The following is a 121,896-nucleotide window of genomic DNA, read 5'->3' as shown; positions in this document are numbered from 1 at the left end:
AGTTATAAAAAAATCAAAAATTGTTAGTCACAATTTTTTTCAAAAGCGTTCAAAGTTCGCGTTAAAATTTAATTTTCAAAATATTTTGCTTATTTTAAGGGCATTTATAGGCATTTAAAATATTCGTTTTTGTTATAAATATCGATACATAAGTAGTTAAGAGTCGAAAATTTAATACATGATTTTCCATAAGTTTGGCTTACATTGCTTATAATAATCATAAAAGAACTTGTATTTTTGGGTATTTAGTTCATTAAAGCATAAACCACCTTTTTCACTACCCACTGGAAAATATATCCCAGGCTGACAAATCATCTCCGTTCAGAATCGTTTTTCGTATTTCATATACAATGATACCTCTCGTTAGATTCAAATTTAACACATAAATAATAGTAACCTACATAGCAGAGCGTTTTTCACTAAACTATTTTTTTTTTTTTTTTTATCATGTTTTTATAAATCTATAAGAATTATAGCTATGTTAACATTATGATGATTTTACAACCTCACATAATAAAATAAAATAAAGGAGAGGGTAAATAGGATTTAGAAAAATGTTTTAAAATATGCATTTTATAATGTTAATACCATATACCAATGTACAAAAATCTGAATTTAAAATTCCTAAATAAACTACAGTTTTTAATTTTTTTGTACGTACTGTATAATTATACATATACAAATATAAATATTCTACGTAATTTTCTTTTGTATACAATGTATAATGATCTAAATGTACAATGTAATGTATACGTTGAGTGGTAGCATTTTTTATAGACTCAATGTATGCGTGTATATGTATAATATATAGTTAGTGGTCCTTAATTAATAATAATATATACTTCACATTATAATATATAACGTAAAGACCTCTTTCATTGGTATCTGTATGATTATATTTTTTTGAAATAAAATCCTTATTTATATTTACACTATAAATAATAATGATATATAATATTATGTTATTTGTATAGCAGTCTAATTTTTTTATTTGTATATCGCTAGTATTATATAAAATATATAATATGGTATAAACTATAATTCAGCTTTATGTATAATATATACGCTATATTTGCAGAATGTATAGCTGCAGGCATTTATCCGTGACGAGTGACGACGCAATATTACTTATTTTTGCTGATTTTATAGATTTTTATAGAAAAGGGTACATTCATTGATTTTTAGAATTTCGAACATTATGCAGGATACTTTGTATAAATGTTCTTAGAAAATAATAATATACAAAAATATTAATCATATAACATAACGGCAGTTGTTAAGATTCTCTGATTATCCAGAACATGTATAGCTAATCGACGTATTATATATGGCGCAAATATAATAAGTGGATTTCGCTAAATGTGAACAAGTTGAGACCAGCCCTATTTCCTTTATTAAGCGGTTGCTCGTAAAAACCGAAATTAGTTCAAAAACACAAACATTTATAATAACAAATAATGTTTTTATTTTGCACATGTGAACCATACAATATTGAAAAAAATGTTAAATTACTATATTTAAATAATACTAAACATAAAATACTAAATAAAATTATTATTTTGAGGTGGACGGCGTACAAAACATTAAAATTTAAATGGTTGGTATCCATTTTATTATTTCGATAGACACTATCTCATGACTCATATACCTGATGAAACCTGATTATATAAGTCATATTTAAATACATATGTATATTGTATATAATATATATTCTAAAACAAGGTTGTCCAACCTTTTGTGAAGACTGGGCCACATCATATGAGTTATTTGTTGATGAATAACTCGGGATATTGCTATCGGAACTAATAAAAATAAAATAATATAAAGTTTATCTTTACTTGAAATTACTTTGTAGTTTTATATTCTTAAAATAAACTTTTACTCGTAATATTAATGTATTATATACAATTAATTAATGTTTTTTTAAATTGAAGAGAGGGCCGCATAAAAATTTACCACAGGCCGTGGGTTAGACACCCCTGTTCTAAAACAATGATAAAATAAAAATTTCCCACATAAACTGAACCAAGTACCCATATTATGAGGTTTTTTTAACATTAGTTAAATACATTTGTATTGGGACCAGACCGTTTTGCAAATATTAGGTGGAATTCACTATATGTCTATATCGGTATAATATGTTATGTTGATTATAATTTTCTATTAATTTATAAGACGTTAATATCGAATAGTTCAATTACTTGACGAAATTTCAATAATTTTATTTTATTTCATAAATATTGCTTAATTCACTATCATTATTATTATTTAATACTAAACACCACACTGTGTTCACTGTTCAGCCATAGTTTAAAATAATATAGGTACCTATGATTGTTAATCATCATATTATGTAACTATTGTTTAAATGTATATGTGTCTGATTTTTTGCATTTTATTTTGTCTGTATAATTAACAATCTTCTTTCATATTAACTTTTTTTTATGTAATATATCATTCTATTTTAGATCATATAACTTCCAACTCATAAAAAAATATCAAATATTTATATTTATTTTGTAATTTTCTATCAAAACTTTTGTTTGCAATGTATAAATATTAAGTATATAGGTATTATAATAATATAATATAAATCTGTAATACATCTACCTACAATATTATTTGTCCTCGTGTTACTTCATTCTAAAATAAAATATTATTTATAGGTAGTGACAATAATGTAATTTATTATTGTTTATATAGGACTGTGTAAATACATTATATTATATCAAATGACCGTGTACAATAAATAACATCCTTAATAATTAAGGTAAGAAAAGAGAAGGGGAAAAGTTTCAAATCACTACTAAAAATATTTTTTAATTACAACCAAAAATTATTGCTAAAAATATATTTTGGTCTAAATTTGAATTCAAAAATGTCTATAAAAAATTTGGTTTATATATTTTTAGATATTTTAGTTGATGGTTCCATTATAAACTATTTATGAAAAATCACGTTTGTAGTAAACATTTGTTTATCTAAATATACCTATATAAAGAAAAAATAAAAGATTAGTCAAGAGTGATCTGCTGTATAGTAGGTCATTAATCATTATAATGGATGTATTAAATTTGAATCCAATGAGAGGTATCATTGTATACCTACGAAAAACGTTTCTGAACAGAAATGATTTGTTAGCCTAGGATATAATTTCTAGTGGTTGGTGAAAAAGGTGGTTTATGTTTTAATGGCCAGAATACACCAATAAATGTAAATTCTTTTATAATTATTGTAAGCCAAACTTATGGAAAATCTTTTATTAAATTTTCAACTCTTAGCTACTTACGAGTATACAAACATTTTTATGAATTATAAATTATTTAATAAAATTAAATATTAATGATTGAAAATACAATACAAATTTTCCATAAGTTTTCTTTCAAGGAGCTATAGAGAAAACTCGAAGCATCATTATAAGAAAAATTTTAAGTGAGTTTGAATTTTAAATTTTTACGAAATAGCGTAACGATAACGATTTACCCTTAAACAATTTTAAATATTTGTTATTATTCAAAAAGTATAAGTCGTAAGTACTTAAAAATTTCACCAGTTATTTAGATTGGCATTTTTTTTACATAATTTAATTTTCAAAATATTTTTGACTTTTTTGAGCTATTTATAGACAGCTGAAATTTTCAATTTTTCTGAAAAATTTTTTTTGAAGTGTCGATAATTTTTTTTTGGCCGAGTCAAAATACTTGAAAATTTAATACAAAGTTTCTCGTAAGTTATTTTTATAGTGATAAAAAAATTATAAGAATACATAGGCACAATTTTTTTTTATTAGCATTTGAAGTTCAAATATTGACAAAAATTCGTCAAAATCATGAATATTTGCAAATTATTTTGTAGGTATAATTCATAAAAAATTTTGCATAAGTAGCTAAGAGTTGAAAATTTAATACAAGATTTTTCATAAGTTTAGCTTACAATAATTATAAATGAACTTAAATTTTGGTGTATGCAGGCCATTAAAACATAAACCACCTTTTTCACCAACAACTGGAAATTATATCCTAGGCTGACAAATCATCTTCGTTCAGAATCGTTTTTCGTATAGATACAATGATACCTAATCATTGGATTCAAATTTAACACTTCTATAATACCTATATAATAGTGATCCACACGGCAACTAATGTACAGCAGAGCGGTAGGTACCCACTTACCTACTTTTTAATATTAATATTTATACATAGGTATATAAATATATAATATATTTAGTTACATTAAAAATAGCATGATTAGTTGAAAGAAATTTTCTAAAACCATATTGGTTAAGGTTTTTTGTCTTTATAATCTAATATTTTTTGAATTATAGTTTTTTCTTTATTTTTTGTATGACTTTTTTAATTTGCTTTTTTTTAGTTTATTGCAACTTTGAATTTTGATTCATATTGTTGACCCGGGAGAGTTTACTATTTTTTAAAATCGGTAGAGTTTACCACCGTTCATTTATTTGATCACCCGAACAATAATAAATAAATCTACAACTGAAGCATTGTCGTGAACGAGCACGACGTACGACTAACGACTGATCACTGATCTGCGGTAAAATAGCGATAAAATTGGAAACTAGTCCAAGGTCCGATTATATGTATTTTTAATAGGTACCTATAATAATAAGGCACTACAGATTATGTTGTTGTTTTAGTGGAGGTACTAGCACTACTACCTAACATTTACGTACTAAGTACTAACTCGGCAACTGGTGACTGGTGTTAAGGAAATAATTAAATAAGTTACGGGGAATTGGTAGGTATAAATCGGCGATGGTGACAAGCTGCTCTAAAGCTTAGGTTGTAAAATGATAATTTATCGGAACGCAGTCGAACTGTTTATGGAGGGAATATTGTAACATATGGTCATATGGAGGAACAGCGGCTTGCCGTAGACCGAACGGATGACGCATTAACAGCAATATTGTTGAGCAACAATTATGTAACTACGTAGTGATAGTACGTAGTACAATTATTGAACTATACAGTTGTAGGTACCTATTATAAAAGTAGTAGGAAAATAGTAGTAATTTAATTTCTTTTATATTGATATCGACTGATGTCTTATACTTCTACAGTCCGTTAAAACCGTCATCAATAACTTGTACCTAACTTATCTATGAGTAGTTCTTTTGTTCATCTGTTGGTGGATAGGCACGACTTACTCGTATTGTCGCGCAGATCATCCGTAAAACAATGCTCGTGACGTTTGTAAATATTGATATTACGTAATGCTCATTCTTTGTTCGTAAATACTAATCTATAGAACAGATAGATATAATATTACATTATTAATAGGTAGGTAATAATAATATTATCATTACCATACACAAAACATAATATTTCACCGTACAACGATTTTTGGACACCGAAATCGCAGTATTTACTTTACATTTGTCGTATTGCTTGAATAACAAAATACCTATTGCCGGACGACGTAAAAACATTTAAAGACATTTTGTTCCTGTTGTCGATCGACCCATCATCTATTAACATGGAAAATGTGAGTACACACCGCTCTTTTGATTTTTTAGGTAGCCGTTGACAGTGGCGTAGCTAGACACTTTTTGTTAGGTAGGCCCGATATTTTGATGTAAGGATTATCAATGAATAAATATTTTTATTAAATAAAAAAGAAACGGAATATTGTATATATTGTACATTTATTACTCATATTATATGCATTTATTTTAAATTTTAAAACTAACAGTACCTAACTATAGTAGTCATATAAACTATATTACATTTAATACCTACAATATAAAATTTATTTTTGGAGAAAAAAGGGTAGGTCTGGGTCTACCATGCCTGTTCACTGGCCGTTGATTGTCTACGTTTGTGATTGTTATTGCAGGACGGTGAGAGTTCGACTGTGGTGGCCTTAGATGGCAGCATCCAGGAACAAGAAAAATATAGTGATGCAGTGGAAGTCTTGAAGCCTGAGGACAAGACCAAATTCAGGTTAACTTTGGAACCTATCATGATGCTATTGCTCTTGGGAGTAAATGTGAGCAGTAAGTCTTTTGTCATTTTACTTATATTGTTATTAGGGCCCAAAAGTCCATGCATTAAAAGTTATCAAAACATGTGCTAAATATTTAATTTTAATTTTTTTACATTTTTGGAAAAAATAATAATTTAAAGACGAAAAAAAATATACACAATTTAATATATGAATAGGTTAGTTAGGTAAGGTTATAATATGATATGTGTTGTATTTACATCAATTTATAACTAGGGATTTTGACTGGTTTACAAATACAAATGAACAGCGATTATCAGCCAACATATCTTAAATATCATTAATATTTTTATATCATTAAATCATTTTATGAATACTTGGAGTTACCTGGATTCAATAGATTCAATTTACTAAATACTTCCACAAATAATATCTGTTAAGTATTGAAGTTGTAGAGAATATAATATGACAATTAAGGTTTTAATTAAATTAGGCCAGAAGTATATCGCCTATTAAGATATAAATCACATAGTATTATAGTATTAAATGATTGAAGTACGACTTATAATTTTAAACAGATTTTTATTTTATGTTGGCATTGTATTTGTAAAGACACATTTTTCAAAAAATATATTTCGAAATATACTAAAAGTCAGATATTTTTCTTAAATATTAATAAAACAAATCAATAAATAAATAACACAAGTAAAATGCACATTTATGTAAAAAACCTCAAACTACGCTAAAATATGCAAGCTAAAATTTTATTTTTGAATTTGTTAGTTTGTGATTCAAATTTATAGCTTATCCAGCAACTTTTTGATGCATTCGTAAAAAACTCTGGAAAAATTATGAAAATGCATGAACTTCCAGGCCCTAATTTAAATAAATAAATATATATATTTGCAAATATAGGTATACAATACAGATAATAATACAGGACAGATAGTTGTAAATAATTGTTGTAAACAAAAGCAGTATTTGAATTTGAGGTGTCTGATTTAGTATAATATTATGATGATATCAATAGCTCAGTGCGCTCTTAGTTTTCTTTCTTTGGTGTTCATACAACATGGACAAAACACATTTATGAAAATTCATGTTTATGGATAAAATTACACATTACAAACATTTAAAAAAATAATATTTTTAATGGTATCTTATTTGATTTGTCTAAATATTGTCTTAAAGTAATTTAATATCCTTTTAAATTCACATAATTTTATTTTAATAGTTGAATATTAATTAAATAAAAATAAATTTATATCAACTCCTTAAAAATATTATCCTCTACAATTCTAAATTCTCTAAGTGGTTTCAATCTAAAATTAAAAAAAAAAAAAATTACATAAATGAGTATTTGTGTTGCACATAGGTCTGAGAAAGAAAACAAATATTAAACTGACATCCTCTTTAAAAACTTTTCTTGCATTTTACCTAACCTAACCTGAGTTTTTCCATCAGCTATTTGCTGTCTACTAAAACTTCCTTGCCTAACTATAAACACGCTAATAATGAAAATTAATTTGTTGCTACTGACTATACTTTTTAATTTTAATCATGATTGTAATGTAATTTATGCATTAACCAAAAACTGGACAAATTAATGATTTTTTTTAACTTTATTATGTTAGTTTATATGTATTAATAAGCAAAAATTAATTTAATTGTTATGTTAGTTAATTTAGTTAAGTTTTAGGTTAATACTCAGTTTTTTTCAAATCGAGAAAACAGTTCTCACAAAAAATTAATCAAATATTTTTTTAACATAAAAATAAAATCAATTAACTGAACTTCTTAAAAAATAATGTAAAATTGAATTTTATGTTAATTAAAATATAGTTAGTAGTTAAATTAATGGACACCTAAAATTGTTTAGCTAATAGTTAAAACAAAATAAACTTTTCAACTTGTTAATAGCCAGCCTTACAATAACCTTGTAATATTGTTAAATACCAATTTTATTTAAAGAAAATCAGTTAAATGTATTATTTATAATTTTAGTGATGGTGCAAACTAACCTAATTGAAGAACGTGTATGCCTCCATAGTGATCTTGGGAAAAATAAGTCTGTAAATTGTTATAATATGACTGCAGCAGAGCAAGAAATAGTTCAACCAGCTGTAGCAGATTTGCAGATGATTAAAAATCTTATTGAAACATTGGTGCCTTGTGTAACTGCATTGTTTTTAGGTCCATGGAGTGATATAAATGGCCGTTTGCCTTTGTTTTTAGCAGCTATTTCAGGTAAGAAACAATTTTAACAATATTTACTTGTACATATTAATTGAAATTATGTTCTTTTAAATTAAAGGTATTGTAGTATCTAACTGTATGTACTGTGTGTTTTCTACAATGCCTAGTCTACCTCCAGTAATGTTTTTGCTGTGCAGCATACCTGTTGCTATAAGTGGTGGTGGTGGTGCATTGTTTATAGCTTCATTTTGTTATATTGTTGACATTACTGATTTCAAAACCAGAGCTTTCAGGTAACAAATTTAATATATTGAATTAGGTAAACATTTTAGATTTTTAAAGATTTAATTTACATTTTGTAATATATAACAACAATGTACTTACTAAAAAATATTATAATGTATAAAAACATCCAATTGTACTATTTCAATAAGAAAACTATAAAAATATATATACATGCAGTAAATAACATAATAATATTATAGCAGAAGCCAGAAAGTAACTTATCACATATATAAAGTAGATTATAAGATTAGAAAACTCACAATATGTCCATATTCGTTAACCTCCAAACGATTACTGAATTCCATTAATCCTTGAATTTCTAAATATTTAAATGACATTATTATTGAAATGTAATTAATTGGTAAATAACAACTCAACTGTAATTTAATAATTTTTTTTTTATTTACAGATTAGGTGTTTTGCAAACATTTATATCTTTAGGCTCGATTATTGGATCAATTCTAAGTCCTATGTTATACAGCAAATCATCTACTTATGCTTTTGCCTTAAGTGCAATGTCTACTATAGCCGGACTTCTGTACACTTCTCTTTTTCTCAAAGAAACTGTTATCATAAAAAAAGTATGTTTATTAATTTTTATTTTTTAAATTAAAAGTAGTAATTAAATTGAAGTTGAAGTATGGTTTTTTTAGATTCTATGATTGGTTAAAAATATATAATTTTGTAATTGCTGCATTTTTAACCTTATCTCGTTTATTTTCAGGGTATAAACACAAAACTTTTCAATCTCAGTCTAGTAAAAAACATGTGGGAAACTGTTGTAAAAAAAAGATTTGGATATTTAAGATGCTTAATTATTCTTTCTGCTGTGGTATTAACTTTGAACATAGCTATTGTAATGGGTAAAGACTTTGTTAATAAATTTATTATTATTTATTTAGCATACATTCATGTAGTAAATATTCCTACACTTACAACATAGTTGTTCAATATAAATAACAATTAAAAATCATTTAGTTCAATATTCTTGTATTAAATATTAATATTATATTTTATTTTAGGTGAAGATTCGTTGATGTATATGTATGTACAGAAACAATTTTTATGGACTTTAGAAAATTACACTTTATTTAATGCTTATGCTACATTATTAAGTGGTTTGTTATTTATTTCAATTAATATTTTATGAACTTTATGAAGCATTTATTTATTATTTTAGCTAGTATTCCTGCAATTGGATTGTATGTATTGAGTACTAAACTTGAAATACCAGACATGTATCTTGCTACTGCAGCTACAGGACTACGAATCATAGAAAAAGTTTGTTTAGCATACTCACGTTATACATGGCAATTTTATTTAGCGAAAATTTTTGGTTGTGTGGTATTAACCAGTGAACCATTAGTTCGATCTCAATTATCCAAAAGTTTTCCATCTGAAGATTTAGGTAAACTACAAAAAATTTAAATAATTAGCCATTTTTAAATTTATTTTTTTGTTATTATAGTAATAATAATTTACAGGTAAAATATATGCATTCATAAGTGTGATCGAAGGTTTTGGCACATTACTTGGTTCCCCAATATATACTACTGCGTATAATATGACAATCCATAACTTTGCCAATTTTATATTTCTCCTATCCGCAGTATTTGGCACATTTGTTTTAGGCTTATACATGTAAGTTATTTTCAATTCAAATAGTGTACAATATATAATTATCTTTATTATTATTTACATAAAAAACATATATTATGTAAATATTATTTGGTAATTTTCTCAGATACTATAATAGTTATCGGCAGTTATTATTATTATTATTATAGTATTTAAGCAATCAAGTCAAACCTAGCTTACAAAATGTATTATGCAATTATAATAATTTTAATTTTCAGAAAAATTTTGCTAAAAGAAGTTTATGAAAATATTTGATTTAGCATTACATATTCTTCATTTCAATGATAACTTTCATCCCTACATTATTGTCTACTACCCATTTAAATTTTCTGTACTTATAATAGTATAAAGTTTATTTTTCTGCTTGAAATGTATAAATTAAATCCACATTGTTTCTATCCTAAATCCTAATTGTTATCCTTGCTAGTATTATTTACTTTTATAAATAATTTTAGACTGAGAGCCTCCTGTAAAATTTTATATATTCACCATTGAGGTTCATTAGACAATGCACTGGTAAATGTTAACTGTTTTAATTTAGCTTAAACATTTTTATTATTTATTTATTTGTTAACCAATGTTACTTTTATAAATGCTTTATGACTTGAGTAATTAAATATTGTATGAAGTTGCCATTTTATTCATCAACTTATGCAATTTTTATTTTTTTTCCAGAATTATGCTATTCTTAATTTCAAAAAGTTCCAAGACACAAGATTTATTAATTGTGAACTAATTATCGAATAAAGAATGCACATTTTTTTTTCGTAACAAATGTATCAATATCATTGTACATTTTATATTTAGTGAAGATTTATTTTTGTATAAATAAATTAAACACGGTTATATTATATTATAGTTATGAACATTTTCTATGTATTTAAAAACATGTTTACAAATTGTATTTATTTGTTTAACGATATCAAATTTTAAAGACTTAGGTATGATTCTATTATTATCAAAAATTATGCATGACAACCTATAATATAATATATTATAAGAATTCTCAAATTTTGATACTCATAATTTCTTATATGATATAGTGTCTGTGATCTTTTTATACTTTTTATGAATTCAAATTTAGATACAATATTCTTATAACTACTGATTTTATATGTATTATATACAATATTATTATAATGTATTTTTAATTATTTTTATACTATTATTAAAATATTTATTTTATTTAACACTTTTTTTATTTCTTATTAATTTTAAAATTAAAATTAAATAGGTTTTATAGTAAATCTTTCAATTACAATATTTTTTGTAAATTTGTAAGTTTTATTTACTAACACTAATTTTACTTTCACATATTTGAACTGCTATGTTAAGACTAGTGGATCATTAATATTATGTGAAGATTCTCAAGTTTTTTATTGGTACTACGTCACCTAAATTACTTTACTTAATTTAATAATCGGTATTCTGAAATAAAAGTCGTACATCATCTAAATAAATTTCAATAATTGTCTCCAGAATACCTTATTTTAATACATTTATAATTGTATTTTTTCCCTACAATATTATTAACAAGAGTAAATTACATAAAGTACATTTTAAAAATCATAATATTTTGTAAATTATCCATCTAGACCACTAAACAAGATTTATGATATATGCAACACTGAAAAATTATGTACTATGTACACAATTTAAAAATGTAAATCAATTTTTATTTTATTACTATTAAAAAAATTGTATAATGTTAGCTTGTTCTAAGTTTATTTCAGATTAGTCAGGATTTAAAAATGTTCAACTGATATTGAACATGTATAGTACCTGTCGTATTTTGTAACATTTTTGTATTAATTTGTTAAGTTAATTATATTATTAGTGTACCCAAACATGGCCAGGACCTCGTGCTTTAAATGGTTATGTGAACAAAAATTTATTTGTATTCTAAACTATTCATGCAATTTAGAATACAGCATATAAATATTACATGATATTGTTCATTCAAGAATTTAGAAAAACTAAATTGAATTGATTTTTAAATATAACTATAAATGGTAAATGTTTTATTTTATTTTGTTGGAATAGCAAGTAAAATCAATAAGAAACACCTGTATATTAAAATATTTAACCAGCACCAATATAGTAGAGTTCTGAAACTTAACTTTTATAAATGGAGAGCAATGCTAAGTTGCACTATTCATTTTATTGGTTACTGATTCCATTCTGATAGACTTAGGATGCTTGACCCAAAAAAAAAATTTGTTTTTAGTAGAACCGATTTAATTTCTTAACTTTAATATTAGGGTGAATTTACTGATTATCAAAGTTAGAAATAAAAACACCATTTATGCTTAAGTGTTCACTTTTTTGATATTTGATTTCTTAACAATAAGAAATAAGTGTAAAATATTATGTAAATACTCAAATGTAGCTTAAAAATTGAAATATCAAAAAAAGCCTACACCTAAGCACAGATAATATTCTTAACTTTAACTTTGATAAAAAGTCAATTTACTCTTATTTGCATGTTTTATATTTGTAAGGCAAAGACAACACACACTCCATAGTGTAGCACACTTAACATAATATACATTATTTTAAAAATTAGTGAAATGGTACTAAAAATGCCATATCAATAGTTGTTTAAGAATATTGCGAGTTCGAAAAAAACACTATTTTAAACAAAAATTTTTTAACATTTCATTGAATTAAGATGACATCGTAAATAAATTTTATAGCTGTCTAAGTTTGTTAGAAACATAAGTTAATGACAAACTGATTTGATCAATAGGATTAATCAGACCTAATACTAGATTTACAAAAATATAAAACTCAGCTTTTTCTCTTTACACATATTTGATCATTGCATTTAACACAGAACATTAATTTATATTCTATAATAAATTCCAATAATTCTATACCTACCAACACATAAGCATTGTCAATTAGGTGGAAAGGTAACGACAAAAAATGTTTGAATTTTCATGTTCTAGTCTTTGATAGCTAGTAGTGGTGGAATTATCATTCCTTTTATGTAATCGTTCCAATCGGTACAGTTACAATAAAATACCAATTTCAAAGTACTCGTTATATCGGTACAATCTTTATTTAGTTACACTTGTACTCGGATTCGTTTTGTTCGCGCGGAACGATTAAAATGCATGTATTCAAATGTGTACTCGTTCTTGCAATGAATATTTATGAACTAATATACTTTTTACTTGGTAGGACAATTATACAACACTATTTTATTATGTTCGTAAAAAATTAACTTAAATAAACTTAAAAATAATTAAATTTGTATCAGAAACACTATGTTTACAAATTTACAATATAAATATACATTTAAAATACCTAATCAAAAATTACAAAAGATTATAAATAAAAAGGTTATTATATAAATACAAATATAAAACAATCACTTTACCCTACTAAAAATCGGTTATCGTAATATCGTCAGTTATCGCCCAACGGTCGGCGGTGACTGCCGGGATATACCGATTCCGTTATCGTACCCTAATATATTTATCTCGATAAATCTTAATCGCAATGATTATACATCTATAATACATAATTATAATTATTATCTATAATTCATCTATTATACATCTATTATCATCTATGATCGGACAACTCTTTACTATTTGACTACCGTCGGTAATCGAACATTTTAAAAATTTATAACATAATTTAAACATTCGGTAGTTCGATACTCGGTGTTGGTATCCCCTGATAGGGACTATTTGGTAGTTGGAAACCTTGTAGGTACCGATGAAACGTAAACATGGAACGATAAATGTACTCGTTCCACCAATGTAGTCCTAACATTGTACCGAATACCGGAATACAGCTGTAACACCCACCACTATTATAGTGCTCACTAAGTATTTAGCTTCGGTACATGCGATTATTAGAGGCGGCTATTGCGTATCTAAAAAGATGCTCAAGCACTTGAAGTACCCTTTTTCTAGATAATAAAATGTATTCACACATACTTAGATTTGGTACATAATAAATGTGAAGTGATTGCATTTTAAAAATCCAGTTTTTATATGGTCAATTCTAAAAAAATCAAAAGCCACATTAAAATAACTTTAAATGTTAGGTAAACACATTTTTGTTTTTGGTGTTACAAGAAAGCCGAAATATTGATAGGGGAATTAGTTCTTTTAAGTGAACACCTGTACAATTTTTCGATTACAATTACAATTACAAACATTGAAACATACAATTGCCGCTACTGACAATTATTATAAATTTGTAACCAGTCTTTAGGTAACGGATATCAAACGCATCAATAAAATAACATTCTAAATTTCAATTAAAAATAATATCACACATACTGGGATCCATTTATTATTATTATAAAAATATATCAGTTTGTTTTGTTTAATGTTGTCTGTTGAATAGAGTTATAGGTTTGCTTCTAATAAAGTTTAATTAAAAAATATGCTTAAGGCATATTATATAGTGTGAAGTATATGCTGTTATTCATATAATTGTGTATTACATTACCATTTAGATAAAACACTTTCTTTTAATGATGCTACTACTGGAATAACTAGTCCACCTTTTTCACGAACCATATATTTTGCGTTAATGGTCATCACAACGGTAAAAATTATTGACATACTTTTTGAAAATAGAATTTGTTTCAGATATTTCATAAGTTTAAACTTTACGAAATTAATACATACAAGGTAAGGTTTAGTTTGATCTGAGAATCCACGGTTACCAGTCATGGAATGGTGCTGGTGTCATAGACCAACTTTGGCGTGGTGGCTAAAATACATTATTGTATTGTTTTTAATTGTAAATAATTATTATATTAATGTTAAGTATCTATCTCCAGAATTCAGATTAAATACTATACATGTAATGAAAAAATTACATAATTATTAATTTATTTCTGCTTAGAAAATATTAAATAATAAGAAAATAATATTTTTTAAAGAAAGAATTAGAGATAATATGGATTGTATACATAAATATTTTATTTGTTAAGTTTTTAGAAAAATAGCGTACAAATTATTAATTGGGAATATTACAATTTTATCAATAAAATTATACTTGTTCATGTATTTAAAATTTCATTCTTCAAATTTTATTTAATTTTAAATCCAACATGGTATTATTTGTGAAGATCATGTTTTTTGAAACTAAACTCACTGATTATTTGTTTTAAATTAAATTATTAATTAAAAAAAATATTTGTATGTAAAAATGTACATACAATTTAATTAAATAATAAAAGAATATATAATTCTATTTATAAATGTTAATGAAAATATATTATTTAATAAATGAATAATAAGTTATTCATCTACTATAATACGTTCATTAAATATTCAAAGGTTTCTAAGGTAACCCAATAGTTAGTTTATAAATAAAATAGATATGATTAAAAACGTTTTTGATTTCATTGATTAGATTGAAAAATAGTATTGCACTTGCACTAGCTTTGTCAGGCAGCTACGTTGTTTAAAGACAGTCGAACAGGTCATTTCCCGCTCAAGTTGGAAAGAATGTTGTGTATTACAACTCAGATAAGGTATTAGAATAATAAATACTACAATTTTGCAATAATATTTTTTTTTTTAATAATTTTTTTTTAATTGTACTAATTCAAATAGGTCAGCTAATATTATATACAGACATACAGTGTACTCTTGATTATCTACAAAATTTAAATTTAAACAAAAATGTTACACAGTAGAACCTCGATTATTCAAACTAATTGGAACCACACTGAGTTCGGATAATAGAATTTGAAAAAAAATATTATTTATACAATACTATAGAATTATTATTACATATTATTGTTATCGACATGTTATACTTACATATTACATATTATATATTATAACTTATTACGAAGAATATTTTTATTATTAAATATTATAGACTTATTTTATTGTACATAATATGTACTTTTATTAGTTTTTGACAAACTGATTAACTTTTAGTTGACGAATTACTGCTACTTGCGCAGCTAAATTTCACATAAGTTCAAAAACATGATTAGAAATGAAAAACGTTTGGACAACAGAAGGTTCAGATAAACAAGGTACCACAGTCATCACATGTATGTATTATTAAAAAACTGAAATTGTGTTATTTTAAATAGTATTTAAGAAAAATTATGTTAGAGCATGTTTTATTTTTAATTAAACATTCAAATAATATTACAAAAATATTTTAAATTTTATAATTTTTGTATACATATTTGTATGTACATGATTCCACAGAAGACTACGAATAATATTGAGAGTATACTGTATATTATATTTGACAACTATATTATACATCATATAATCATATCGTCATATTATTATACATCAGTACTTACATGTGTTTTTTTACATTTTTTAAATTGGACTCCTATTTAGAACTATTAAGTTCTTATACCTTGAAAAATGTTGTTCCATGACGGTTGACATAAATGAAGCATATTTAAAATAAGCTTAATTGTTTATTGTTAATTCTTTGGTTAGGTTAGATTAGTTATCTTTATTTTATAAGATAGCATTATTAGATGTTATAGTTGGCAGTATTTAAATATAATCTTATATATAATATGATGTTCGAGTGTCGACCATAACTAAAATAGTTGTAGAAGTGAGTAAATTCAATAAAATTAAAAAATTTAAGAGCAATTTTATTTTGTTCTTATATGGATTTAAAATATACTTAGCAATAATTTTAAAAAGTAGAAAAAAAGTTGCAAATACTACAACTTCTGTGCTCTAGTCATTATCTTGTTATCATATTCAGTTAACTTAAACTAACCTAACCTAGTAAATATGAATTATGTTGTATAATATTTTATGATGCCTAAACCTACTGTTTAAAAAAAATTAAAATATTTTATATAAATCATTTTTCATTTATTTCTATATTCTAACATTAAAAACGGATGTTATTCCTAACACATTTTGTATAGAAAATATGTTTTACCAACCAACAAAATGGCGAAAACCGTTACACGAGCTTCAATGTTAATAATATAAATAATATACGAGTTCCTTATCTAGTTAGTATAGAAGTCCGTGTTTTAATTATTCAAATTTAAACAACTGACGAGTTTTTATCATTTTTAAAGATAAGTTTCAACCTTACTAACTTGGTGTCATGTTTAAAATTAATACATTTTTAATCAACTGTTTGTAAACTCAAATGGCTCAATAGAACGATATATTGGTTTGTTAAAAACACTAATTAAATAAATTTCAGGTAAAAGTTTAATGAAACACGATATATTAAAATGGTAAAAAATAATAGCTTAAAAAATAGTAAATGTAATAGAATATATTTTTAATACTTTTAAGTAACTTTAATTGATAAATTATAATAATTGTTAACTATGATAATATTTACTAATGTATTATCTACAAGAACCATCAAATTATCATTGAAATTGTTTTTCTTGAATATTGTTAGTAACATTAAAATCTAGATTAGTGTTTGCAAAAATAGTGATATTAGTGACATCCATTTTTACAATCTATCATGACATTTATGCATTTCACGATAATTAGCACTTGATGCTAAGTGGATTTTATTTGCAAAGAAGAAATTTCTGTACATATGACCATCATCAATATTATCATCTGACTTTCAAATGTTTCTGTATAAAAATATAAAATATTTATCTATAACATATTAATAAAAAATAAAAATAAAAGTTACAAACCTTAGGGAAAACGGTCTTTAATCTTTAACTGTGATGGCGTTTTTTGATACAGTAGAGAGATAGCTAGTCCAAATTGTCTGAGTTATGATTGCTTTTATGTATTTGGAAGTATTAAGACCTTCAGTAGTCTAGCATACAGCAAGCCATTGGTATATATTGTGTATACTTACCTAGACAAGTCAGAGAAGCATTATTTGTATAATACATTTTTATAATATTTCATAGATAGTTGGGTAAAATATTACAATACTTACACTTCAACGGACAATAATTTCACATCACTGGGTACACAGGCCAAAGATTTAAACGTTACTGAAGTCAAAATTGTTGGTATAATCGCATATATAAATATATATATATATATTATATATGTATTATGTGACTATCGGTCTGAGATACACGTGCAAAACATGGTGTGCGATGTAACTGGACGATTGCTGTAAATCGTGCGATTTTGATGAATGCCATTTTCCAATCAAGCTCGTGTTGGATATAAATTAACGTCATCACGGGTCTAGCGAGGCAGTAGAATTAAAGAATAAACAATCAAACAAAAGAAAAGAGTTCATATAACTAGACTGAACATCCGAATTGCGAACGCGAAGCGACTACTGACTAGGGCGACTAGGCAGCATTAGGCAATCGCAATACTCAATACTGCAGTAGTGCAGTAGAGCAGTGTGCACGAGGCCACGAGGTTTCTAGGAAAAAAAATCACTCACTAATCAGTAATCAGTAAAATCTAATGATAGATAATGGTGGTGCATAGACTTATAGAAATATAAGTCTGTGTGGTGATGGTAGGGGCAGCATTGTCATACTCATACAGTAAATAACAGGATGACCAATAATTTAAAAATATAATACCTATAATATAATTAAATATAATTTCCCATAAGAACGTTGAAGTCATGTTGCCATATACCACGGACTAAGATAATATATATATATTATCCGTACCATAGTCCATAACAGGCCAACGTTAGATAATAATATACTATGATTACTATGGATGGAGCCACAGCCGCGTATAATTTTATTGCTGATATTAGCGACGAATCTCCGAATACGATAAATACGCATGCGCGATGAAACTCCTCGCATAATTATTCATAGGTTCCGTTGTAACTTATGGATGATTATGCGAAAAGTTGCGTTGCGCGTGTGCATATCGAACACCTATTTCGGTGACTTGTCGCTGATATCGGTAACATTTTTTTGTATTGATACAATACGTCAGGGTTCCATTCACGCAAAGTTTTTAAATTATAATCTAAAAACCTTGCCATCCACGGACTAAGATATACAGGACAGAACAGTAGACACGAGATGAATATTGTAGTTATGAAATGTGATACAACACGTCAACACATCACATACCTTCATGATCTAGTTCTAAAAGTATCCACTTAGGGTCCGTATTACAATTAGTTAAACCAAGGTTAAACCGCCGAATTCGGCCGGTAAAATCTGTAACCCTAGTTTAAACTATGATTGTAAAAACGGACATAAAACCGCGCTAGTAATGCTAAAAGGAAAATCTGGTTAACAACTGGTAAAACTGGCACACAGATATAAAATAAAATTATTAATTATTGTATTATATATCTATTCTGTGAACTGGCCCTTTTTTTTTTTTGATTTTAGGTTACATACATTGTAGTGACCTACTCTATGTCCGAGATCAACTCTATAATGTTCCATGTACCTATATTATATATCTATATAATATAATAAATTATTACCTACGTTTGTTTATACTATATAGGTAGTTTAATCGATCGATCTTTGTCGTCGTCATAAACATAAAGAAGATGGGTGGTCTTTGTCGTCTATTCTCCGCGAGATATTTTATCCTCAAAAACCGATTGTGTTTGACGTTGGCCGTCGTTTCTATCGTCCTGGGTTACCTGACAGGCTTGTATTATTGCAGTGTATTTAAAGTCTATTCGGACACTGATCTGTCGGCGTCCTCTACTGCACGACTATCCGCAGTCGAATTTTGGAACGAGGTCCAGATGAAAATTGACAAAATTATAGACGATGTCCGGGAGCTGCAAGAATATGTGAATACGGGTCGACAAACATTTCGCGTGACAAACACAGCCGACCGTTAACCATGGACAAAGCCGTGTGTTTTTGTATTTTATTCGCTTATTATTGCGACGACGATCAACAATTTATATTATTATTGAATTAAAATACACGATTTAGAAAAAAAAATACGATTGAATTTAATAATTTTTATATGCGTAGATCAAAGTGGAGTGATAGCGGTTTTTGTTTATAGGCGTATGTTAGTTAGTGATTATTTTATTGGAGGTACCGCGATGGGAATGTGGGATCATAAAATGGGTGGGCCGTTTACAAATAATAATTAGTCAATTATAAACAGAGCAGTACTTAACACAGATATATTTTCTAATTTAAAAGGAGAGAAAACTAGATAACCACTGAGTAAAACATCTAGTAGTCTAGTCGTCTAGGGTCTTTTTTAAACTTATACAAAGTTTGAAAATTGTGTTTTTACTTTTCTAAGTTAACCAATAATTAAATTAATTTTATCCTTTTTTTTATTTTTACATACTACCTTCCTAAAATAATTTGTAATAAAAATGTTTAAATGTTTTTAGTAGGTAATCGATTATCGAATATAGACATTGTAAAATATAAAAATTGACAGTAGCGGGTATTAAATATTAATAACCAATTGGTAGTTTGATTATTTTTTTCTACTCAATCTTAATCTTATTGTATTTCTCTAATATTATCTTTTAACTTTGACTTAAACTTCTGTTTTGGACCTTAATTTTTACATTAAATCATTTTTAATAAAAATTAAAAAATAACTATATTTTAGAGCATGTAACGTATAGATTAACATTATCTTATACTATTTTCTTGAGATATTTTGTTGTTATTGTTATTAGTAGTAGTAATAGTAGTAGTAGTAGAAGTAGTATCTGCCATCTGGTGTTGAGAAAGTTCTCAGATCAAATAAATTTTCAAAAAAATAAAATTAAAATAAAAAAATTGAATGGTATTATATAATATAATATATAATAATTACTAATATTATACAATACATATTATTAGAATTAGAAATCACCGTATACTATGGAAAAATCCCCCCCCCCCCCCGATAAAATTCCTGGCGGCGCTTATGTAGGTACTTTTTACCGAAACAGATTTTCTATAATATGTACTGTGTTATTAAATATTTTAATGCTGGCTGGAGTTTTATAGAATACCAGTATTCTATAATAATTCTATTTTGGGTCCTGATATAGCGTTTTATTACCATAAATTACGTGTTAATTTGGATTCGGAGTCTTGGATATTAACTACCTATATGGCTATATATACAAATCGCTTACACTTAATAGTAATATTTTATTTTAGTATCGTAATGATGCTACTAGCTGTTTAAACTCAAATAATTCATAAACATTATAAAATATTTTTTTTTTAGTTCCATTTCATGTTAGACAAGTACTAATAAACAATATGTTAGTGTGTACAAAATTTGCTTTACAAATTAATTGTAAACTAGATAGAGTGCCATGGCGTATAGTAATCCCTGAAAAGGTACCTATATAATTCATTTTTAAATAATTATATAGGTACCTACATTTTTAGATTCTGAACGAAGTGATGAATGTATTGATTTTACATTGGTGTGTGTTTTTTTTTTTTTTTTTTTGTTTTTGTGTCTGTGTACAGCATAACTAGTCGAAATAATGCTCCAATTTCAAACTATGGGGGTGGTTTCCGATGTAAAAGTGAATATCCTTGGTGCATTATAGAGGTAAAAAGTTAACATTTTCCAACAGTTTTCAAAAAAATCGAGAAAAACAAAAAAAAAATGACGGAAAAACGGCAATTTTTACGCAAAACCAGTTTTCGACCAAATCGATTTTTTTTTATGGTTGTAATTCAAAAACCAATCACTGAAAATACTTGAAATTTTCACCAAATGTTAATGTCAGTGGTATCCGTATATAGTTAAATTTTCAAAAAATTTTGACTTTTTTTCAGTTATTTATAGACCACTGAAATTTTCGATTTTTTTGAGAAATTTTTTTTAAAATGTCGATAAAAAATTTTTGGATGACCAAAAAGTTTTGAAAATTTAATACAAGGTTTCTTATGAGTTGTTTTTAATGTAGCTAAAAAAAATTAAAAATCGTTAGTCACAATTTTTTTTTATAAGCGTTTTTAGTTCAAATTTTTACGAAATCTATCGAAAACGCGAAAATTTGCAAGTAATTTTGAAGTTGAAAAATCATAAAATTTTTTTCTTTTACAACTAAGTTTTGAAAATTTGATACAAGGTTCTCCATACATTTTTCTTCAAATATCTGTAAAAAAAACTCTACCGGATTCAGACAAAAAATTTTTATGAGTGTTTGAAATTTAAATTTTTACAAAAACCGCGTTAAATAACAGTTTAGCCTCAAACGATTTTTGATATTTGTTATTATTCAAAAAGTATAAGTCGTAGATACTTGAAAATTTTACCAGTTATTAAGATTCGTGTTTTCTTTACGTGATTTAAATTTCAAAATATTTTGACTTTTTTTGAGCTATTTATAGACAATTGAAATTTTCAATTTTTCTGAAAAAATATTTTTGAAGTGTCGATAAAATTTTTTGGCCCTATCAAAATACTTGAAAATTTAATACAAAGTTCCTCATATGTTATTCTTATAGTGATTAAAAAATTATAAGAATACATAGGCACAATTTTTTTTTATTAGCATTTGAAGTTCAAATTTTGACGAAAATTCGTCAAAATTATGAATATTTGCGAAATATTTGAAGTTGAAAAATCATAAAATTTTTTGTGTTTATAACTAAGGATTAAAAATACAACACTAAGTTTTCCATAAGTTTACCTTCAAGTATCTATAGAGAAAACTCGAAGCATCATTATAGGAAAAATTTTAAGTGCGTTTGAATTTTAAATTTTAACGAAATAGCGTAACGATAACGATTTATCCTCAAACGATTTTAAATATTTGTTATTATTCAAAAAGTATAAGTCGTAGATACTTGAAAATTTTACCAGTTATTAAGATTCGCGTTTTCTTTACGTGATTTAATTTTCAAAATATTTTTTAATATAAGCTGGTTTTTTTAAACCACCTTTTTTACCAACCACTAGAAATTATATCCTAGGCTGACAAATCATCTTCGTTCAGAATCGTTTTTCGTATACAATGATAACTATCATTGGATTCAAATTTAACACTCCTATAATATATAATAATGATCCATGCGGCACCTAATGTACAGCAGAGCGGTACTCACTTGCCCACTTTTTTTAATCTATTATAACTATCATTTTATGATTTCTACTTTCAAAAAATGATGATAATTGGATTTGACGTCTGTCAAGATATGCAAAATAAAAAAAATCTTTTGACGAGTAATGGGTTCACACTTCATTGCTACAATGAATCACACACACACACACACACACACACACACACTTCTTTCTTCAGCTATGGTCAACAATACGAAAATGGATAGGAACTTTCAAGCTTTTTTCCATAAATATTGGGTATGAATATAATTATTTTATTTTATTACATGTACCTATTGTTCTAAATTGGGACAATTGAGTAATCACACAATCATTTCGATGTACCTACATTGAATATCTTAAATATTTTAAACTAGAAAAATAATAGTCACAAGATAATCTATTTTTTGTTATTGTTGTGTTGTCTACTGCCTGTGATCTATGAGCTTGCAAAATTTAATCTCTTTTTGTTTGCGCCGAAGCCGCTCCTACGATTAATGCAGTTGGCGGCAACGACTCGCGGGGTGCTGGGATAGGGAAGGGTACCCAAGATATTACAATAATAATAATAATAATAAATGAAGTATAATATTTACAATAATAACACATACATATAATAGTACAATCAGAGGCGCCCCAGTAAGATACACAATAGACAATATTTCTATATATATAATATTAACACAAGAAACAACAACTACGACCTGGCTCCAATATGGTATCCAATATGGCACCGCCGATACACACCGCGAGCTCACAGCTGTGGACGTTAGAATAGTCCGTCAGGCTCTGCACGCGTAAGTTTCCTCACTGAGATGCTGACAAGTGGTGATATGGCTATCTAGTGCACACCGGGTTGGTTGGACAGAGCCTCAGGTACATAGACGGCGAGCGAGTGCAAGTGTATGTCCGGTTCGCAAGCTCGCAGAAGGCAGACAAACGGGAGCCACAAAAATGTCCGGTGCAGGGGACAGCCACACAAGGTGTAGGGCCGAAAAGGAGCGAAGGTGGAACAACGACTTAATAATAAAACGCGTTGTCTGCAGTCTGCCCACGCGGTTTGGTGCGAACACAGCGCAAGGCGGCGAGCAGATGTGACGATACGTCAAGCTCGACCGCCTGGAGAAGACAGAATTTTTGTCTGCGACAGATAGCCAACGACCAACAATCCAGTGATGGATGGCAGGGGGGGGAAGCAACTTTATCGCGGAGCTTCCCCGTCCGCCAGGGCGCTGCGATAAGATACGTCGCGTCCGTGCTCGAACACTTTTAATAATTATTAAAATAATTATAATTTTAAGCCGTCTATTTAATTTGATTAATAATAATTATAAAATTATAAGGTAAATCTGTTTGGCATTTGTAATATTTAAAAAACTTACAATACAAAATTTTATAACTTTAAAAAATATCAAAATCCACCATCTAGAACAGTGGTTGATAGTATTGTCACTGATCCAACAAGGTGAGTACGTATTTAATTAATGTATAATATATTAATATGTATGATTATTTTATTGCAATCAATGAATTGGACATCAAATGTTAACGATTTTTACATACATTTATTAATTATTTGTCACTTCTATATAACATATTTGTAATTAAAATCAAATTTAAAAAAGTTTCATGAAATACTGATTTTCTAAATTTTAAAATAATATTAATACTAATAATAAATATTTATTTATTAATTAATATAATAACTAATAATAATTCAGTCTTTACATAGATAATAGATATAATAGTTTTGTATTAAAAAATTGATTTTTTTTTAACTTAAAAACAAATAACTTTTATAGTAAAATTTAATCTATGAATATAAAATCTTTTATAAATATAAAATAATACTAATAAGAAATAATTTTATATTAATGGTTATTTCTGTAGAATATTATGTATATTTATTTTCTCAGTACCTATGAGAGTAGATCTATCCATTATTTTTGTGTATCAAACAATCAATTACCTACATAATTAATTTAAATTGTTCCTATCCTAAATGTATTTTATTATTATCAACTATTTTTTTTTCATAACTAATAACATTTGTACTGTTTAAATATAATATATTATATAAATTGTATTAAACAATTTAATTTAATTTTTTTTTTAGTTTAAATTTCGGTTTAAATCAATGTATAATATTCCAATGCAATGATTGTACCAACTACTGGATGCATATGAAAAATAAAAATAAACCTACAATTCTGTACTCAAAATAATTTTTAATTGTTTTTTTTATAGGTACTGAATAATCAGATTAATTTGTATGACAAATAATTAAATTAAGTTATGCATTGACTAACTAGCCATATTTTACTAACTCGAGTATAACTGTGCAATAGTAACAACTAATAACCTAAACCTACTAATACATGAGAGTTATAATCACACATTTAACTGATTGTCTTGTTCTCAATAATAGATAGATTAATATTCATCAAGTTTCAGGTAAGTTACGTCGTAGATACAGGATTAAAAATAACATGATAATTTCAATAATTGGTATCTAAGTAACGCAAATGATTCATTTTTATTAAATAGGTCAGTTCGTTATCGGCAGGTTCGATAAAGTTTTCGTTCTGTAAATAACGATAAGTACAAACCGCATTCGTATTAAGTGTTTTAAATGCCTTCTGGACAAAGAGGGGCCGAAAATATGGCGGCAGAAGCCTCGCGAAAGAGGAAAATGAAAAAAAATCTCTCTCCAAAGTCTCCAACAAGTCCTCAAATAAAAATCAAAAACTGATATACACCGCTATCCAACCTTAATGACAACGTAGAAATAAATGACAACTTACTGGCTGATATCAACAATACACATTCCGAGGTAAGGAAAATTCCACCTATATTCGTCCACGATATTACAAATTACGAACAGTTTCACTTATTCTTAGCATTTGCAGCTAACGATGACTTTACAATAGAACAAAAAAAAGATTCACTTAAATTAAAACTAACAACAATTGACGATTATAGAATTGTTACTAAAGAGCTTGAAACAATGCAAATCCAATACCATATTTACATTATTATATCACATTTATGTAAGTAAGAAAATTGTATGCATATATTTATCAATAGGCTTAGATAGCTATTCTAGCTAGGAATGCTTTAATAAAATAAAAAATAAATAAATAAATAGGTATAATATAATAAAGTATAATATACATAGCATGATTGGGGATGTTTATAGGTGGAGAAGGTGAAGTAGATTTATACATTAACTTTATATAATTTTACTGAAAACCAGTGTCTAGGACCTACTAGTACAAACCATACCGTGGTAATACGATTACAGAATAAAATAGGCAGTTGTATAATATGTATTATTTATGTAATAAATAATAATTACATTGTTTGTCATGTATATCTATAATTTTATCTTGGAGATACTCAAATACCCATTGGTATTCACATAAAATAATGTTCAGCTGTATTGACTAAAAATATACATCTCATAAGAAATTATTTCTTTCTAAAAATTTCAGGTTAGGTATGTGCAAAACCTATCCCCTCAGTACATCATTGAGTATAATTTAACATAAAAGCAACAAAAATTATAGTTAATAATGAACTTTACGGTAGGTAAATTGTTCTGTTGTCATAACTACTAGAAAGGTTTTTTAAAAACAATAAGAAATTTTTTTTTATATAGGTAACAAAAATACCACATAAACATTGTAACTCAAAATTCATAACAAATAATCTTAAATAAGTGAAAAAGAAATAAAAAATGCCTATAAATAGGATTAAAATAAGCAAATATTTTGAAAATTAAATCATGTAAAGTAAATGCCAATCTAAATAATTGGTGAAATTTTCAAGTAGCTATGACTTATACTTTTTGAATAATAACAGATATTTAAAATCGTTTGAGGATAATTAATATGTAACTCAGTTTTGTAAAAATTTAAAATTCAAACGCTCATATTATTGACATATTTCCTACAATGACCTATCGAGTTTTCTCTATAGCTATTTGAAGAAAAACTTCTGGAAAACTTAGTGTTGAATTTTTTAACCTTAGATACAAGTACAACACATTTTATAAATTTCCAACTATAAAATTTTCACGATTTTGATATATTTTGTAAAAATTTAAACTTTAAAAGCTTATAAAAATAAATTGTGGCTAACGATTTATTTATTTATATTTTAATTAATATTATATAGTAATAAGAATAACACCCTATTTAAAAATCTTAGATGTGCTACCAAATCTACAGCTTTCTAAAGTTCTTATAATTCTTTCATACTTCCATTAAATAATTTCTTGAACAGTCCACAACTTGTCATCTTTCCTGCACCATTTGTGTATAAGTTTTTTATATCTTCCAACCTATACCTTTACTTTTTATAGTAAATAAACAATTCTATAATAAAAAATAAGTCATTAAATAGAACAACATAAAAATTAAACAACAATTAGTCAAGTTTATGACTTAAATCAAACTAGAAAATACGTTGACAAATTGGATATAGTAATTGTGTGATTAATTTGAAGAATTAATGATTACATAGTTTATAAAGTGTAATATAAAACATTGATACTAAATAGCAAATACTTATTAAAAATATAGACATTTTTTATGTTAAATGACTAAATATTTAGTACAGATTTAAAGTATGATAAAATAACACGAGCAGCAGATTCTCGAGCATCAGATTCATTTTCTCCAGATCCTGAAATCACAATTCTTGGAATAGTATTAACCTGCATCAAAACTTCTACTTTACCTGAGAAAAAAATGTAATAAAATTAAAATATAAACATTTTCTAATTTTCTAAATTTTATACCAGAATTGCAAGAAACAATGTCACTTTTTAAAGTAATATCTTCTATTTCTAAAATTGAATTCAAAGCATCAGAAGCTGTTGAGTATTTCTAGATAATAATAATAATATACTTATTAATAGCATCAATTAAACTATATTCAAACTATATTAACTTTTACTTTTTGTAATCGTGGTATTTTGGGTGCATCTGAATTAAAAAAGATTTTCAAATAAGTCCTTGATTCATGAGATAAAAATAACTTAAGGCTGCATGGAAGCTCATGGTGCAGTAATAAGTTTGAATCACTAGGAGTTTCATCTTTATATTCATTATCCCAAATTAGTTTGATATCTTCTGACGTCAATTTTTCTATTTGTTTGTACATTAAGTAAGCTGCTTGCTTTTTAGCTGCTTGCTTAGATATGCCTGAGCCTGTTTTCATAATGTTTTCCTTAGTTAGTATTTAATGTTGAAAAAATAAAAATTATTTACCTGAAGATTCATAAATAGATATTGAACATACCACTCTAAATTCTACTTGGTGTTTCTTTAAGTTTTCATCGGGGAAAGAGTAAACGGGATATGGACAATGGCGGGCCGTGCATAACTCTTGTAGTGAACCAACAGGATTTAATTCTAAACTAATTTTAGATTTTGAACTAACATTGTCTCTGAAAACAAAAATAATCTTTTTTAAATGTCTATATCACTTTTAACATCAAGTAATTGTTTTTATTCACAAATAAAATTCACTAACTTCATTAGCACATGAGAATTAAAAGCCATTTTAGGGAAGTTGATTTTATTATTACAAAATACTGTTTCCTTGGAATTTTGGCTGAAAACAAAATTTATAGGTATTTTGAAAAAGTTTGTAGTAACACCAAATTAATATTTTTCTTATTTAATGAATTTTAATTTCATTGTTAAGTCAATAGTTAGATTTAATAATACTAGACATCTTAAGAGGACGTCATACTCTATGTGTTGTCTCCATCTTACACACGTATGACATAAACAAAACGCGTTTACACAGTCTGAGTAAAACTCGCTCAATTTTAGTTTTAAAGTTAATATATCTATTAAAAAATTGAATTGCGTCAATATTTCTGAAAGCAAGAAGATGAGTTTTTTCTATTATTCTCAATATAAAGTTCATTATATCGTTTAGAAATAGTAAAAATATCAACATTTTTAAATGATCTTAATATTTCAAAATTCAAATTATATATAAAAAAAAAAAAAAAAAAACGTAGTGTCTTGACCTCAGAAATATTGCCACAATTCAATTTTATAATGAATAAATTTACTCTAGAACCAAAATTGAGCAAGTTCTACTCAGGCTGCATAAATGCATTTTGTCCATGTCGTGCGTGTGTAAGACAGAGACTCATTCATTCATGCGAGTATAATGTCCTCGTAGTGTTAGTTCACAACAAAATTATTAATAAATATTAAATACTAATAAGTAGGGTACGGAAATTGTAGTACTAAAAAACTAATAAAGTTGATTACAGTATAGTATTAAAAAATAACAAAAATTGCACTAAAATAACTTTTTGTTATAAATGTTTTAAGTTTGCTGTTATAATCTTAAATTCTACAAAAAAAAAATTATACATATACATATATATTTTACAATTATATTATACTTATATTAATTTTTGAAATCAAACCATTTATTGATTTGGAATTAATAAGTTGTTATACATCAAAAATCTTTGTTCCACGTAGGTTGAGGTAAGCGGAGTGTATTTAAAATAAGCTTAATTGTTTACAGTGAAATCTTTAGTTAGGTTGGGTTAATTTAATTATATTTATTTTGTAAGATAACATTATTAGATGTAATGCCTGGCGGTTTTAAAATACAGAAAACCCTCATTAATCCGAATAGCCATTTATCATACATAAATTACGCTAGTTTATGCTAGGTGTGCTTTAATACTATATGTATGTAATATGTATATTTAATGATTATAATATAATTATGTACTATTTTTTAGGTTTAATATTGTTATATATATGAATTAGACTAAAATTGGTATAATACAATTTTCTTCAATTTATAATTTACAATTTTTGGTTATTTTATTTAATTTGGACAACCTAGAGTCACAATTATCTACAGTATTATCTTATTTATAGGTTATAAATATTATACGACAATTGAGGGTTGACTGTAACTAAAATGTTTGTATAAATAAATAAATTCAATAAAAATCGAAAAATTGTATTTTAAACTTTTAAAATTTAATTTGTACTTACATGATACCTACACAATTTAAAATGTCAAGCAATAAATTGAAAAATTTGAAAAAAAATTTAAATGCAATAACATCCATGCCCTACTAATAAGTAATAGTCAAGGTAATAAAATTGGATGAGTTAAATTTACAATATATTTTTGAACTGAAAGAAGTAACAACTTTTTAAGATTATAGAATATATAGGCTGTAAAATTAAGTTTTAAGAAGAACTGCTGTTTATATTATTTCAGTTATTCTAGCTATTATATATATTTTTTTTTATAAAATGGTAATTAACAGCAATTTTAAAATTACAGACTAATCACTTTAATGCTGTTTATATCTAGTTTTTAAAAATTTTCAAAATAAATATTTTCTTTTTTTTTATTAGTTTTTTGTGTATATAATTATAGCTAAACAGTAATAAAAATAATTACACAATACAATTTAATAATAAAATATATTATTATTAAATTTAAATGCTAAAGACAGCCTTCAATATAAAGGTTATGATTTGATTGATGAATATTTCTGTAAAGGTTTGAGATGATATTAAGGGCTTTAGGGATTTAAGCAAAATATAAATATGATTTCTTTTCTTTTTTTAAATTAATTTGATTTCAGAACTTGAATATTTACTACTAATGCAATTTATCTCATTTTCTGAATTTGTTCAAACAAAATTAATAAAACAATTTTTTGGGAATACTCTTAAATTAAAAAAAAAAGCTTTTAATTGAGCCAATCACAACATTTTAATTGATAAGCTTGAGTACTCTTGAGAATTATTTACATTGCATTTAAGTAGGTAATAGAACATAAATAGTTAAAGTTAATAATGTGCTCAGTGTTTTCACAGTAATTCTTTAATAATAATAAATTGGTTTCCTCAAGAAACAGTTAAAAAAAACAGTGTTCAATTATTTTTATTATTTACTTTGATAGTCTTTTTAATTTGAAAATAGAAGGTACAATTATATTTAATGCTGACAATACAGTTATATTGGTTAGGTTAATAATAATAAATAAAATAATATTTATGACTTATAAAAGTCTTCTGCATTTAGTCTGAATAGGTATAGTTAAAAATTGGTTAGATATTAACATGTTAGAACTTAATTTAGACAAGTCTAAGTACCTATGTTAATTTTCGCCTGCCAATGCTACTGAAAATTGTATTGAACTATTAATTATTCATAGCTACAATAATTAACTGTTTATATTCTGATACATGCCAATGTCCAAGTATTAAAAATATTAATATAATATTTGGGCGTTATTGTTGATGCAAAACTTAAATAATGTAATCACAGTTAACATATACAACAAGAATAATTTATAAGTTATTTATACATTTAAGACTTCAAGATATATTTTAAATCAACAATTGTTATGAATAGTTTATATTTCTTTTTCTCAATTATTGATGAGTTATGTTATAGCAAACGTAGGTGGAACATACAATATGTATTTAAAAATGTTAAGAGTTACAATGCATATAATAATAGAAATAATTTTTAAAAAAGTTACGTTCTTATTTCACAGAAAGTATTTTTAATTTAAAAGGTATTTTATATAATAGGTAAGTATGTCAAAAGTTCATCCATCATCTTTTTAAGCATACTTAAATTTTAAAAATTCAATTCAAGTTCAACTAAGTTTTACTGACAATAATTATAAAAAAAATATCAGGTGTTCCAAAAGTATTTAATATGTGTGAAGTCTAAATTTTTACAAAATTTGAAACACATTAGCATTTTTTTCACTTGTGGCAACAGTCAAATAAAAATATTTTAATTGCATTTTATAAACTAATTAAATAAAGTATATTATTACACCATTCTACATCAATAATTTTATCTTTAAGAGGGCATCGCATCCACATGTATTGTCTTTGTCTTACAAACATACGACATAAAACATTATCTGTGTTCTCTCATTGGTTTTTATTAATAGGTATTTTAATTTTTAAGTGAGTTATGAATATGAAAAATATTAAATAGTTGAAAAAACTAACACAGATAATGTTCTTACCTAAAAATCAAACAGTCATTTCATTCTAATATCAAAACTAGGGGCACACTATTGAAACTGGCAAACGATAATTTACTAAAACCTACCTACGTTTGTAAGATGGTGACAACACATGCGGGGGCATCGTTTTTTTAAGCGCCTAACAATAAATATAGGTGGAAAGTAGTAAATACAAAATTATATAGTATAAATTTGAACTAATTGTATCTTTTATTACTATTCGAGTATGCGGTCTAGATAATATAGGTATGATTGTAGTTGTAGACCGCATATCCGAGCATCACACATTTTCAAAATAAAATTACAGAATTAGTTACCTATGTACTTATTAACATAAAATATAGGTATTTGTTCTTTATGTTATTATATTTGTGATTGGGTAAAACAATTATGCAAATGCTATAAGTCATTTGTTTTAGTCAGCAGTCATGACTAATATTGTTTTGTCGACATCATAACATTATTATAATTTTTTTTACTTACGCACAATCCACCAAAGCCGACTCACTACCATGCGACTGACCAGCCATGATCGGTTGGATATTAATATATAGATGCGTGACGGTATAAGAAATAATCACGGTGTGAGCACACCACACAAGAAAAATTTAATGGGAACAAAAAATCCGATTGGAATAGTGGAATCCGCGCAAGCATACAACGACGATCGTCCTGTTCTTTCGGTGTCAATGGCATAGATAATAGAAGAATGGATACATTGATACAAGTATACAACGCAAGACGTGGTCGCGGTTTTTAATGTGGAAGAGAGAAAGGCGCACGGATATACATATATGTGAAAAGGCGGTTTCTCACTCCCGCAAGTGGCAAACGTACGGTTATTTACAGGAAAAATTTTTGTACGACCCATTTCTTTATTATCATGGAATAAACGCATAAATCGGGGAAGAACTAAAATGCAAATGATCAACATTGAAATACAAAAACTCTCATGCATTTCCCTCAAATTCAAATATTATTGTAATATTGTATAACTCAAATGTATGTATTTTTAAATTCAAATTAATAAAAATAATAAATATAATATAATATAAAATATTTCGCTTACGAGCTGTTTTCTGATAAAATATAAATTGTATAATTTTAATTTATCGAAAATGTTAAAAATATCGTATACACCAAATGACTTAAAAAATTAAAATTTTTAAATAATAAGTTTTTTGAAACTGTTTCTAGAGTAGAACAAATCGACCAAGCCCGGATTAAGAAGGGACTATGGTCCTGGGCCGTTTTTTTTTATTAAATCAGAAATATTTATAGAGACGACTGAAATTTTCAATTTTTCTAAAATTTTTTTTTTAAATTTTTTGAAAATGAAACAAAAGTAAAATCTTAAAATTCAAAATATATAGCATTGAGAGCAAAAAATAACCGCGGAATACCGTTAAAATGGTGTGATAATAATATATTAAGGTACCTACTGTTCTGTTATCACCCCGCCACGGGAACGAAAATTTTTATCGCCCCGCGGCCCCGCCAATTACGAATGCGGCGATTTCGAACATATTATTTTATTTATACCTACAACAATTACCTATCGCTTTAATTTATTAGTTTAGGTAATTTTACGGTACTTATCGGTTATCGCGACTACCTAACAAAAAATATGACTGCGCGTGTTTCGGCACTCGTCGCTACGCTCCGCACAAATCGAAAACATCCCTCGACTTGCTATGCAACGCCACCTCAAGTAGGTCACAGGGTAATCACTGCCCATATACTACGACATAATTTACCCTGTGACCTACTTAAGGTGGCGTTGCATAGCAAGTCGAGGGATATTTTCGATTTGTGCGGAGCGTAGCGACGTCGCCGAGGAGAGTAGCGACGAGTGCCGAAACACGCGCAGTCACATTTTTGACTTTTTTCTGAATTTTTAATATTTCTTTGGGCGGTTACATTTTTTGTTAGGTAGTCGCGATAACCGATAAGTACTGTAAAATTACCTAAACTAATAAAACAAAGCGATAGGTAATCGCCGCGTTCGTAATTGGCGAGGCGATAAAAATGTTCGTTCCCGTGGCGGGGCGATAACAGACCAGTACCCATATTAATATACAACACTGTATAAGCAGTTGAATCTGCCGCCGCCGGAAAGCACTGTGGTACCGCTCTCTGTCATGCGTGAGGTTGGACAGGTTTTCGTGTACCGCCTGCCGCGTGGTGCTCTCTTTTTTGGTACAGAATCTACCACAGACTATATCTTTGCTCCACACTGAGGTTGAACGGGCCGGGAGCATATAAAGATAATACGCTCGCCCGGTCACCAAAATACTTCATGGCGCTGCACACCGACCGACCTGCGTATGTGTGTGTATGTGTGTATAGCAACTCAAAGGAAGTGGACGGGTTCGCCGAGCAAAACCAGAGAGTGCTAGTGTGAGATGGTGTGTGTAGGTGTGTACATTTGTGTGTGTGTGTGTACTTAAAACTAGGGACACGGGTAACTAAGAATAAATGGTAACACAGTAGAAATTTGGTAAAGATACACAGTATAATACAATAATAATAAACTACGGCCCTTTTGGCCCAACAGGTAAAAGAATATATAATTTAAAATGCTAGTTTAGCACAGCCGATAATAATAATAAGAGTAATATCAAGAATAATTAAATTAAAATAACAATATAAAATAACTCACAGATCGTCGGTGCTCGGCTGGCCAGCTGCTACCTATACTATAATAAATTCACACACACAGACACAAAATAATTCAAATAATACACGGAAAATAAATAAATAAATAAATAAATGAGTATGGCGATTCGCGCCTACAAGAAAATAATAATAATGTGGCGATTAGCGCCTGCAATATAATATTAATTCAAAAACGACGATTAGCGCCTATATAAAATCATACAATAATAAAAGTGGCAATTCGTGCCTGCACAATATAAAATAATATAACAGGTGTGGCGATTCGCGCCTACAATATGTATATAATAAAATAAGTGACGATTCGCGTCTACAAGACTATAATATATAATAAAAAAAATGTGGCGATTTGCGCACACACGACTTAATTAACTTTACAATAAAAATATGCACACGGCGGCGATTAGCGCACGTAATTTGCAGTTGTCGACGCTGGAGAAAGAACTAACATAATTATAATATTATATCGACGACGCGGGCGGACGGGAAGACATAATAATGCGGCTGATTGCGCTTCTTCGCGCGTAATCTTAATATTATATAACTCACACAACAATTAAAACACAAATTTAAACAATAATATAAATGAACAGTAGTATGTGTGTGCGTGCGTGTGTGTGATCGGCCGGTGACAAATATAGGCCGTTGACCTATAGGTATAATAAGGTGGCTAGGTAGGTGGCTGAAGTGGTGTGGGCACCCACAGCTATATAGCAGTTATTACTAATGATATAAAAGTTGATCTAGGCGCTAGCAGAGGTAATACCTTTTATCGAAGAAAAGAATATTTATCTAGACGTAATTTTAAATATAAGTAAGAAAAAAGAAAAGAAAAATATATAAACTAAGAAATAACTTTAAAAGAAAAAATACAATTTAAAAAGAAAAAATTCACAATTTGATATGATATAGAAGGAATACAATAAGAACTTAAGTGTATAATAACAATCTACTTAGTACAAAACTATTAATTAGTAATTGAATGGGTGTATAGAATTTTTAATTAAAAGTAAGCTATTTAATAAATGTTTTTCAGTATAACTTCTTATAAATATTTTAAGTGTATTTAAATTATAAAAAATTAAACTTAAACCAAGTCCCCAGGATAGAATTATTACACTGACTGGTGTGGAGGAGCTTGCTCTAACTCTGAGGAATCATGTCTGCCAAAACTCTATTTTGGACCTCCTTTATATGCTCGGTGTCACGACCGTTGTTCTAGTATTTCTACGAAAAGTTATTTCGCCGTCGTCGCCATTGACTTAAGCCTAACGCCTAAAATTACTTTAATAGTTTTGATTTTGAGTATCGAGGCCAATGGTAATTTTAAAAACCACGATATGCAATTTTTCTAATGTAGTACCTTCATGTATTATATTTAGTATACAAGATATCAGATCACTTAGCATTATATTTTGCTAACGACATGAAAATATATTTGGAAATAAAATCAGCTGAAGACTGTTTGTGTTTACAAAATAATGTTAATTCTTTCTATAGGTGATGTAAAACTTTAGACTTAAGACTTAATCTTGCTAAAAATCGAGTTATGTTCTTCTCCCGGTCTCGTAATTCAATTGTATGGACATATAAACTCTCCGGTACTAACATCGAACGCATCTTTGTATAGTAGACATGGGCTTCAAATTATCAAGTACTTAACCACAATCCGAGTGAACACATTTCAATGATTTTCTGTAAATAATTTAAAATTTTAGATTTTATTATGCGATTTTCTAAAGATCTTAAAGTTTATAGATCACTTAAATCCTTTATTATGCTCTAGTTCGACCCATCTTAAAATATTGATCGGTAATCTGGAATCCTTATACGGCCACTAATTTAAATAAACTTAAACGTTTACAATTTTTGAGCTTTATTGGCTTCTCTTTAGGTGTTCCTCATGAACCGCACGATTTCTCTCCTATCGCTGAAGTACTTGGGCAGTTGGGCTTCATTACTTTGCTGAACGTAGAAGTATGCTTAGTTCTAAGTTCTTCAATGATCTTCTATTCAACAAAATTGATTCTTTCACCTTACTATCCTCGGTAAATTTTAAAATTCCTTCTCGTTTTACACGTTTTAATATAACTTTCCATGTTTCCAGAGTCACCATAAATTATCAACAATACCTACAAACCACTTGTAGGATAATGGGGTTGGTTAATAATTAATAAATTATAATTAAAAAAATGAACCGTACTGGTTCCAACGTATAATATATTATTGTGAAATAAAAAAGAAACACTATGCGTAACGTTAGGTAATAGGTTGTAACGCATTTACAGAAATCAATAAAAACAATAATTATTATCAATTATTGATTATAAAATAAAATACACTATCGCTAGGCACAGTACGTGGCGCACATTAACCCTAATTCTCACACACACTGGGAGTCGGGGGACTTTCTGCCGAATATAAGGTATAATAAAGATTAAAGAGGCTGTATTAGTGAATTCCTTTTTTGCGACGACGCACAAAACATACCTAAGTATCAATGTTGTCTTACACAATATTGTTTAAATACAAAATATTCAAGGATTGATTACAATATGATATATAGGTTTAAATAGTGCAAGTGTACCAATCCGAGCTTAATTACGTTTATTATATGTTTAAAAATGTTTTTATTTTAACAACTACAATCTAACTACAGTATAGTAAAGAAAATAATATCTTATACCAAAATAAACAATAAAATATTATCATCAGTAACATTACTATGAAAATTATATTAAATGTAAGACACTAATTAATATTGCATTCTATTTTATTTAATATTTATATACAATTTATGATGATTTTATAATGACAAAAAAAAAACATAAGTATAATTTGGTATGAACCTACCTGCATTTTTTTTTTAAAAATTAAAGTATTGTGTAATACTTTTATCTGTAGATGGTAAAATATATGCCTAAAATAGTTTTACGGGAGGGATTTAACTTCATTCTATGATTACAAGGATTAATTACTAAAATATTATTTAAACTTATAATAAACTTACATAATACCTATGTGATAATATTATTATAATAATTGTAATACAGTGAAATTTCTATTTAACGAAGTTTCATTGGAAACAAAAAATAATTCGAAAGTGTAGGTACCAGGGAAATGTACCTATTATGGGTTGGTATTATGCGATTAACTTAAAATAATTTAATTATCCAAGAAATTTAATCGAATTCCCATTTTATATGTATAAATATGATTTTATAAAAATTAAATTTCCAACTATTCAATACTTCAATTTAATTAACGTATTAACTACTAATTTGGACTTATCTAATGAACACATGGTACATTGATGATCTCTATTTTTGCATAATGGCAATACTGTCTTGCGAACACTGTAATTGCTGCCATTTTTTTTACAAATGTTATAGGTAACTCCCGTATGTTGATCACAAACTTCTGGACGTGTTGATACTTTATTTCTAAAATTATCCGCTAATTTCCGCGCCTAAAATTAGTTCAAGCAATTGATATCAAAAACTTACATAATACTATCAATACTATATTCAAAGTAGATCCATCTATGAAAGAGTATATCTATACCTTTTCTCAATCATATAGAAATTAGAACTTAATACATAATACACTAAATTTCTCGGTAGATTAGTCCGAGGTATAAACCGTAAGCATTACATTCTCAATATGTACAAAAGTACAATAATTGATACCTACTTATTAAAATTGATATAGAATATTTAAGAGTAACATGGAAGGGTTCTTAGTAAGATCAATGTAAGGATTCCCTGCTACCACAAGTTAAAATTGTTTTTTTTAATATATCAATAATTATACTTTAACTAATTGAAAAAATATATAAGTTAAGTGCATGTATCAGTTTTTTTTCGAAGAATTAAATTAAATTGAATGTGGATGTAATTTAAATGTTTTTTTACTTCAATACGTAATAAAATATCTGTGTGTGTGTGTGTGTAATTAACATTTAAGAATGAGTAAAACCATAATAAAATGTACTTCAAGTTACCATTGGAAGAAGAACAAAAGTGATAAGTCATTGTTACTTAATGAAAACCATATGTTACGGAATTTGATTTTTACAAATAAAATTTAATTAATTAAACATGATGAAATTGTGCATTTCAAGAAAAGTTATCTAGTAAATTAAATGAAACCCATTTTTTAACACTTAGTGAAGCATTAAAATATGTCATTAAGTGGATCTTTTTATGAAATTGATCATGACTAAACGTTAGCCCCGTTGCGAGAGCGGTGTATCAGCTATTGTAAGTTTAGTTAGCTTTGTTGAGCAGCACTTAGGCAGTGTAAGAGGTTTCGGAATCGTTTATGTATGGAATTTTTCTAATAATAATATATACGTGAATAGACGTATAATTCTTGACTTATCTTTCCTGTATAAGCTTTTGAATGGCAATGTAGACTGTCCAGATTTTTTAAGCCGTTTAACCTTCTATGCTCCCACTTTTAACACTCGCTCGACAAACACCTTTCGTTTAAGCATACAATTTACAAACTATACAAATAACATTCCCTGCAATAGATTAATGCAAGCTGTTAATAAATTTAAAATTGATATGTTCAGCTCACCAAATCTTGACTCATTCAAATCGTATTGTAATTATTTAATTCTTAATACTTAAAAATGTCTATTTCAATAATTATTGTACATTCGTTATTATTTTTAACCAATTTCCTTAGATATATTTAGTTATATACTTATATGTCTATGATTATTACTATTAATACTACTATTATTATTATTACTACTATTGTTATTATTATTATTATCATTATTATTTTTGTATCCTTTGTTAAATATTATTATAATGATTGTAATGCTATTGTCTATTGTAACAGGGCCTTGCCCGTTTAATACTTCATAAATAAATAAATAAATTTGTCTTATGTTATACAATTGTTAGTTCTAAGTTTAATCATAAAATAAATTTTAAAGTTTTTTTTTATTTGAAAAAAAGAAAAACAGAAATAGGAGTATTTACAATCTGTATTCAAATAATTACATTTTAGAATATTACGTACAAGGTGTGATGACGTGGCAGAAGAAGGTTTTCAATGATAATACTTCAATAATTATTCTTTATTTTTGTTTTTATGTTGGCTATTTATGAAAGTAAAGGACGTGACTGGTTTCGTTTAGAACGGTGAGGGGTTTTGTCGAGGATAGAGGCAGAGGAAAGATTAGAAATTAATGGATTAGGGTGGTTCTGTGTATGCGTTAAAGTTTGAATAATAAATGCGGGCAAGAGTTAGTATAGTGCAGATACTAAGGTCATTATGTAAGCTAAGGTTACTAACATACCATAGAGTTTTTATTATTAGCCTTAAACTGATTGATTGAAATTCTTGAAAAATATTGAGGTTAGACATTTTGGCAGATTCCCAAAGTTGTATACCATAAGTTATAGTCGGGCGAGTAATTTGTTCATGAGAGTGATATTAGATCTGAGAAGATGTCTACGTTTATGTAACTTGAAGTTTAAGGATTTTGTTTTGATTTTTATGTGTGTTGCTATGTTATTGCCTTATGTCGAGATAAGCACCAAAATATTTGACTGAGTCTACCTTATGAATTATTTTTTCATTGAGGATTACTAGGAATGTCATTGATGCGAAGAGGCAAATAAGTTTTTGTGTGATCATAGCCTTGGCAGTGAAAGTATTGAACTGCCTAGTGGTTCATGTGAGGCTTTTCCATTTTTATTTATGAGTGACAGAGTTAGTGACAGAGATTTTGAAAATGTCTTTGTTGTTGATGTAATGGTTTTACGCCAATGAAGAAAAGCAAAAGAGGAAGTTTGGTATTTCGTTGTAATATATTGATTATGTTCCTTGGATTATGGCTGAGATAGATAAATTATTTTTTTATGTCAATAAAAGAAGCTGTGTGGTTAAAGTTTCTAATTATAAGGGAAGCACTGCTATAGGAAAACGGGAAAGACGATCACAACGTAGCCGAAGCTATAACTGAGGTCAATATTTTGTTGATTTGGAAACTAAAATCGGGACAGTAAGTGGACAAAATCAGGCTTCCCAGGTGCTTTTTCCATAAGACTATGGATCACGTAAAGGTAGGATGGACTAGCTGTCGTTTTTGACATCGACACTCGGAAACCACGAGGTGCTTTCAATACCACGGGTTTGGTTATAAATTGTTCAACTGCATGGTCCTCGACCTCAAAGAAGAATGAGTCTCAATGGGCACAAGTTGAAAGAATGCAATTCCAAGGACACTAAGTGCATGGCATGTGACCGAGCCGATCACCCGTTGGTGCCAAAAAGGTTTGGGCCTGGCTTAATCTAGGGGTGAGACTTCTTCAATAATAGACGTCAAGTTTTCTAGAGGCGTCGAGATGACAGACTGGAGCGTATTCGATGAAATCAATCTCAGGGACCATGCGTGCTCGTATGTATCGTTTGCAATCGAACCGCAATCCACCGCTCAAAGATTTGAAAACACCAAGGCAACAGATCACACAAGCTGGATTCGAAAGCAAATCAACTTCGACGCTTTCTATGATTTTTTCAATACGTAACTAATCACAGCGGTGCACGAAGCTCCAACCATCGACTTGGCTCTTAGATTTCTTGAGGCCCTGAAAAACTACATTTACAATGCTTGCGACTTGTGTCAATGCCGCATTGTACTAAAGGCTCTTTGGGAAAACAGCCGATGTACTGGTGGTCGGACCACATATCTGAACTCCGGGCTAATTCCATCGTTCCACGTAGGATTTACCATTCGAGTCTCAGAAGGCACGGAGCTGGAGATTAGCAAGCAATCAGAGACAACTTCACAGCAGCCAACTGGTGCCTTCGCCTAGAGAACAGGCTCAGGCCAGAGAACGGGCTTAGAGGGACCTATATGCCCAGGTCGACGCCGACTCATTAGAAAAGCCTTAAAAACTGGTAATGAAGTAATTCGAGGATAGCCCACTGGACTGAATCTAAGAGCAGTTGATAGGTGATAGTGGATTACCTGTTCCCCCTCGCCCCGTTAAGAATTGGAACGAAATGCCATCACCAATAGTGTGAAACCTTTTCAAAGCTTTTAACCCGGAAACCGATGAGCTAGCATTCACAAGGGTTATCCCAGAATTCTTGGGTGGGTAACTCGCCAAGCTATCAACGGGCAAGATTTGTAACTCCCTCGAGGATCTCTAACGAAATCTTTATAAGAGTCGTCAAATCTCGCTCTACAGTCTCGTTGAGAACGTACAATGACTGCCCCAGATTGCTGACTTATCCACCGGTCTGGAAGACAGGCCGGTCTTCATATATAAAGGGCCGGGCAAGACGATCGACTCCCTTTTGAGTTTTTGCCCTATAAGTCTCCTCGACACCCCGGGTAGACTGCTGGAGCGATTTCTCTTGCAGAGCTTGGAGGCCTATTTCGACGACCATGGTGGATTATGGCGTGTTTCAAATTAGTACGTCTTTCGTATGGGTATTTCCACGGATTTAGAGGAAGTGGTTAAGATCACAGCACAGGCAGCTCAAGAGAATTGGAGACAAAAGTGGCTCTGCATTATAGTCACCTTGTACGTCAAAAACACCTTTAAATCGCGGCAATGGTCAGTAATCGATGAGGAACTCAAAGCAAAAAGTATTCCGGAGTACTTGGTGTCAGTGATACCATTGGAAGAAGAGACTCCTCAGTTCGACAGTAGAGAGTTAGTCCTTTTGTGGGCTAATGCTGTTTACTATTCTGCAAAAGATAGAACGAACTTTCCTAGGCTCTATGATCCACTGCCATGCGGGTCATACGGGCCTACAGGACGGTCTCAGTTGTAGCGAACTTAATAGTCATATCGCCTGTCGAAAGGGTCAGAATCAATCCAAAATATCCGAAGTCCTCCAACCGGGCGAATGACGTCGCACCAAGGCTAGGATAAAAATCATGGAGATCAAAACTACATACTCAGAATAACAACTAAGATGGAGCCTTTCCGCCAAGACCCGCTGGGTGCTTGAGAATCTGAGAACTTTAAGTGACTCTAATGCGGTGGACATACTGTTGGCATAAAAGACCAACCAACAGGAATTAACCTATATTATTGTATATGTAATCCATGTTTTTTGTAAGGGTAAGGGTGTGTAACTCCACCAACTTGACCACATCCACTGTCATCCACAATTAACTGTACATTCTCCCGCTCCTCCGGAGGCTACATATACCTACACATTAGCGATCGCTAAGGAAGGTATATTTTGTGGGCTGACCGTCGACAATAAGTATGTGGCTAACAGGATGTTTGTTTCTGTATGTGAATTGTATAATTTTATTTATTTTAATAAACGATATTGTATGGGACTAAATAGTGTGCAAACAGTTCAGCCTTCATGTGGTGGTTCAAAAAAATAAAAAAGGGTTTCTAATTACAGCTCTGAATAATTATTTTTCTTTTAATTAGTAAGTGTGGTAGTCTGCGTTATTAGACGATTGGCGGTTCAATACGATTAGACTGTACTAGTGGAAAGTTTGATGCCATTAGTCGAACTTTTACTTGAAAAATGTTCATCTTTTTTTTATTTACTTAATTTGTGTAGGTACAGAAGGATTCAATGTCGTTTATTGTACAAATAAATATCAGTAGGTAGTAGTAGTTTGTTAAAAGTTAACAAAATGGATACTCTCAAATTCGATTTTGTGAAATATTTTTCATCAAATTACGACCCATGTGGTGAAACAAAATATTTATTTTTTATTTTAGATATTGAATAAATTTGTATATATTTTTATTTTAATAATCTAGCAATTTATGGATTTTTATTATTATTAGTAATAACATAATATATAGTTTAAGATGTTTAAGTAGTAGATGTTTTAATTATTTTAGTTTAATATTTTGTTTGTTCAGAAAATTGCTTGAATATTTTTAACAACGATTATTACATTTATTTTTTACCTTTAAACTTGTCAACTCCACTTATTTATACATAACTGCACTTTGCTTTATTTTTCTATAATATTATAATTAGGTATATATTGTAACCATAGAATTTACAATGAACTGAAACATGTACACTAAAATGATAAGTACCTATATATTTGTACTATAAGTAATTTTTTATCAATAGTACAGTTACCAAAATAAAATTAGAAACATTAAAAATAAATCTAAAATTACTTACTATCACCTAATTTGATACCTAACCTAACCTTTATTCAATAAATAATTATATATTCTAAATAATTTAAAATAATATTTATAATAAAATCTAAATATTTCGTTTTACTAGGTGCATGTTCATTTGATAATAAAAATTAAACGATATTAAATTCAAGTATCTATTTCAAAATCCTCTTAATGACATTTTTAAATATTTCCATAAGTTGAAAAAATGATTGTCATTTAATGAACTGGAGATAAAATTTCATGAAATGCAAAATCATATCAAGTGGATACAACATATGAATACGACTTAGTTTATCAAAACCAACTTATTTATAAGTAAATCATAAAAATATGTTTTTATTATTAATTATCTTAAAATGTAGATATTATATGAATAGAAAGTGTAGATATTAAGAATGCAATACAAATAGGTACCCAAAATTTAATCTCAATTCCTCCTTTTCTCTATAGTGAGTGATAAAATTCGTTTCTGAGTAATACAATATTAGGTAGGTATATACCTTGTATCTATTAATGTACTGCTTGTTATGTGTAGGGTATTTAGTTCTATAAAAATCATATACAGAGTGATTCTTTTATCAAACAATAATATATATATATAATAATATTATAATAATAAAGTATTGACTTTTTTCAAAGTTTAAGATCCATACCATCCTAGAATTGTAGAACTGTTTCATATTTTTACCCTTATATTTATTAAGTAGACCACTATCAACTTTTAATTTTCAAATGATAACCTATATACTTAAAATTTCATAAATTAATAAGGCTGTTTTAGATTCTGAACGGAATGATGAATGTATTGATTTTACAATGATGTGTTTTTTTTGTTTTTTGTTTTTTTTTGTGTGTGTGTATACCATAACTAGTCGAAATAATACTGAAGTTTCAAATTTCAGAGGTGGTTTCTGATGAAAAAATGAATAATATGCTAGGTGCATTATAGAAGTCAAAAGTTAACATTTTCCGACAGTTTAAAAAAATCGAAAAAAAAGGTGATGGAAAAACGGAAATTTTTACTGAAAACCAGTTTTCGACCAAATTGATTTTTTTATACGGTTGTAATTCAAAAACTAATCACTGTAAATACTTGAAATATTCACCAAATGTTAATATTAGTATTATTTATATATACAGTTCAATTTTCAATATATTTCAAATTTATAGTTCTGATAAAAAAATATTGGATGGCCAACAATTTTAAAATTTAATACAAAGTACCTTATCAGTGGCGCAACCAGGGGGCTGGACCCAGTCACTTTGATTTTTCTTTGAAAAATGTCTATATTCGCACTTATTTAATATTTAAAATAATAATACTAATTAAATAATATATTGTTAATATAAACATATATTGTATATAAAAATTAAGATGGATTATTTTGTTAACCAATTCATTATTAATTATTATTTATTTACTTGAAGGAAAACTTATGGAAAACTTAGTGTTGCATTTTCAATCCTTAGTTATAAACACAAAAATTTTTATGATTTTTCAACTACAAAATTACTTGTAAGTTTTCGTGATTTTGACATATATCGTAAAAATTTGATCTATAAACGTTTATAAAAAAAATTGTGACTAACGATTTTTGATTTTTTTTAACTACAATAAGAAAAACTCCTAAGGAAACTTGTATTAAATTTTCAATTTTTTTGGTCATCCAAAATATATTTATCAAAAATTTCAGTGGTCTATAAATAGCTCAAAAAAAAAAAATTTTTTGAAAATTTAGCCATGCATTAATAACGATAATATAAACATGTGGTGAAAATTTTAAGGATTTACAGTGATTAGTTTTTGAGATACAACTATATAAAAAAATCGATTTGGTCGAAAACTGGTTTTGGGTAAAAAATTCCCGTTTTTCCGTCACTTTTTTTTTTGTTTTCTCGATTTTTTTGAAAACTATTGGAAACCTAACCAATGATATTCACTTTGTCATCGGAAACCACTCCCAAAGTTGGAAATTGAAGTATTATTTTGACCAGTTATGCTGTACATAGACACAAAAACAAACAAAAAAAATACACACATCATTGTAAAATCAATACATTCATCACTTCGTTCAGAATCTAAAAATCTATACTTTTTGAAATAATGAGTGTTGTTTGATAAAAAAAATCACTCTGTATAATTTATACAGGTAGATTATTTTATTATGAACAACTCATCACTTCCTAAACTATTAAAAGATTAGTAAATATTTCTTTTATCAAATTTACAGTGGAAATAAAACAAGCTTTTTTTAAATAAATATGTATCATCATTATAATTTTACTTTTTTGAATGACAATAAATTTTTTTATTTTATATTCTGAAGTAAAATATTTTTTGTTATATTTTGATACATTATAATAATATTGATATTTGGACGAGCAGTTTTTGAATATTTAAAATTGAGTGAAGTGGAGTGGTAAGGGGTATTAATAGTGGTAACTATTCGAATTTCGATTATTGTGTATCAAAATATTACGAAAAATATTCTGTTTCAGAATATAAAATCAAAATGCATGGTGTCATTCAAGTTGATAAAAAAATTACCTTGTATGCATATTTAATGTATCTATATATACGTACATAACCATCTGTGCATTTTTGAAAACAATTTCGTTTATATTCGTCTCCTCTTGATTCGATAACTTTGCTATTCACGTGTTTATCACTCCAGCCAGCCGATGAATTATCCAAAAATATGTGTGCAAGATCGTCCAAAATACGAGCTATTTACAAACCAGTATACAAGTATTATATAATATTATAATATTATGATTTTATTCAATAAGTACATGTCAATTATTATTTAATTTTAAATAAAAGTTTTGTTACAATACCTACTAGAGGAATATAGAGGCAGTTTTACCTATTACATTTTTTTTTTCATATGGCGGCCTATCACATTTTGAAGTCAAACAGGCGATCCCTTGGGTTTACCCCCAAAAATAAGAGTTTAACACTGATACTATTTTTCGTAAGATCGTGCTGTACCTACTTTAACAAACATTGATATCATATTGATAATCATTTTGGCACAAATTTTATACCTACTATCATTAATTGCATTAAGTGAATTAGTCTGTACAGGCACACCGCCTACTACTATACCATACCTACTGTGTTTTTATTTTTATTTTTAAGTCTTTTACATTATATTAAATTATACTCAGGTTTTCCTATTCTTTTGAATTTCTAAATTTTAAAATGTGTATTTATTTGTAATTTTGTAAAGCGTATTTCATTAAAAACAGTTTTATAAAAAATTTTAACCATTATTGTTTTCATTTCACTCACTAACCTTCACTGTAACACTAATAATTAGTACTAAAATATTGTTGTTGTTCACATGTCATGATAGTCAATGAGCAAGTTTTTACTAGCAAAATTAGCCTAACTGAACAAATAGGTTGGTTTAAATACCGGTAAGTATAATTTATTATGTGATGAAAATATTTATCAGTAGGTACATTGAAAAGATTAATGTGTTTAAAATGATATATTATATTATATTATTACCTAGGTATAAAATACTTTTAAAAAGTATTTGGAATAAATACTCGAATAATTGTTCAAAATAGTATACAGAATATGTATTTGAATACTTATATTATAAATTGACAGCTTTCCGAATTAAATATTTAAAACATTGACTTTAAATACTTTTGGGAATTAATATTTGTTGAAGTGCAGCGGGATCTAACGGAAAAGAATATCGCTGTTAGACTCCTATTTTTCGGCATCAATGGCCGATAGTTTGACTTTAATGCTGTTACATGCCAGTGATAGGTAACACCACCTCTATATTGCTCTATGGTTACAATAGGTATGGAAAAAATATGTTGAGTACAAAAGGTACGAATGTAGGTATATTGCTGTCCTATGGTGGTAGGGCAGCATATTTTATGCAGTAGATTACTGGTTGATAACAAACTGGCATTTAATTATATTCTTCTTATTAATTTAATTTAAATTTTATAAAATTGTTTATTCTAGTAAAAAATATTGATTATTATTGTTATAAAATTAATGAACTTAAATGTTTAATCAATTCTTATTTATTAATTTAGCAATTGTAGATAAGTAATAAAAATAAAAATATTACACTCGAATTCTTCTCCATCCTCGTGCATAATCTTATTATGACGAGTGTTATCATCGTCAAAGCCATTATCAAAATCTGTATTGACATCACTGTAATGATCATCATCAATATCTATCGAATTGCTGTCATTATATTTTAATATTTCTTCGTCTCTTAATAGGTTAGTATCATGTTTTTCTCCTGACAAATATTCAATCACCCGCATAGTATGTCCACTATAATCCGTTACATTCATCATTCTGTCATCTTCATTTGGATCATTATAATAGCTATCTGTTGATCTATTTGATATCGCATCTGTTGGTTCACCACCATGTTCTGATAAAAGTTTACTACCGCCGTCATAATGTGACTTGGCACGATCATCCACTGCTGTAATTTCTTGACCATTGTCATTACTTTCATCATGATTCATGTTGATCATCTCGTGAGTATTTTTTGTATCTGTCGCTGGTCTAAGAGATTCTGCATCGTCATTATAAAAATGGTTTTCCTTATTCTCATTGTTGTCAGATTCGAATGTATTTTCATTATCTAGCTGTTTCGCTGATTTCATTAATTTTTCATTACCTTTTATCGGTCCATAGTTACCATCTTCCCCGTTTATATCCATGTTCTGACCATTTGTGTTACTATGACTTTTACCTTCAGGAGTGTTATTTTCACTTTTTATTTTCGTTTCATTCACATTTTTACCAGCTGATCGTTTAAAAAGAACAGAATTTGATAATATTTTATTGTTTTCAATTTTTTTTTTTGAGTCATTCACTGCACCAATTATTGACTTTGATTTTAAACCTTTTTTAAATTTTTTGTTTATTTTTTTTTTTTTTGTAGCTTTATTGGGATTTTGCAGAGATAATCCATCTTTTACTATAGTTTTTGAAATTGTACTTTTTTTGTATTTATGGTTGTTTTCACTCTCAGAGTTATTCAACTTATTTTTTATTGTATTTTTACCGACTGGACGCCTTACGAGTACAGAATCCGATAATATTTCATGATTTTCAATAATTTTCTCTAAATCATTCACTGTGTCAATAATTGACTTGGATTTCAAACCTTTTTTCGATTTTTTATTTGTTTTTGTTCTAATTTTAGCTTTATTAGAATTTTGCGAAGACAAATTATCTTTAACAGTGCGTTTTGTAAACTTACCAACTTTTGATTTTTTATTAATTTCAACTTTTTTTGGTGTTTTTATTTTAAATCTATTTGTTTTATTTTGATTTGTTTGATTGGTTTTTAAATGTTTTGTTTCAATATCAAGTTTTTGGTTATCAATTTCGTTAATTGTTTTCTCTTGAACATCTGTTTGATACGCATAATCCGTACTTAGATTTTGATTATTATTCATTTTGTTCATTTTTTTAAACTGACCTTTTTTTGATTTTTGGTTAGTTGTAACATTTTTTATGGTTTTTAATTCAAGCCTATGTGTTTTATTTTTATCTACTTTATTGTTTTTTGAATATTTTGTTTCAATACCAAGTCTTTGGTTCACTATGCCATTCATAGTGTTTCCGTTTTTTAAGTCTTTATTAGTAGTGTCTTTACTGCAAATGTCATTTATGGGTTTTTCTAGCCATGGAGATAGCATATTTGCTACAAATATTTGAACCCCTTGTAGAAAATTATCTGGTGAGTTTAATAATACGTATTCGTTGGTAATATCATTTATCTTTTTTAGTATCACTTGTGTCATTTTTTGTTTTTTTGATATACGACCGCTACAAAGTACTTGGACCATATAATTGAAAATCAAAGATGATAACTTTCTGAAAAAATCACCCTTCCAATTGATTGAGTTACATTCTGGGTTCAAATTTCTCAAAAAACGACATAACTCTGTTTGTGTGTTTCTGTAGATGGACCATTTCCTATGTATAATAGGTAGATTAATATATAAAAATACATTTGCGTAAGCTAAACTTGTGTACTTTATATGTTATAGTAGTGGCGTAAATAATGAAATATGACTGAATATCGAGTTAATATGCGGGAGATTTTTGCCGGTTTAATATTATAAAAAATCAACATTTTTGAAATATTGAGTTTCGACTAAATTGGAAAAGGGACATTTTTGTTTTTGCAACAGTGCTAAAATAGTATATTTACGTCACTGTGTCCAAGAATAATATATTATTATAATTTAAAAAGTAGACTTTATTATATTTTATACTTACGGGTCAGAAAAGTTCACTCTTGAGAGTAATATTTTTGTTAATATTATCCTAGTGGCTGGAGTTAAACTATATTCTCCATGTTGTAGAAATTGTTTTACAAAACTATTTACAAAAAAGCTTTTTTGTATTACAACAATAATATCTAAAGCTTATGTCCTGTCTAGATTTATTGAAAAACATCGAACGAGTCCCTTAAATACATTCAAATATTGAATACAATTCTATATAAATTCTATATGAAACATTTATAAGCAATTTACAAACCTACATTTTTTTTTGAAAAAGAAAAAAATATTCTACTACAAAAATTTTTATAAAAAATTTGTGATATTGAACTAGGTAGTAGGTACCTACTTGAAATATTTGAAAAATGTATTCATTTTCTAAAATGCTACTTGTGTTTATTTAATTATTTTATCTCAATATCCATTAGCCTTTTCTTATCATTAATACATTTATATCTTTTTTAAAAATTAAAATAATGTACAGAAATATCTTTTAACTTATTTCATTGCAATAAGTAATGAGGAATGAGCATCAGCATTTTTAAAAAATATACACATCAGTTAACTTAGATAGCTACCTACCTAGTTAGGAACGCCTTAATTAAATTTTTAGTATATATATATAAAAAATCTTTTGCTCCGAGTTTCCAGAAAAAGTATATAACTACATTTAAGTTTTAAATTCAACAAATAGTTTTTATAGTAATATATATTTCAAAATTGTTTGCTTGCACCCTTTAAACCACATAAAAATAAGAATTTCAATGAATGCTAATTATTTAAGCAGAAATTAGTGCTTATTCGTGAGAATATTTAAAAAATCATTCTGAATAGGTTATTTAGTTAGGTACCTAATAATTTTAAAGTTGTACTCACAGCGGCCACATCGTCGTATTTACGTCAAAGAATGATGTTTTTCCGCTTTCACGACGGCGGCCATTTAAAGTGGATCTACCTTTTTTCCGACATTTTTCCATTATGAAACTCAACCCGTGTGTCCCGGTCCATGAGTGCCCTCTTGGCGTTGACAGTAATGCCGTATGTTGGGTTTGAGACAGACAGTTCCGGTTAACTGTGACAATGCCAGTTCGCCTTATTTTTTTCATCATGTCTTCATTGTCACACATTTGTCGTTCTCGTAATTTAATGTTTATTTTTTTCAATTATTATACCTAGTCTATTCACAAAGTCGTTATGACAATATAATTATTATGTTAACTGAATATGTAGCTGACAAGTAATGTTTGTTGTTATATATTTCTATCTTTTTGCAGTGTATAGGTTTTACAAGTGAAATTTTCAAATTTAATTATACTTAAAATTATATTTTTCATCTTTTATTGATATATATTTACGATATGAACTGTTATTATTATTATATGACCTACTACTGTAACCTGGGTGATAAATGTATAAGCACGAAATTCGGAGTAAAAACCCATAAATGCTTCCTGATGGTTGTTATTAGTTTATTTAGTTTTGTCCGAGGAATCAATTATTCTATATTAAATGTTTTAATACTAAGTGCTTATCTGATTATGACACGGTTTGTCTAAAACTTTTATTATATTTTATACTTACGGGTCAGAAAAGTTCACTCTTGAGAGTAATATTTTTGTTGATATTATCCTAGTGGCTGGAGTTAAACTATATTCTCCATGTTGTAGAAATTGTTTTACAAAACTATTTACAAAAAAGCTTTTTTGTATTACAACAATAATATCTAAAGCTTATGTCCTGTCTAACTTTTATTATTATGTTATTAAATCGGAATTAGGTTTTCATAACTATAATTATTTTTATCGGTATGATCGTAACTCAAAAACAAGTAACTGTTCTAGAAGCGACGGTATTTTATTATCTGTAAATAGGTAATAAATATTCTTTACCTATGTTATCTGTACCCACTAGTCCTATGGAGTATTTATTTATACTAATAAAAATAAATCTTACTTACATTTTAATAGTTTATGTTTACTTTACCCCTCGTTCTGATATTGCCAACTATAATATTAATTATGCCATAATACCTAACCTAACCTCGGTCACGGGCGACAATTATTTTCAGGAATTCACAGTGTTTGGAGAGAGAAGTTGCCATCTCCCGACTGGGCATGGCAGAAACCTAAGAGTGCCTAATAAAAAATTCTGCCAAATAGGCGTCTGAACTAGGCCTTTAGGGCCTACTCTCGAACTACCCACCATACGAAAAAAAATCATTAGCTTAAGTGTTAATTCTTCTTTTAAGAATGTTTTATTTTTTCTTCTGCTGTATATTTATCGTTTAAAACTGTTTTTCTATAATAATTTTGTCTATCTTTTTTTAAGATCAATTATTTGTTGTAACCATGTTGGTGAATATTGTTTTTTATTTAATTTTTTTGTATTATTTTTATCTTCATCTCTAAGTTTTCTACAATATTTAATTTTTTTTCTTTTTGTTCTAAATTAAATTTTTTATAACTATGGTAAATTACGTTTAGAGTACTCCTATTTCCGGCAGCCTTTTCCCTCTATTTTCGTTTGTATCCTTTCTGGTCAAGCTGTACCTACATGTCATCATGTTCCCGTGATTTACGCGTTTTAGGATTCATGCTTACGTGCAATGATATAACGCCGTCCGGATGACAATCATAACTGTTGCTATACTGTTTCCTATTAATTATAGGCCTAATATGTTGCTCTTAAGATATAAGTATATCCGGAAGGGTAGGAACTAGAAAGTCGGATCATTTCCAAAATTGATGTATAATTTTCCTATTTCATTACTTGTATTCTAACTGGTTTCCGACTTGGGTTTTCTACTATCTAAATTTCGTTTTGAGTATATTTACGTTAAAGTCTACATCATAGTACCTACATGTATTGTATTATTATATAGATATCAGTGTATCGTGCATGTAGCAATATTATATAGCTATAGTAACATAAGAGAAATAGTAATATTTAGAAGTAAATAAGTGATTCTTAAATAGGTAACTAATTTGCAATCACTCATAAATATATATTTTAATTTTAAAGACAGTTTTAAATTTAAAAACTAAATTAAAAACAATATGGCGTATTATTATGTCGAAGATATAGATTCATCTTTGATTGTGGTGCATATGATACAGACGTGTTCAAAATACTTCCCTGTACCCACAGTCACCGATGGAGAAGATCTGCAGTATAAACTTAGAACTTTGAATAAATTATACACTATGTGGATTGAAGAACAATTTAATGACAGCTCGTATCAGTCAGAAATATATAAAAGAATTTGCGGTAAATTATTAAAAATGTCTATTTCAAAGAAAAAAATTGTATGTTTACGTAATTTATGAACACTTTTACAAGCATGCTAAAAAATTAAGTACTTTATTTAGTGAATTATAAATCAAGGATTAATTTTTTTTTTAATTCAGAAATGTTTTTTGAAAACGTGTTTCGGCATTTACCACTGTATTCTTATACACCCGATGGTGAAATAAATATTGAAATGATGTGGGAATTGAAACAGCTGTATCCTGTTTACAAAGTATTTGCAGCATTTTTGAATTTAAAGGGCTTTGACGAAGAAAAGCTAATGCCATATGTAGGTAAAACATTCATTAATGCTTTAATACAAAGAATGGACAATAGTTGTATGGAAACCGAAAGAGATTGTGTGAAAAAAATATTATTTTTACTGTTCGAGAAAGCTTTTTACTTGAAAAGACACATACTTCAAGGCATTATAAATTCGCTCTTAAATTATGGTCACATATCAATCAACATGGGCGTTAAAGAGTTATTGGAACTATTTAGAACTTTAATGTATCACAAACTGGTCAAGTCACCTATAATAGCTAAGGTCGTAAAACAATAAAACAATTTTGTTACATTGTTATATTATGTATTAGGTTTACAAAGTGTTTTTTTTTTCAAGAGAAGCAATCTTATTTTAGAATAGTCTTATTTTATATATTATGTTTTTTTTAAATATTTTTTGATGAATGGATTTGTAGTCAACCAAAATTTTTCGGAATACTTATGTGTCACTAGCCATACAACTCTCCTTTATCTAAATTATAAATTTATAAATATCAATTAAATATAGCTTTTAAAATTACAGAAGTATTATTACTTGATGAATCTTTCGAAATTCTTCTTTTCTACATTTAAATTCTCGGTAAAATTGTATACTTTGGAATACGAAAATAAAAATGCGTGTTGTCATTTGAAAATTTTTTAAAACCCACCCTAACCTAACATTTTGGTTTGTAAAAGCTTTGATTTATTAGAAATACCTAACCTTATAATGTTTATATAATATAGGTATGTATCAACAAATAAAAAGTATACATTTAAAAACGCTGAAAAATCTTTCATACATTATTTAGATACCTATTTACTAAATATAATATAAACGATTTCACATCATAAAAATTTAAATAATGATCAACGTACACTCTAGCCCAAGAGTGGCGAACCTTTTTTGGGTCGTTCCAAATTTTTTCAATTCAAAGTTTTAAAGATTTTTTACTTACCTAAAGGAAATTATAAGTTCTAAGTTTAAACATAAAGTTATAAAGATAATATAAAATAGGATTTATAAAAATTTATACTACTTATTATTAGATAGGTATAAATTTTTTCTGTAATTTTATTAAATATTCTTAAATTTGTTATAATATATATTTAATTTTATGTATAAAAAACAATGATTATAATTTAGTGTGATTTTGGTTGCAGTTTTGTAGTAGATCAAGTTTTAATGTCAATAGTGTATTTTGTAATTTTTAATGAAACACAAGCAGTAGGTACTGGTTTCATCGTTCGAAACTTTTTTTCGTTTGATTTGATTAAACTAATCATAGAGAATAAACTTGTATAATTATAAGTTGATGAAAAAAAGAAAGTATAGAATGAGTTTCTTTTTTCAATGTATGAAATGTGTTTGGGAACGAATACCAGGCTTTCAAAATTTCGTTGTCTGTATTTTTCAACACATTTCCTTCAAGGCGATTAATTTGTATTTGTACCAATAGTTGTCTTGCATCGACAAATTTTTGTTTCCAAGTGTTACAAGATTATAAATCGATAACCTCTCAAATTAACCAATTTTCATCCATTAAAAATAATGTAAATCTAATTTATTGCTATTATTATTCCTAACCTATCAAGGAATTTTAAAAATTTAATATTACATTAGTTTTTTTTTAAATCTTTAAACCTTTTTATAAGTTGTTAAATTGTGTCTTTTATAATACTTAAAAACATATTTATATTTTCATCTAATTAGTTATTTCAAACTAAAAAACATTAAATTGCTCAACCAATTTATATCAGTTAATTCTATAAAACAATTGTGGTCTTCAGTGTTTTCTCTAAAATTAATTGAAATTCATGAAAGTATTTTACAAATTGTCCCATCAGATGATCTCTAAAAAGCCAGCTAACATTATTGTACATTACTAGTCCTTCGTGCATAGAATTTACTTCTATTAAAACTGTCTTTCGTTTGATGCACGTGTATTTATATACCTAATTGACAATTTTTGTTATAAGCCTTAAAATATTTTCACACTGAATAAATCCGTCTTTAGCCTTGAAAACCTAAACTTCCCTTAGCGCACAACAAATAATACAGTAAAAACAATTTAAGGGGTGACCAATTTGTTTTGAAAATAGCATAAAAAATCCACGATCTTTTCCAATCATACTTAGAGCACTATCTATAGTTATCGATACAATTTTAGATAATTCTAAACCAATATTTTCAAGCACATTTACAACTACTTCACATATTATATTTTAGGATAGACGTTATTATTTTTTTCTTCACAAACTTCGTCGATATTACAGAATCTAGAAATTATTGAAAGATACTCCGATGATGTTATATCTGTATTTTCTTCAATGCAAATAGAAGAAAACGTAATTTTATTTAGATAATTTATTTACTGACTTACGATATTAAAATTAATGGTTAGTATTCTTTTTTTAATAGTATTTCTGTTGATTGACAAGTCTTAAATACGTTGCACAATTTTATTTGTATTGTCCAAATCGTTAAAAAAAAGTATCGACTCAATCTAACCAAAGGATTTTAATAAAAACACTTTCACTAAATGGTTTTCCATGAAGAGTAATATATAAATTTTGCAACATCGAAGGTTTCAGAAATTGAGTTATTTGATATTTGAACAAATTTATCTAATGTGTTCTTTTGTAAAATTGTATTACATAATTCACATATAATATTATTTTGTTGTTGTTGTTCTTATACTTTGGGATTTGTCGGCCATTAAGACCATCTCGTCACACATTTAATTCTCCAGTTTTCCTTATCTAAAGCTCGTGTTTTCTAATTCGGTTCTCCATTCAGTGCCTTCGCGTCTTTTTTTATAATATCTTCCCACTTCAATCGAGGTCTTCCCAGTGGTCTTTTAATAACTGGGTCCTCGTCCATGATCATCCGTATTATGTTATTCTGGCTTTTTCTAGTGTGTCTGACCTACTGAAGTCTTCGGTTTTTAATTATAATTACTATGTTTTCTTTTTTGAATAGACTTTCCAGTTCATTTTTTTTCTTATTCTCCAATCTTATGGGGTGTACGCTCTATAAGTGACAAATAGATTTATTAAGGTTATATATAACTGTTTTTTCATTTCTAATGACAAGGATTGTGATCTTAGTATTTTTGAGAGTCCATAAAAGCACTTATTTCCTGATACATTTCTTGCCGCAATTTCTTTACCAGTTTCAATTTTTTCTGTTGCTGTTGAACCTAGGTACTTGACTTGTTTGTCTCTACTGAACTCATATCTACCCACTTTCATGTGCGGAAATATGGCAACGATATCTCTTTTTTCATGATCGTATATTCATTTTTATCTTATTTACCAGTAGTCTTACTTTCATAACCATTTCTTCTAATCAGGTGAATAGTGACATACGCCAACAGCTAAATCCGATTCTTATAGTTTAAAACCTTCTTGTGGTTGTATGTACATTTCACTTATTGATTTCTCAATTTCTCTAGTATTAGGTTAAACAGAATTGATTGACCTAACCCTAACCTAACCTTTCCCTGACTTAATTCAGATTTTATCAGTATTGGTTCTATTTCTGCAGCTTCTACATTGTTCTTAATGAATGTTTTTGTGATACTTATTTCAATTAAACTTATTAGTTTATGGGGTAAATTAAATTCTTTCAGAAAATTGATCAGGTTTGTTTTGTGGATAGTATCATACGCTTTCTTGAAGTCAATGAAAAGAGTGTGGATCTCTTTGTCAAATTCCCATGGTTTTCGGAAAAGCTGTCTGAGGATGAATATCTGATCCTATCGTCTAAATCCTCGCTGATAGTTATCAAAAAGTGAATGAGTTAACATATTTATGTTCAATAGTACCAGCAGATGGCGGATCATCTAAGGAGATTAGACATTGCGTTATTCTTAGGAGCGAAGTAGTCAGCAGGTTAATACAAATTTGGAAAGATAATCATATCTCTAGAAACAGCAAGTTGCGACTGCTTAAGACACTTACCTTCTCAGTGATGCTGTATAGATCTAAAATATGGACACTCAAAGTAGCAGATGTAAAGTGCATAAACGCCTTTGAGATGTGGGCTTATACATGGATGTTAAGGATTTCCTGGATAGAGAAGAGGACAAATTTTTGACTATGCTTAATGTGATAAGACTGGCAATAGTATGTATGTGGAGGATCTTATGTTTTTTAACCACATCATAAGAAGGAACGGTTCGAGCATGGAGAAACAGATAACAAAAGGTAAAAGAAGCCATGGGAGAGCACCAATGCGTAAGGTACATCAAATCAAGACCATCTGACTATCCCCAGAGAGAGAGACCATTCGATGGGCAGAAAACCGTGAACTTTAGAAAAGGATTGTTGCCAACGTTAAGTGATGGGTCACCAAACTTCCGTTTCAGGTTAGGTTAGGTTACCTTCCGTTTCAGGAAGATGGGCTTAAGAAAAAGAAATTATCTAAGGTTTCTTCTGCTTTACCTTTTAGCCTTGATAAGATGCTTTTTGAAAGAATCTTATACGTTACATTTAGAAGAGCTATTCCTCTATACTTATTACAGTCCTGTTCGTTTGCTTTTTCGTGTATTTGGCATATCCCATCTGTCCTCCATTCTACTGATAATTCTTCATTTGTCTGTATCCGGCTAAATTGTGTTACCACACTCTAAATGAGATTTCATACCCTCCTTGTTCAAGGAGTTCTGCTTGGATTTCATCTTCTCCTGATGGTTTATTATTTTTTAAATTGTTTATTTGACTTTTTACCTCATAAAAAGTAGGTTCTACGCATTCTTGAACATCCCCATTTCTTATTTTAAAAGGAAAGGTTACTTTTGGTTCTTCATAGTTAAGCAAATCTCCATAGTATTTCCCCTATTCTTTGGCTATATCATCATCTTTTGTTATCAGAGAACTATCTTCGTGTCTCAGACATCTTTCTTTCTTTTTGTAATTTCTTTTTAGAGATTATTTATACGACTGTATACATGTCTAATCTTATTGGCTTTGTAATCCAGTTCCGCGTTGTTCCTTATCACATTTTAAAACTTCCGAACAGGCCTTAAGTGTTTGTATCATTTAACCACTGTTGCCTTGATAGATTTTTTCTATGTACTGCACTCTCATAAATCTCATTCAACCACAGCTTTAATTTAAATATCTTTCCCTAGAGTCATTGTTGCTATACTACTTATAGTTTTCTTTATCTGTTCTCATTTTCTGTCTACTGTGTCGTCTAGTGGCTTCTGTTATTTTTGAAGTACATTCTTAATATTATCTTTAAAATTTTTTTTATTACCGGGTGTTCTTGTTTATTTATATCAAATCTTTCGCCTTTTTTTCTTTGATTTGTTTTAATTAAGTTTTTTAGTTTCACTTTTACCCAAATACCAAGTATAATACGCGATCAGAGTCTATATCCGCACCACGTAGAGCTCTTATATTTACTATACTATTTTTAAACTTATTCGTGACTAATACATAATCAATCTGGTTTCTATATTTTTCATCTGAAGAGATCCATGTATATTTGTGGTTATTTTTTCTGGGAAACATAGTGCTTTTTATTACTAGGCCATTATATGTAGGCTCTCGGTCTCAATATAACTTTTATACTCTTACTTCTATGGCCTGATTTTACGTTAAAATTTGTAAGCACAATTTTAATGCTTCATTCGGAGGAGTCGAACACATTGGCATAGTGTGGCATACAAATATTCTTTTTTCCCTTCATCCTTTTCTTTTGTGGGTGCATGTATATTAATTAATAATAAAATATTGACATTATCTATTTTTAGAGTTAAAGTTAATGGTCTTAGGTTTATATCTTTGAAATCTTTTACTGCATGAATAATCGATTTATGTAATCCCGTCTCTAAACTATATCCATTTTGACACTTAACATTAAATTTAGTTATTTGTAATATCTTAAATATCCGGACATCTTTCCATCTCACTTTCTGTAGGTCTACGCATTTCATTATATTATATTTTTCCATTTCTCTTAATAGGTCTAAAGCCATTCCGGGTTTTTACAAAGTTCTAACGTTCCATGTACCATAAAATATTTCAAATTTTCGATTTCCAGTCATTTTTCCATTTTTTCTAGTTCGAGACTTAGCATGTGAAGCTTGAACATATGATTTTTTACAAGGCAGGGTATTAGCCCTGCGCTTATCCCCAAACTTGGAAGGTCAGACTACCCCAACCACTTAAAGTCAATGTAAAGTTATTGCAATGTACTTTAGGTACATTGAGCGCTATTTTCCTGATACCGAACGACTTTTTTTGTTTACTTATCAATAGATTTTGTTAAAAGTGTATTATGAATAATGGCATGATGAAGTACGGCATACAAGTATAAAACACATTTTGAACATAGTTCAAATAAGGCTTTTTAATTTCTTGATATCATACCATACTTGAGTGTCCACTTTTGGAAATATCGACCTATTCTAACACGACATCTTTTTTTGACCATAACTTTGACTATCTTATAAGTTATAAAATGTAGCTTACCTTTAAAGTTTTTGGTAATGTACATTTCAACGTAAATTAATATCAAAAATTAAACCTAAACATTTAGTTTTTCAACCATTTTAATAATTTTGCAAGCTTATTAATTAAAAATGTTGTTTATGCCACAGCCGTGTTTTAAAATAGTGTTTTAATTTACCTTATCAACTACTTAGTGATGCCACAGTATTACAATAATATAAACATTATCTACAAAATATTATTTTTAATGTAGTTAAGTACTTTATTTTTATAGAGAATTAAATAAATATAGATACAAAATAGTTGAAAACTATTATTTTTCTAAATTATAATTTTTTTGGAAAATAATATTACTGTGCAAGTTAAATTTTAATTTTAAAATAATTGAACATAGGTAATGCTATACTACGGCCCACGAGAGATTAGTACCAAATTTCGACCAAAGCTCATCCGATTCCGCGCATCCCCAATTTATCGGCCTGGAGAAAGCGTTCCGGTGACAGTCTGTACGCTCAACGATATATCCATATGTCACTGTCATGGCACATAGTGAGGGAAATGGCCCGACTTTAGGTTAGCTCTTACCGACTCGCTACCGATCATTCTACATGCGTGTGAAACTACTGATCTTTCGTGGGTCCAAGTATAGGGTAACAGTACTGTGAATTTAGGCAAATGTGTTTTTACCTGTTTAGGAGTGTATAAAAAAATAAACTGCGTAATATTGAATGATTTTGAAATTGAAATTTATTTTTGATAGTGATGCTGTATGCTGATACCTTATAATTTACCATTGTATTATTTTATCGAATTCATGATTGTAGCGATGATGCCGTTGATTGAAATAGGTGTTGTTGCCGTTGATCAAGCATAACGAGCTATGCCATTATGCGGGACAATTACATGAGTGTTTTAAAACAGCTGTCCATGAAGTGGATGCTGGCTTGGGTGCATGGTTCGTGGATAACGTTATCGGTCACTGGTCGGCGTCCTCGGCCGACGTGCCATCGCTGTGCCAGACGTTGGCAGAATTGTATTTTCAAGCGTGTGACCAGAAGGGAAGACGTCAGACCCATCAAAGTGTAGTCAGGCACATTGTCAGCTGCCTGCTAATGGCGGTGACTGTTGATGGTACGACAGTAACCGCATGTCTGGCTTACACTGAGTTCTGTGACCGGTTGATCGACGACGCTGCAGCAAACGTTTGGGAAAAATGCGACAACGGTGAAGCAATGGAGCGGGTTGCCAAAGGATTGATCGCCATCTATCGATACCATAGTGATTACAACTGTGTCGACTACTCCAGGCGCCTACTGAGGAGACTAGTCAACGATGAACGACATTTGGTCGGTGACGCCTGTCGACTAACTGTCCTGCAAGTTCTGATTGAAGACCGGCCGCTGGCGATGATCGAAAACCTGGTCGATAATACGTTTTAAAACATTTTTAAATTATTTTAAACACATTTCAAAGTATATAATACGAGTATAATCTTAAAATCGGTGCATGTTAAGTGTGATTGCTTACTCCCGCATTCATATTTTCAGATTCAACAACGATCATGTTTAAATTAATAAAATCATGTCACAATTCAACTATTAGGCTTGTTTCAATTTCAAATTAATAATGGCGAAGTGCGTAAAAATAATATAAATATAATAATGAGATAAAGTAATTTAAATGAAAGAACTATTCCAGTGAATGAAAGAATTTAAAGGGCTTTTATTGGTACTTATTTGTCTAGTATTTGCTATTAATTAGAGTTCCAAAATGCAGAACAATAAATTGCCAGCTAACAAAGGTTAAATTTAATATACTATTTTAATTGGATAGATGGTTTGCATTTGTTCTGATCATTTCAATGAAAATCCAGGCTAATGCAATTTGTGTTCAATAAACTTGCTCGGGAGGGAACGGATAATATTATCTATTAGGCCTTGGCCCGGTTACCAATATACTTCGCACACGATTTAGTCTATTACTATTGGCCGATTAATGTGTGTGTATGTTACCGGAAATTTTGACAATTTATAAATGACGACAATTCCTAAAAGCGGAAGGAAATTTTATCATTTGTCATAATTTCCGTAGTTTATTAGGCAATGTTATCACTAGGGCCCGGAATTTAATGATCCAAAAATATATAAAAAATATACGAAAAAAAATACATAAAATGACATAAAAATATTAAAAAATGTATATTTTACTCTAAAAATTGATAAATATTGTTTTGATACAAATTATAATTATTATAAATTAATTAAATAAAACTATATATTATACACTGCAATTAATTTTTGATAGTTCAAAATTTATGTTAAATATTAAATAAAAATGACAACAAAGACCTTAAATTTTGAAATTATATTTACAAAATTAACTATAAGTACATAATTTACATTTTGTCTTAATAATAAATTTTTCTTTTTTGCATATTTATCATAGTATACCATAGCATTGTTTTTTATCTGATCAGATGTAACAGATTTTTCACCTTAAGTCAGTATTCTATTTATGTGAGTTATGTAAGAATAAATTAGAAGATTAGTAGCAGTCTTCAAAAATATATTAAATTAATCATGTTCTGGACAAGTGAAATAATTAGATGGTATACAATATGAAATTAAATAGTTATAAGACGCCTTAGAGTTACACTTGTATACAAATTTATCGAAATTGAGATTAAACATTTCTATTAAATAATTAAAAATATCCATTGCCACATAATTTGGATAACTCAAGTTGCAGTTGTCATATTGACGAGTTTCTATCATCATAATATTATGTTCTTTTAGTATTTGGTCAGATGCTGTAGTTTTCATGCAACAATTACAATTTTTTGTGAGCCTTTTAATTTTTTTAATGACCTAACCAGTAACATAGGCTCTGCTATTTGAATTCAGTATATGATGAAGTCAAAATCTTAAACGGGAGTCTTCAAAGTAATTGAATTGTATTCGTCGTCTACTAAATTAGTGTCATCAATCGGAATGTCATTGAATATAAACTCCTTCAAGTTGTTTGCCTTTTTCCGCCTTTTTCAGCCTTAACCTAACCTAACGATCCGCTGCTAAGGCATATATTATAGACGTTCAGCAGTACGCTGGGATCACACCTGTGTACGGCCCCCACGATATTTGTTGATATACCATCCGGACCCTCCGCCTTGTTTCTGGTCTTAAATCTGGCAACTGCCTCATTAACCTCGCTCACCGTGAACGGTACGCAGTCGTCTCCTTCCTCTATCCTGTCATCCATCCATTGTTGGTGTGTGGGAAATAGTGTATGAATGACCGACCTTAGCGTGTTGGCTTCCATCGTCGCAGTAGCGGGAAGCCCTTGGAGCTTCCGCGTGACCATCTTAGACGGTTTCCCGAACGGGTCTTTGTCCTCGGAGTCAATGAACTCCGTCTAGCAAGCATTTTTACTCCTTAGGATGCAGGTTTTTGTGTTGTTTTTTTGCTTCGCGGAAAGCGTTAGGAAAGCCAGTGCGGAAAGCCAGCTCCACCTCGGCGCGCTCGTTGTCAAATCCAACTGTAGCGTTTCTAACCTAACCCGGTTGGTAGCATAGTTAATTTAATTTGTTATTTATTAAAATGTTTCTTACATATTAACAAAGTTTTATATTTAATTATTCAAATTTTACACTAAGTATTTTTACCTTAAAAAAATAACTTAAATATTTATACTTTGTTTATACTAGTTTGAGTTTACTTAAATTTCAAAGAATTTTTATCATAAAGACACACATCTAATGAGTTGACATAATAATTTTAAATGATTAGATTTATAGTAGATAATAATAATAAAACAAAAAAAATACAATTTTTATAGAAGGAAGATGGGTAGACGCACAGCGCAATTATGACTGAGGATAAGTTAAACTTTAAAATGTACTTTATTAAATTTTCATACCTGGTCACCATATACATGGTCCAAAAACAGATGTCAAATATACTAAGTGTATATTTAATAATGTGATACATTTGAATAATAAACATTTAATAAAACATTTCTAAAAAAAAGTATAAATTAAAAATATATCAGTCTCATAAAACTATCATTTTTTTTCCTTTCAGAAATAAAATAAATTCTATTGACTAAAAATCAAACTTAAGATTAAAATAATAAAGCATAATGGATAGAATGGAACAATTAGCCTCAGCAATATCATTTAATATTGAAATACAATATCATTTTAATCCAGAGCAAGATGATAGGCATAATAATTTTACCAATTGTTATGAGTTATGAGTTTATAACTATCATATAGATATAATCACTGCTAATATGTCTATCTTAGTAGTTAGTACCATATGAGACTGATAGGATCCTAAGAAATGTAATAAAACGATTTTTATCAGAATCAGATAACCTAACCTAAGTCAACTATAATAATATCACAACTGAAACATATAGATAAGTGACTAATGGCTGATCAAACACTAGCTGACAGCCATAGATAATAAAGATATGGATAGGCTACGCCTATGTTAAATATATTTGAGGCCGCGTGCCTGGAGGGGAAGGCAATTGAGGCGTTTTTATAATGATAATTGATACTCTATATAGGTATACTTGTTTGGTCTCAACTGGACCCCTTAAATACCGCTGATAAGACCGATATGTCCTATCCATATCTTTATTATCTATGCTGACAGCATAATAATATTATGATAAATACTTTAGTATACAAATTATTATACTCAAGAGCCATATAAAAAACTAAAAAAATTTGGTAAGCCAAAGCATACCTATATTTCAATAAAAAGTTTTAGTTTTATAGAAATGCAATGATTATAATAAATAAATGAAAGTTTTTAACACTTTCCATAGTTAAGATAGTGTAAATGGATATTTAAAATTGGTAGACCTAAATATATATTGAATGTAGAATTATAAGTATATTTAATATGTATATATATTGTATTTTATAAAAACAAATAAAAATAAAAAATAAATAAGATAATTATATGATTTGTTAATCTTCACTTATAAATGTTTAATTTACTGGTTTTGTTTTTATATTTTTTGCTTTCCTATTATTATTATAATTATTACTGTATTTATATCTTAATGTAACTATTTTATCTATCAGTTCTTCATCTTAATGATGTATTGAACTATCTCTATCTTTAGCACAAGCCTAGCTTTTAAAGAGAGAATCAAAAACATAATATTGTAGCGTGCCACGTTTGAGCAACAGTAAGATGTAGTGTTTGAGGTTGATTAGTTGAAAAAATAAAGTTTGATAAAATATTTCTAAGTATTTTATTATTACAAAAATATTCTACGTCCAAATAATTAAATTAATTAAACTATGAAAAATATTCTAAGTCCAAAAAACACAATTATTGAACTGAGTGACGTGAAGGTGCTCGCTCTAACTCTGGTAAATCACGTCTAAAATGTGCCTATTTGGGACCCCCTTATAATATACTATCCAGAGACCCCCGCGATACCCACTGGTTTCTACTGGTCAGTGGCACGTGCGGCCTTCGCTTTCCTACGCTCTGCGTCAATCGTATAACGATGTACGTCAATCATATATTTATGACTTCCTGTCAAATCATAAGGATGTGTGCGATGAAGCTGTAATTAATTGGGTCACGGATGATGATTCACTCACGCGTCCTTACATAATTATTTGCTATAGGTATACGATTTCTCACATTTAACAAATTCGTGCACGATTAATTATTTGATTATTCACACGATTTTACTACTGTAAATAATTTCGTGCGTGAATAACTATTTGATTATTCACACTTTTGGTCTTTAACTTATTTGATCATTATGATCTACGTTTCGCTACCTATATGTTTTATATTTAGTATATGAAGTATCAGAGCATGTTGCAATATGATTTTATATATATATTAATTTGTATATTGCTGTTATTGTTATTAATGTTTTTGATATTAATAAATATTATTTTTATTAATATTAATTTTTTTTTAATAAAACTTTAAAATGTCTGTACATAGAAAAAAATATAATAACATATATTATTTTTTATTATTCCTAAGTAAATACAGTTTAAAATTTAAAATACATTAATTAAAATAAATATAAATTAACAAAAATTATATTATATAGTAAATATAATAAATTATAAATAAAAATTTAATAAAAGGTTTTGTATTGTCGACCTTTTTCCAACAATAAAAACTGAAACCGTGACTTTTTTTCCAATTTTTTTTTTTTTAAACAGACTTTTGATTAACTACAAAATACCAAATACTAGATACTAATGGTATTTTAACAAGTAATATCATAATATAGAAGAAAATCAATAATAATAATAATAGAAAAAAAAGTTTTATTTATTTTAGTATATGAATACAAAAATTATAATACATTTTACTAAGTTAAAATTCATGATTTTCATTTTTTAATCTTCTGAATGGTACTATATGAGGTTCTGAAACAAAAAAAAAAACAGATAATATAAAATAGTTTTTTTAAAACCTTATGCACATCTTAGTATTGCATTATTTATGGCATGAATTTTTTTTATTATATTGTGGTAAGAATATCTAATAATTATGTAAAAATTCTAAAAATGATTTTTAGATTGAATACAGCTAGGTTACGTGCCTATATAACTCAACCACAAACATTTTGTTAGACATGCAATGAACCAATGGAAAAACATATACTGGTAATTATTGTCAATATAAAATTAGGTTGGGTTATGTAAAAATGAAATCGAGTTATCATACTTTCATAATAAATTAAATATAAGTAAGCACATGTACGTAGGTTACATATTAAACCTTATAATACAGGTAGATACTAAATTCAATTTTGGCTCAGTTTTTTTCTTCATATTTTTACTTAAGTTTTTTTGAAATTGTCATATAAATTAATAATAACAGAATTACATATATAACATTTAGAAAATAGATATCAATAATAGTATCATAAGTCGATAAGTATAATAATTTAACAGTGTTAAACAATGTTCTATATTAGTAATATTAGTAACAATATAATTTACATTTGAGTTCTAATATTTATAGTTGATAAAATAATAAAATTATAGTAGAAGATTGTGTGAGCACCCATGCTAGGTTGGCGTACAGAAGTTGGGTCACTTAATCTGAAGTATTTCAAACTGCTAGCAAAATTTGTTGAATAAATCGATTAATTTTTATGAACTCAGTTATTGCAGATAGCTGGAAGTCTTTGTGAAGTGCATCATTACAAATAAACCATGGAACATTGTTCTTGGAATTTTAGACTGGTATTTTGTATATTAAAATTCAAAGTAAAAAAAATGCCTATAAAATTAGTCTATAAACAATGTGGTTGTAAGGGTAGTGTTATATAATTATCGACTGAGGCAACTAACTTATTAAATAAGTTCATAACTTCCAATCCAACATTAACAAAAAAAAAAAACCATGGAATTCAAATATTTTAGGAATCCATATATTGCATTTTGTAGGTAGGTATATTTAAAAAAAAAACAAACATAATCAATAATCAAATGCTAGATACATACCGGGTCCATGTCTCATGTAATGCTGCCAGCCGGTTGACATTTGAATGCCAAGATTTCGCCACTCAGTTTCAGTCATTAAATGAGTCTTAGGCATAGTTCTAGCTAAACATTCTGGTAAAATTACGTGTCTGCCATAAATCAAAGTCAACAGTTATTCAAATGCAATTAATTACAAACCAAAGATCATGCCAAACACTCATACCTGTAAACGTATGTATCATCCTCGTATTTTACTGAATATTTTATGTCATCTCTAGATGTCATGTTGGCTAAAAATCTATAATCTATAATAACAATAATAATAATTCATAAAGGTACGTGTAATGACTAATGAAATAAAACAAATAAAGGATTAATAATGCATTAATACCTAACTGATAGATAATATAATATAGTAGGTAACACGATATTAGATGATAAATTTTATATCAATAAAAAATGAAATAATAATGAAACCATAGACCATATGATTAATCATGAAAACTAGAGATAAGGAGGTCAAACCGTCAAACTCTACCACAAAAACCTTCCGTAAAACATAGCACACCAATTTCTCCACCAGTCTGCATGGCGGTCAAATCCAAGGCTAGCTGCTCGGGGCATAATTAACCCGTATTAGATAAGAGCATACTTGACTTTATTACTTTAAAAAATTATAACTAAAAAACTAAAAATCGAATTTAAATTATAATAACACTTTCGTATTCAAAGCAAATTTATCTTTAAGAATTAATTACAAAAATAGTATTAATGTTCTATATTTACGTAATAAATGTACGTATAAATATTAATAATGGGTAAACAATAAACAGTTACGTTTACATACCTATATAATTATTATTTATTACAATTTGGATACTTTCCTATTTTTTTAGATTCTGAACGAAGTGATGAATGTATTGATTTTACAATGGTGTGTGTTTTTTTTTTTTTTTTTTTTTGTCTGTGTACAGCATAACACGTTGACGGACAGTCAGAAATACCATTTTGTTCTACAGCCATACTTAAAAACGTCACTTTTTCATTACTGCTATAGCAGTGAAATTAATATTACTGCTATAGCAGTAATGCCTTAATACGCCTAATTTTTGATGTACATATGCCAAAATCATTAAATTACTGCTATAGCAGTATTATAATTTTTTATTAATTTTTTCGATTTTTGCCCTTTATTTTTATCAAAACATTTCAAAATAAATCTTTAATTTAATTACATAAGTATTTTTCTCATATGATAAATAATAAAATAATACATTAAACTTAACAAAATAACATTACACTCTGGTTTAGTAGTTCTAAAAACAAAAATTTACAATTTTAAATATTAGATTATTATTTCGAGGAATGGTACATTTCAAAACATTTTCCTGGACATAATGGAGCAACACATTGTTGATATATATTTTTGTATTTTGGGACGCAATTCGTATGCAGCCCATTGAAGATATGTTTGTCTTTTGCGTTTGATGTTCAGACTGTAACAGTGGCGTAGTTATGATTTTGTTCTGGGGGGGGGGATATACAATTTATTGGTTAAACATAAAGTGGGGGGCTCCAATAAGTCAATGATTTAAACATTAAAAAAAAGGCTCTGGGGGGGGGGATCTATCCCCATATCCCCCCCATAACTACGACACTGGACTGTAACAATATATACCTACAATTTTTATAATATTTTTTTCTTTTGTAACTCGGTGGAATTGGTATATTCTCTTGAAAATGAGAACTTTCAGCAACGTTTGTAGGTTTTTTTCTTCCTTTTTTATTTTTGTTTGCTATAGAAACTTCGTAATTTGTAATATTTGAAGGCAGTGAAATTAAATCCTTGATTATCATGTCTCTAAAATCTTTGAAATTTTTATTTTCAGCATTAAATTTTTTTTTTTATATATAATAAGTGTTCCATACAGCAATGTCTAATAAATGAAGTATAACTTTCTTATACCATTTACATGTTTTTCTGGGTGAACTGTAATAGCTAACCATTTGGTCACATCTATCAACTCCACTCATTTTTTCATTATAGTTAACAATTTCTATAGGTTTTAACTTTTGTTGCCCATATTTATTGGTTGATGTGACGATTTGTGGATGATATTTGGTAGTGATAATTGTGACGTCACGTTTGTCTTTCCATTTTGAAATGTAAATTTCATTTTTTCTCCGCCATACGTGATCACCCTTTTTCAATTTCTTTTTAGTTACTTCTTCAGGATTTCCTTTTCTATTGCTTCTCAGAGTGCCCGTAGTATGTGTTTTTTTTTTTAATAATAATTCGGAAAGAGTAGTGCTGTTATAATAATTGTCCATGAATAAACTGTGGCCTTTGCATAAATATGGATCCATAAGCCTAAGGACTAGGCTATCTGTTTTAGAATTTGTTGACGGCAATAAATAATTATTTTTACCCTTATAAACTTCAATATTTAACACGTATCCATTAGGATCACATAGTTCAAAAAACTTTATCCCATATTTTGCCTTCTTGCCCTTTATATATTGCCTAAAGCTTAATCTTCCGCGATGTAACAGTAGTGACTCGTCTAAAGATAAATCTTCTCCCGGGTAAAATGCTTTTTGAAAATTTGCAATTAGTATTTTAAACAGTGGATTTAATTTACTCATTGGGCCAGTATCTGTGGATAGACCTAAATATTCAACGCTGAAGTACGAGAGAAGCTGTTCAAAACGTCGTCCTGACATGGTGTATTTTATTATTGGGTGATAGTATAATGGATTATTTGAGAAAATATCACGTAATGATGGAAATTTTAATGAACCCATAAGCATACACATTCCAGGAAATTTTTTTATTTCTTCTGGGTTGGTTTCGGTAAATTTAGATTTACGAGAATATTTTCCATGGGGTCGACTTTTATTTTTTTGGTTTAATCCGTATGCATTTGTAGATTTCACGATAATGTCAATAATTTCTTTAGTCCAGATTTGATTAAATATTTCAATTGGGGAATGGCGAGCAGTGTCTTCAATATTTAATTTGATTCCACTAGTTGTAGTATCAAAATTAAAATCAGGTATAGATATATAGTCATCCTTCCATATTGTGTCCATTTCACCAAATGTTAATGTCAGTAGTATCTGTATATAGTTAAATTTTCAAAATATTTTGACTTTTTTTGAGTTATTTATAGACTACTGAAATTTTCGATTTTTTTGAGAAATTTTTTTTAAAGTGTCGATAAAAAATTTTTGGATGACCAAAAAGTTTTGAAAATTTAATACAAGGTTCCTTATGAGTTGTTTTTATAAGAGTTTATAGTTCAAATTTTTACGAAATCTGTCGAAAACGCGAAAATTTGCAAGTAATTTTGAAGTTGAAAAATCATAAAATTTTTTTCTTTTATAACTAAGTTTTGAAAATTTGGTACAAGGTTCTCCATACATTTTTCTTCAAATATCTGTAAAAAAAACTCTACCGGATTCAGACAAAAAATTTTATGAGTGTTTGAAATTTAAATTTTTACAAAACCGCGCTAAATAACGGTTTAGCCTCAAACGATTTTTGATATTTGTTATAATTCAAAAAGTATAAGTCGTAGATACTTGAAAATTTTACCAGTTATTTAGATTGGCATTTTATTTACTTGATTTAATTTTCAAAATATTTTGAGTTTTTTTGAGCTATTTATAGACAACTGAAATTTTCAATTTTTCTGAAAAATTTTTTTTGAAGGGTCGATAAAATTTTTTTGGCCCTATCAAAATACTTGAAAATTGTATACAAAGTTCCTCATGTGTTATTCTTATAGTGATTAAAAAATTATAAGAATACATAGGCACAATTTTTTTTTATTAGCATTTGAAGTTCAAACATTGACAACAATTCGTCAAAACCATGAATATTTGCAAATTATTTTGTAGGTATATTTCATAAAAATTTTTGTATAAGTAGCTGAGAGTTGAAAATTTAATACAAGGTTTTTCATAAGTTTAACTTACAATTATTATAAAAGAACTTAAATTTTGTTGTATTCAGGCCATTAAAACATAAACCACCTTTTTCACCAACCACTAGAAATTATATCCTAGGTTGACAAATCATCTTCGTTCAGAATCGTTTTTCGTATACAATGATAACTATCATTGGATTCAAATTTAACACTCCTATAATATATAATAATGATCCATACGGCACCTAATGTACAGCAGAGCGGTACTCACTTGCCCGCTTTTTTTTTTTTTGTTTTGTTTTTTCCTTACTAGCCCCATAGCATCTTTATAGTTGGCTCCTTTTACAATAAAACATATGCGCATTATTAAAAAAATAGGACAATGGGCTATAGCTTTAGAAAATTCTTCGTTAGGATCAACACAACCAACCAATTGGATTGAATCACCTTCTTCAATTATTGGCGTAATATTTAATAAAGTATCCATATTAATACTTTTATTTCGAATTCCATTTAACAGATTATATATATTTTTTTTAAATATTTCCAGTTGAAATGTTAAACAACCTAGACATAACAATTTCGGCTCATTTTTAATTATTTTTTATGTAAAACTTAATTTAATTTAATAACACGTAAAAATATTGAAAACTTTAAGGGCAACTTTATTATCAATATTTCCTCGATTTGATGAATCAATCGGTAACGTAAATATGAATTTACTGTTATAAAATAATATGCACCACTACGGCTCTACACCTGTATAATACATTTTATGTCTTTATAAATAATTAAAAAACTTAATTCAAAAAAAAATTTATAACGTAAATACAGAATATTAATATATATATTTTTTTTGTTGTAATTTATTCTTAAAGATAAATTTGTGCTGAATACGATGGTGTTATTATAATTTAAATACGATTTTGAATTTTGAATTATAATTTTTAATTCTGGAAACACTTTTTCTCGTCCTAAACTTGCTTAAAAGTAACAAGTGTAGCACCTTTTTTGATAGGTAATGTTCTTGAGCTGGTACTTTAAAGAGGTCATATTTCGATTTTCTCAATAGTTGTTTAGCGCCACGGGTAAAACACCGAAAAATTACTAAAAAACATTGTTATTTCACAATATTATTTAATACAAAATAAGTATTTCTACTTACATTAAAAAAAAAAAAATTAACATTAATTAACATTTAAAAATTACAAATAAATTTCAACGGGCCTACAGGCCCTTAAAATACGAGACCTCTGTACTCAAGGTACATCAGGCATTCAGGTTCTCTTGTGGGGGCCCTGCTTATGTTTATAAGACAATGGTAGACTATAGATAATAATTGAATCAGAACTTTTTTGAAATTATAATAGGAGTTCCTATTATCAGACAAAAAATATATTGATTAGAAAAAAATTGTTTTAAGTATTTTTTGCAAATAGTTCTAAATTATCATTTACCAGACTGGCAGACTGCATCGTATATTCGCATCTGTAAAATGTTTATTATTTTTCTTTTTTAGTAATGCTAAATTAAAATATAACTAAATATTTAATAATGATAACTGATCATTAAAGTTTTCTAAATAGCTGTTAATTTTTCTTTAGCATATATACTACAATTATACCATTTATACCTAAAAAATACCTATACAATGTCTGAAATAATAAATAAAATACAAACTATAGTATTTGAAATAGGAATAAAAATATATATTTTTTTTTTTACTTGAAACCAACTTCCTAATACTTAATACTTCATTTAAGTCTAATGATTTTAAAAAATTATTCTCAGAATATAAACTCATTTACCTATAATTCGTAAGTTTACTTGGGTCTGACTGGTTCTATACTTATTTTTTACTCTAGTTAATTTAGAAAAACCTCTCTCCGCAAAACAATTAGCTACAGGAATTGTCAATTATATTTTTAAAGAAATAAATATTAAGAAAATACTGTGATTGATCTGACTGAATGTCATTTGGATCAATAGTAGCTGGTTGATAAAGTTTCTAGTATACTTTAAATTGTACAAGTTTGTTTGATAAAGTAGAATCTACATCACTTGTATAGCTTGAAATAAATGTTAAGACACACAAATTAATTTGTTCATTTGGATTATGTTATAAAAAAAAATGATCACCAATATACTGATAAGCGGAAATTCTTTTGTTTAGTTCAGATACAAATTTATCAATAATAAATATATGTGTCTGTACTTAAAATTTATTTTTTCTTTTTAATACTTCTTTTTTTCAGGGAATATTTTTGTCTTTGTTTTTAATCTAAGTAGTAATTAATGCTAATTTCAAAACTAAGATAATTATCTTTGGACAGCTTCGAAGTCGGTATGACATTTATATTTTTAAGTTTCACAATTTCATATAGGTACCTAAAAAATTATTTTATATACCTAGTAAATTAAAAAAATTATTACTTATAAGACTTTGATAGTGCTCTCCAAACATTAGAAGTAAGGTAATCGAGTTATTTTTTGATCATAGTCTATTGAAATTTATTAGTATAGTGATTTTTTTTATTTTAATTTATTGATTATAACATTTCTATTAATCTTAAAATAAATTAAAATATTGAAATATTGAACTTATTTTACATTTACATATTTTCATTTAATTGTTTCAATAATCTGATCTTTTATTTCGAACCCTTGCATGAAAATTTGTATAGCTTTATTCACATCTTCATCCGATGTGAGAAAACTAAAACTTATTTGTCCAGAACCTGGTGTTAACATTGCGTTATGAATTATTTTTGATAACATGCCATAGGCAACGGAAATTCGTAAACAAAAGTCATCTTTTAACATTTTATTATTTTCTAGCCGTTGTAATAATTTTTGAACATCATACTCTTCGCATTTTTCTAAGATCTGTTGCCATTTAATTTGTCTTCTTAATCGTCTCTTTTCAAATATATCATTAATGTTATCTTTTGGTACTTCAATTCTTATCTTACGAAGGTGTGTATCCTCAAATTCTTCTATAGCAGAACGGGCAGTTACGAACCATTTAAACGCATTACTTGACTCCTAAAAATATCAACATTCGACTTATGCCAATATAATAATATGTGCCCAGACATCTGCATATTATTTTCCATATTTTTTAGAAATGTAGAATTATTTACATAGTTAATTCATAGTATGGCTATTAAAATTATAATTAAAAAAATATAGCAATATTTTCTTAATATTTCTCGCAAATCAACGAAGAATGACAGAAATTCACAATATACTATTATTTTCATAAATTATGTAGGTATACATTAATATTATTTAAAACTTATTTTCTGATATATTTAAGTATACATTAAGAGTTGGATGTACTATGAAAAATAAAACGAAAATATAAGTATAAAGAAAGATGAGTATCAATACCTATGTATATTTCTGATACATAAATATGAAATATATATATGAAAATAAATCTTACTAACCACTTTTGATTCAGCTATTACTGCTCTCTCTAGTACTTCATTATACGCTGATAATGGAACCTAAAAATAAGAAAACACATTCAATTTTGAAGAACGTTTACACGCATACGTGTAGTCAGAATAAGCGTAAAGGATACAACAATTCTTAACTTATGAAATACATTCCTTTTTCAACTTTTAATATAATCTTAATTATAGTCTACAGATGACCTACCGTTGATTCTTCTTGTTTTGACATAATTTGTTCAATATTTAAAGAAATACAACGTCAACCATCTAGTCAAAACAAAATAAGAATAATGATAATCCAGATTCTATACTCTTCTTAATCACGATGTTGAGAAGATTTGTTAAAAATTACCATAAGCAACAGTTGTAGTTGACTATGAAGATTTAAAATTAAAATGTCCGTAATATGAAAGTAAAAATTAAATATTGATTATTATTTTAATTATTTGCCAAATTATTTTAGACAAATAGTGAAATAAATAAGAAATCACGTAGGTAACAAAACCGTATAAAGGTTGATTATAATAATATTAATAAGCACCAACAAAATTAATAAGTTTTTACTAACCTAACCTATGCTGTGTTATCAACATTTTTGTTTTATATCATTTTGTGATTCAAAAAATTTGAATAATCCATAAAAATAATGTTTTATTTAACATTTAAGTATTTTTATTTTTTTTTTAAATAGTTGAATTATTTTCCTGGAGTTTTCCGAACTGCAAATATGCAAGAATTTTCGTAAAACGTTAAGCAAAGGTTAAACGTTTCGGAAATACAGTTTATTATTTCATTCATGACATATCATGTCAATAAAAAATTCACACACTTAATACCGCTGTATTTTTTTTCATTTTGCCAACAATCTGTCAACATCAACTCATACACACTTCGTAAAAATGTGTAAATTTATATAGTATTTATCTATAGGCTAATTTACCTGCTCCTGATTTCCCTGATGACGGTAATTAATTGACGATTCGGCATATCCGCAGTGGTAGCACTTACACCGTCATCGTTATTACCGGAGCTGTCTCATGACGAGGACTAACAGTTAAATCTACGGTTCCTAATACATCTGGAACAATGACCAGAGAGCCCTGTCATTGAAGCAGTCCATCTTGACAGCCAAAGACTCAACCGGTCTGAACATTTAACTTAACCTAATCTTTCCTTGCATTTATTTGACCAATATATGCTGCTAAAATATGACATACATAGTCCATGTTTTGAAACTACATCATATCTACCGTCCATCATCCGCTCTTTGAAGACGAGACAAATGCTCAAATGATAAGCCCATAACAATCAGGACACTTATTAAATTTAGCAGGTGGAGCGCCTGTTGACTTGGCGATTGTTAACTGCCGTTGGCTTTTATCACCACTTTTTCTGTGGTCTCGAGGACGTGTTCTTCAAATCGGTCGAGGAAAAGGTCCCTCCTACTAACTTAAGTACAATGTACATGTATATAAAAAAATATATTTAAATACTCGATTTTTAACAACCAAAACTAAAAATAGTATTAAACAATTATTGTATTTTCAGGCACCTCTTGTATAAAAAAAATGGCGAAATGTCAAGGGCAATTTTAAAAAAGTTTAAACAAAACAATATCTGGACAGACCACTAGATCTGGAAGAAATTACATTTGTGCTCAGCAATTATCGTTCTAACAAACTGCAGATGCTACTACAGAAACGTAATCTAGCTTTGGTAACGACGAAATAGAGGGAGAACTAACCCAGCCAGAGGAGTCGAAATAACCGCCTCCCTGTAACCAACGTTTTACAAAAAAACGCAAATTGGATACAAAGGGCTCTTTAATTGATTTTATGAACACTCCAATTCCTACACAAACTGCATCTAGTCCGTTCATTTTCGAAAGGTTTCTGCCATCTATATCTGATTTCACCAAAGACCAGGAATTAGACTTTCGCTGTGAAATACTCAATATTATTATTTATTAAACGTACGAAGAAACCTTCACAAATATATACTTCAATATCATACACCTCTACCTTTTACTGAAATATCGGCTATATCCAAACAATATGCACAACTCCAAACCGTACTACGACAACATCTTACTAACACCGTTACTACAACATCCTTTGCCACAAGCTCGCCCTTTTGAAAATATATATTTGAGACAATTTATTCCACCTTTAATCATTTTTCCACCCACCCTGTCCACAAGGTACAGTGACCAAAATAGTATGGATTTATATATATAAAAGATTTTCAATATTTGTTATAATTCAAAAAGTATAAGTCGTAGATACTTCAAACACTATAATTACTTAGATTTTACTTATATCACTTTTAGAAGAATATTAGACATATTAGAGTTATTAACTTAACCTAACCAATGATTACTATGATCTTAAAAGTAAAAACTGTTTTAGTTTTAAATTATTGGTTATTTCGGGTGTAGGGTAGACCTTCCATAAGAGGAAAAGTGCGAGGCTATTGAGATAGGTAGGTATTCAGTTTATTTTTTTTAAGGATGTGCTAGCTGAATGAAAGTTTATACTAATGAGGGATTTTATAAGAGATTCTGGTCAATTTTGTTGGAAGTAGGTTTAACATGTAGGTAGCTCTATTATGCGCTATTTCTTCAAGGTGGTTTGCTCTAATGATTTCTTATCCATTTACCGGGTGTAGATGATTTTATGAGATGAATTTAATTTTAGTGAGCACTTGAAACCTATCACTTTCGATGGTTTGACGTCCAGTGGCCAAACGTCATAGGGGGAGGGGTAAAGTGAGGTTAACTGACCAAGCACTGATGAAAAAAATTTATTTATTAACCTAAATATTTTATATTAAACATAATAAATACTAGTTACAACACACATTTTGATATAATTATGGTATATTCTATGAAATTTTATCATCAAATAAGATATCTTTAAGGAAATGTGAGTCCATAACAACTAATGATATCATAAATGTCACTTCTAAACTAAAATATGGTTCATCTCCCGGTATCGACAGAATATCATCCGATCTATTAAAAAAATATAATATAATTTTATGTAGGCCACTGTCACATTTTCAACTTATGTTTATCCGAAAATATAGTACCAGATGCATTTAAAGTAGCATTAATAACACCTATACATAAAAAAGGCGCTATCTCTTCTATACATAATTTTCGCCCTACATCGGTTATATCAAACATACCTAAAATATTTGAAAAAAATTATAAAAATAAGATTGATATTTTATTTGTAATCAAAAAATATACTTTTTACAAATCAATTTGGTTTTAGACCTAATAAAAGCACTGATCAAGCAATTGCTAATGTGACAAAAATGGTCTACATTGCACTAGAAAAACATAAAAAGTGTGCAACAAATTGTTTAGATCTTTTCAAAGATTTTGATACAGTAAACCATGATAAACTATTATATAAAATGCAAAAAATAGGTATAACAAATTTCGTTTTATCCCTATGTAGGAAAAAAGGTTAATTATTCTGAATAATTAATTTCCTTGCCCTACTTTAAATACAATAAATTAGAATATGTGGTGGGCTGTATACTTAAAACTCTATTAGGAACCAGTTGCAATAGTTTACAATAATAAACACAATGTGCTGTAAATAACTAAATAACGTTTAATAAGAAGTAACATTAACAAATAGACTCTATAATAACTATATCAATAATGTGTTGGCCATAAACGGCACAACCAATAGTTTATAAAATATAAATAATAATATTAACAAATAGAGCCCGTCGGACTATGATACTCACTGATTTACCAACAAACACCGAATAAACATGGACAATAACCTTCACCAACCACGTGTGCGACGATTAGTATTTATGTCGTTGCTGGCTGTCTACAGAGGAAAAATAATTAAAACAAGGCCACTAAATTGTCTCCGAACGATACTCACCAGAGGAAAAACAAGATATCGTTTGCAAATATACAGACATTAACAATAATTACGAACACAGCTGCAATGGTGGCTCGGACTTGTGTGTCGTGCACAATGGATACATAAAAAAAAGAGACCGGATATTCGAAACTCATCCTAGAATGGTCAAAAAGGAACAGTCCAAGTGCTGACTGCCTTATTCATCTGTGAGTGCCGGTTATCACGAAGATTAACAAATAACACAGTGTTGCCCTCAACGACAACACATACAAAGCACACAAATCCCAATTAACAACACTGAATTCAAATTATACTTTACAATAATCACATTATGAAGCTGATGACACTAGCTGTCATCACTATAATTCACTACACAACATAATATACTACACAATATCTTATTATATAAATCTTTGGGTAACTTAGTATTTAACACCCTATTTGATTCTTATTTTTTTAAATAGGAAAAATATTTTTAATAGGAAACAATTGATAAAAATAATGAACAATTAATAAAATGTGGTATACCACAATTCACATTGTTATAGCCAGTTCTATTTAATATTCAATTGAACGACATTAAATTATGATATCTAAAAAGGTGTATAAAATGTTATGCTGATGATACTGTACTGATCTGTATAGGTAACACCGGGAATGAAGTGCTAAGGCCTAAGATACATTGATAACTGGCTATGTAATAATAATTTATTCCTTAACTTCAACAAATCAATTATCATACCACACTTCTTATTTAAACATACATTACCACCAATAAAAAATATAAAAATCCATGAAAATCAATGTAAAATAAAAGACTCGTGTTCTTGTAAATCAGTTATCATAGTTAAAAACAATAAATACTTAGGTATTGAAATGTGATCCAAAATTAAATGGAAAATACAAATAAATTCTATGTCTAGTAAATTAAGAAAAATAATATATATTATTAAACAATTACGTGAGATATTACTAATGAAGGAAATAAAAAATATATATCAAACACTATTGGAATCAATAATTACATACAGTATAATAGGTTGGGGAGGGGCATATGATAATGTATTAGTGCAGCTTCAAAAATGCCAAAACACAATTATTAGGATTGCGAGCAAAAAAGATCAGAGATATTCAATAAAAAAACTATATGAAGATTTTAACGTTCTTGGTATAAACAATTAATACATAAAAATTATTACCATATACTTAAAAAAACATAACCAATTATTTCCTATTAGCTATGAAGTTAACACCAGACGTGTAACCAATACATTTTCTACTATTAACTGGCCAAAAAAACCCGGATGTTAAAAAGTATACCAATTTTGGGGAACTCAGATAAATAACTTGTTACCTATTCATATAGTTAATATGCCTTTACCTTTTTTTAAAAAGCATATTTTCCTTTGGCTCCAATATGAATATAATGCGAGTAAAATTTAAAATATATAAAATATTCAAATCATATTTTATAATCTAATATTATGTTATTCTATTATGTTCTATTCTATTTCATTGAGTCTTTTATTTCAGATGTGTAATATACTATTAAGAATACTGTATACTTAGATAACACTGGGCCTCCACACGAGATCTCACAAGCCCCAGTGAGGCCCAATAAACTTTTTGATTTTAATAAAAAAAAAAAATATATATACATATAAATAATAATAAAATGAATCACACTATTAATCAGATGATTTGTTTTAATTATAAGTAAATAATAAATAATATAAAATATATAATTATATTTCTTGTTTATATTTATAAAAATTCTTTCAGCTGAAACAAAAAAAAAAAAAAAAAAAACAATTAAAATAGTATGTATTTGAACAACCTGCCAGGATTCCACTTGTAAATGTTTATACTGCCATTACAGTATTTCACTAATATCGATAATATTGAAAGCTTATCATTTTACAGCCATAGTTATTTAACATAGAAGGTAAGAGATGAATATCGGGTTTCAAATATATTTTACTGTATTTTTTTAAACACTGTATATTCATTTAAAAATAAATCAACTTACTGGATCGTCATCATCAATTATAAACTCTGCTGCAACATCTTGTAAAACTTCATGTTTCATAAATTGTTCAGATAATTCTTGTGATATATCACTTATTTCTATCTCTTGATTCGTAATAAGTCCTATTCCACCTAAATACAAATTGGTATTTTAATTCTACATGTATAGTTAGAAGTATAAACCTATTAAATTATTTTATAAATTATATACAAATGTTTAGTTTTAACAATACAAAATTAGAAAGTATAATAGGATAAGTAAATACCATAGGTTAATTAATTCTTACATCAACAATATGTCTAAAGAACATAATATGGTAAAAATTGTTTTATTTCAATATTAAAAAATATAATTGTAATAATGTTTATATTTTATGAATTTAGAAAAATATGTTATCAATCATTTTTATATCGCAATTAATAGGTCATATAATTAGTAGTTAACGAATAGAATACAATTCAAGCTAAAAATAAAAGAATGGTCAAGTGGGTAACTTTCTGCTGTGCAGTAGGTATAGAATGGACATAGAGTAGGTCGCTGTAATGGATGTGTTAGATTTGATGCCATGATAGGTATTATTATAAATGAAAAACGATTTTGAACAGAGATGATTTGTCAGCTTAATATATTTTCCAATTTAAAATTAAAATTTTTTTGATTGGACAACGCTAAACTTTTTATAACTATTATTATAAGCCAAACTTATGGAAAATCTTGTAATAAATTTTAAATTCTGAGCGGAGCTAGAAATATATTGGTTTTACAATGATGTTTATTTCTTTTTAATTCAGTAAACACTTTTTCTCCCCTAAACTTGCTCAAAAGTACAAGTGTAGCATATTTTCTGAAAGATAATGTTCTTGAGCTGGTACTTTAAAGAGGTCATTTTTCGATTTTCGAAATGATACTCGAAATAAAAGCGGTTAAAGGAGAAAAAATGTACAACTTCACGATTATGTAATATAAAATAATTACGGCTTTGTTGATCAATATAGAAACGAATAAAATTAAATAAAAAAGATCCCCTCATCCGCTCAGAATCGTATTAATTGAATGCAATCATATTGCATTCAAATCGAATACCTACAGTAAAATTACACTATCCTATACGAGGACCGAAGGGACGATGGACAAACATTCACCACCGAAATGCGCTGACCTACCTACTTTTTTAACTCTTAGCTACAAAATATTTTATACATTTTTAACTACAAAATTACTCGCAAATTTTCGCGATTTTCACATATTTCGTAAAATTTTAACTTTTGACATTCACAAAAAAAAAAAAAAAATATTGAGACCAAAGATTTTTGATTTTTTTTTCACAATTGTAAGAACATTTTATAAGAAATGTATTCAATTTCATTATGTTTTTTTTTCAAAAAAAAATACCTAGTAAAATCAAAAGTTTAGTTATTTAACCGTATATAGATAACGATAGTATAAAAATTTGGTGAAAATTTAAAGAATTTACAGTGATTAGTTTTTGAGTATAACTATTTATAAAATTGATTTTATCGAAAACTGATTTCTCGTAAAAAAAAATTCGGGTTTTCTGTTACTTTTTTGTGGTTTTTCCTGATTTTTTTTTTAAATTGTTGGTAACTTTACTTTTAACCTCTATAATGCATCAATGATATTTAGTTTGCCACTGGAAACCACCTGAAGTTTTAAATTGAAGTATTATTTTGACAAGTTATGGTGTACGCAGACACAAAAAAAAACACACGCCATTGTAAAATCAATACATTTCTCACTCCATTCAGAATTTATAAAATATTTAATAATTAGTGAAAAATTGTATGACTATCATTAAGTTAGTTTAAAAATATATTTATTATTTATTTTATCATATAATACCTATAAATTATACACAAAGTACATTAGTTTTATTAAATATATAAAACTTTTAAGTATATTGGTGTTCATTGTAAATATTTTTTATCATTTTTGGATTATCCAATTGGATTAGAATTAAAAATGATTAATTAAAATCTAATAGAGAATTAGCTGTTCAAGATAAAAATAGTCATTAGCTTAATAATTTAACTTGTTTGGTTTTTAATCAAAATATTTTTCAAGTAAAAATATAATAATATTGTAAAACATTGAAAATTGATAGAAATTTAAATCATTTATTAAATTAAAATATTCATTATAAGTTCTATTTCACCAACATTTTTCTACTCTATTGAAAGTACTTGCTTACTGTTTAATTGAATACTCGTAAAGAAAAATTAAGTAATATTCAAAATAAATCAATTATTTTGTTAGTTTAGACTAATTGAACCTTATTATAAATCTATTATATTATTTAATTTATCAACATTCATAGAATACTTACTATCAACAAACTGTGACCACATTCCTTCTTTACCAGATATGAGAACTGAATCTTTTACAAGATACATCAAATTATTATATGACTTAATATCATTATTATTTATATAAAATTCTCTTAAAACTTTCAAATTTAATGCTGGTTTTTCTAAGTCTTCCATACTTGTACTAGATTCTATTAAGTCTAGAGTTATGTGTTTCATATTTTCGCAAACTGTAATAATAATTAATACAAATTGATGAAAAATATTTAAAATAGTTATGCAAAAAAAAAAAAAGCTACTTTATGATTTAAACTTTTAAAATAAATTCATTTAAAATATTGAATTTCATCTTTATAACTTTTTAGAATCATTTAATAAATAAATTGATAAGTAAAATGTATATAAATATCTATAACTAAAACTAAATATAGCAATACCTATCACAGAATTAAATCCGTTTTTTAAAAGTTTATTAAAATCTTCTATTGGGCTAAATGCTGTAATTACACATTGTTTTGAAAAGTCTGTTTCTTCATCACAATCAAACTGTAAAATATTATTATCTTCAACTAAACACCTATTAAACAAATATAATAAATTTATTATTTCCAATATTCATTGACTTTATTTTCAGAATTAATATTAAATACATACTTTTCATATTTTTCTTGTTGAAGTGAAAATATTTTTATAATTTCATTTATAGTTTGTTTACTCTTTTCCATAATTCTTTTAGGAGGGTTTAGTAAACTTTGGATAGGCTCTGGAATTGCTTTTGTTAATAATTTGTTTGGATTAATAGCTTTTTGAGCAATACAATCATACACATATTGTAATTCAGGGTCATGTGTATTTTCTGGCATGAACAATTCATTTCTTAAATAACAATAATTAGTAAAATGAACAAAAATGTATGATAGTAAATACTATTTATATTTACCCATCTTTATCCAAGTCCATTGCATCTATAAGGTTACGGACAGCATTATTTTCTTCATAATTTGGCTTAAATGATTTTAATGATGGAAGTTTAAATAAATGCTCATCTTCAGCAAATGGCAGATTAACACAAATAAAATACTATAACAGTAATGTTTAATGTTTATTATAATAATTACAAGAAAATAATAAATGTATATACAAACTATGGCATAAAATAAAAATACATGCAGAACACATTTAGTGTATGTTCAATCTAAAGAAATAATTAATTTAACTATAATATAGATTTACATCAAAGCATACATACATTTTCAGTATCTTCTCTCTGAGGAAACATTACACAAATGGTTGGTAAACAATTATTTAAATAAACTTTTCTAACAATCATTAATTCTTCTCTTTCAACCATAGCATTGAAAACAGCTTTAAATGCAACAACATCTTCCTATAATGAATTATAAATATATTAAATTAATTATTAGTTATTACAATAAACAAAACAATTGTATGGAATAACTAAGGAATAAATAAATAGTATATTATCATTTTGCTGAGTATCACCATATCACTCCATTTTAAATACTTATAAGTTATAACTCATGAACCACTCTTCTAAATTTTGATTTTTATGTATTGTAATACTCAGAAAAATATTCTGCTTTAGAAAACATGAAATCAAAAATGCACGCTATCATTTAAAGAAGTAAAAAGTTCAAAAAATAAAAAATATATTTTTCTTTAAAAAAATATTATTTTATTTAGACTGGAGGTTATTAAAAAAAAAAAAATGTTAATAAACGTTAATAGGAATTAATGAGTGTTGATTGATAAAATTGTCACTCAGTATATAACATATAGCTATATGAGTTAATAATAACAATAAATTAAACATCAAAACATGTTGATAAATGATAATTATTAATAATGTTTTTTTTTAATTGAACAATGGTCCTTCTCAACTCCTACATTGTTAACATATTTGTATAGTTATAATTTTAGCCTATTTACTGAAATCAAACCATTTATTTGTAATGCAGAAAAATTACATTTCAATTTATATGACGACAATAATATATATTTATAATATTATGTAGTTCTTAAATAGTTTTTTGACAATCATCAATTTGAAATTTATTTTTTATCATATTAGAAGATAACACTATAAAATAAAAAAATTAAATAATAAATAACAATAAAATCTTAATTTACTTTGTGAGGTTTAAAAATATATGATCCTCCGTCCATTAAAAATGATCTCTGTATATTTTTAGCTTTTGTAAACCCCAATACTTGTAAACATCTTGGACCAGATTTATAACTATATGCATCTGTATCCAAATCTATGTATATAAAAAAATTATATATATATTACATAATTCATAATTTAGTCAAATTTGAATAGTGTTTTTGAAGCACTTACTGGAGACGGGTATAATTGTATCACCAAAACGAAATCCATCTATTATATCCTCACGATCAACTTGTATTTGTTCACTATTTTCAATGTAAAAGTATGTAGTGTGTTTCTTCATTGCTGTAATTGAATCTTCTGTATCATAATTCTTACATAATAACCACTTTAAGCTTTTAGCTGACTCATCTATCTATTATTCATAATTAAACATTTGAATAATTATTGTCTAAGTTTATTATCTCAAGATAATAATAATCAACAAAATTAAATATTTTATGAATGTCATAAGCATATAGTCAAAGAATTTGATTTTTATGCAATTATATTATCCGCCTAGACATTTAGTTAAATGCCTAGTTCCAGTCAGGAAAATAATAAAAATGAAACATTTTGTATTATTTAAAAAATTTAACAATATTTTCTATTAATTAATATGTAAAACACATAGGAATATGAAATATGTTTAGTTTCATGTCCATCGGTACCATTATTTTAAAATTTAAATTGTGAAGGTACATACCTAACCTAAGGGTAGCCAAACTTTTTTAGTCACAATCTACTAAAACTATACTTCACCTTTGAGGATCGACTTCCAGAGAAATTTTTTTTTATTATTGAATAAATATAATTATTAAGAAACATATAGGGCATGTAGCCGTAAAAATAAATTCGAACATGATCAACTTTGAAATTGTCCGCGATCGACTGTTTGGCCACCCCTGCTATAGTGTATATTGCAAGTAATGAGTAATATATTATATTCTTATTAAATAAAAATAAAAGTTGCATTAGTTTTTACCTTGGAAAATTAATGTAGGTATTTGGTTGTATGAGATAAGTTATTTATATTGAGTTGTGAGTTATGTATTTAAAAAAAAAAGTTAAATGTTCTAGCAAATACCATCAAACAATTATAACTTGTAATAACTAAAAATTAACAAACATTTGTAATTATAATATAACTTTTTTATTTCTTTCTTATATTTGTACTATCACATCTAATTAGTAATTACCTAGGTACCTAATATATTTATGATTGAAGTTTTAAAACAAAACCCATGGGCACAAAATTAAACATATTTCATATACCTACATTTTTTATTACTTGCCTGATTTGAAATAAGCATTTAGTTAAATATCTGGTTTTACTAAAGGCCTACAACAAACACATAAATTAATTTAGTAAATACCTTCTTATAACCGCAAACTCTAATATTGAAAACATTTCCAAAGCTCAAAGGGATATTCCAAGCTCTTGGAGTTACTTCTTTTTGTTTATAATGACTTAATTTAGGCAGAACTGAATCAAAATTAACAGCAGTTGCCTAAGAATAACACAATTAATTATAAAATACATGGTTAGGATTATTTGTTCTAAGAAAAATGTTCAAGTGTATAGATATTTTCTAAACTAAAGATTAAGTTAGGTGTTTATTTTAGTTAATTAAAATTAATACTAGTTTCTTATACTTCAAAATATCTTAAGTTTTTTAATTTTAAACATTGTCAAGAGATAGATTATAACTATAGATAATTGATAATAGGATAGGTTAAGGTATACTAAGATTTCTAAAATAAAAATGAAAATTATTATTTATACAATTAAATTAGTTCATTTAAATTTATTTCCACATGGAACAACTACTTTGACATTAAAAGTATAATATTAAATACTATTTAAACCCGCTGCTTTATAAATTATCCTAATTATCCTATTATGTTTGGTTATTTTTTTGTATGAGTATATAACACAAGAACGTTTAGAAAAAAAACAAAATATATAATACATATATAACAATAACATAATAACAATTCTTAATAAACTAAGACAATATTATAATAACTAATAAATTTAGTCATTTATTAATAAAAAAAAAATAAATAAGACATGATATTTTAGATGTTTCACAAGAAATAAGTTACTTCTTGAATCAAAATCATATGCAATATACTTAATATTATTTTCTTACCTCAGTTTCTATGATAAATGTTTCTAACTTAGGATTGAGTGATAGAACTTCACAATCTTTACCTCTGAAACCATAAAATTTATTTTAAACTATAAATAATAATATTTCAATATATAAACAGTATTGTTTCAAACAGTATTACATTGATTTGTATTTCATAATCTACAAAACGAAAAATACAGTATTATATTTTTATTAATAAAATAAGCAATCTACAAACCATAACATTATCAACAACAATATTCATAAATTAGTCTAAATATTTTGAAAAGTTAATTTTTATAGAAAATAACAATACACGTAATTTTAGATTGTTTCATATTCTTTGTATCAATATTTTTAGAATATAACATATTTAGCAAAGTTGTACAATTACAATTTTATATTTTTTGTTTAAATATTAAATTTTATTAAAACTAAAATTTGAAATATCTATAAAAAAAAATTGTTACTATGTATTTTTGATATTTATTGAGTATTGCAAGACTAACTTAAAAGTTAGGTAGGACATTTAATTACATTTTTAAGATGTTTTTACTCTTAATAAGAATGGCATCAAACAATACACGAAAAATAGAAACACAGAATTTTTTGAATGCACATTGAAAATAAAAATATCAAATCTCCAGTAACAACAAGAAAATAATAAATTATCATAGAATTAGGAAGAAAACAAACAAAAATTTAAATAAAAACTTAGATGTTTTATAAATAGTTTAAACTAAATTCAATTTTGTACCAGAATTATCTCAATAATGAAGATCAATTCATAGGTTAGATTAGACATTTTCTTTATTACTATTCAAAAGAATATTCAAATAAAATCATGGAATTTTAAATTACAATAATGAATAAATAATTGTATTAATTAAACATCATAAAACTAGATTTAAATTTAAAATAATGTAATACTTTAGTTTAATATGCAACTTATATATTTTAAATTAACTTACACTATGGTTAAATTAATATTTTGAGTTTTTAAACAGCTTGCAATAATATTTAATTTATCAAATGAAACATCAGCTTCAAGATTTGAAAACATAACAATCTGGAGTTCCTTAAATATTTTCTCTCTGTAAAATTAAAAAATAATATGCTTAATATGTTATATAATTAATATTAATAGCTCAAAAATAAATTAGTAGGTATTATAGAATTTGTTATGATTAAAATTTTCATTTATTATTGTGTGCATTCAATAAAATAATTTGAATAATATCAAATATTTATTTATTTAAGGTTGTATTTTAATCTAATTTTAAACAAAACTCAAGTTGATTTTGAAATTGAAATTAACTCCATACTTTTGTTATTGAGAATATGACAAATCTAATAATATTTTTTTGATCTTGATCATTGAAATAAATAAAATGTATCATCCTATAAGTTTTTATTTTATAACTAAAAGAATGTGACTCATTTACTATCTAACATTGTTGGAGCAAAAAGGTAAATTGGAATTAATTCAAAAAAAAACCTTGGCTTAATATTTGTTTTACTTGATCTTAAGTACTTTCTGATATAAGTTGAAGAAATAGTATTATTAATCAAATAATATGTGCAGTAAAATGCATTAAAAATGTGGACATTTTCCTTAAAAAACATATTGACAACATTAACTAGAAAATCCAATCTATATAGAGAATTCAATTAGATATTTTAATCGAGACCAGTCTGTTTGAGTCCAATAGACAAATAAATCCATTAACCACGAAAACTAGTAGCAATTACTGTAGAATAATGTACATACTCAGTTTCTTTTTTCAAAATATCTGCTGCAAGGACAAGAGTATTAAGCCAATTTGAAGGTGTTATATCTGCTGATGATAAACTGTTAATATGTTTAACTAAATCCCATGTCACTATCCCTAAGCTAGTAACTATTTCTATATTGTCGTAACATCCTTTGAGTGAAAGATGGTTATTTGTATGAGAGGATCCAAACAATATTAATGCTAAATAATCTTTACTTTCAGCAAATATCTAAAACATAATAAGTAATATAAACATTAAAATAAATATATTATAATTTATATGGAAAAAAAATAGTAATATAGGTTATAATTTACTTTTCTCTTTAAAATCATAGAAACACAAAATTTAGATTTTTCAAAATATGTTTTTCCATCTGAATCATGTTGTAAGGAACTTTTTCCTACATCAATTGCAAGTACTATTGCTTCCTAGGGTATAAAATATAATAATTATAAATATATAATAACAAACTGAATATATTTATATATAATCATATCTTATTTATATACAACTGATGTACTAGTTAAATATAAAATAATGCTAGGTATTTATTACTGAAATGAAACATGAACGAACAGAAAATTGTATTTTATAAGTATATGTTATAATATTAATGTTGTATTTAATATATTTATATTATAAATTATAACAATATCTTAGTTCATTAGAAAAAGTAATGTTTAAACTTATTACCATTTCCACTCAAACATAAACATTTACATCTTACTTTCTTCTCATTTAAAATCTTTTTTTGAATAAATTTCTCTTTTTTAGAATTTATATTCTTCGTAAAATTCTCACTGTTAATCAATATACCTTAAAAATATTTGTAATGTTTGTATTCTATTTGATATGTTATCATTGCTAAATATGTAGCTTACAACCGTATGGTTACCTAAGTCAGTATGTTAAGTTTTTAAACACTGCAGAAGTGCCCTAAAATTAATTTTTCAAAAATTATAAGGCTTCTTAAGTTTTAAATTAACACATTGACCACCGGCGCCCATAGTTTATCATTAATATCATGCCATACGACTGAAGGCGGCTGTAAATGTATTTGGTTTTATACTATTAACTTTTCTTTGGTGCTATAATAATACACTAAAATAAGGACCATGGCGTAGCAGGAATCATTGCAATTTTTTTGATATAATATGTTTTTTTCCCCATTTTTCTATTTTTCAAATATTTAAAGTATATAAATTTGGAATACATTGAAAAATATGCTTGGCGTATAACAAATACTAATTGAATGGCCACCGGCGGTCAACGTGTTAAGTAATTTATAATAAATATGAATACAAACCTTTTTATTGATGGCCGCCATCAGAAAAGTATTCTATGTATATAATTGTAATATACTAGAAGATATTACTTATACTTGTTTACTTGTACACGTGTTAAGTAAAACAGATACCTGTCAACAACAATGACCAATATACTTCAGTATTTCGTCTTGAAATATACATATACATAATAAATATTTTATAAATAGAGGTGTAAGTACAATGTAGCGACTGTTGACTGTGCTAGTAATTATATGTATTATACTACACAATAATAAACTAATATAGTATACTATAATATAACTACTAATACGATATAAACGTCTAGACTCAGATTCTGTGGTCTGGTCAACTGGCAAGTAATTGTGACTAGAGTAACAAATGGTAAATTGCAAGTATTGAGTATAAAAATGTAAAATAGTTATGAGTAAATACACTGTGAACAAAATATGATGATACATAGATATACTATAATATAATATATTAATATAAAATCCATCACTTTGTGCAAACTACATATAATAGATAACAAAAACGTAAAATACGCGCCTAAAAGAGAAGTGATAAGCACTTGCCCGAATAATGATAAGCAGTATAAAAGCAGTACCACAAAGGTTTAGGGTTGCTACAACTACCTCGAGAATCATCTGCTCCGATTTAATAATACTCCGAATTTATTACTTCGAACATATAATGCCACGACTAAAACTACACCGATATTCTATTACACCGAAATTCTATATAAATTATTATTACTTATTAAAAATTGTTACGATGTACAACTACTCCGAAAATATTGATCTGACGTGAGAATCGTGAGATGACTCCAAATTTCAAAATTATGTATAACATTAAGTTAAATTTATATAAAGTTGTTTAAGTAGGTATGATTTGTATACAATATATTGTACAATTTCAGGCTTTCGATTTTAATCTTAACAGTTAACACTAGGTATAATATTACCTATATAATTTACGAGCTAAGCTAAAAGCATTCTTTACTAAATTTTTCGTTTGGTATTATTAATTAATAATTATTATTTAATGACTAATTATTAATAATATACCAATATTACATTTTAGTATTTTACATACCTATGAGTAATTTGGTTGTTCTGATAATAACATTTTTCAATTTTTGTAATACCTAGTTGAGAAAAATATTTTAATTCTAACCTACCTACTTACTTTGTATTAGTTTGTACTTACAAATACCCAATTAATAACTTTTCGTTAAAACTTAAAATCTATTAAAAAAAGTTAAAGTTGGCAAGTATAGCCAAGTAGATAACGCTATGCTGTTGCTGTACCTATAGTGAACCTAGTCCTAGTGCTGTACAATTATAGAATAATGTCTAGAGGAGTCACAGTCTGACATTCACTGGATGTGTTAAATTTGAATTCAATGATACAAAATCATTCAATCACAAAAAAATGAGGAAGCGAATACAGTCTATCAGCCTTAGTGGCTTAGTGTCATATTTTTAGGGGGTGGATTAAAACATTTATCAACCCTCCACAAAAAAAAAATTGGTTTATATCATAAAAACCTCTTATTAATTGTGATTTGTATGTACTTACCTACCTAAGTAGGTACGTGTTACATGTATGAACTATTAGGTAACGTATGCAAGTATTAAAATAAATAATTAGGTACGTCATACTATACCTATTTAATAAAGTTTTAGGTAAGTACCTACATTAAAGTGTTCAAAGAATAATTTGCGTAAGCGTAAAATGCTGAAAATTGCAAACTTCAAAAAGTTTTAATTTTGAAACTATAGTCCGACTATCAAATTAACAAATTCTGATTGTAACATTGTTCATTGAAATACATTTATATTTTCTTTGAAAACCATTTACTGTTTAAGTAGATCTTGTAATATAATTTCATTTACATAGTACAATGTATATAATATGTATGGTTGTAGACAATTTAATTACCTAACTAACTCAATACAGAAGTTTGTTGTTAATTAAAATTACATTGCATGTTTTTATAATTTATAAAATTGTATAATAAAATATCAATATGCTTACAATTTACTATGTACATATTTTTAACTTAAAGAACGCCACTTTTAAAAAAACTTACATAAATACAACATGAACAATGCCACAATGGCAACACACTTAAAACAATTTATGGATTTTTGAAAAAGTAATAATTATAAACTTATGTAAATTATTAAAAATGAGTGGATTTTTAGAGGATGATTTAAAAACCCTAAAGTACTCTCTTAATAATCCGTAAACTTATGAAGTGCAGATAATATCATTTTAGATTCTGAACGGAGTGAAGAATGTATTGATTTTACAATGATGTATGTTTTTTTTTTTTTTTTTTTTTTTTGTTTTTTTTTTTTTTGTGTCTGTGTACAGCATAACTAGTCGAAATAATGCTCCAATTTCAAACTATGGGGGTGGTTTCCGATGTAAAAGTGAATATCCTTGGTGCATTATAGAGGTAAAAAGTTAACATTTTCCAATAGTTTTCAAAAAAATTGAGAAAAACAAAAAAAAATGACTGAAAAACGGCAATTTTTACGCAAAACCAGTTTTCGACCAAATCGATTTTTTTTTATTGTTGTAATTCAAAAACTAATCACTGAAAATACTTGAAATTTTTACCAAATGTTAATGTCAGTAGTATCTGTATATAGTTAAATTTTCAAAAAATTTTGACTTTTTTTGAGTTATTTATAGATCACTGAAATTTTCGTTTTTTTTGAGAAATTTTTTTTAAGTGTCGATAAAAAATTTTTGGATGACCAAAAAGTTTTGAAAATTTAATACAAGGTTCCTTATGAGTTGTTTTTATTGTAGTTAAAAAAAATTAAAAATCGTTAGTCACAATTTTTTTTATAAGCGTTTATAGTTCAAATTTTTACGAAATCTGTCGAAAACGCGAAAATTGTAAGTAATTTTGAAGTTGAAAAATCATAAAATTTTTTTCTTTTATAACTAAGTTTTGAAAATTTGGTACAAGGTTCTCCATACATTTTTCTTCAAATATCTGTAAAAAAAACTCTACCGGATTCAGACAAAAAATTTTTATGAGTGTTTGAAATTTAAATTTTTACAAAACCGCGTTAAATAACAGTTTATAGCCTCAAACGATTTTTGATATTTGTTATTATTCAAAAAGTATAAGTCGTAGATACTTGAAAATTTTACCAGTTATTAAGATTCGCGTTTTCTTTACGTGATTTAATTTTCAAAATATTTTTTAATATAAGCTGGTTTTTTTAAACCACCTTTTTTACCAACCACTAGAAATTATATCCTAGGCTGACAAATCATCTTCGTTCAGAATCGTTTTTCGTATACAATGATAACTATCATTGGATTCAAAATTAACACTCCAATAATATATAATAGTGTTCCACACGGTACCTAATGTACAGCAGAGCGGTACCTACTTACCAGCTTTTTAGTAATAAAACTAAATGTGTATTAACTTTTAAAACAATCTATTATTATTTATAAAATTAATAGATGCGTATTTAGTAAAATCAATTAATTATTAATTAATGTCAAGTTAAACCACTGCAGTATTATAGTAACAAAATTTAGTGTCAAAACAGTAAAACATTTTGAGCTTTTGGATTTGACTTCGATAGCCAAAGAGTGTGTGAAACGTGAGGCGCCTTACGGAATAAAAAACAAACACCAATAACCGATTTTATTCAAAAAATATAATAATTATTAACGTATATATACTGATTAAAAATATAGATTAAATAATAAATAAATAAATATAAATATAAAATGTATTATGTATATATTGGTTTAATATATAATTGGTTAAATAATTTTTATTTTAACTCAATTAATTTTTTGAACCCCGTCAAGACGGAAACCCCGTTAAAACGGAAAAATTGCATGGTCCCAAGCGATTCCGTCTTATCGAGGTTTTACTGTATATTAAGGGCCGTATTAGCGCATAGGCACTTTAGGCACTGTGCCTAGGGCCTACGAAAAATTATGGCTATGGTTTTATTGTAAAACGAGCATAATAGTATAATAGAGGATGGTTTTGTTTTATACTTTTTGCAAATTTAATTATATATATATTGGAGTAAAATGAATTGTTTTTAGGATTTGCTAAAACTGTTTTCTATATGAAAAGTTGTAAAAGTTTAAATTTGATTTTTATGCTGTAAATGCCTATTTTTCTTTTTAAAAGCTTAACACAGAGATTTCACACTTTTTCTCCCATTGAGAAGGTTTCTTAATAATTTAAATACTTGACAATGGCCCTGCAGGAGCTAGGGGCCTACGATAATGTTAATAATAAAAAAGCGGGCAAGTGAGTACCGCTCTGCTGTACATTAGGTGCCGTATGGATCATTATTATATATTATAGGAGTGTTAAATTTGAATCCAATGATAGTTATCATTGTAGACGAAAAACGATTCTGAACGAAGATGATTTGTCAGCCTAGGATATAATTTCTAGTGGTTGGTGAAAAAGGTGGCTTATGTTTTAATGGCCTGAATACAACAAAATTTAAGTTCTTTTATAATAATTGTAAGTTAAACTTATGAAAAACCTTGTATTAAATTTTCAACTCTTAGCTACTTATGCAAAAATTTCTTATGAATTTTATACCTACAAAATAATTTACAAATATTCATGATTTTGACGAATTTTTATCAATATTTGAACTTCAAATGCTAATAAAAAAAAATGTGCCTATGTATTCTTATAATTTTTTAATCACTATAAGAATAACATATGAGGAACTTTGTATAAATTTTTCAAGTATTTTGATAGGGCCAAAAACATTTTATCGACCCTTCAAAAAAAAATTTTCAGAAAAATTGAAAATTTCAGTTGTCTATAAATAGCTCAAAAAAAGTCAAAATATTTTGAAATTTAAATCACGTAAATAAAACGCGAATCTTAATAACTGGTAAAATTTTCAAGTATCTACGACTTATACTTTTTGAATAATAACAAATATCAAAAATCGTTTGAGGCTAAACTGTTATTTAACGCGGTTTTTGTAAAAATTTAAATTTCAAACACTCATAAAAATGTTTTATCTGAATCCGGTAGAGTTTTTTTTACAGATATTTGAAGAAAAATGTATGGAGAACCTTGTACCAAATTTTCAAAACTTAGTTATAAAAGAAAAAAATTTTATGATTTTTCAACTTCAAAATTACTTACAAATTTTCGCGTTTTCGACAGATGTCGTAAAATTTTGAACTATAAACGTTTAAAAAATAAAATTGTGACTAACGATTTTTAATTTTTTTTAGTTACAATAAAAACAACTTATAAGGAACCTTGTATTAAATTTTCAAAACTTTTTGGTCATCCAAAAATTTTTTATCGATACTTTAAAAAAAATTTCTCAAAAAAATCGAAAATTTCAGTGATCTATAAATAACTCAAAATAGTCAAAATTTTTTTAAAATTTAACTATATACAGATACCACTGACATTAACATTTGGTGAAAATTTCAAGTATTTTCAGTGATTAGTTTTTGAATTACAACCATAAAAAAAAATCGATTTGGTCAAAAACTGGTTTTGCGTAAAAATTGCCGTTTTTCCGTAATTTTTTTTTTGTTTTTCTCGAATTTTTTGAAAACTGTTGGAAAATGTTAACTTTTTACTTCTATAATGCACCAAGGATATTCACTTTTACATCGGAAACCACCCCCATTGTTTGAAATTGGAGCATTATTTCGACTAGTTATGCTGTACACAGACACAAAAACAAAAAAAAAAAAAAAAATAAACACACACCATTGTAAAATCAATACATTCATCACTTCGTTCAGAATCTAAAAAAACACACATCATTGTAAAATCAATACATTCATCACTTCGTTCAGTATCTAAAATATAGGTAACTAAATTATTTTTCTATTGGATTAGAATTTAGAACTACTTGTTATTCATTTTAATAATAATGAATATAGGTATATTGCCCCTTACCAATGAGTCTTAAGTAACTGTATAATACATAATAGGAATACGGTAACCATAGGCGTAACTAGGGGGGCTTGTGGGGGTTTAGTCTCCCCAACATTAATTTTAGCCCCCCCCCCCGTCAAAATTCCTAGTCCCACGACCCACACTCTCGTCAATAATATTAACATTTTTAAACTTAAATTTAAAATATCGTTTTATATTTTTTATTAATATCTTGGAAAATTTTTAATATTTTTGGTTTTAAATAAATTTTCCAATACTGAGCGGAGGCTTAAGCTGTAAATTGGAATAATTTTGTACATAAAAATCTTTTAATTCTATAGAAGTATCTAAAATAATACTTAATAATATGTTAATATACAAATATTTAACCTCAATACCACTTTATTTCTTATTTGTTTTATAATAATATAATAAAATATTAATTTTCATTTATGTTACATGTCTAATGAATGAATGTAATGTGTTTGGGGGTGTGGGGGCGGAGCTCCCCACCTAATTTACTTTTTATAACAATTCTAGGGCTGAAGCCCCTCCCCCCCTAACTCTAAGATCTAGTTACGCCTATGACAGTACCTATAATATTTATTAATTTCAAAAATAATTATTACCTATACAATATATTATTATTTATCAAATTAAATCTAAAATAACTAAGCGACAAATAAAATATAGGTAATGATGGTCTAATATAGAATCGGGAAGTAGGTTGCACACTAGATTTTGTTTTGCTTGAAAATAATATTTTGATTCAATTCATTCCAAATGACCAAATTACAAATTTACAAAGTAAATTATTATGTAAAAATTCTAATATTGCAATTATTTAATCATTTTTAAATTTCCTATCTCCAGAAACTTAGTAGATACAGGTAGGTATAATTACTATATAGTATAGGTACCAGCATACAAACTTAAGATTGCAGTGTTTAATTAAATTAACTATTAATTATTAACTTAATCTTACAATGTGTCTCAAACATATTCCTAGAAATCTACTAATAAGTTTTAATATTAATATTCTCCCTAATCAACCCATTAGTCGCTACATTAGATTCCTTCTTGATTGAACTATTTGAACTCATTCCACAGACATAGTTCGCGAATGCCAATTTGAAATTCTTATTCTATGGTACATTTATGCTCTTTTAAAAAAAGTTTCTAAATTATTCAACATGACAGGTAGGACTATTATTATATAAATATATTTTTACATTTGTACTGATTAATAGTTTAAAAATTGGTTTCAAATTTTATACATCAATTATTTTAAAATTTACATGTATTTAAGAAACAGAAAACAGTAAAATTCACAGCAATAACTACATAAAATAAAATTATACTTTTGGCATTAAAGATATTTATTCAATTGTATTAATTTAAATAATTTAGATTCACAAGATGATCCAACACCACATTCTAGATCTCGATCTCCAATTGTCTTTAACATTGCTCATGTTTTTGGAAATGTTGAAGACAATAACTTGCAATCTAGAAGAGTTCCAGGTATTAGAGGCAATTTAATATATGCAGATACACAAGATTATACTTATATTCAAAATAATGTATCCACCAATCGAAGGTTTATTTAAATAAAATAATAAATATACATGAAAAATTATATATAAAAATATTATGGCTCTAGGCAGTTAAGATGTTCAAGATACAAACAAGGTTGTGGATCAACTGCGTCCATGTCATTGATCCCCGAAAATGATCCAATTATTATGTACCAGCCACATAACCATGGACCAGGTCATGATATTGAAATTGGCTATTTTTTAGCAACATTAAGACTGAGGGCTTCAAACGAGGGTATACCAGCAAGAGCTATTTATGAAGATGTTTCTAGAAGGTAAATAAATATATTACTACAAAATATTGTGTAATTAGTTATATTAAAATGTAATTTAACCGTTTTCAGATATCCCAATGCAGCAATAGAGGTGTCAAGAGAACATGCACTTAGAGCAATACGCCATGTTCAGCGTAGATTTAGTCCACAAGTACCGAATACTTTGAGGGCTATGAGAGAGACTATTATGTCTTTAAGATGGCATGGACGTCTCTTAAACGTATTGGATGATATTAACAATGTCCCATTCTATCAAGGTAATCTTGAATACCTTGATAATAATGCAGTTGTGTTTGGTGGTTTAATATTTGCTAATGTGGCATTTCTTCAACACTATGCACCATATTTTCGCCAAGCTCGAGTTGTAGCAGTAGATGGGACATTTAGTGTTTTTCCTCGTTACCCAGCCGATATGGAGCAGTTTGTCACTATTCATGTGATATTAGACAACATTGTAAATATAGTTATGTTTAGTAGCTGAATATTATTATAATAATAAAGTATATTATTTTTATCATACATTCATACTTATAGTCTGTTCCTGTATTATATGCCATTCTGAATCGCAGAACAGAAAATGTATGTATTCGGTTATGGCAATTCTTGAGAAGAGATTTGCCATTCGATATTTTTGATTGGGAAAATTTACAAATTATTACAGACTTTGAAACCGCAATGCGTAATGAAGTAAGGAGAATTGTACCTGAATGCAGACTGATTGGATGTTGGTTCCATTTTAGTCAGGTCTGTATATAATATCCTGTAAAATTATATTTTAAATTAATTAATTTACTTGATTACAGAGTATAGTACGATTTATTCAAAATCATAACATGATTCAGTTAGTCCGCAATAATAGCAATATTGCTACTATTATTAGAATGGTGATTGAAATTTTTTAAACATTTTTAAGTCTGTGAAATAAATAAAAATATATATATATTTTTTTTTCACAGGTTATAACATTACTTCATTTGCCATCAGAAATAAATCCAGACCTTCCAAACAATTTCCACATTGTTGGAGGTTTTTTGGCCATTCAAGAATTAGCAAGAAGCATGGATGTATCTTTACATCTGACAGATATTTTTGTATACAAAATTTTTGGTTGAATATTATTCATCCAGATGGATTTTCTGTTTTTGGATTGAATATCCGGACCAATAATTTTATTGAGAGTTTCTACAGTATGTTGAAAACCTCTATTGGCCAACATCCTCCAGTTTGGACTTTTTGGGGTGATTTTTTTTTTCATTAACTCTATCTTATTTAAACTTAAATTATAGATATGTATATTAATCACAATTCCATATATAATTTGATTATTATAGATAGGCTGCGTTCTGTAGAAAATCGTGTACGAAGGGAAACTCGTCAAATAATTAATGGTCAACAAGTAATGAATTTAATTTACCTATCTAATAAAAATTAAAACGGACCACGATTATGCCATAATATCAGATGTAGCTGATCCATAAACCATGATTTAAGATAATACTTATCTTATCTATACTTATTTTAAACATGCTATAAACCTTGGGAGTGTACCACAAGACGTATTTATATTGATAAAAATTATATTATTATGATAAAAGTTATAGAATTATATTCCGCGATTTTTTAGTTATTGGGCACATCGCACATGTTTTTTTTAATTTATGACATTAATATAAATTAATATTTTTTAAATTTGATTAATATTTTAATTATAAATATATTTATTTTATTTTATAATTATTGATTTAAAAATGGATGCAATTTCAAATAACAACAGTAACATCACATTTTGATTTTTTAGATATTCTGTAATTTGCTGAATAAATATTAAATAGTATAGTATAGTATAGTATAGTATAGTATACTAGTATAATGTAATATAATATAGTGTAGTAGAGTAGGTATAGTATGTAAATAGTATAAAATAATTCCATGTAAAATATTAACTATTAACATTTTAAGTATGTGCTTGTAAAATAAGTACCATTACAAATATGTATAATTTTTTTTTCTATGGTTCATATCTATGTTTATTTTTTATGTAGCTAATTTACATAATACTTAAAACAAGTTAATTTTAAAATTTTGTATTCTAGAAATCAATGTAATTACACTTTCTAATATTGTGTAAAGTTATAAAAGTATTGTATAAATTATAAGTATTATTTAGAAAAGTATTATATAAATAACTTGTATATTGAATTTAACATTTTTGTAACAAAAATTCTGCAGTATAAGACTACTTAACCGGGCGAACTTTACACTATCCAGTAAATAATAAAAATAAGCATTACAATAATTATAAGTTCATGAAAAAGTGGAAGTGAGGAGTTTCTAAGGGTGTTCCTATAGTGACATACATAACTTATCAAAATTAACCAAATTTACAGAATCTAGAATTCTGGTTTAGAATATAATATACTATATTAATAATGTTGTTATTATTTAAAAAAAAAAGAAATCAAGATCCCTATAAAATAAATTCCAAAATAATCAAATCAGATTCATTATGTACATAATAACCCAACTCACTCAGTCATTCATAGAAGGTATATAAAATTTTAAGTACCCACGAATAATATTTTTAAATTACAATAATATAGCTAAAACTGTTATTTTTGGTTTTTATTTAATTGGTTATTTCATCCAAATTTGAACTTATAAAAACTTTGAAAAAAAAAAACTGTGTTTTTAGATTTCTTTTTGCAGCAGAATTTAACTTATAATGTGAAACCTTGTTTTAAATTTTCAATCCTTAGCTAACTTATAACTTAAATGTTTAACAACTGAAGAATTTGTAAATTTTCAATTATTTAAATTTTGTCAAAATTTGAACTTTAAATGCTTATATGAAAAAAAAAAATGAGCCTATGTATTTTTAATATTTTCAAACAGCTATTAAATAATTTTATGGGGAACCTTGTATTAAATTTTCAAGTTTTTTGACACAACGGATAAAATTTTATTAATATTTATAGAATAAAAAACGGGTAAGTACCGCTCTGCCGTACATTAGGTGCCGCGGGGATCAAAAAAAGTCAAAATACGAGTATTTGGAAAATTTAACTCTATATAGATAACACTAATTTATACATTGGGTGAAAATTTTAAGTATTTACAGTGATTAGTTTTTGAGTAATAACCATATTATAAAAAAATTGATTTGGTCGAAAACTGGTGTTGCATAAAATTCCCTTTTTTCCTTAATTTTTTTTTGTTTTTCTCGATTTTTTTTGAAAACTGTTGGTAAATGTTTTTGACCTTTATAATGCACCAAGAATATTCACTTTGACATCGGAAACCACCCCCGAAGTTTGAATTGAAGCATTATATTGACTAGTTATGATGTACAGACGCAAAATAAAAACATCATTGTAGAGTCAATACTTACATTCATCACTCATCCGTTCAGAATTTAAAACAAAAAATTTCAAATGTCTATAAATAACTTAAAAATTGTTGAAATATTTTGAAATTTTATCAGGTGCAAGATTAATAAAATAAATATATGGTGTAAATTTCAGGTTTCTAGAGTTATTTGTTTTTGATAATAACATTAAAATAAGAATATCAGTACACTAGAAATTGAGTGTACATCCAATGTTGTAATTCAAATGCTCATAAAAATTTAATTTGAATTTCCGGTAAACATTTTTTATTTGATAACAGTAGACAAACTTATGAGGAATCTTGTATGGAATTTTCATATCTTAGATTTAAAAAAATAAATTTTTATGAATTTCTAACTGTAGTAATAGTAATAGTGTTATATCAAAATTCGTACTTTAAATGCTTATTAAAAATTGTGACTATATTGTGTTTATAATATTTTTTAACTGTTGTTGAAGTTATATATTAGGAGACTTGTATTAAATTTTGAAGCGTTTTTACCAAACGAATAAAATTTTACTGTAATTTATAAAAAATAATTTAAAAAGATTTAAAATATTTTGAAAATTTAATCAAATATAGAAAATGGCAGTGTTAACATGCAGTAAAAATTTCAATCGTTTATGGTAATTTGTTTTAGAGTTACACCAATATTTAAAATCAATATACTCTAAAATTGATTTTGAGTAAAAATTCCTATTTTTTACTTAATTTTTTTTTGTTACTTTTGAAAACTATTGGAAATTTCGAAATTAGACCTCCCCAATTCACCAACTAGATTCACTTTCCAACCGGAAAAACTACAAAAGTTGAAAATCTAAGTATTATTTCGACAACTTATCGTGTACACAGACACAAAAAAAATTTATATGTATAAAAAACACACATCATTGTATAATCAATACATTTATCACTCCGCTCAGAATCTAAAATGTAATACGAAATTCCTAATAACTTTCTATACTGTTCTCGAAATTAATTAAGTATGTTTTGTGTGTTTTTACAAAATTCTAACAGCAAGTGCTATTAGTAATTAATAATCACTATTCACTACAGAGTATTTTCACAATGATAATGTCATCGAACTTTAATAACTTCTTATTAATGTTTTTAAAAAACTAAAATGCAACAGAAAACAATTTTAACATGTACTAGGTATTATTATTATTTAATTGAATAATTTGAATACAATTTGAATTTTTTTTCAATAATAATAAAAAAGCATTAAAATATATTGTTTTATCAAAAATATAATCATATTATAATTATATAATAATATGAAATATAATTAACATAATTAATGATGAAATGGATATTCTAACACATACTGTATATAAATATTATGTGTAATATATACATGTAAAATATGATTACCATGCATGTTCAATAATATTTTTTATTTAGTACTTAATGAATTTATTCAAACTCAGATCTTTGGAATTTTTAAATAATCTTAATCACTGTAGGTATATTCAAATTCTTGAAATTGTTTTTACCTTTTAAGAGACAAGCAAATATGTGATTATGTCTCCATCTTACATAAATATAAAATAGTAAATTTGTATTCAACAGAATCTATTTTATATTTTTAGCTTTAGTAAATTTAACTATTATGAAACTTAAAGGTGAGAATATTATCTAAGAGTTTTATTGATATTAAAATATTAAAATTTTACATATGTAGCAATATAACTCACTTAAAAATGATAATATCAATAAGTCTGGCAAAACATGAAGATGTAGCATCCTTTTAAAGAATATAAAGTAATAATACCCTTTTCTTCCTTTAATTACCATTTTAACATACCGAACATCCATCTTATGCGCATTGCAAATACTGATCCTTCTCTCTCTCTCTCTAATATTGAGCCTTGTTTTCCTCAGAGCTATTTTATTATTGTATTTCAAATAAAAACAATAATTTTTTAAATGAGAACCCACTTTTTTATTGTAAATTATTTCGTTCTTAATTCAAAAATCTAAATGAGTAGTGTTCAAACCATTAAAAATGTTAATAATAGATAATAGTCCTTAAAAATGATTTAGAAAATATATAAAATAAATGTAATATTGGATCTAGTGTTTATAATATTTGATTAATTTTTATAAATTATAAATATTGATAAATTAATATCAATTATTCATTTATTTAATTATCCATCTTTCAGACCCGTTATCATGGACCTAGCACACAAAATTAAATAGGTAACTCCAAAACTGTTCGTTCAATTTTGTACACATCTACATATTCAGAAAAATGATTTGATAAAAAATTTATTGTAATAAGGAGAGTTCACATTTAAAAAACAGAAGTTTGTAGTTTGTAAAGCCACATATGGTATGCCTTAAGTACTCATAACAAAAATCTCAAGAATTTTAAAATATGGTACCTATTTAAGTATGGCTTACTTATTAAAATGTCAATAATCAGAATTTGAACAATTTCTTCAACAAATTCATTAGTAAATGAAAAAATAGGGTTGAACTCGGGTTGAACATTCTTAGTAAATCATTCTGCATTATACCTAATATAGATTATAGATATAAACCAAAAAACGATACTTACACTTAATAATTCCGAATAGAATTTTTCTTTTGTATCCCAGTCTAGCACGAACGCCAAACTTTGTATCTCAGCATTGTGGAAATAAAATACGTTTTCTGCCAGATCAAAATCCGTTGACATAAAATCCATGTTCAATGGTACTTACGTTTAATTTAATAGAATTGTTAGCGGCAATTTAATTTTTTTATTGTTAGGTCCGACGATTGTAAGGGCGGAGGCACTGTGTGCCCTGGAATGGTCACACTGCGCCTCGTGCCCAAGCCGGTACGGTCGTACGGACGACTGCGGCGGCGGTACGTCGGTGTAGTCTATACTAGTCACTAATCAGTGTCAGACACTGTCAGTCTTCTCGTTTACCCTCGTAGCGACCGGTGACACCGCCTCCTGTCCCGCGTCCCCGACGACTGTAGTGACCGCACGTTAATTTTTAATTCGTTTATTGTTTATATCGTTAAGTAATTTGTTTGTTTTATACCAATAATGTGTTTGTAATAAACGTCGAATACTCTAGTAATTTATATATCTATACCGTGAACCAGAATCCTGACCCGTGGTTTAACTGATCCGACCCCTTTTCGGTTTAAACCAAATTCTTCATTAACAGAATCTAGGTATAGATTGAAATATAATGTAATAGAATAGAATATATTATATTTAAATATCGATTCTATCGGTCGGTAATTATTGAATCACTGGAAATTAGAGATGGGTCGTTCACTCGTTCGCAGTTCAAAATAATTCGAATACTAAATGTCTAAATAGTCTCCTTATCTTTCTTCTTATATAATAAAACGTGAAGCAGTTGGTTTTTTTGCCATCGCCGCTCCACCCGTATTATAGACAATTACTATTAATAATATTAATATAGAAAATTACAATTTTTTCCCGCCGCTGTTATCTGCGGCGTCGCGCTTTTATCGTCGAAACGATCGGTTCTCCCATGACAAATATAATATAATAATACGTATTGGACCATTGGTCATGTACTGCAGACTGCATTTGCGATTTGCACGTGTACAAGGAAACTTTATAAGAAAAGTAAATTACGTAGAATACTTTTCCCATGGGCCATGGCGGCCAACAATAAAAGCTACACATATTAAGTAATCATAACATATCAAATAGATTTAAAAAAAAAATTTTACGGTACCTATCTATACGTATATTATGGCCCAGAAAAAGCTTTATTTATTTATTTCAGCATCATTCAATTATAATACGATTATTACGATTATTATAATAAGAGCTGGTACGTATACTAGCTAAGCTTGAATAAGTACATGGAGCTCCTATAAATAAACATAATAATTATTAATAATATATAAAATTCTTTATAGGTACCTATTGTTGATAGTTTATTTAATTTTCTAGATATGCAATAGTATTGATTAACTTATAACACTAATATTAACACTAAAGTTTTATTAATTATTTATATTTAAATATATTTTATCCTCTTTTTGTTGCCTATTTGTTAATAATGGCAACAGAGTTTTAAATCATTGTAAACTATACTTTGTTTTGTTGATGACATGAAACTATTTTTTCAAATCAATTCTTTTGACAATTGCCTTAAACTTCAAGCCGATTTAAACAATTTTTTCAAATGGTTTCAAACACTAGGCTTAACTCTGAATTTTAATAAGTGTCATATTACGTCATTCACTAAGAAACATTTTGTAATTATTTTAATAAATAATGCTGAAATTTCGCGTGTTGAAACGATAGTCGGTTTAGGTATGTTTTAAGTTCAATATTTCTCTTTATCCTGGACCGCATATAAATATGATGTTTTGTAAAGCTTACAAGAACAAGATGCTTGACTTCATAAAAAAATTAGGTTACGAACATAAGCTACATAATCTTTAAAGATTATTTTATGTTCACTTGTCAGTCCTATTATAGAGAATGGTACTGTTCTTTGGAATCCACACAGTACGGGTAAATCTTACTAAGAAGTGGTTAATAATGGTAAAAATTATGAATTGAACTAAAATTAAATGAATTAAACAAATATTGATTGAATATCGAATAACAAAGAAAATGAATTCCACAGGTCTAATAGTGTATATTTTGTGAAAGGTATTGAGGAGCGAGGATGAATTTATTGAAAGACAATTTATAAATGAGAAGAAAGTAATATGTAAATGTTTATGTTTGAGTGGAGACTGGTAATAAGTTTAATCATGATTTTTCTTAAACATTTTATAAATAACATGTATTTATAAAATTGTCTGTTAGTTCATGTTTAATTTCAATAATAAATACCTAGCATTATTTATCTAGTACAAAAATTGTATATAAATAAGGTATTATTATGTATAAATATATCCATGTTTGTTATTATATATTTATAATTATTTTATACCCTAGGGAGCAATAGTACTTGCGATTGATATAGGAAAAAGTTCCTCACAACTGGATTCAGATGGAAAAACATACTTTGAAAAATCTAAATTTTGTGTTTCTATGATTTCAAAGAGAAAAGTAATTTATAACCTATATTACTTATTATGTTTTAGATATTTTCTGAAAGTAAAGATTGTTTAGCATTAATATTGTTTGGATCCTCTCATACAAATAACCATCTTTCATACAAAGGAGGTTATGACAATATAGAAATAGTTACTAGCTTAGGTATAGTGACATGGGATTTAGTTAAACATATTAACAGTTTATCATCAGCAGATATAACACCTTCAAATTCGCTTAATACTCTTGTCCTTGCAGCAAATATTTTGAAAAAAGAAACTGAATATGTACATTATTCTACAGTAATTGCTACTAGTTTTTGTGGTTAATAGACTTATTTATCTATTGGACTCAAACAGGCTGATCTCTAATCACACATGAAATAAATATCTAATTGAATTCTCTACATTAGATTACCTAGTTAATGTTGTCTATATGTTTTTTAAGGAAAATGTCCACATTTTTAATGCATTTTACTGCACATATTATTTGATTAATAATACTATTTCTTGATTCTTCAACTTACATCAGAAAGTACTTAAGATCAAGTAAAACAAATATTAAGCCAAGGTTTTTTTTTTGAATTAATTCCTATTTACCTTTTTTCTCCAACAATGTAAGATAGTAAATTAGTTACATTCTTTTAGTTATAATATAAAAACATATAGGATGATACATTTTATTTATTTCAATGATCAAGATCAAAAAAATATTATTAGATTCGTCATATTATTATCAATAACAATTAAGTATGGAGTTAATTTCAATTTCAAAATCAACTTGAGTTTGGTTAAAAATTAGACCAAAATACAACCTTAAATAAAAAAATTAATGATATTATTCAAATTATTTTATTAAAAAAGGGTTAAAAAAAGGGACATTCCCGTATTATACGGGACGTCTGGCAACCCTAGATTTGGTATTGCTCCACTGTCCTGTAAAACCTTCCAAACCTTTTTACCGCCAACTTCAGACCGGTTTTTGGAGGCGAACTCCAAAATAGGGTACGGCGGACAGTAGCTCAACTGCAACTGGATTTTCCATCGCCTGTTTATACCCGACAAGCATTTTCAAATCATTAATTTCTACCTATTTAGAAATATATTATGAGAATATTACGAGTTTTCGTCAGATGGTACATTGTAAGCTGCCAATTATTATTACAATAATACATACTTGTTGCCGTTTCATTTGCTCAATAAAATATTTGTTTTGTTCTTGCAGTTCATGTACCATCGACCGCAACTCGATAAGTTCGGACCGGGCCACTGGCACAGTGAACTGCTCCTCGTATCCATGTGTCATATTGTTGGTTGGTAAAGAAGAAGTCACTGTACGCACATTTGTAATGCCTTTGAGGCACAGACATGCGTTGTGACTCTTCTTTACCCCGTACCATACTTTTCGCATTTGTGTATTGTCCGTTGTGAAATACATCGGAAATACGTCAATGTATTGAAAAGCAAACCGATGCATCACATGTACAAACGAATTGTGCCCTTCGTCCCAGTCGGACGGAAACCGGGTACTGACCCCATGCAGTGGGACAAGACCAACTGCAAGGCCAGTAATTTGGGTCGAAAAAATGTGTTGCATACCTGCATTGAACGTGAAAAAAACATTAACTAATAGGTACCTACATATATAACTCTCATAAGAATGGAATAGAAGAGAACTCACGTCGGTAAATGACACCATATTTGTCTCAAACACTGCCTGGAAAGGCAATGATTGGTCCTTTAGTTCTTCAATTCTCGAGCTAGAAAACGCTGACGCCGCCAGTCGTGGTTGTTCAATCTTCAGACCACACATTATCCGGCTAAAACTACCGGCGAGTAGCACAATCTTTTCGACGATTTTCTCGGTATTGACCACTCGATGAGAATCGTCGGACAAAAAATCAATGATATTGTTGATATTCCGGGAAAGGAACGGGTAAGGGAGGTGAACATGCTCCGGTACGTGGAGGTCTGATCGTCGAGCTTTGGGAAATTGGTCGTACTTCTTAAAGTACACCATTCCCACGACGTCCACGCTGCGACCGATGGAGCCGTTCAACAACAAACATTTTAATCTGGCGTACGAAAGCCTGTTAGTGTTCCCGTACATCACATATGAAACTATTGTTTCGCAATCGAATATACGTTGCACCGCGTGCAGATTCGGCATCGCCTCGGGGCAATCCAAAATGGATTTTTTCAAATTATTAAAGTGACTGAAACGAAATAAATTTAAAAATGAAAAAGTTGATTCAAAATAATTAAGGGATTAAATTTAAAACGGAAAAAGTGGGCAAGTGAGTTATATTGCTCTGATCAAATATTATAGTATATGCAGTACACACACACATATATATAATATAGTATTTATAATTATTGTAAATTTACAATTTTAATTAACAATCGTAAAAAAATATTTAACTTGAGTTAACTGAGTTAGAAAAAAATCATTAACTATTGCCCAACCTTTTATACACCTATTCAATCAATTGATAACTCACTTTAAGCATTCTGACATTACTTCATCAAAGAATGTCTTTGGAATCATAACAATAGCTTTGGATTCAAAAAATACTCAACAATGACCCATGGGTCGGCATGGTGTCTACAGGCCACGATGCTGCCACAACATCCTCCCAACACGAGTAAGAAAATACTGCCTCTATTCGGAGTTCGTGTGGGTACTCCTTTCGCAGATTCAAATAACGCAGAAATGCGGCTTGTTGGTTATCCAACGCTTTTTTCATGCATTTTAATTTCTGGTTGGTGACATACTTGAATTGACCTGTGCAATAGAAAAGAAAAAAAATGTTAATTAGTGGTTAAAAACGTACAGTGCTGCTGGACATGAATTACCCAGAACAGCAACGATGCATTGTGAACCCATAACCGACATTTTAAAAATGTGTTCTGCCGGGTCGTATGCCTGAACACTGGTAATTGCACCGGGGCCATTAGCAACACACCGAGCACCGCTAAAATGGCAAAAATTGTTCAACAGGAGTGGCCTGTAATAGGCCACTGGACCTTTCAACAAGCTAGAAATCATGTCCTGCTTCAACATTACACCATATCCAGAGGACTTCAAAACTGACGCCAGGTGTAACTGTATGAGGACCACGTGGTCCGAGTCCACTGAAACCGACTGGACGACCCTGTCACGGACGTCTGAAAGCCTGGAGTCTTTGAGCCCATGACTCACCTCGTAGAACATCACTCGGCATCTGTGGGAACAGTGGTTTAATTATAAAATTGTATTGATATGTTAATATTTATAACTCGACAAAAATTGTTTTTGATTGCATTATTGTATATAACTATAGTATTAGGTATAAGAGTGTGAAGCTAAAATCATCAATAAAGTTTACTATTTAAAATAGGTAACTAAAGTTTAAAGTAAAATGTAAATTGCCATCCGTGTGGGCAGCATATAGCACTTATTACTTAGGTAAATAGTTATAAATATTAAATGATTTAAATGTATAATGTAGGTACCTAATTAATTATTAGACTAATTATTGTATGTTATTTATTTATTTATTAATTGAAATACGGGACGTGCCCAATTACAAGAATGTACATAAAATAGGAAATTTACATAAATTATAAGAATACAAGTACAATTAGGATAAAAAGCAAATAGACATAATAACATAATAACTATGAACGTTACATAAATTACAAAATACAATTAAAATATTTAAAAAAAAAAAAAAATAGAACAACAGATAATAATTTATTGCCAAACATTCAGGAATAGTGGGTCCTCATTCGCTAGTTTCATCATACGAGCTATAGGACGATTTACTAAATAGTTACAGCGGCTAACAGGAATTTGGAAAGGGAAGGAGTATCTGGAGTAAAAACTTGAAACTCTGAAATTTAATTTAGATAGGAGGGCAGGGGAATCCACTTCACCATTTATTAGTTTAGTGAGGAACGCAAGATTAGCCTGTTTCCTCCTGTCACATAGGGTAGACAAATGGAGGCGCTGTAATACAGGTTGATACTCATGGGGTTGACAATCAATACGTAATGCAAAAGCAGCAAACTTCAAAAATTTACGTTGAACTCTTTCTAGTTGTTTACTACTATCAAGTGTGCATGGATCCCAAATAATTACTCCAAACTCCAACACAGATCGAACAAAAGAGCAATATAACGTCTTAAGAGAGCTGGACAGTTTAAATTCAGCCGAAATTCTTTTCACAAACCCGAGAAGTTTCAGGGCCTTACAGGTAACTTTCTCAATATGAGTACGAAAAGTAAGCGACCGATCAAAAGTAATGCCAAGGTCAATAACACTGTCACCTGGTTGCTTTAGTGCAATGCCATTTATGGTGTAGGCAAACAAGACACGCTCATTGGAACGTGTGTAGGTCATGGTATGACATTTAGAGATACTAAGCTCTAAGCCAAGTCCCTGGGCCCAATGAGCAACAGAATCAAGATCATGTTGTAAGAGTTTACAATCATCAGTTGTGCAAATACGGAGAAAGAGTTTTATATCATCAGCAAACAATAGAAGTTCGCTGTGCTGGATCACATTTTTGATGCCATTAACAAAGAGTGCAAATAGAACGGGAGATAGATGACCACCTTGGGGTACACCAGAAGTAACCCTAGTTGGGCTGGAACAGAAGCCATTTATCTTGACAACCTGTTTCCTCTCAGACAAATATGAATTGAACCAAGATAATAGAGGCTCACCAAACCCAAGATTACACAGAACGCTCATTAAAGCACGATGGTCAACGCGGTCAAAGGCCTTCGCGAAGTCCAAGTAAATGGAATCAACCTGTGAGTGCTTACTGAAGGCCTCAAAGACGTACTCAGTAAAAATTAAATTACAAGTTGTAACAGAACGTCCAGGGCGAAAGCCGTGTTGTTCATCGATAATGATTTTATTAATGGGTCTATGTATGGACTTCAAAACTAATGACTCCAGTAGTTTGGCAAGGTGACTGATGATACTAATTGGCCTGTAATTTGTGACGTCTGTAATGTCGCCTGACTTAAAGATCGGGGTAACCGAGCTAAGCTTCCAAATATCAGGAAATACACCTTCAGATAAAGACTTATTAAAAATGAGGAAAAGTGGAAAACACAAAACAGACCTAAGGTTGTAGAGAGAAAAACCTGAGAGCCCGTCTGGACCTACTGATTTAGTAAGACGTAGGTTGTCAAGGCCTGACTCAATGTCGGAAAGACTAATATTACACGAAGAAGGAAGATCGTAGGGTAAACCACATGGACCACAGGAATCAACGATTAAGCTTCGAGAGGAAAAAACAGAACTAAAATTAATATTTCTTCAACTTACATCAGAAAGTACTTAAGATCAAGTAAAACAAATATTAAGCCAAGGTTTTTTTTTTGAATTAATTCCTATTTACTTTTTTTCTCCAACAATGTAAGATAGTAAATTAGTTACATTCTTTTAGTTATAAAATAAAAACATATAGGATGATACATTTTATTTATTTCAATGATCAAGATCAAAAAAATATTATTAGATTCGTCATATTATTATCAATAACAATTAAGTATGGAGTTAATTTCAATTTCAAAATCAACTTGAGTTTGGTTTAAAATTAGATCAAAATACAACCTTAAATAAAAAAATGTATGATACCTATTATTCAAATTATTTTATTGAATGCACATAAAGTTAAACTATATTTAAATTAATTATTATCTAATTATTATAATATTTAAAAAGGCTGCCACTAATCATTTAATTGTCTATAATCAATATATATTTTTAAACATAATAAAATACAATAACTAACAATTAATAGCATTATTAAATATATGTATAAGCCAACATTTTTAACATATATTAATACCATTGATTTTGTTGATTTTATAATGGAGTGTTTATTAAATATAATATTATAATCGTTAAATTATAAACATATACATTTAAGTTTTTTTTTAAACTTAGAGTAAATATTTAATTAAAAATATTTAATTTTTAATAAATATTGACTTACTTATAATTAATATCAAACATTTAATACATGTTTAATGATTATTAAAACTATATTCCTATTAGTTAATGTTTTTTTTCTTGTTCAATGCAGGTATGCAACTCATTCTTTAGGCTGAAACTTCTGGCAAAAAAAAATATATATATCATCAATAAAACCAGAAACTGCAACATTTTCACAATTTGATAATGAATTAACTATCAAAACATATGATGAATTAATTGAAATAGAAAGTAAAATAGCTAGTGACAAGACTTATCGTTCATATTTTGTAAGTATTTATGATTTATTTATTTATAAATTAATATTTTATTTGAAATTTTAATTTTAGTGTACTTCATAAATATAGTATACTTACAAATGTGTTTGGACATCATCAATATTATCTATACCTATAATCCAAATACTGCAAATTATATATCCAGACAGTGTTAATATACAAGCCCTTAATTAAATAGAGCAGCATCCAATAAATATTTAAATTTGGTAGTGTTAATGTTTAACAAATGTGAGATTCTGTTTTTAAAATAGTAATTTTAATATTGAATTAGTTGAAAATAAATTTATAAATAATGTTTATTAAGCATAAAAACCAAGGGTTTAATAAATCTAAATATTTTGTCCAAATGACTTTTATGCAAGGCAAAAGAAATCTTAAAATGATTGTGGTTTAATCTAAATTTAACATTTATTAAACAATAAAAGTACAAATTTCAACCTTTATTTACGATTTAATAAAAGTATCTATGCTATATGGGTTAACAAAAAAGTTTATTTTCAAAAAATTTCCAAGAAAAAATGTTGCTATTTTCCACACCACCACAGAGGTATAGCACAAGGCTCGTTTTTTTTAAAGTGGTATCCCCAAGAGGCCTAATCCACTCGACAGGCGTCCGTGCCACACGCCAGTAGTTTTTTTTAAGTGGTGTTTCCGTAGGCCTAATCCACTATACTCGTAGCTAACAGTTAGAATCAGTGAGATCTACAAACAAAATAAATATAAATTACATTTTAAATTAAAAATAACAGCCACAAAAAAATTAAATATAAATTTAATGCTAGATGATATTATATATATAACCTAACCTATTTTAAATTAACAAATAAATGCTATATAAATGCTAATTAATTAATGTATACTATAACATTTCACTCACAATCTAAGTTTTAATCTTTTTTTAAATAGCGATGGTAACGAGTACGAAGGCTTTCATACGTCCGATTTGGTATTGCTCCACTGTCCTGTAAAACCTTCCAAACCTTTTTACCGCCAACTTCAGACCGGTTTTTGGAGGCGAACTCCAAAATAGGGTACGGCGGACAGTAGCTCAACTGCAACTGGATTTTCCATCGCCTGTTTATACCCGACAAGTTTTTCAAACCATTAATTTCTACCTATTTAGAAATATATTATGAGAATATTACGAGTTTTCGTCAGATGGTACATTGTAAGCTGCCAATTATTATTACAATAATACATACTTGTTGCCGTTTCATTTGCTCAATAAAATATTTGTTTTGTTCTTGCAGTTCATGTACCATCGACCGCAACTCGATAAGTTCGGACCGGGCCACTGGCACAGTGAACTGCTCCTCGTATCCATGTGTCATATTGTTGGTTGGTAAAGAAGAAGTCACTGTACGCACATTTGTAATGCCTTTGAGGCACAGACATGCGTTGTGACTCTTCTTTACCCCGTACCATACTTTTCGCATTTGTGTATTGTCCGTTGTGAAATACATCGGAAATACGTCAATGTATTGAAAAGCAAACCGATGCATCACATGTACAAACGAATTGTGCCCTTCGTCCCAGTCGGACGGAAACCGGGTACTGACCCCATGCAGTGGGACAAGACCAACTGCAAGGCCAGTAATTTGGGTCGAAAAAATGTGTTGCATACCTGCATTGAACGTGAAAAAAACATTAACTAATAGGTACCTACATATATAACTCTCATAAGAATGGAATAGAAGAGAACTCACGTCGGTAAATGACACCATATTTGTCTCAAACACTGCCTGGAAAGGCAATGATTGGTCCTTTAGTTCTTCAATTCTCGAGCTAGAAAACGCTGACGCCGCCAGTCGTGGTTGTTCAATCTTCAGACCACACATTATCCGGCTAAAACTACCGGCGAGTAGCACAATCTTTTCGACGATTTTCTCGGTATTGACCACTCGATGAGAATCGTCGGACAAAAAATCAATGATATTGTTGATATTCCGGGAAAGGAACGGGTAAGGGAGGTGAACATGCTCCGGTACGTGGAGGTCTGATCGTCGAGCTTTGGGAAATTGGTCGTACTTCTTAAAGTACACCATTCCCACGACGTCCACGCTGCGACCGATGGAGCCGTTCAACAACAAACATTTTAATCTGGCGTACGAAAGCCTGTTAGTGTTCCCGTACATCACATATGAAACTATTGTTTCGCAATCGAATATACGTTGCACCGCGTGCAGATTCGGCATCGCCTCGGGGCAATCCAAAATGGATTTTTTCAAATTATTAAAGTGACTGAAACGAAATAAATTTAAAAATGAAAAAGTTGATTCAAAATAATTAAGGGATTAAATTTAAAACGGAAAAAGTGGGCAAGTGAGTTATATTGCTCTGATCAAATATTATAGTATATGCAGTACACACACACATATATATAATATAGTATTTATAATTATTGTAAATTTACAATTTTAATTAACAATCGTAAAAAAATATTTAACTTGAGTTAACTGAGTTAGAAAAAAATCATTAACTATTGCCCAACCTTTTATACACCTATTCAATCAATTGATAACTCACTTTAAGCATTCTGACATTACTTCATCAAAGAATGTCTTTGGAATCATAACAATAGCTTTGGATTCAAAAAATACTCTCAACAATGACCCATGGGTCGGCATGGTGTCTACAGGCCACGATGCTGCCACAACATCCTCCCAACACGAGTAAGAAAATACTGCCTCTATTCGGAGTTCGTGTGGGTACTCCTTTCGCAGATTCAAATAACGCAGAAATGCGGCTTGTTGGTTATCCAACGCTTTTTTCATGCATTTTAATTTCTGGTTGGTGACATACTTGAATTGACCTGTGCAATAGAAAAGAAAAAAAATGTTAATTAGTGGTTAAAAACGTACAGTGCTGCTGGACATGAATTACCCAGAACAGCAACGATGCATTGTGAACCCATAACCGACATTTTAAAAATGTGTTCTGCCGGGTCGTATGCCTGAACACTGGTAATTGCACCGGGGCCATTAGCAACACACCGAGCACCGCTAAAATGGCAAAAATTGTTCAACAGGAGTGGCCTGTAATAGGCCACTGGACCTTTCAACAAGCTAGAAATCATGTCCTGCTTCAACATTACACCATATCCAGAGGACTTCAAAACTGACGCCAGGTGTAACTGTATGAGGACCACGTGGTCCGAGTCCACTGAAACCGACTGGACGACCCTGTCACGGACGTCTGAAAGCCTGGAGTCTTTGAGCCCATGACTCACCTCGTAGAACATCACTCGGCATCTGTGGGAACAGTGGTTTAATTATAAAATTGTATTGATATGTTAATATTTATAACTCGACAAAAATTGTTTTTGATTGCATTATTGTATATAACTATAGTATTAGGTATAAGAGTGTGAAGCTAAAATCATCAATAAAGTTTACTATTTAAAATAGGTAACTAAAGTTTAAAGTAAAATGTAAATTGCCATCCGTGTGGGCAGCATATAGCACTTATTACTTAGGTAAATAGTTATAAATATTAAATGATTTAAATGTATAATGTAGGTACCTAATTAATTATTAGACTAATTATTGTATGTTATGTACCGTTATAAGTATTAAGTATACCACGCAATTTAATTTCTACAATATACTATATACCTAATGCAATAGATGTTGAATCATTAAGTTTGTCAACAATTCCATTGATGGTATTAAATTAAAAAATTTAAATTATACTTTCGTCGCAATTTGTGATATATTTATGTATTTTAATTGATATTTTAATCAAAAATATAGTACCTATTTAAATTTATTTTTTAAAGTGTAAATTTGATAATACCTATACGACTTGGAAAGCACAACATTTGTACATAGAGTTTATTGGTAAGTTTTCTTAATTTTATTAGTAGAAAAATAAATTTTTATCAATAATACATTAAATTATACATGCATTATTATCTATTTATATGTTATATTTAAATTTTCTTTTCAGTTTTGTTCATTCAGTTATAACCATTAAATGTTATTCAAAGTTTAAAAACACTGAAGTTGTTTTACTGTTAATTAAACACCATAGCACATACCTAACACAACTGTAAATGTATTTTTTACTGTAGTTAAATTATTTGGTTGTATTTATTCTTTCTTAACTTATTAGATACTCAACTAGGTACTTAAATTAATTTCAAAGAAGTTTAAAAATCAAATTAATGAAATCTGTATTCCAGTAAAAAACTAATCCCAATAATATAATAAACTAAAAATATTTTAAATGAACATTGTACGTACTAATGTATTTTTTTAATTTTAACAAATATTATACCTACATTTAAGTTAAATTAGCTAACAACATCAAATAAATCATTGATTGAAATGCGTGGTAAAATATATGTTTTTTTATAAATAATTAAAAAAAAAAAACCTTTAAAAATCAATAATTATTGTTCCTTCCTTCATTATTATAAATGGTATTATAAAATAAAATATTTAAATAACTACTTTGCATACAATGTTAAAACCTAGTCAATTTAAATTTTTTATAGTGTACCGAATGTTGCTTCATTGTTCTAATGTACTAGCCCGCATTTTTAATAAATAATATTATAAATGTATAAATGAGGTAATATGTGGGATTTTCAATTTTGAATTAAGTTGTACCTAATCATAAAATCTAAGTGAAAATAATGTATATAAATATTAGCGTGCATTTAAAAATAAAATATATTCTAGATGTAGGTACCTATACTATATACATCTATTATAGGTTAGGCACTATACCTACCTATATTACGTATATTTAAAATTTTGATTAATAACTTGCTACAGTTAACTCGAATCTAATGTGAATTATTTTTAATGGAAATTAAAAAAAAAAAAAAATTAACCTTTTAAAATGTAAATCAAAAATAAGACATCATATATATATATATATATATATATATATATATGCAATATTTATATTCCAATGAAAACAATTTAATAAATATTTAGAAGTAATTGTAAATTAAATATTTACTATAGTATATTTACCCAACATTTAGCAAACTTTGAAAATAATGAATATAGTTTTAATAATCATTAAACATATATTAAATGTTTGATATTAAATATAAGTAAGTCAATTTAAATATTTACTATAAGTTTAAAAAAAAACTTAAATGTATATGTTTATAATTTAACAATTACAATATATTTAATAAACTTTCCATTATAAAATCAACAAAATCAATGGTATTAATATATTTTAAAAATGTTAGCTTATACATATTTTATTTAATAATGCCATTGTTAGTTATTGCATTTTATTATGTTTAAAAATATAATATATTGATTATAGACAATTAAATGATTATAGTGGCAGCCTTTTTAATTATTATAATAATTAGATAATAATTGATTTAGATATAGTTTAATTTTATTGCCTAGCAAAAATATTCAAAATATACCTAATTTATTATTTAAATAGGTATATATAATATATAATTATATGAATCAATTTGCACAGGTCATATAATATACCTAATATAAAATAGTTTATAATATAATATATACATTTATTTTTATTTTTATTGAACTTCAAGAAACATCAACAGCAAAGGTTATAATATATTAGTTTTTGTAATATGTTACATAATTAGTGGTTACTAGAACTAAATTTATTAAATTTATATGGTGTGGTATATGTAATTACTACAAACAGAAATAGTGGTCCAGATAAAAATGTTTAAGATAATATTATTTATTTTAACTTAATTGAAATGTAATATTGTTTTATCAAAAATTTTGTTATAAATGCACTATATTTATAAATTAGCATGTTCCATTTTAATTACTTTACAAGCTACATATAATTAATAAACATGAAATTGTTTTGAATTGTAGATAATAATAAAAAGCCCAATTTAAAAAAAAAGTGGTCATCCAAAGATACACCTTCACTACATCAACTTTTAAATCATATAGGTAGTGGAAAAGAGTACAGTCACAGTGAACCTTTAATGTCAAAAAGAAACGTTAAATTTAATAATATGTGCTTTTTAATGATGATATTTCTACACATATTATAATATTAAACTGCTATACAGTTCTAGATTCAGGTAATAGTAAGTCAATACTTAAAAGAAAACAAATATTTATGACATTTATTATATATTTTAAATTATATACCAAATGAATAACAAACGATTATTAAATATTGTCATTAGAATTGGAATATTTAATAAATATTTTAAATATATTTGTTTGCTGTGTGGTGCAGTTAGGTATATGTATAATGTATAAGTTATAGTAGCTATGGACGAAGTGTTTTGGGCGTTCAAACCCCCCCTTCCCGAAAATTAAGATGAAACAATTTTATGATAAATATTGTGAATTTAATTTAATGTACATCTAACTAACCCTTCTCTCTCTCTCTCTAATATTGGCCTTGTTTTCCTCAGAGCTATTTTATTATTGTATTTTAAATAAATAAAAACAATAATTTTTTAAGCGAGAACCCACTTTTTTATTGTAAATTATTTTGTTCTTAATTCAAAAATCTAAATGAGAAGTGTTCAAATCATTAAAAACATTAATAATAGATAATAGTTCTTAAACATGATTTAAAAAGTATATAAAATAAATGTAATATTGGATCTAGTGTTTATAATATTTGACTAATTTTTATAAATCTTAAATGTTGATAGATTAATATCAATTATTAAAATTTCCAAGTCACGATAAACTCCATCTTTCAGACCAGGTATCATGGACCTAGCACACATAATTAAATAACTCCAAAACTGTTCGTTCAATTTTGTACACATCTGCATATTCAGAAAAATGATTTGCTAAATAATTTATTGTAAAAAGGAGAGTTCACATTTAAAAAACAGAAGTGTGTAGTTTGTATAGCCACAGGGTATGTCTTAAGTACTCATAACAAAAATCTCAAGAATTTTAGAATATGGTAGGTACCTATTTAAACATGGCTTAGGTACTTATAAAAATGTCACTTATCAGAATTTGAACAATTTCTTCAACAAATTCATTAGTAAATTAAAAAATAAGGGTAAACATTCTTAGTAAATCATTCTGCATTATACCTAATATAGATTATAGATATAAACCAAATAACGATACTTACACTTAATAATTTCGAATAGAATTTTTCTATTGTATCCCAGTCTAGCACGAACGCCAAACTTTGTAGCTCAGCATTATGGAAATAAAATAGGTACGTTTTCTGTCAGATCAAAATCCGTTGACATAAAATCCACGTTCAATAGTACTTGCGTTTAATTTAATAGAATCTATAGATATAAATATAATGTAATAGAATAGAATATATGTTTAAATGTATCGACTATCGATTTTATCGATTGGTAATTTTTTAATCACAACTGGAAATAGTCTCCTTATCTTCTCCTAATAAAATAAAACGTGAAGCGGTTCGTCTTTCCGCCGTCGTCGCTCCACCCGTATTATAGACAATTACTATTAATATAGAAAATTACAATTTTTTCCGTCGCTGTTATCTGCTTAACTATAATATAGCTTATAGTGTGATACCGCGCGTTCGCGCCGTTCATTGCCCGTTATCGTCGAAACTAGCGGTTCTCCCATGACAAATATTGAAATATAATAAATAATAATTTTGGTCATGTAGTATGTACTTACTTGCAGTGCATTTGCGATTTGTACATGTATGGATACTTTTCTGATGGCGGCCAACAATAAAAAGGTTTGTATTCGTATTTATTATAACTATTAACTACGCTACTATAAATTACTTAGTTTAGAAGCCTTATAATTATTGAAAAATTAACTTTAGGGCAATACTAAGTAACTGGCTCTTGACGATACTTTAGCTGCTAATAATGTAACCTTGTAATTTGATAAAATAAAAATTATTTTTTTTTTTTAAGTTTTTAAAACATAAAAAAATTAATTTCTCCTTAAGTATTGGTTTTTGCTTGGTAAATCACCCTGTACATATAATTTTAATTTGCCTATTATTTACATAATATTAAATCAATATATTCTTATTTTTTAGTCAATTTGGTTGCAATAGAGAAGGCATATATGTCATATGACAACGAGCCACCAGTTTGGCGAGTAACAAAATTTAAAAGACTTCTTCGGAAACAATCCAAAAACTATTTTAATGAAGTAAGTTGTTTGTATAAACTTTGGATAAAAAAAACCAAATAACTAATAAATTATTATATTATCTTTAGAAAGTAATAAAGCAAATATCCCAATCAATTAATGATTTGCATGAGTTGGGGCATGTTCTGTTGGACATAAATCTTATTAATATATATTTAAAAAAAAAAATGGAATTTTTAATATCAACACGATCTTACATTTAAAAAACAATAGTGCATATATTAATAATTCAATAAATATTAAACATAACATAAAATTTACAAATTCTTTATTATACAACAAAATCCTCTCAGTGATAAAGCAACAGAATTTTTTAAATGATTATACTTTCCATAAATCAACAATAATTTCAACAATAGTTTCTAATAATAAATATATAACAAAACAAGAAAAACAAAATATTATAAAATATCAAAAAAAAAAATCGGAGATGCTATTTGTAGCGAGCAGATGAAGATCATAGTAGCCTTTGAAATTAAGTAAGTTTCTTATACATTGATATATACATATTTTCATATTTTAAACATCTATTATTTACAG

The 121,896-nt window shown here is 27.7% G+C and overlaps 9 protein-coding genes and 3 long non-coding RNA genes across 22 annotated transcripts; 4 read left to right on the top strand and 8 right to left on the bottom strand.

The window, feature by feature from the left end:
• The first annotated feature begins 4,955 nt into the window (after positions 1-4,955).
• LOC114124768 (proton-coupled folate transporter-like) lies at positions 4,956-10,901 on the top strand. Of its 2 annotated transcripts, XM_027988134.2 has the most exons (11): positions 4,956-5,230; positions 5,301-5,505; positions 5,857-6,016; positions 7,969-8,211; positions 8,279-8,453; positions 8,855-9,026; positions 9,170-9,308; positions 9,468-9,563; positions 9,626-9,853; positions 9,930-10,086; positions 10,759-10,901. In XM_027988134.2, exons 2-11 carry the CDS (start codon positions 5,497-5,499, stop codon positions 10,817-10,819), a joined length of 1,440 nt encoding a protein of 479 aa, XP_027843935.1. In that variant the 5' UTR covers positions 4,956-5,230; positions 5,301-5,496; the 3' UTR covers positions 10,820-10,901. The 2 variants fall into 2 exon arrangements, with proteins under 2 accessions (XP_027843935.1, XP_027843937.1); XM_027988136.2 differs by lacking the exons at positions 4,956-5,230; positions 5,301-5,505 and having other exon boundaries at positions 5,867-6,009.
• Positions 10,902-15,412: 4,511 nt separating this feature from the next.
• LOC126552795 (uncharacterized) lies at positions 15,413-19,747 on the top strand. 4 transcript variants are annotated; one of them, XR_007606240.1, is made up of 4 exons: positions 15,415-15,592; positions 16,008-16,126; positions 19,382-19,438; positions 19,503-19,747. It is a non-coding gene; the product is annotated as an uncharacterized LOC126552795 (long non-coding RNA). The 4 variants fall into 4 exon arrangements; XR_007606239.1 differs by lacking the exon at positions 19,382-19,438 and having other exon boundaries at positions 15,416-15,592; positions 16,008-16,108; XR_007606237.1 differs by lacking the exon at positions 19,382-19,438 and having other exon boundaries at positions 15,416-15,592.
• Positions 17,353-19,348, bottom strand: LOC114124758 (uncharacterized). The gene is made up of 3 exons (XR_003592472.2): positions 17,989-19,348; positions 17,735-17,904; positions 17,353-17,668 (listed from the first exon to the last, which is right to left on the bottom strand). It is a non-coding gene; the product is annotated as an uncharacterized LOC114124758 (long non-coding RNA).
• A 7,773-nt stretch (positions 19,748-27,520) lies between the features above and the next one.
• Positions 27,521-33,061, bottom strand: LOC114124754 (interferon-inducible double-stranded RNA-dependent protein kinase activator A homolog). Of its 2 annotated transcripts, XM_027988116.2 has the most exons (6): positions 32,590-33,055; positions 28,584-28,664; positions 28,319-28,497; positions 28,005-28,258; positions 27,847-27,934; positions 27,521-27,785 (listed from the first exon to the last, which is right to left on the bottom strand). In XM_027988116.2, exons 1-6 carry the CDS (start codon positions 32,634-32,636, stop codon positions 27,649-27,651), a joined length of 786 nt encoding a protein of 261 aa, XP_027843917.1. In that variant the 5' UTR covers positions 32,637-33,055; the 3' UTR covers positions 27,521-27,648. The 2 variants fall into 2 exon arrangements, with proteins under 2 accessions (XP_027843917.1, XP_050063695.1); XM_050207738.1 differs by lacking the exon at positions 28,584-28,664 and having other exon boundaries at positions 32,590-33,061.
• A 3,067-nt stretch (positions 33,062-36,128) lies between these two features.
• LOC126552067 (uncharacterized) lies at positions 36,129-37,472 on the bottom strand. Its single transcript, XR_007605923.1, has 2 exons — positions 36,546-37,472; positions 36,129-36,477 (listed from the first exon to the last, which is right to left on the bottom strand). It is a non-coding gene; the product is annotated as an uncharacterized LOC126552067 (long non-coding RNA).
• Positions 37,473-37,686: 214 nt separating this feature from the next.
• LOC114124767 (protein PFC0760c-like) lies at positions 37,687-51,600 on the bottom strand. The gene is made up of 5 exons (XM_050207597.1): positions 51,108-51,600; positions 50,227-50,328; positions 48,041-49,920; positions 46,522-46,664; positions 37,687-38,251 (listed from the first exon to the last, which is right to left on the bottom strand). Exons 1-5 carry the CDS (start codon positions 51,356-51,358, stop codon positions 38,027-38,029), a joined length of 2,601 nt encoding a protein of 866 aa, XP_050063554.1. The 5' UTR covers positions 51,359-51,600; the 3' UTR covers positions 37,687-38,026.
• A 1,567-nt stretch (positions 51,601-53,167) lies between these two features.
• LOC114124775 (uncharacterized) lies at positions 53,168-61,844 on the top strand. The gene is made up of 3 exons (XM_027988144.2): positions 53,168-53,498; positions 53,639-54,066; positions 61,097-61,844. Exons 1-3 carry the CDS (start codon positions 53,288-53,290, stop codon positions 61,685-61,687), a joined length of 1,230 nt encoding a protein of 409 aa, XP_027843945.1. The 5' UTR covers positions 53,168-53,287; the 3' UTR covers positions 61,688-61,844.
• A 4,706-nt stretch (positions 61,845-66,550) lies between these two features.
• On the bottom strand, positions 66,551-68,219 carry LOC126551983 (cyclin-dependent kinases regulatory subunit-like). Its single transcript, XM_050206412.1, has 4 exons — positions 68,129-68,219; positions 67,961-68,042; positions 67,759-67,886; positions 66,551-66,672 (listed from the first exon to the last, which is right to left on the bottom strand). The coding sequence occupies exons 2-4, from the start codon at positions 68,020-68,022 to the stop codon at positions 66,620-66,622; spliced, it is 243 nt and encodes an 80-aa protein (XP_050062369.1). The 5' UTR covers positions 68,023-68,042; positions 68,129-68,219; the 3' UTR covers positions 66,551-66,619.
• A 1,423-nt stretch (positions 68,220-69,642) lies between these two features.
• On the bottom strand, positions 69,643-70,830 carry LOC126552617 (piggyBac transposable element-derived protein 4-like). The gene has a single exon (XM_050207328.1). It carries the CDS (start codon positions 70,828-70,830, stop codon positions 69,643-69,645), a length of 1,188 nt encoding a protein of 395 aa, XP_050063285.1.
• Positions 70,831-74,192: 3,362 nt separating this feature from the next.
• On the bottom strand, positions 74,193-91,265 carry LOC114124752 (X-ray repair cross-complementing protein 5-like). Of its 6 annotated transcripts, XM_050206410.1 has the most exons (18): positions 90,968-91,265; positions 90,767-90,877; positions 90,154-90,396; positions 89,775-89,888; positions 89,456-89,688; positions 88,656-88,778; positions 87,703-87,766; positions 86,923-87,057; positions 85,739-85,922; positions 85,528-85,658; positions 84,626-84,763; positions 84,317-84,456; positions 84,031-84,252; positions 83,814-83,953; positions 83,397-83,606; positions 81,053-81,183; positions 75,122-75,181; positions 74,193-74,714 (listed from the first exon to the last, which is right to left on the bottom strand). In XM_050206410.1, the coding sequence occupies exons 3-18, from the start codon at positions 90,154-90,156 to the stop codon at positions 74,292-74,294; spliced, it is 2,451 nt and encodes an 816-aa protein (XP_050062367.1). In that variant the 5' UTR covers positions 90,157-90,396; positions 90,767-90,877; positions 90,968-91,265; the 3' UTR covers positions 74,193-74,291. The 6 variants fall into 6 exon arrangements, with proteins under 6 accessions (XP_050062367.1, XP_050062366.1, XP_050062368.1 ...); XM_050206409.1 differs by having other exon boundaries at positions 90,767-91,265; XM_050206411.1 differs by having other exon boundaries at positions 90,188-90,396; positions 90,767-91,265.
• Positions 91,266-98,128: 6,863 nt separating this feature from the next.
• Positions 98,129-99,425, top strand: LOC126551911 (uncharacterized). The gene is made up of 3 exons (XM_050206302.1): positions 98,129-98,554; positions 98,624-99,008; positions 99,089-99,425. Exons 1-3 carry the CDS (start codon positions 98,394-98,396, stop codon positions 99,308-99,310), a joined length of 768 nt encoding a protein of 255 aa, XP_050062259.1. The 5' UTR covers positions 98,129-98,393; the 3' UTR covers positions 99,311-99,425.
• An 8,507-nt stretch (positions 99,426-107,932) lies between these two features.
• Positions 107,933-108,791, bottom strand: LOC126551910 (uncharacterized). The gene is made up of 2 exons (XM_050206301.1): positions 108,156-108,791; positions 107,933-108,068 (listed from the first exon to the last, which is right to left on the bottom strand). Exons 1-2 carry the CDS (start codon positions 108,789-108,791, stop codon positions 107,949-107,951), a joined length of 756 nt encoding a protein of 251 aa, XP_050062258.1. The 3' UTR covers positions 107,933-107,948.
• Positions 108,792-121,896: the final 13,105 nt, after the last annotated feature.

The sequence above is a fragment of the Aphis gossypii genome, chromosome X (genome assembly GCF_020184175.1).
Source record: "Aphis gossypii isolate Hap1 chromosome X, ASM2018417v2, whole genome shotgun sequence".
NCBI classification, from domain to species: Eukaryota; Metazoa; Arthropoda; class Insecta; order Hemiptera; family Aphididae; genus Aphis; species Aphis gossypii.
Note: the sequence above shows the minus strand (reverse complement) of the source record. Positions and strands in the feature narration are given on the sequence as shown.

What these genes read in the sequence shown, in the direction of transcription:
- LOC114124775 (XM_027988144.2), top strand. Translation starts at nt 53,288, where the DNA reads ATGGCGTATTATTATGTCGAAGATATAGATTCATCTTTGATTGTGGTG. An exon ending in AATATATAAAAGAATTTGCG is followed by an intron (nt 53,499 to 53,638) that starts GTAAATTATTAA and finishes TTTTTAATTCAG; the next exon opens with AAATGTTTTTTGAAAACGTG. An exon ending in AGTCACCTATAATAGCTAAG is followed by an intron (nt 54,067 to 61,096) that starts GTCGTAAAACAA and finishes TGATTGAAATAG; the next exon opens with GTGTTGTTGCCGTTGATCAA.
- LOC114124768 (XM_027988134.2), top strand. An exon ending in GAACATAGCTATTGTAATGG is followed by an intron (nt 9,309 to 9,467) that starts GTAAAGACTTTG and finishes ATTTTATTTTAG; the next exon opens with GTGAAGATTCGTTGATGTAT. An exon ending in TTTGTTTTAGGCTTATACAT is followed by an intron (nt 10,087 to 10,758) that starts GTAAGTTATTTT and finishes TTTTTTTTCCAG; the next exon opens with AATTATGCTATTCTTAATTT.
- LOC126551910 (XM_050206301.1), bottom strand. Translation starts at nt 108,791, where the DNA reads ATGTGTGGTCTGAAGATTGAACAACCACGACTGGCGGCGTCAGCGTTT. An exon ending in AGCAAATGAAACGGCAACAA is followed by an intron (nt 108,069 to 108,155) that starts GTATGTATTATT and finishes ATTTCTAAATAG; the next exon opens with GTAGAAATTAATGATTTGAA.
- LOC126551983 (XM_050206412.1), bottom strand. Translation starts at nt 68,022, where the DNA reads ATGACATCTAGAGATGACATAAAATATTCAGTAAAATACGAGGATGAT. An exon ending in GATGATACATACGTTTACAG is followed by an intron (nt 67,887 to 67,960) that starts GTATGAGTGTTT and finishes GATTTATGGCAG; the next exon opens with ACACGTAATTTTACCAGAAT. An exon ending in TTACATGAGACATGGACCCG is followed by an intron (nt 66,673 to 67,758) that starts GTATGTATCTAG and finishes TTTTTGTTTCAG; the next exon opens with AACCTCATATAGTACCATTC.
- LOC114124752 (XM_027988111.2), bottom strand. Translation starts at nt 90,787, where the DNA reads ATGGCGGCCATCAATAAAAAG. An exon ending in AGAGAGAAGATACTGAAAAT is followed by an intron (nt 84,457 to 84,625) that starts GTATGTATGCTT and finishes TTACTGTTATAG; the next exon opens with TATTTTATTTGTGTTAATCT. An exon ending in TAATAGCTGAATCAAAAGTG is followed by an intron (nt 74,715 to 75,121) that starts GTTAGTAAGATT and finishes TGATATTTTTAG; the next exon opens with GAGTCAAGTAATGCGTTTAA.
- LOC114124767 (XM_050207597.1), bottom strand. Translation starts at nt 51,358, where the DNA reads ATGTGTGACAATGAAGACATGATGAAAAAAATAAGGCGAACTGGCATT. An exon ending in AATACGACGATGTGGCCGCT is followed by an intron (nt 50,329 to 51,107) that starts GTGAGTACAACT and finishes TTTTGTAAATAG; the next exon opens with TTTTGTAAAACAATTTCTAC. An exon ending in AAAAATGCACAGATGGTTAT is followed by an intron (nt 38,252 to 46,521) that starts GTACGTATATAT and finishes AACTAATTTTAG; the next exon opens with GCGCGGAAATTAGCGGATAA.
- LOC126552617 (XM_050207328.1), bottom strand. Translation starts at nt 70,830, where the DNA reads ATGGACACAATATGGAAGGATGACTATATATCTATACCTGATTTTAAT.
- LOC126551911 (XM_050206302.1), top strand. Translation starts at nt 98,394, where the DNA reads ATGTCATTGATCCCCGAAAATGATCCAATTATTATGTACCAGCCACAT. An exon ending in TATGAAGATGTTTCTAGAAG is followed by an intron (nt 98,555 to 98,623) that starts GTAAATAAATAT and finishes AACCGTTTTCAG; the next exon opens with ATATCCCAATGCAGCAATAG. An exon ending in ATGTGATATTAGACAACATT is followed by an intron (nt 99,009 to 99,088) that starts GTAAATATAGTT and finishes TCATACTTATAG; the next exon opens with TCTGTTCCTGTATTATATGC.
- LOC114124754 (XM_027988116.2), bottom strand. Translation starts at nt 32,636, where the DNA reads ATGGCTGGTCAGTCGCATGGTAGTGAGTCGGCTTTGGTGGATTGTGC. An exon ending in TCGGCTTTGGTGGATTGTGC is followed by an intron (nt 28,665 to 32,589) that starts GTAAGTAAAAAA and finishes TTTTGTTTTCAG; the next exon opens with CCAAAATTCCAAGGAAACAG. An exon ending in CATTGTTTCTTGCAATTCTG is followed by an intron (nt 27,786 to 27,846) that starts GTATAAAATTTA and finishes TTTTTTTCTCAG; the next exon opens with GTAAAGTAGAAGTTTTGATG.